Genomic DNA, 141408 nt, shown 5'->3' on the forward strand with positions numbered 1-141408 from the left:
CATTTTTCTTAATAGAAATTAATCTTCATATGTGAAAAGATCTAATTTTCAACTAGCCTTAATATATAAATAATCAGTCTCTCACAGAATGCTGTAATTTGCACATTGAGTAAAAAATATGCTTTCAAAATGAAACTCTGACAATTATAGCATTTTCAGGTAACTAAGTATAACCAGCCTTTCTCAGGATTTGAAGCCTGCTACCTTCTATTTTTCAGCTTTCTGAAAGTTCCGTAATTAATTTATAAATGCTGTTTTTGATGACATTCTTTGCTTAAAAGTAGAGTCCCCCAGTTGGAACTTTTCCAAGGAACTACTCATGAATTGATTCCGCAAGAAATGTCTCAAGAAAAAGTACTCAAAATGTGGACCTGGAACAAAAAGGGAAATAAATATCATGCTATTTAAAGAAGAAATTAGTATTTGGTAAATATTTTCCTTTAGGATCAGGGCTTATCAAAAAATTAAAGCCTGGTAACATTAATTTTGATTCTTTAGTTATTAAGAAAGTTTGAGATATGTTACAAACATACTAAATTAGATGGAGGAATTGCTGGTATCTTTAAGATTAAAGTGTTTGACCTTGAGTATGATACTCAGTAAAAATAAACAATAATTTCACAACCCATTTTTCAGCCATAAAGCTACCAGAGTGCATGAGATTCAGGTAGCTTCCTCAGTTTCGGATATGAATTCAGCCTTTATCTAGGGAGTTGTTTAGCCCTGCATTTACCTTTGAGTAAGGTTGATTCCTTGAGTAAGTGATCTATTTGAGAAATGGTATTCACAAGAAATGTTGGTTGGGAAGACACAAACTGGATTTCCCATCCATGAAAATGAATCAAAATGCAGCTGTTCTTCAGTACTTCCTGTGAGCACTGGACCTTATTTGGAGGGCTCAATTGGGACATCAGTCGTATTGCCTGAAAATGCCCTCTGAATGGACCTACAGAAGAATTAACAGGCTCATTTTCATCTCAATGATGAAGATGTCTAATATATTATAATTGAAATATTATTGCAGAATGTGTTTCAATGCTGCCCAAATCAATGATGATAGCAGCAGCAAGTGGGCACAATTAGTAGATAAGGCTTAGCACAAATTCAATCTAAACATACTTTCCTTAGTCTCTGCTAATTCAGGCCAATGCTGCAGCTATCAATGGTTGGGGCCATGGCTCAAGATTGCACCTCTATTTCCCTCCCTCCCACCCCTTTCCTCCCTGCTCATTTTAATTACCAGACAGCTGCAAGAATGGCCTGAATGCTTCTAATGAGAGCAGAGAGAGGCCTCCTGTCCCAACTATTTGCCCCAATAGTTGATAATGTCTGTGATCCCCAGTGATCTCCTTAAGCTTTGCTCATTCCTCCTTGAACTTGATCCCATTCAGCATTGACTGCTTCGAGCCAGGAGCTATGGGTTTGGCAAGAAATGACCCATGAAACAATGGATTTGATCTCCATGCTGTCAGAGATTTATAGCATAATTCCAATACTTAAAAGTCTCCAAAATGGATGAATAGTTCATGAAATGTCATTACATGGTATAGTTGAGTTTACATTTATTTGTTGCGAGATTACTTGAACGATATCCTCATTTGAATATGTAAAACAAAAATTCATACAACCATTTTGTAAGAACTGAACCATAAGCAAAGCCAAAGAATGTTTGCCACTGGTTGAGCTTTTCAATTTCTTGTGAAATTGTTGGAGAAATTAGAATATACTTCAGATCAGCCAGGGTGCAGTGAATGCAGTAAAAACAGGCTTGGAAGAGTGGCTCTTCCCAATTGTCTGCCCTATTTTTCATCTATTGATTTGGTAAAATATTCCTTCGTGGAATTTCCACATGATTTTTCTATATTCACTGTGACCAGAGATCCAATATGCAGAGGAACAGGAAAATCTGCTGCCAATTAAAGTCAATTGTTGAAACTGATGAGAATCTGAACAAAACTTTTTGTGTTGTGTGAGAAGGACTAGTTGGTGTTCGTAGAAGGCTAAAAATAGAACTGAGAAACTGTCAATGATATAATATTGTCATTAAAAAAAATCTTACGATTTCAGCTTCTATGGTATTAGAGAGGTACCATTCGAGAGGCTTTGGGCATCTTGAGTTTTTACTGTGGATTGCATTTCATCTATTTCTTGACAATAGTATTTCCTCCTGTAGTAAATTCGCGATAACAAAGTGATGATAAACATCTCCATTATTAGAAGCTGCTGGTTCATATCTGGAAAAAATTGAACTGTAATTAGTTGAATGACAAATTAGGCAAAATATCTCTGTGAACAAGCTATTTGTGAAAAAATATATACAATTCTTAGGGCAATGTTTTATGGCCCTTGCTGGCAGTGTGGAGGATTGCTAGCAATGAGCACAAATTGGAGAATAGGCTACAATGTTAGAGACCTATTTCTGACCTGATGTTTAGGTTGGCAAGACCCTAGAGAGAGGAACAGGCAGAGACAGCATCTGAGAGAGAGAGGGGAACAGGCACAGAGAGAATCTGAAGGAAAGAAAGTGTGTGTGTGTGTGTGAGAGAGAGAGAGACAGGACTGGGCAGAAAGTGTGAGAGAGAGGGGATTAATGGGCAGTGAGAGAGAGCGAGAGAGAGAAGAATGGGCAGAGAAAGCAGATGAGAGAGAAAGGATTATTGGGCAGTGTGTGTGAGAGAGGATGGGTAGAGAAAAAATGAGAGAGAAAGGCGATTAATGGGAAGTGGGTATGTGCATGTGTGAGAGAAAGAGAGGCAGCAAAAAGCTCTCCAATGCCAAACCAGTCCAGATGGAAAATAATTGTGAATATGGTGGTGTGGAATCAGCAATGGCAGCAAAGCATTAAGGTTGGAGGAGTCTGATTCTCTCTGTTGGGGTGGCCTAGACCAGCAGCATTACTCAGGCCAAGCTGGGTGGCAAGACTTCAATGGTGTCTGCATAAGCCTGAGACTGGTGTGTTAGTGGGGATGAGAGTGAAGGGTGGACATAAGGAGGTTGGTTCGGACTGAGGAGTCAGGGTCAGGTACACAGGCCCGTGGAAGTACATTTCCAGCATGCATGAAGGGGAGGCAATGGATCCAGGCCTGCATGAGGATCGGATGGTCCTGATTCCCAGTAGAAGAAGGTTGTGGGGTGGGGGGAACGGGACAAGGGGTTCAGGGCAGAATTAGAGATGGATTGAAGATGAAGGAATTGAGTGAGGATGAGTTCTCAAAAGAGTTAGCTAGGCAAGCTAGACAATTACATCACGGAGAAGATCATGGATCATAACAGGAAATCAAAATCAGACCAAAATCAATCAGCAGTGTTGTGTAGTGATAATGTGCAGTTATTTGTATTTGCTCCCCTTTTTCTAGCAATAAAATTGGTGCAGCTTTTACTGAAACTTTTATCCTGAGCTTTGTTTCACTGAGGTCATTTCTGTAATTTAGTTATGTATGTTTGCCATTTTGTCCTGATAAAATTTGCAGAATTTTTACACAAACTTTTATTCTGAGTATTTGTTGGGGCAAAACTTCCAAATCTGTAGAATTGGACTTAATAATCTTGAGCAGCTTCATCTACACAAATACATGTTGGAAGGGAACTTTCAACTTTTTACTTCCAAATTTTTACACATGTTGATGCCTATTTGAAGTGCACCAGCAATAAAGACCACCAGAGTTTGAACCAGCACTAGTAATAGCACCAGTATTACTGGCAGTTCCTGCTTGCCCTATCACCAGTATTACTGGCTCTTTTATTGGAACACCAGTTCTGAACAGTTCTTATTTCCCCATTCAGAGCTGGATCTAGCTGGTGCGAGTGTCAATGGAACTTCCTTCTGGGCTGCACGAGTGAAAAAAAAAACAATTTGTTTGAATAGTGAATGCATAAAAAAATGTTATACATACCCATGTTCAAGCAGGACTGTACCATAAGCAAAGTTAATTTACCATGTCTATTTTTAAGCTATGTACCTTTATTCCAACCACACTGAACCTCTTAGGCTGTTGGAATGCACAGGACCAGTAAAGTTCATTGCTGTACAATATCTGTCTGATGTCAGTTAAATAATCTTGACAAGTAATAAGAAATCTACATGCTCTTTCCTCAACCAGGTAGTAAGTAAAGCGATGGAATTCTGTGTAACTGTCAGAGATAACCCCAATGTGAAGTGTCGGAAACCTTTCTCTTATGGTTTTGTGGCATATTTCCCAAATTTAAATTCAAATGACTTAACTTTGGCAATTTATGGTGTATAATAGATTTATAATAAAAGTTTATTGAAACAACATACATCCTCCTCTGGCTGTGGGTGAAAATGGAGGTGCACAGGCTATGCCACCTGACAATGCTGTTATGTTGATAATGGCAGCTTGCAGTTGAGTAAGAATGAATGAAATCTGTATGAAAAAAAAGCAGAAAATTAAAATCACTCAGAACAATTGCAGTATCTAGCACCTTTAAGAGGGATGGGGGGGGGAGGGGGTGTGTTTGAGGGTCGTGCGACCCAGTCACCCACTGGGACGGGAGCGCATGAATCGCGGGGCTGAAAGCAAGCTTTTACCATCAGAATCGATCCAAGAGCTGAATAGAGATGATGTATATTGAAGCACTCTGCACATGGTTTGAGTTAGTTAATAAACAGTTGCTGGTGTTAACCTGGTGGTCGCCAATCTTTATGATTATCGCAACAACCTAAACCATGAGAATGGGTAGGCATGGTAGGCTCTAACAACTAGTAGTTTCTTGAAGTTAATGATTTGACTTCTCATGCCAATCAGTCAGTGAATTAACTGATTAATAAAACTGACTCAGATGAACACCGGTTGATTGTTACAGGTTTCATGTCTGCCTTAAATAATCTCTTGGGTATAGCAATGTTGGTCAATCATGTAAACAGGCCGAGTGACTTAAGTTGAAGCGAGTGCCAATATATACTTCAGCAATAGGATTGCCATGTGATTTGCATTGCACATTGTCTCCTTCAAGTGAAAAGTATTTTTTCTTGCGTGCTATACAGACAAAACATACCATAGAGAAGGACACGAGAGAATGCAGAATGTAGTGTTACAGTCATAGCTAGGGTGTAGAGAAATATCAACTTATTGCGAGGTTGGTCCATCCAAAATTCTGATGGCAGCAGGGAAGAAGCTATTCTTGAGTCGGCTGTCCTCATGCATACTTCCAGTCTTGTAAAAGATAGACTGAACCATTTGATGGGACAAGACCAGATATGAATTGTTAGGCCGCTTTACTTCAAAGATGCAAAATGAATATAAAAAAAGACAGTCAAAGAAAATTTCTGTTAATTTGGAATCATTACTCAGGAGGCCATTCAGTCCACTGACTCTGTGTTGGCTCTCTATAGAGAAATCTAGTCAATCACTCTCCCCGGTTCTATTCCCGTAGCAAGTTTATTTCCCTCAAGTGTCCATCCAATTTCTGTTTGAAATTGTTGCTCATCCCCACTTCCACAACCCTCATAGACAGCAAGTTCCATATCATTACCGCCCCCTTGCAAAAAAGGTTCTTTCTCTCATTCTCCCCTGTGTCTTTTGTCCAAACCCTTAAATCTGTGTTCCTTTGTCCTTGTATCATGAGATAATGGGAGGGCTTTTCCTTTTCTTTGTCTGCCTTATCTAAACCTGTCATAACTTTGTGCACCATGACTCTGCCTAAAGGCCAAATAAAGGCTTCTCGGCCTTTTGGCTAAGATCAAATGTAGTATCGACATGCTGTACTTGGTTGAAGTCATTAGGTTACATTGTAGCTTCATTTGAAGCAATTTTTAAAAGCAGCATCTCGGCCTTTTGGCTAAGATGCAAATGAGATCAAGCCTTGGAGGAGGTGCAGTGCCTACTCCAATCAACTTGGATCATGTAGATCAAGCCCAAGACAGGAGGTGAGAGCCCTGTCTTGTCAGCTTGGATTGGGAATGTCTCACTTGGTGAGACTCTGAATTGGACTTGATTGGGTTGAATTGGATATATAAACAAAAAAAAACTTTGTGCACCTCTATCAAATCTCCCCTTAATCTCTTGTGTTTCAAGGAGAACAGCAGTTTCTTCAACCTAATCTTTTAACCAAAGTTCCTCATCTACGGAAACATTCTGGGAAATTCGCCCCTGCACCCTTTCAAGGGTTCTTACATCCTTCCTGAAGTGTTGAGACCAGAACTGGATACAATACTCTAGTTGTAGCCTAACCAGAGCTTTATAACGATTCAGCACAAGTTCTTTTGTTCTCAATACCTCATTTTCTGAAGCCCTAGATCCATATGCTTTGCTAACTAATCTCTCAGTATATTCTGCCACTTACAGATCCATGCACGTAAATACCCTGGCCCCCCTGTTCCTGCACACTCTTTAGAACAGTGCCATTAAGTATATATGGGCTCTCCCTTTCCTTCAGGCAAAACGAATCAGTTCACATTTCTCATTGTTAAATTCTCTCTGCCATTTCTTCTTTGTTTCTGTGGTGCCAGCCAGGGAAAGGCGAGGCTTGCTAACTCTGGTTGAAGTTATCCCTGACAGTTTGATAAATGACATTTAACCATGTTGACATCTATTTATAAAGGAAAGGCATCCTTGGCCTTATATATTGAGTCTGCCTTTGAAAACCCAGGAGAGTTTAAGAGGTTTTGTTTTTCTTTGTGATTCCAGTTCCCTGGACAAGACTGAGCATTTCCACATCAAGGAAGTAACCGAGGCTCGATGGACTTTTACAATATAAAATTTCATACAAATCTCAGGTAAAGGAAGTTTAAGATTTTTGACTGTTATTTTTGAACAATTTAAATAAACGCTTAATCAAGAAATGTACTTATCATAGAATCCTACAGTGCAGAAGGAGGCCATTCAGCCATTGAGTTTGCACCGACTACAATCCCACCCAGGCCCTATCCCAATAACCCCATGCATTTACCCTAGCTAGTCCCCTGACACTAAAGGGCAATTTTAGCATGGCCAATCCACCTAACCTGCACATCTTTGGACTGTGGGAGGAAACCACAGCACCTGGAGGAAACACACGCAGACACGGGGAAAATATGCAAACTTCACACAACCAGTGACCCAAGCCGGGAATCGAACCTGGTTCGCTGGCGCTGTAAGGCAGCAGTGCTAACTATTCATTATGTTATGATTGTTATGTAAATTATTCAACTTTTTAACAGTTATTGCGCCAGGGTGCTATTTTCCTTTAGAAGTACACAGTAAAACACAGTGGACAGCCTGTATAATCCCTAGAAAAAATAGTGGGGTTAGCAGTAATTGTTATCCTATTTGGTTAGCAATCCCATTCATGTCCAACACAAGATCATTCATTTCTGCTCATAAGAAACATGCGCCCACATATGATAATGTATTTTAAAAATGAACAAGAGGGGCAAAAAGAAAGCAATAATAGTGGCACTTCTTTTCAAGTTTTTTTAAAGTTAATATTGTGTCATCTAAGTTATTTTCTTTGTCAACAGGTCATACATTCTGTCCAATGGGGCTCAAACCAGTCTGGTACCAAACTGTTCTTTTTTTACAGAGAATATACAGTGGCTACAAGGCGCAAAATCCAATTTACCTGATAAAGAGTAAATTTGGGGATTATCTTCTGATCTTTAAGTTCACCTTTGACTTTGTTAAAAACAATCCCAATTGGCCATAGTGCGACTATTGTGCACACACCAAGGGAACTGTTAATCCATATTGCAGGCCCACTTGGAGAAAGCTGTAAAATTAAAAATCATAAACTGTTAGGTTCATTAAAAATACAACTAACTTTTATCAATTCTATACCATAAATTATTTGTTTTTCTGTAATTAATCAAGTGTAATGCAGATAGGTAAATCCAGTCTCCTTATAGAGTAACTGCTGGGCTCCAGTTTGTACCTAACCATTGATGTTAGTGGAGATCAGTAATCCATCATGTAGTTTTTTTGAAAACAATCACAATCACCATGTTCTCCCCAGTAGCTGCTATGCTCCTCACACTCCAGCTCCTACCCAAGCCCCACGCCTGCCACACCTCATCACCATTTTTAACGTCAACACTCCCAACCATACTCTTTCTCTCTGTGTCATTGCAGGACAAACTCAACCACAACAAGGATGAGTGGGTGCAGCCAGCTAGAGCCATGCCCGAGGTGAGAACCCTCACAGGTTTAGAGGAGCATGCCCTCGAACTGGCTGGGGAGGAGGAAGGCTGTGCCTGCGCTGCTGGTGAAGTGGGGGCAGCAGAGAAACATGAGAATCCTCAAGAGATATACTGTTATTCCTTAAGTCTCAAGTGAGTAATCAATGTTCCTATCCCCTGTAATGCACTGATGATATGACCCCTCTCTTGCAGGCCAACCAGCATTCCATCTGCTTTCTTGACCAACTTCACCACCTTGTCCACATGTCATGCCACTTTCAAGGACCTGTAGATATGCACGCCAAGGTCTTTCACTTCCTCAATCCCTCTCAATATCTTCCCATTTATTGAATATTCCCTTGCTTTGTTTGCCCTCCCCAAATGCATTGCATCACACTTTTCTGGATTGAATTCCATTTGCCACTTCTTTGTCCACTCAGCCAAACCATAGATAACATTCTGGGGGGAATTTTCCTATCCCGCCCACCACGGGAATTGTAGCGGGCGGTGGGGGGGGGGTGGGGGGGGGGGGGGTGCAAACCATGCAAAGGTCCATTGACCTCAGGCAGGATTTTCTGATTTTGGGGCAAGTGCAGCTGGAAATTCCTGCCCCTCGGGTCAACAGCTATCCTCTTCACTATCAATGACACGATCAATTTTTGTGTCATCTGCAAATTTTCCAACCATGCCTCCCACATTTAAGTCTAAATCATTAAATATGTGTATTTTTGGAGAGAATTACAGCATTAACCCAGAATTGTGAACTTTGCAAAAAGGGCAAGATTGCCAATTTCCATCCTGTAATTAAAATTTGTCAACTTATCACCAACATTTTTGTTATTTTATTCAACTATTAGCATCTAGCTCAACAGGGAAAAAGAACATACATCATCCAGACTGAATGTCCCATTCACCCAAAGGACTAAAGTGAAGATCATTAGGACTGGCCGCAAGAAAGCTAGCTGAAATGTTCCCAATTTTAGCACGAACATCAGGCGCCTAAAAAGGAAGAATCAGACATGAATATATTTAGGTGACAGTTTAAAATGTCAAATATAGGTCTTCCATTCACTTTTATATTTAACTAACAAGTTAACGATCTGGCACGCTGTGAAGCCACAGGATGTTTTTGTTGTGGCATTATTGTATTTTTGCAAACCAATGCCAGAAGACAGGTTTAGGAGTTGGCCATTGGGTCCCTCGAACCTGCTCAACCATTCAATATGATCATGACTGATCCTCTCTTTTAACGCCATTCTTCCATTCTCTCCCCATTGACACCTTTAAAGTCTAGAAACCGATTTCCTTCTTAAATATATTCAGTGACTTGGCCTCCACAGCCTTTTGTGGTAGAGAATTCCACAGACTCACCACCTTCTGAGAGAAGAAATCTCTCCTCATCACAGTCCTAAATAGCCTACCTCTTAATCCTGAGACTGTGACCTCTTGTTCTGGACCCCCCACCAGCAGACTGAATATTCCTGCATCCAGTTTGTCCAGCCCTATCAGGAATGTGTATGTTTCAATGAGATCCCCTCTCATTATAGAGGTTTACAACATGGAAACAGGTCCTTCAGCCCAACTTGTCCATGCAGCCCAGTTTTTACCATTAAGCTAGTCCCAATTGCTCACATTTGGCACACATCCTTCTATACCATCTTACCCATGTAACTGTCTAAATGCTTTTTAAAAGACAAAATTGTACCCATCTCTACTACTACCTCTGGCAGCTCGTTCCAGACACTCACCACCCTCTGTGTGAAAAAATTGCCCCTCTGGACCCTTTTGTATCTCTCCCCTCTCACTTTAAAACTATGCCCTCTAGTTTTAGACTCCCCTACCTTTGGGAAAAGATGTTCACTATCTACCTTATTCATGCCCCTCATTATTTTATAGACCTCTATAAGATTACCCCAAGCCTCCTATGCTCCAGGAAAAAAAGTTCCAGTCTATCCAGCCTCTCCTTATAACTCAAACCATCAAGTCCCGGTAGCCTCCTAGTAAATCTTTTCTACACTCTTTCTAGTAATTCTTCAAATCTCCAGTTAATACAGGCCTCATCAACGCAATCTCTCCTCATAGGACAATCCTGTCATCCCAGGAATCACTCTGGTGAACCTTCACTGTTCAACCTCTGTGGCAAGCATATCTTTTCTTTGGTAAGGAGACCAAAATTGCACACAATACTCCAACTGTGGTCTCACAAAGGCCCTGCACAGCTTCAGTAAGACATTCTTGTTCTTGTACTCAAATCAACTTGCAATGAATGCCTTCCTAACTGTTTGCTGCACCTGCATGCTTGCTTTCAGTGACTGGTGTACAAGGACAACCAAGTCCCTTTGCACATCAACACTTCCCTGTCTGTCACCATTTGCACTGAGTGCCATAAACTGACTGAACACCAGTGTATTTCTCTCCAGATATTAGGACAACACTAAGGGAAAAAACAGGTGGACATGTTTCACATTGTCAAGTAGAGGGGCAGGTCCTGGCTGCACTGAGATCGGGGCGCTCCCTCCTCCTCCCCGACCCCCCCCAACGATCAGAGCTGACCTCCCCGCCCTCCCCCTGCAGTCAGAGCCTGCCTCTTCACCCACCCCCCCGCCCCCCCAATACTCACAATTGGAGTTGGCATTCTCCCCTGCCGCACAATCAGAGCTGCCCAAAGAATCAATGCGAGCACTCACCAACCCATCCCCCCCCCCAAACAGTCAATGCCAGACATGTTTCACATTGTCAAGTAGAGGGGCAGGTCCTGGCTGCACTGAGATCGGGGCGCTCCCTCCTCCTCCCCGACCCCCCCCAACGATCAGAGCTGACCTCCCCGCCCTCCCCCTGCAGTCAGAGCCTGCCTCTTCACCCACCCCCCCAATACTCACAATTGGAGTTGGCATTCTCCCCTGCCGCACAATCAGAGCTGCCCAAAGAATCAATGCGAGCACTCACCAACCCATCCCCCCCCCCAAACAGTCAATGCCAGCACTCCCCTCCCCCCCCCCCCCCTCTGATACATCGTCAGTATCAGACCCCTTCCCCCAAAAACGCCACCCAAACAGACATCACCAGCATCCCAAGTTCCCACAGCCGCTCCTCCACCACCACAAATAAATGATTCACCCACCCTCCTTAGGGCTCCCACTAGGATCCGCCCCTAGCACTATCCCTGGCACAGGTTGGCACCGCTCAGTTGGCATACTGCCAAACTATGCCAAGAGGGCATTGCCAGGGCGCTGTCTGGCTATGTTCCTCTCCCCCGGGGACTATACTCACTTTTACGTCTCTGGGGGGATCCCCACAACGGGTTCACATCTAGGTGAACCTGTTGTAAATTTTGCGTCAGCATGGTTTTGAAACAGCGAGGGATCGATATATGGCGAGGGGGGTGATTAATTATATTTAAATATATTAAAATCAGGTCACGCCCATGGTGGGCGTGAACCTGATTACATCACCAGCGAGGGTGGTGAAAATCAGATATTGCGATTTTGCCTGTGAAATTTGTGACTTCCAGCTTTCGCTGGATCTTGGACACCCAGTACCATTTCCATGTATATAGAGCGATGGCTCAAGACCTCCCCATTATATCCATTGATTCTCCCTTATCTATAATCGTTACATCTTCAAAAAAACTGCATTAAGTTTGTCACGCATGATTTCTCTTTCATTAATCCATCTTGACTTTGTCTAATTCCATTAATATTTTCTAAATGTCCTATTATCACATCCCTCATAATAGATTCCAGCATTTTACCTACTACTGCAGTTAGGCTAAGCAGCCTGTAATTTTTTTCTTCCTCCTTTTTTAAATAGCGGGGTTACATATGCCACCCTCCAGTCAGCTGGGATTGTTCCAGAATCCCTAGAATTTTGGAACATGACAACTAACACTTCCATTATTTCTAAGGCCACCTCCTTCAGTGCCTTGCGATGTAGATTACCAGGCCCTGGGGATTTATCGGATAATTTCCTTCAATTCCTCCTTCTCACTCGACCGTTGGTCCCGCGCATTTCTGGGAAGTTATTTGTTTCTTCTTCAGTAAAGGCAGAACTAAAGTAATTTCATTAATTGTTCTGTTATTTCCTTGTTCTCTATTATAAATTCTTCCTTTTTGGAGTGCAAGCAACCTTCATCTGTATTCACTAATCTTTTTTGTTTTACAGACTAATGGAAGCTTTTACAGGCTGTTTTTATGTTCCTTGCAAGTTTACTCTCAAGCTCTATTTTTCTCCTCTTAATCAATCTCTTGGTCCTCCTTTGCTGAATTGTAAACTGCTTCCAATCCTTAAGCTTGTTACATTTTCCAGCATCTTTATATGACTCCTCTTTGGATTTAATGTTTAATGACTTACCACTACTGTTAGACAACTCCCACTAATGTTTTCCTTCCTTTGTTGCTCCTCACCTCCACCCAGACTGATTCCACATCTAGATTTTCTGAGCTCATATCTTCTCTCACTATTGCACTGATTTCATCCTTAACTAATAATGCCACCTCTCCTCCTTTTCCTTTCTGCCTCTCCTTTCCAAACATTGAATACTCTTGTATTCAATTCCTATTCGTTCCTATTGTATTCATTCCTAGCCTTGGTCACCCACAGCCATTTCTCTGTAATCACATCTACCTTATTGTGAATGCTCTATGCATTCAGATACAGTGCCTTTATAACATTCTTACACATTCTTTGTACTATTTGCTGCTAGTTCTTGTTTCTTCTGCCTTTCACTTTTGCTTTTTACTTTTCTATCTTTCATTTCCATTTATGTTTCACGTGTAACAATATGTAGTGAAAAAATATTCACCAGTACCGTGGGGAGGGTTTAAACTAGAGTGGCAGGGGGATGGGAACCTGAGCAAGGAGACACAAGAGAGGGAAACATAGATGGAAATGTGTGCTCATTTACTGATCGAGTATTAACACCAACAAATGTTCACATGTTTACACCTTTCTGTTACTATTGGTTATTTTTAATTCCTTGGTCCCCTACATCATATCTCCCCTGGGGGAAAAAAAACAATCTAAAGCAGCTACTGCGATTCCTACAAGATTGTGATCAGTTGATTTTCTCTTGGGAGCCAATGATACACTTGTCTATTATCAGGAGCCCACGAGGTGGAGTAATATGTCAGAAGCACCTACATTTACAATTTTATAGCATTGTATATCAGAGCATCAAGGAGCTCCATTACATGGCTTACAGATATAATAAATAGTATGTCCGGGAACTAAACTGTTCCCACTAGCAAGCTGGTGGTATGTTTATACAGTAGTTTTAATGTCTGAACTAGAAAAAGCAAAATGAAGTGAAGATTTTGACTCTGGATTGGATATTCAGTGATTCCTTCTGGAAAGCCCGTGGTATGTGAATGTTAGGTGAGGACAAAATCACGTGCTGCTGTGATTTCCTCCTTGCGTGCATATAGCACTAATACTCAAAATCTATACTCATGTGAGAAAATACCACTTTGGTCAGGTGTCAAAGGCTTTCAGCACTCTCAGAGCTGCATTTCAATATACGTAGCTACTTTCAAAAAAAGAACTAGGAATAGAAGTAAAACTGAGGATTTCTTAAAAAAGAGAAATATTACAGTGTTTCAAACTATTTATAGAATTACCAAAGAACTTTACATTGGTCTCTATGTTTATTATCAATTTTATTGAATACATATATTTCCAATGAGGGGCTGGTTAGTCCCGTTAACCAGCATATGGTTTTGAACAGTGCTAACAGCACAGGTTAAATCTGCATTCCAGCTGAAGTAGACTTGAGACCTGTCTCCTCATCCTGCCCCCGAGGCTAAAAGGCAATGGCAAAGTACCACTGACAAAAACGTCCATGAAAACAGTTTGGGATGAAGCATCAGCATTCAGACAGTGCAGCTGTGGCATGACAAACACTTGTCCGCTTTTTGCACTGTCAGCATAAGGTATTCCATGATCAAATAAACTATAGACGAAAAGTAAAAATTCCAATTCTAAAGCCCTAAATGTCTTCACCGTCAAACACAGCTGGCAGCCATCCTTGTCCCTCTCCCATGACTCCCACTTTATGATCCCCCGTCTGCCATCACTCACCTGTGGCCTGTGATTCAGTAACTTTAGTAGGTCTTGGATGGATGTTGTACTGAAGACAGTCACTTTTTGCTGGTGGCCCTGCCATTCAAGAGAGTTATGATGTGGAGATGCCGGCGTTGGACTGGGGTAAACACAGTAAGAAGTTTAACAACACCAGGTTAAAGTCCAACAGGTTTATTTGGTAGCAAAAGCCACACAAGCTTTCGGAGCTCTTAGCCCCTTCTTCAGGTGAGTGGGAATTCTGTTCACAAACAGAGCTTATAAAGACACAGACTCAAATTACATGAATAATGGTTGGAATGCGAATAATTATTCGCATTCCAACCATTATTCATGTAATTTGAGTCTGTGTCTTTATAAGCTCTGTTTGTGAACAGAATTCCCACTCACCTGAAGAAGGGGCTAAGAGCTCCGAAAGCTTGTGTGGCTTTTGCTACCAAATAAACCTGTTGGACTTTAACCTGGTGTTGTTGAACTTCTTACTGTATTCAAGAGAGTTGCCAGCCTCTAACTAGCCATTAGCTTCTGTCAGACAATACTTCAGTTCCCAGGGTCTGTGATCCTGGGGAAGGCCCCACTGGTACCCAGTTAAGTGTCCAAATGGCACTTACTGTGGCGCACATTCCATAAAAGAGGCGACTAAGGGCTGTTACTGTTTCTCCAGCAAGTGGACAATATAACCCATTGTCTCTATTTCTGGTGCATTAGTTTCAGGAATAACAGATGCTAGTCCCACAAACATTTTTTTCTCAATTAAGCCTATGCTCACCTTGAAATCTTTGCAAAAGGCAAACACAGGCAGCAGCAACAACAGGGCCCTGTACTAATTTTGACAGGAGTGTCGTTAAAGCGTTTCAGGAAAGCCTCGTCACCTCCAAATTCTTCTATCATCATTCGCTGGAATTTATGGATAACAACTGCAAAATACCTAGAGAAATAATAACAAAATAATTCAAGATATTTATCCTACAATGTATAATCCACCTAAATAACTTGTATTCTTTCGAGATGCATAATCCTGAATGTTTTAAAATGTCTTTCAGTTACCATCACCATGAATTTCTTTGGACATTTACACCATTTTTCTGGGGGTTGCTGATGCTCTCCTACTGAAATTAACACTGAAGGTAAGGCCTATGTGTCACAGTAAAAAAAGTCGAGTTGAAGAAAACTTAGTAACTAATAGTGAATGATAAAGAATTCTCAGAAGCTTTGTTCCACTTGGATTGGTGCAGTGGATTGTGAGCTCTTTGGGAGGTTTCTGCACTATCGTTGCCGTCAGTGTTGCTAATATTAATTAAGATCTAATATTAATTAAGACAAGTTAATTACACTCCATCAAAAGTGCAATGTTCCCTTGTCAAGACAAGTCAGAGCTACCTTGTTGAAAACAAAATAAGTAAAGTAGGCATAATGGTGAGTGTATACTGCGTGATGGAATGTAGGTTTGCTCCTGAACACCATTGAATTGTCACTCATTTTACTGTCTGGACATGCAAGCAGAAACCAAATGGCATCCACAGGTTTGAGAGGAAATTTGAATGACATTCATCACGGACTTAGTATTATGCACTTATCAGCAGCTGAATCCAGAGCAGCTGTTACATAAATCTGGGAACAAGTCGTCTGCTTGATTGGCAGAGATCCAGGAAAAGAAAATGAATTGAAATACGTATTTTGCTACGAATGCTGGAGTATTATGCCTATGTTGTCACTTGAAGGATAGTTCTATGATCTACCTTTTTTTATCAGGTAGATAACTTCCTCAATGTACACAAGATTTGTAAATGGGGATCTATGATTGTAAGGACATGGGTTGGAGAATCAGGCCTATTAGGCTGTGACTGCCACCACCCCCCCTTCCCCCCACCCAATCTCCAAGTGGATGGGACTTTCCTACCCACTCTGGGATCAGAACTTTCAACAGCCCCTCCACCCCATCTCGAGGTCAATGGACCTTTTAATGGCCCTCTAGATTGTTTGTCCCAGTCGTGATGACTCCCGCCATGGACGGGGGATCAGAAAATTTATCCCTCACTCATAGAACAAGATTGTGAAATTAACTATTTCAGATTAAAAATAACTTCAAAGATATATGTTACCTATCTATTCCTGAATCTACCAACCATTATAATGTGGATTATAATGAAGAAATTATGTAAATGACAATTGTACTCAGCATTCTCATTTTATTTTAGATGTTGTAAAGGGAGACATTTGCACATTTATTGGTAATTTTTTTTTGTTTTGTACTTTAAAACTGTTATCAGAGACAGGGTGGAAATGGATTTTATATGATTCCATCTCCAGCAACCATAAAAATAATTTATTTTTGTACAAAAATGAGATGATTGACGGGAGGGCTCTTGATTTTTTTCCATTGAATCCCTACAGTGCAGAAGGAGGCCATTCGGCCCATTGAGTCTGCACTGACACAATCCCACCCAGGCCCTATTCCCATAACACCATTTATTTACTCTGCTAATGCCCTGACACTAGGGTCAATTTACCATGGCCAATCCATCTAACCAGCACAACTTTGGACTGTGGGAGGAAACCGGAGCACCTGGAGGAAACCCACGCAGACACAGGGAGAATGTACAAACTCCACACAGACAGTCACCCGAGGCTGGAATTGAACCCAGGTCCCTGGCGCTGTGAGGCAGCAGTACTAACCACTGTGCCACCGTGCTGCCCCTTTCTGTAGACTGCATATAATTTCAAGGCATTCCCACTTTAATGTAGCAAACTAAAATTTAATACCAATAGAAATAAAAACCCCAAAAGAAATACATACACCGCTGTTGTCAAATCTGTGATCATTGAAGCGAGAGGAATCCACATCCCAACACAAGATGTAGATGCTATCACCTGAAACAAAAATAAAAATACATTGTTAGTTTTAAACATTTTAAAACATAACATTCTTAAATGTTGTAAAAGTTTCCAAATGGTTTGTATAAAAATACAGCAATTTCCTGAAAAATGTCTAAGGTTGTCTAAGGCACATTGCTTTTGGCTGTTTTGTCAGGTTTTAAATCGATAGCTCATATTTGCTTTAAACTATAGGGATTGTGTCCTGATTCAGACTATCACTTGCTTATTATTTGACAATTAAAATAGGACATTGAGCATTTTTGTGAAGGATGTGGCAAGAAATTACACTAAAGAATTGTAACATATTTACAAATAACATATTTGTTTCAAATTTCTCTATCCTTTGATTTAGTGCAGGTCTTACCTGTTTAAGTAAATGTATTAGTACTTCATTAACACCGGTGAGGGAGAGAGGAATTTTAGACAAATCACACAGAATACTGGTATTCCTCAGAAATTTTGGCGTCACAGTTCTGAATCAGATTTCCAATTTATGTAAATAAAATTTATGTTGACAGATGATTTTTCAACATTAAAACCCTTGGGTGAAATTGCGGAGTCTAGCAAGCGAGAAAAGGGGAGATTTTTGAAATGGAAAATTGAAGATAATATCTGAGGTTCAGGAAGAATATGAATTTTTCTGTTGGCTAGATGTTGTAGAGTGTACTTACAGGTGCAGCTCCACTGACCCACATAATAGTTGCTCTCCTGTTTGTGGCTGGGACTTTTTTTATCAGGTAGATAACTTCCTCAATGTACACAAGATTTGCAATAACAGCCATGAGAGTGAGAACACTGTACAAGATGATAGCAGGCACACTTAAATCTGTGGAAAGAAGCAATGCTAGTTACTTAAATGAGCTATCTCATTGTCATTTTGACAATTAGTTTCCTAATTGTATTGATAACATTAATTGTATTTGCGCTTGAGAAGACAGTAGTGTCAAAGGGAAGGCTTGGGGTGAGGTATTAGAAGGAAGCAAATGGAGTGGACTGGATAAGTGGGAAATCAAGAGTTTTCCTGAATGGTTTTGTAATGCTGTATTATTGGCAACTCGTTTTCAAAAAAGAATCCAGTACTGTTTCAGGGGGTTAGTTTTTTTCCATTCGGCTGTGTAATTCATTGAAGAAGAACACACTATGCATTGCCTCCTTTGCTGTGAGTATAATTAGTTCCTGTTGTGAGTATAATTAGTTACTTTTGACATTCTTTCTCAGCTTATCTGATGCTCACACTCTCATTCATGTCTTTGTTACCTCTAGTCTTGACTATTCTAACAACTCCTGGCTACTCTCCCACATTCTACCCTCCATAAATTTGAGGTAATCCAAAACTCTGCTGCCCATGTCTCAACTTACACCAATTCCTATTCTATTACATATGCTCACTGACTTACGTTAGCTTCCAGTCAAATAACATGTTGATTTTAACATTCGCACCCTTGTTTTCAAATCCCTACATGGTCCGCTTACCCCTATCTCTGTAATATCCTTCAACTCCACAACCCTCTGATATATCTGCGCTCATCCAATTCTGCCTTCCTGACCACACCTGATTTTCATTGTTCCACTATCGGTGGCTTTATCTTCAGCTATCTAAGTTATGCAATTCCCTCCTTCCGTCCATTTGCCTCTCTTTTCTCCTTTAAGACGCTCCTTAAAGACACTCCTTATAGCCTACCTCTTTGACCGAGCATCTTTTTAAGTGACTCGGTGCCATGTTTTGTTTTATAATGCTCCTGTAAAGTTCCATGGGATGTTTTATCAATTGAAGACACTGTACTAATATAAAGTTTTTTTTGTTGCTGTCTATTTAATATTTTTGTGACTCTCATTTATTCTCAAATATTTAACAAAACAATATATCAAGGAAATCCTAACAGTATCAAAATAAATACTCCACATCACAGCCACATACTAATCGTCACTGCACTCCAAGAAGGTAATTCATTGTATGAAGTACTTTCAGATCAATTAATGTTACATAAGTGCAGGTCTGCTTTTCATCCCTTCTTATGAAAAAGACAGACTCCTTCTATGAATGATAAAGTTAATAGATACCACATTTCCTGGTGATGTTGTGTAATCATTGGCAATAATTTTGTTGACACTGTTATGCTATATTTGGGATGCGGTTGAAATATTTTTAATGACAGTGTAGTTTGCCAAGTAGCCACTCTTGGCATTATTTTTCAGAGCAACTAAAGCAGTGAGCCCATCAGTGACGGTATGTAGAACTCAGAAGGGTGGAATTGTGTAAAAAGGCAGATTGAAAATGTGCTGAAATACTTATTGCCTTTTTAAACTCTTGGTGTAATTTGCTTTATTTTGAAGCAATATTTTCTTCCTGCAGTTCTTAACTTTTTCCGAGTCATTTGTTATAGTTAAGAATGCAAGCACATCAGCTGTTCCAAAGACTTTAGTTATTTTGTTTTTCAGTCAAATCATACAAATTTTGGGAATCTTAGCTGGAAGCAATATTTCTTTCACAAACTGTTACAAAGTTTGCTTAATTATCACAAAACCCTTTGACCTTCCCCTCTCTGATATGCAATGATCTGTGCTTAGCAAAGGACTCCGTTTTATCCCCCTATGTCCCCAACTCAATGAATTTTGGGCTTGGCACACTGTTGAGCTCTTCCTCCATCACCTTTGCCTCTATGCTCACTTCTTTGGACAGGAGTCCTCCCCCTAACCAACTCCTCCAGTATTTTCCCTCCACCTGGTCCCCTCCCTCTGGCCTCTTACGCACTCTCGATCTTTTCAGTGAGAACTGTCAGTGTGATATTGGCCGTCTTAATTTTGCTGCTCCCCTCACCCACTCTAGCCTGCCTCCCTCTGAGCTTGCTGCACTCTCTGTCATGAATGTGCCCAGTAACAAGCAAAACCAAGAATGTAACAAAACCAACAATTTAGAAGCTAACAGCATTTCAAAAGGCATTTCACAGGATGTGAGTCTCCCAGTAACAAGATTAGCAGTTTTTAGGCAGACCAGAAGAATACATTGCCCTGTAAATAGGAAATCCCTTAGTTAAACGATTGAATCATCAAGGGGAGGCATACAAATGTTAATCTTTTAAAACCACAGAAGCTGGGGGAACAGACAGCAAATACACAAAGAGAACCATCAAAGGGAAAAATAGAATAATTGTCAATCGCTTCTCGGCCCTTTGGCTAAGATCAAGTGTAGTTTTGCTGTCCTGCACTTGATAGCAGTCAGTGAGGTTACACTGAGGCTTTATTTGAATCAATTTTTTAAAATGGCATCGAGCCTTTTTGGCAAAGATGCAAATGAGATCAAGCATTGGAGGGGGCATATTGCCTGCTCCTCCTATCAGCTTGGATCATATAGATCAAGTCCAAGACAGGAAGAGGCTTGCCTGTCTTGTCAGCTTGGATCTGGAATGTCTCACTTGTTGAGACTTTGAATTGGACTTTGATTGGATTGAATTGGAATTAAAAAAATAAAAAATAATTGCCAATCTTTCATGGAAACAGAGAGGCAGATTCCACCTAGCTGCCTGTAAGTAAGTTCCAGCTAACAGACCGGAAGCAAGGGTGCAGCAAACTTTGTGGAGGCAGTTAAAAACCATACCTTCACTGAACCAAGAAGCAAAATTTCCCAGAATAGATCCTCAGTCGTGTACTGTGTGGTAACTATAAGCTGGCCTTTACTTATAGATCTATTGAAGTGGATGTTGTTTGTGAAGAGGGAAGTCCTGAAAGATTTCAGATCTCGTGAAATATAATTTGGATCAAAAAGGGTAATTTCTACACAAACTGTGTGGAAGTGTTTAGCATTTCCGATACGTAACTGCCTTAGACTTGTATATATGTGTCTATTTAATAAATAGACTTTAGTACGTGTTACAATACGACTGGGTCTTGCAAGTGACTCCTCACACCATTCCTGTAAACAATTTATAAACCACCATAAGTTGGGACTCCCTCTCAGATAACATCAGTCGGGTTCGTGACATCTTCACTCAGTCTAACCTCAACATTGCTATCAAATCTGCTGGCAGCAGTGATACTGCTGTCTGGCATAATGTTGAGGCTGAGCACCAACTTTCAGACACACTTAATTCCTTCCTCCTGCTGGACCATGGCCCCACCATCAAACATAGTTCCCAGGATTGTCACTGACCTCATCTTCTCTGGAGATCTTCCCTCCACAACTTCTGACCTAATTTTTTTTTAGCTGATTTATTAGTGTCACAAGTAGGCTTACATTAACACTGCAATGAAGTTACTGTGAAAATCCCCTAGCCGCCACACTCCGGCGCCTGTTCGGGTACAGTGAGGGAGAATTTAGCATGGCCAATGCACCTAACCAGCAAACCTTTCGGACTGTGGGAGGAAGCTGGAGTACTCAAAGGAAACCCATGCAGACACAGGGAGAACGTGCAGACTCCACATATACCGTGACCCAAGCCAGGAATTGACCCCGGGTCCCTGGCGCTGTGAGGCAGCAGTGCCAACCACTGTGCCACCACCCTGAACAGCCTGCTTCTATCTCCTTCCCAAAATCCACAAACAGCTCTGCCCTGGTAGACCCATTGAACTAATTTCTTCCTATCCTGACTCCCTACTTGTTTTCTCCCCTTGTCAGCTGCATTCGTAATTCTTCTGATGCCTTATGCCATTTCAAGAATTTTCAGTATCCTGGCCCTAAGCACCTGGCCCTTCACCGATCCCTCTACACTGCCATCCCCCACCAGGATGATCTGAGCCCCAGTTATGCCTGGCTTTTTGTGGGGTATGTGGAACAGTACTGAGTCCAATCCTCCAACTCTCTTTCCAGTACATCAGTAACTTTATTGGTGCCGAATCCTACCGTCACCCAGAACTTCCAATTTTTACCCTTTTCTCAACTTCACATAGTCCATCTCTGACACTTCTCTTCCCTGACTTCTGTGTCTCCATTTCTGGTGATTGTCTAATAACATTCACTGCATGCCCACCAACCCCGTAGCTACCTCGATCCTGCTTACAGAAGATCCTGCTTCCTGTAAGGGCGCCTTTCAAACCTACCAGTTTCTCTGTTGCTGTGCATCTGTTCTGATGATGCGACCTTCCAAAATGGTGTTTCTGACATGTCTTCATTTTCCTGAACTGAGTGATCCCCTTCCCCACTGAGGTTGACAGATCCCTCAATCATGTCCAACCCATTTCCTGCACTTCTGCCTTCATCCCATCCCCTCTATCCCAGAACCATGATAGAGTTCCCCTTGTTCTCACTTTCCATCCAACCCCCAGTCTCCAAATTCAAAGGATCATCCACCACCATTTCCGCTAACTCCAGCTTGATGTCATCACCAAACACGCATCCTCCCCACCCCACCACTCAACATCCCCCCACCCCCACCACCTCCTCCCCCACCCCCCCGCACCCCCAACACCTCCTCCCCCACACCCCCTTGCCCACACCCCCAACACCTCCTCCCCACCCCCCCATCTCCTCCCCCATCCCCCCACATCTCCTCCCCCACCCACCCCCACACCTCCTCCCCCACCCACCCCCACACCTCCTCCCCCACCCCCCCACAGCTCCTCCCCCCACCCCCCCACACCTCCTCCCCCACCCCCCCCACACCTCCTCCCCCACCACCCCACACCTCCTCCCCCACCCCCCCCACACCTCCTCCACCCACACCCCCTCCCCCACACCTCCTCCCCCACACACCTCCTCCAGCCCCCCCACACCCCTCCTCCTCCCCCACCCCTCCTCCCCCACCCCCCGACACCACCTCCCCCACACCTGCTCCCCCACCCCGCCGACACCTCCTCCCCCACCCCCCCACACCTCCTCCCCCACCCCCCCGCCGCACCTCCTCGCCCACCCCCCCGCCGCACCTCCTCCCCCACCCCCCCGCCACACCTCCTCCCCCACCCCCCCGCCACACCTCCTCCCCCACCCCCCCCACACCTCCTCCCCCACACCCCCCACACCTCCTCCCCCACCGCCCTCACCTCCTCCCCCACCCCCCCCTCACCTCCTCCCCCACCCCCCCTCACCTCCTCCCCCACCCCCCCACACCTCCTCCCCCACACCTCCTCACCCCCACAGCTCCTCCACCAACACCTCCTCCCCCCCACAGCACCTCCCCCCCACCCCGCTACCCCCTACCCCCCACACCCCCCCCCCCGGCACCCCCTACCCCCCGCACCCCCCTACCCCGCACTCCCCTAAACCCCCACCCCCTCACCAAGGACCCCCATACCCCCCCCACCCCGCACCCCCCCCGACCTCCCCCCGCACCCCTCTACCCACCCCCGCAACCCTCTACCCACCCGCAGCCCACAACCCCTCCCACCCCCCTACCCACGTCCCCGTACCCCCTACCCCCCGCACTCCCCCCGATCCCCTACACCCCCTAGCCCCTCCCGGCATTCCCTACCCCCCCCCCCGCACACCCCACCCCCACACCCCCCTAGCCCCCCCAACCTCCTACCCCACCCCATTCCACCCTACCCCCCCCACCCCAGACCCCCCTACCCCCCCAACCCGCATGCCCCTACCCCTCCACCCCCCTACCCCACACCCCCCTAGCCCCCCCCACCCCTCTAGCCCCCCCCACCCCGCACCCCCCTACCCGCACATCCCTACCCCCCCACCACCCCCGACCCCCCACCCTCCCCGACACCTCCCCGCACACCCAACCCCCCCCGCAACCCCTACCAGCCCCGCACCCCCTACCCCCCCACTACCACCCCCACACCCACCCCCACCTACCACCCCCCGCCCGACCCGACCCCCCCACACGCCAAACCCCCCCTGCACCCCCGCCCCCCCACACGCCAAACCCCCCCTGCACCCCCCGCACCCCCTACCCGCTCCGCACCCCCTACCACCCCCCAACCCCACCCTCCCCGACCACCCCCAACTCCACCCTCCCCGACCCCCACCCTCCCGACCCCCCAACCCACCCCCTACTCCCCCCCCACCCCCTACCCCCCGCAACCCCTGCCCCCCCGCGCCCCCTACCACCCCCACGCCCACCCGCACCCCCTACGCCCCCCCCGCACCCCCTACACGCCCCTCGCACCCCCTACCCCCCCTCCGCACCCACTACCCCCCCAACCCCTCCCCCCCCGCATCCCCAACCCCCCCCCGCACCCCCTACCTGCCCCGCACCCCCTACCCCCCCGACCACCCCCAACCCCACCCTCCCCAACCCCCCCTAATCACCCCCCACCACCCCCAACCCGCCCCCCCTACCCCATCCTCCCCGACCCCCCAACCTCTCTACACACCCCCCACACCCCCTCCGCACCCACTACCCCGACCTCCGCACCCACTACCCCCCCCACCCCCCCTAACCCACCCCACATCCCCCTACCCCCCTCCCACATCCCCCTACCCCACCCCACATCATCCTATCCCCCTCCCACATCCCCCTACCCCCTCCCACATCCCCTACCCCCTCCCACATCCCCCTACCACCCCCTCGCACCCACTACTCCCCCCAACCCCTCCCCCCACCCCCTCCCCCCCAACCCCCCAAGCACCCCCTCGACCACCCCCAACCCCACCCTCGCCGACCCCCCACCACACCCCGCACTCCCAAACCCCCCGCACCCCCTGCCCCCCCGCACTCCCTACGCCCCCCACCCCTACTCCCCCCGCACTCCCTACGCCCCCCCACCCCTACTCCCCCCGCACCCCCTACTCCCCCCACACCCCCTACCCCCCTGCACCCCCACACCCCCTCGCACCCACTTCCCCGCACCCCCTACCCCACCCCGCACCACCCCACCCCGCACCACCCTACCCCCCCACCACACATCCCCCTACCCCCCCCACATCCCCCTACCCCCCTCCCACATCCCCCTACCCCCCACACCCCCCTACCCCACATCCCCCTACCCCCCTCCCACATCCCCCTACCCGCCTCCCCCTACCCCCCTCCCACATCCCCCTACTACCCACCCTCGCACCCCCTCCTCCCCCACTCGCACCCCCTCAACCCCTACCCCACCACCCCCTGCACCTCCTACCCCTCCCCCCACACCCCAAACCCCATCCCCTCCCCCCAACCCCCACCGCACCCCCTACCCCCCCCGCACCCACTACCCCGCCCACCCCCCTGCACCTCCTACCCCGCCCACCCCCCTGCACCTCCTACCCCGCACCACCCTACCCCCCCACACCCCCCGCCCACATCCCCTTACCCCCCCACCCACATCCCCTTACCCCCCCACCCACATCCCCTTACCCCCCCACCCACATCCCCTTACCCCCCGCCCACATCCCCTTACCCCCCGCCCACATCCCCTTACCCCCCACCCCCTGCACCTCCCACCCCTCCCCCCCGCAACCCCCTCACCGCACCCCAAACCACCCCACCAACCCCCCCACCAACCCCCCCGCACCCCCAACCCCCCCCGCACCCCCCAACCCACACCCCCAACCCCCTCCCCCCGCACCCCCCAACCCACACCCCCAACCCCCTCCCCCCGCACCCCCCAAATATGTGTAAGTTAGGTGGATAAATACATGGGTTTATGGGTTAGGGTGGGGGGTGCGCTTGGGTAAGATGCTCTTTCAGAGGGTTCATGCTGACACGATGGGGCGAATTTGTGTCTTGCTGCACTGATTCTATGATTCTCACACTCACAATGCTGCCCTCAGTCTGCTACTTCCATCACTTCCAATGATGTCCAACTCAAGCATGAGGAACAGCATTTCATCTTCCAATTGGATACCTCTATACCCCAATAGAGGTTGTGTACCTCTGGACACAACACTGAATTCAAAAACTTCAGATCTGAATTAACTCTGTCCTCCATTTTGATTAGTTTTTGCCAATCTATCTTGTTTCATGTTTCTGCTTTCACACAAAGCTGTTCCTTATTCTGCCATTAACAGTTCGTTATTTTCTACAAGCGTTACCCTTTTGTTCCGTGGGGCTGGGGTGTATTATCGACCCCGATAATCACCTTTTGGTTTGACGTTTTAAGTTTTCTTTCGACTTTGATTTTGGTTCGGGCTGGTCTCCCCTTCCTTTTGGGGAGCCGCCCCTTTTACTTTGTCCCTAAGTTAATTTGAGTTCGTTTATTACGTTGGTACCCGAAAAAGCTACCCTTTTGTTCCGTGACATCTTTGTTATTTTAGTGTTTCCTGTCAAAGCAATAGGACCCCACACGGCGGCCACTGATACCCATCTGACTATGTACACTCGTCAGCACATGTACATAAATCCAATTATGTCACTCTGCTGCACCCAGGCTGCCAGAAAGTTGTTCAAAATGCGACTGCCCGATTTAAAAATTGGTGAAATTAAAGGCCAAGCCCAAAGTGAAAGGAGCAAAGGCTAAGAAAGCAGCACCACAAAAGAAGTGAAACAACGCAAGCAAATTGCAAGCCTCTGAACCCAAAGGATTTTGTAGAGCCACCCACCTCCCTCAGGAAAGAGACCAATGATCCCCGTCCAGGCACAAGAAACGGATATCAGATAGAAACATGCCCGCCCCGCCCCGCCCCCATCCAAAGACCTTTCATGGCGGGAACCCCGTTACATAATTGGTGGGAACAATCTCAACAGGAAATCCCGCTGGCCTAAAAGCCATTTTGGGACTTCCGTTGGATTCTCCACGCCCTCCGGCCTTCTTGTCCATCAAAAATAGGGGAAGAAAATGCATCCCCCGCCCACCATCCCTGTATTCAGGCAGGAATATTGCTGACAGGTCTGGATTTAAAAAGGTCTGTTTCTAACAATTATGAAGTATAATGCTCTGAATGGCAGAGTGATGCACTACAATACACATTATCTACTTTTACATCAAACACAGCTTTAACCTCTCCTGCCCTCTAACCCATCCCCGACGTTCCTTTTTATTCTACTCAACCCACCCCCCTTTTTCAACAGTATAAGACCCATCACATTTCTACCTCTTCAGTTCTGAAGGAGTTGAATTGGACTCAAAATGTTAACTCTGTTTTCTCTCACCACCTGTGTTTTTATTACTTTTTTAAACAATTTTTGTCCATTTCTAAATCTACCTTACATTCACAATCCACAAGTTGGCTGTCAATGTTAAATGAAAACATTCACACCAATTGTAAACTTGGAGCAATAATTAGATGTAAATGTTCAAATCAGCCCCAAAGTTTATTTCCTTCACACTCCCCCCCCCCCCCCCCTTGGGAAATGAATCCGTTTGAACCTCGTCATTAACACTCCTTCCACAGCTAACAAATGCTGGAATGGGATTTAAAGCCAGAAGTCCTGGCTCAGAGACAGATCAGAGACAGGGCACTATCCATTGAGCCACAAGACTTCCGACCCAATGTGAAGCAAAGCAAGGCTGCTTCCTCCATGTTGCAGTGTTTTGATCAAGTCCAGATTCAGACTGCATCTCGGTGCCAAACAATGAATCCTAACCACTTGCCGATAGCATCATTAAAAGAACTGAGTTACAATATTAACATAGAGAAGTTTAGTTAACTCTTCACCTGCTGTATAAACTGGAATAATAGTTAGGAAATGCTGCGATTGACAGATTAAAGATTTATTCATATTTTTAACATTCTGAAAAAGACGGGAAAGAGTTGATTCTGAACCGTTCGAAGCTAGAATAGTAAACGGCGTTGTTGCTACAAGACTGGATGGATTTACTTGTGCCCGACAGTGGAGCAAAGTTCAGCAGCAGCCCCATTCTTGCCGCTTCATTTACAAGGAGAGTTGAACTGAGTTAGAGAATGGAGGAGGGGGGGGGGGCGGTTACTTGTGGGCAGAGAGCGGAAAGTTAGCAGTATCCAGTTAGCTCAGAAAGCCCCTGAGCTTTCCTCTAAATGCAGCCACGCAAGTGTCCTTTGGCAGCCCCTCCTCACAGCAGCCCGGCTCCTGCAGCATTCAGTGAGACTCACTCAGGCACCGGCTTCTCGCCCCTTCCCACCCAGCACATCCCCCAGATTTCAGCTCAGGACCCGGCTCTCTGCTGCTCGCTTCACTTTGGCATCTGCGCCCATTGCAGATCCGCTTCACATCGCCAGCTGCCCAGACTGAGAACGGGAGCAGTTTGCGGCATCTTCATTGTCTTTCCCAGCGGCTGATTCACAGGCATCAGTGGAGCAGTCAATAAAATTGGTGATGCTCAATAAATTAGAATTGTAGAAACACAGATATCTCAGAGGTTGGGAGGAGAATACAAAGAGGCAGGATGGAGCTCTAGCAGCATTCAAAACTGAGGTTTCAAATTTTAAAACCGAGGCGGTGCTTAATCAGGAGTCAATGTAGGCTAATGAGAACAGGGGGATGGGTGAATGGTACTTGGTGCAAGTTAGAACTCAGGTTTGGATGACCTGAAGTTTATAGAGGGTAGATCATAGGAGGCAGCTCGGGTTTGCATTAAAATAATGAAGTTCAAAGGTAATACGGACATGAATAAGACTTGCAGTAGCAGATGGGCTGAGGGATGGGCAGAGTTGTCTGTTGTTATGGAGGTGAAAATAAGCCATCTTAAGGCTGAGTGGTCAGAAACTCATCCTATGGTCAGACATGACACTTTTTGAGAATGGTCTGGGTCAGCCTCAGACTGTTGCAAAAAGGGATAGTTGGTGGTTAGAGAATGGAGTTTGTGGCCGGGACTAAAGACAATGAACGTAAGAACATAAAAAAGAGGAGCAAGAGTAGACCATATGTTCCCTCGAGCCTGCTCCACCATTCAATATATCATGGTTGATCTTTACCTCAATTCCACTTTCCTGTCCATTCTCTATTCCCTCTGAGTCCAAAAATCTGTTTATCCCAGCCTTAAATATACTCAACAAATTAGCATTCAGAATGCTTTGGAGGAAAGAATTCCAAAGATTTACAACCCTCTGAGTGAAGAAGTTCCTTCTCATCTCAGTCCCAAATGATGGATCATTTCTGAGAATTCTAGACTCTCCAGTCAAAGAAAGTAACCGAGAACATCTACCCTGTCAGAATGTTATATGTTTCAATAATATCACCTTTCATTCTTCTAAACTCCACAGACTAGAGGCCCACTCTATTCAACCCTTTCATCATAGGACAAACCTTCAAAGCCAGGAATCAACCAGGAACCAGGAAGCCAGGAACTTCATCACGCTACCTCAAAGACAAATATACCCTCTCTTAGACAAGGGGACAAAAACCCTGTACATTGTCCCAGGTATGGTCTCACCAAAGCACAGTACAATTGAAAAGATGAATTTTTATGTAGGCCATTTGGCCCTTCAAGCCTGTTCCACCATTCAATAAGATCACAATTGATCTCAACTCCACATTCCCAGCTACACCTGAAACCTTCCATGCCCGTGCCTAACAAGAATCTATCTAGCTCTGCCTTCAAAATATTCAAAGATTCTGCTTCCACCATCTTTTGGGGAAGAGATTCCAAGGACTCACCACCACCCTGTGAGAGGAAAACATTCTCCTCATCTCTGTCTGTAGATTCTCCCATAAGAGGAAACATTCTCTCCACATCGATCCTGTCAAGACCCCTGATCAAAGTTATTTCAAAATATAAGCAGCTGGATTGAAGATGAGAGACACAGGAACTGAACTGTACGGTGTAGTCCAATGCAGAATCATATAGTCTTGATGTCAAAAAAGTCAGGAATTTGGAAACCAGATTTGAGAAAGCATTCAGGTGCGCACAAGAAAATAAGCAAAGTGCAGGGGTTTGGTGTTTAAAGTGACAATTTAACCCGGCAGTTAACTTGTAGTGAGGGCTAAAATGCTCCCATTATGAGAGCTAGAGAAACTTAAACAGCGGAAGACAGGGGTGCACAGGGGACAGGGCTAAGGATGATGGCGGATTGCCAGGGAATAGAGGTATAGAGTTCCTGTGGGTGTTCCCGATGGAGCTGGCCACTCAGGAGCCACCTATACTCGCTTCAACATTCCCTGCCGTGCCCATTGTGTTTTATGGGACTTTCACAATCAATAACTTCAGCATCAGTGTGAAATAAAACCATTCTCAGATAGACGTAAAGGGTCGAAATAGAACAGCAAGGCTGCCTCCCCCAGGTTGCAGTGTTTTGATCAAGTCCAGATTCAGACTGTATTTACAGACTGCAGCGAGGTGCCAAACAAAATCACATTAGAATTGTAAATGAATCCTAACCACTTGCCTATAGCATCATTAAAATAACTGAGTTACAATATTAACAACATAGAGAAGTTTAGTTAACTCTTCATCTGCTGTATAAACTGGAATAATAGTTAGGAAATGCTGCGATTGACAGATTAAAGATTTGTTCATATTTTTAACATTCTGAAAAAGACGGAACAGAGTTGATTCTGAACCGTTCGAAGCTAGAATAGTAAACGGCGTTGTTGCTACAAGACTGGATGGATTTACTTGTGCCCGACAGTGGAGCAAAGTTCAGCAGCAGCCCCATTCTTGTCGCTTCATTTACAAGGAGAGTTGAAGTGAGTTAGAGAATGGAGGGGGGGTTACTTGTGGGCAGAGCGGAAAGTTAGCAGTATCCAGTTAGCTCAGAAAGCCCCTGAGCTTTCCTCTAAATGCAGCCACGCAAGTGTCCTTTGGCAGCCCCTCCTCACAGCAGCCCGGCTCCTGCAGCATTCAGTGAGACTCACTCAGGCACCGGCTTCTCGCCCCTTCCCACCCAGCACATCCCCCAGATTTCAGCTCAGGACCCGGCTCTCTGCTGCTCGCTTCACTTTGGCATCTGCGCCCATTGCAGATCCGCTTCACATCGCCAGCTGCCCAGACTGAGAACGGGAGCAGTTTGCGGCATCTTCATTGCCTTTCCCAGCGGCTGATTCACAAATCCCAATTTTCATGCATCATGTCGGCAAGGATTGAATTAAATTCCATTTTCTTACTCACCCTTTAAAATATCCGCGGCTTTGGGTGGACTGGAGCCGCAGTAAAGGGTCAGGCTCTGGTTTGCTCCGTCAGTCATCTCTCCAACAGCCACACTAACTTTCTGTTCAGGTTCAGGAGGCGGACTGAGACCAAAGCAGCCTGACTGTAACTGCACACTGGCAATCTGCTGCAACTCCCCACACCTTGATTCACTCTCGCCTCTCAGAGGTTCTTCGGGTGATAAATCTCAAGGAACAAAGCTATAAAGCAATATAGCGATTACAAACTGAAATGTCAACCCTGCCTCTCCTGACAACTATGAGCCAGTCACCAACCCTGTTACCGGGAAAGCACAGAAGTTCCAGCTGCAATGGCCAGTATCTCTCAACACCAAGTAACTAACCACATTAGTGCCAACAGTTGCCCATTGATTCATAAAGCTCTGCTCAGAGTTAAATGTCACAGCTAACTTAGAAACAACTTCGACTAGCACCCATCAACTGTTAAATTTGGATACAAATTTAAAAAACACAGCAAAACAATGTTATTCTTCTCACTGGAGGCCTCCAGTGGACAAGGACTGGGAAATGAAGAACATGAATTTAGTAATTGTTTCTCAGCCTTTTGGCTAAGATCAGGCATCAGATCAAGCCCAAGATGGGGTGCAATGCCTCATCTTGACAGTTTGGATCTTGTTTGTCCTTTTATGTGGACCATGAATTGGATTCAATTGGAATTTGAATTTTGGTTATTTTCCTATTTAGCTTTTCTTGCTAAAGGACAAGGGGAGAAGATTTTGCTGAAGCTGTACAAAGCCCTAACTAAATTACATCTGAAGCACTTTATGCAAGCACCACACCTTAGAAATGATTTATTAGCCCTGAAAGGAAGATGGTTTGGTTTCACCAGAATGTTTACTATTAGGAGTCACTTGACAGATGTGTGCAAAATTATGAGGGGAAGAAATAGAATGGACAGGATGAAATTGTTTCCCTTGGTAGAGAATTCTAGGACCAGGGGTCATAGATTTAAGACAAGTGGCAGCAGGTGTCAAGGGAACATGAGGAAGAACCTGGTGGGTGTCCGAAATTTGCCACCCGACTTGATGGTGGAGGCAGAGAACCTAAATTATTTTTTAAAAAATACCTGGGTCTGCATTTTAAGTGTTGTAAGCTACAGGCTATGGGCCAGGTGTAGGAAGGTAGGATTAGAAAGGGCACCTGGGTATTCTCAGGCTGGCATGGATAAGATGGACCGAATGGCCTCTTTCTGTGCTATAACTTTCTATTGTTCAATGGTTCTATAATACTTGAAGAGTGAAGAAGACCTTCCATTCAGACTTGTAACATACCTTCTCTAAAACAAGACAACAATGTGAATTACAAACTATTTCTTTTTTAAAAACTTGTAAAAGTGCACTATTCTTTTCCACTGTACTTTTCTTGAATATGTTTATGCATACAATTGTGTGACTGAGTATCGTGGCATTAGACTTCAGGATGAATGCTTAAATAAGCAATTATCTTTCTTTGGTTAAACCTACAAAAAGTTTGCTACTGGTTATTCAAATCATTCATACTCTTCAGATTAAAAAACACACATCTTCCTCTTTAAAGTTCACAGATTACAGACCATAGAATCCCTACAGTGCAGAAAGAGGCCATTTGGCCCATCGAGTTTGCACCGACAACAATCCACTTAGGCCCTATCCCAGTAACCCCACGAATTTACACTGCTAATCCCCCTGACACTAAGGGTCAATTTAACATGGCCAATCCACCTAAGCTGCACGTTTTTGCTCTGTGGGAGGAAACCGGAGCACCCGGAGGAAACCCACGCAGACATGAGGAACATGCAAACTCCACACAGACAGTGACCCAAGCCGAGAATCAAACCCAGGTCCCTGGAGCTGTGGGGCAGCAGTGCTATCCACTGCGCCACCGTGCCGCTCATACGTCACCAAGCCGCCCGCTGAGAAGTTGGGAAGGAAACAGGTCTTTCATCAATTCTCTCTCACCCTATCTGTACACCTGGCTCTAGTTGTAAGGTTATGTCCTATAATCCTAGATACCCCCATCATTGTTAAAAAAGTTTCCATCAATTCCTTTCAAAATCCTAAAAAACTCAATCAAATCAAATCAGCGGTTAACTTTCAATACTACAGGGTAAGAGCTAGATTTTATAATCTCGCCTCATAATATAACCTTTGAAGTCCTAGAAACATTCTGGTGAAACTAAACCATCTTCCTTTCAGGGCTAATAAATCATTCCTAAGGTGTGGTGCTTGCACAAAGTGCTTCAGATGTAATTTAGTTAGGGCTTCGTACAGCTTCAGCAAAATCTTCTCCCCTTGTTCTTCAGCAAGAAAAGCTAACATTTTATTTGTCTTTTTGAATTTTTTTGAACATGACAGCTATCATTTTAGAGACCTCCATATGGACCCTTAAATTTCTTTGGATCTCCAATGTTCTTAGGTTTTCACCAGCTAAGAATTGCTCAGATCTATCTTTCCTGGCCCAAAATGCATGACCTCTTATTTATCTGCAGTAAAATCCACCTGCCACAGTTTGTCCACTCACTTAATCTATGTCTTTGTAATTTTATACTCCTGTCCACTGTACCAATATTTGAGGCATCAGCAAACCTGAATACATGGCTCCTCTTTGCATTACCTATGCCATTCTTCAAAAAATTAACTAAATTAGTTAGTAATGACCATTTGCTAACCAGGTTGGCTATTTAATCAACTTAAATTCCTCTAATTACTCAGTCAATTGCTTGAACATTGCTGAACAGAGAGACACGTTGCTGAAGCTTTTTAGCATGCACTCATCTGGACTAAACAAGAGTGCCAAATTTCAAAGAATTTATACTACAGGAGGAAAGTGTGTTGATTGGTTGGTAAGTCAACTCTGATTAGCTGAGGCGTTACTGCGGAGAACTATAGGCTCCTGGGTAATTCAAAAAATGTGCAAGGTTTGAACATATTTATTTTGTTTGCAGAGAATGGGTCCTTTTTTATGAATGAATATTGCTCCTAGCAAGTGTAGGTGGGCCACATCACAAACTCGACTTGAGTAGGCCGAGATTAATGTTCCCTCTGATGAATGACCAAACATATTCAGCATCCAGTAGTAGTGGTCAGCCAGGTATGCACGCCCATGATAATACTTTGTCTCAGGTTAACAGAAGATTTATGCTCTCCTGCTAGTGTTCTCATGTGCCAGAACTTTGCAGGAGCTCAAGAGATAGAGCCTGAGGTTATTCCCAATCAGGAAAAAGATATGCTCATCCCACCAAAGCTCCCCAGTAAATACTGCAGCTAGCCACCCCACACCCTCCTGCCAGTTAGAAAAGTAGGAGTTTAGGTTTAAGGGAACCAACTCCCAGAAAGAATGGGTGTTAATTAAAATGATCCATTGCACTGAAGTTATTTGTTCGGATGATTGGGCCTGAACTTCTGCGGGGTGGCCATCAGAGAGGGATTTCTACACCACTCCTAATTTCTTACTGGAAATCCAGCTACACCTTTCTTGTCCAACCTTCTGGCTTTGGCTGGGCGAGAACTACTTGGTGTCGCACATTCCTGAGATCTTGTTTCGAGGATTAGAGAGTCGGAGGTAAGGAAGTCACTTTGTTGCAGCATAAGCTATTGTAAAGCAGGTCATGTTAAAGATCCAGCCACTTTCAGAAGCCAGAGAGAAGGTTAGTTTGTAAGGTATGTGGGTAGGATTGGGGTTGGGAGGTGTTCCATCAGTCGGCTGTTTGTGGTTGGCTGGGGTGGGGGGGGGATTTGGGGAGGTTGGTCAGTGGCGGGGTGGTCAGGTGGGGTCTCGTGGGTGGGGTCGGGAAAATGGAGGGGTATCCTGTAAAGGGGGGGGGGGGGGGGGTGGGTTGGGGATTGGCAGTACCATACTTATCCAGGAGTTAAAAGTGATTTTAAATGGGTAGCTCTTCTGGTAAGACAGTCAGAACCATCTGAAATTTGTGATTTATATCATGCTTTTAGATGGTTCTGTTTGCAGAACAATTGCCCGATGGAAGTTTGAACCTCTTGGGCAATTGGCATGCAATCTTCACCTGCAGACTTCCAGGGTGGTGGGGTGGGGCTCCCCCGCGCATCTTTGGGGTAACCCCAGTTGCAACACTCCAGAACTCAGAAGTTAGGGCCACTGTTTTGATAAGAAATGGAAATGTTGAAATGCTTTTGAGGCAATTCAAAATGGTATAGGAGTGATGGGTCATCTCAACCAGGTGGGAGTACGTATACTGGCTAACATGAGTGAATTACCAAGCCAAGGTCCGTGGGGGCACAATAGAACAAGAGTACAGATCAGAAAGGAAAATGCCTGAAAGTGAATGTTGGGGAGAAAGGAGGAAGAGAAAGTGGATACATATGAATGCTAGTTGCATATGAAACATGTTTTTAGATTTGGAAATAATACATGTTGAATAAAAATACAATATACTATATTCAAGATAATGGACTCAAAAACAGTGCAAACTGAGAGTTACCTTGGGTTTTACAATAGTAAGGTATCATTCTGGAAACTGCTATTATGTGCATTTTAGGGATTAAAGTAAAGTTTATTTATTAATCACAAATAAGGCTTACATTAACACTACAATGAAGTTACTGTGAAATTCCCCTAGTCACCACAGTCTGGCATCTGTTTGGGTCAATGCACCTAACCAGCATATCTTTCAGAATGTGGGAGGAAATTGGAGCATCCGGAGGAAACCCATGCAGTCATGTGGGAGAACGTGCAAACACAGACAATGACCCAAGCAGGGTCCCTGGCGCTGTGAGGCAGCAGTGCAAACCACTGTGCCATCGTGCCACTAAAATTTTATGGGAAAGGAAACTTTCCACTTTGACTATCCTTGGTTTTGCAATAGGGTAATTCTGTTTGGAATCATTCAGAATAGCCAAGAACAGCCAATGTTGCTGAATGTTTCTGGATTACTTTATTTGGTGTATTTTGGCAGAATGCTTCCTTAAAGGCATTAACTAAATATATCTTTTATAGTACTTAGAACATCTGTCTTCCTGGATGCCCTGATGTTGCAGGAGCTACATCCTTGCTAATGCTGCCTGTTTATCCTCCTTCATAGTTAATTGTTGTTATATGGCAAACTTGTAGATACTTCAGCAGATAATGTTGATCCTGTAGAATCTGTGTGAATTGATTAATGGTGCACTCTTTGAGTTGATTTTTATGGGGCCTGCAGAAGCAAGTTACGAGTGGGTGGGTTCGGGGTTGTTGGGGCAGTGGCAAAAATTCAAGAGGAAGGCTGACAGTGGCATGCCAATCATCATCCTACTGTTTTGGGAGAGAAAATCGATGATGGTTCTCTTGCCCAGAGGCCAATCATGCTATTGAAGTTGGGTATTGAGAGCTTCTTCCCACCAGTGTTAGAGTAGAACCAGTGACAAGTGGGCCTTCTGCCACATGGAGAGATCGCCTGGGAAACTTTGACCTTTTCCTATGGCCCCGGCTGGGATCACAACAGAGCCTCCACAGGCAATGGCTGACCCTGCAACAACATTCCCTTGCTTTCACAAAACTAGGATGGCACAGTAGCTAGCACTGCTGCCTCACAGTGCCAGGGACCCGGGTTTGATTCCCAGCTTGGATCACTGTCTGTGTGGAATCTGCACGTTGTTCCCCTGTCTGCAAAGAACTGGTGATTGCAAACAGAGAGCGGGAGAAAAGGCCCATTATACTGCATGGTGACACTCTTAAGGTGACGCAGGAAATCTAGCCCCAGGAGTACGGCAGCGCCGAGTTGTGGCAGCACGAGGAGCCTGAGGTTTTTGTACACTGTGCCCCGTACAGTCAGGGTCGTCACGCAGTACCCGAGGACATCCACCGAGTGGGACTTTAAAGCCATGGAGATCGTTTGCTTCACTGGCAGTACTGAAAGAGCGTAGCGTAGTGTTAGGGTGAATAAAGCTCTCTGTACTCCCACAGTCAAATAAACAGTTTGTAGTGCGACCATTTACCTCGATGTCCATCATGGAACTGGCGAGTTGGTGAGGCCTGGATTGGTCCAGCGTAACCGAAGCCACCGTTGGATTTTGCGGCGCGGCTGAAGGCGTCCAAGATGGCAGCCCGCACGGCTCACACGCGGCTGAAGACGTCCAAGATGGCGCCCGCATGGCTCACACGCAGCTGAAGGCATCCAAGATGGCGGCCCGCACAGCTCACACGCAGCTGAAGGCGTCCAAGATGGCGGGTCGCACGCGGCGCTACTGGGCTTGGAGGCCGACTTCGCCTGCATACCTTCGCATAATGGCCCTTCTTTCTTCACCTGGAGCAGATCGCATCCTTCGCCAGGCAGCGTTGTCGGGGGTGCTTCCCCAGGCTGCAGAAGTAGCACTTCGGGTCTCCAGAGACTACCGCAGCGGTCGGGTCATTGGTGGTACGTGGCGTGGCGTAGGCCTGCGGCCCTCCCGAGTACAGAGGTGGCGGCGACTGCGGCGTCCACGATGCGCCCCCGTGGTCAGGGTTGTAGGCCTCAAGATTACGGAAGGCCACCTCTAACGACTCGGCAAACGCTACAGTCTTTTGTGGATCCAACCCACCCTGTTCCAGCAGTCGTTGTCGGATATAGTTTGACCTGATACCCGTGACATAGGCATCTCTGATTAAGTCCTCCGTGTTTTGGGCGGCTGTTACGGCCTTGCAGTTGCAGGCCCTGCCAAGTGCTCGCAACGCACGCAGGAATTGGTTGCCTGATTCTCCTGGCTGTTGTCTGTGAGTAGCCAGAAGATGTCTGGCTTAGATTACATTAGGTCTGTTTGTGGTACTGGCCTTTTAAAAGTTCGATCGCATCATAGAACATAGAACATAGAACAGTACAGCACAGAACAGGCCCTTCGGCCCACGATGTTGTGCCGACCTTCATCTGAAACCAAGATCAAGCTATCCCACTCCCTACCATCCTGGTGTGCTCCATGTGCCTATCCAATAACCGCTTAAATGTTCCTAAAGTGTCTGACTCCACTATCACTGCAGGCAGTCCATTCCACACCCCAACCACTCTCTGCGTGAAGAACCTACCTCTGATATCCTTCCTATATCTCCCACCATGAACCCTATAGTTATGCCCCCTCGTAATAGCTCCATCCACCCGAGGAAATAGTCTTTGAACGTTCACTCGATCTATCCCCTTCATCATTTTATAAACCTCTATTAAGTCTCCCCTCAATCTCCTCCGCTCCAGAGAGAACAGCCCCAGCTCCCTCAACCTTTCCTCATAAGACCGACACTCCAAACCAGGCAGCATCCTGGTAAATCTCCTCTGCACTCTTTCCAGCGCTTCCACATCCTTCTTATAGTGAGGTGACCAGAACTGCACGCAATATTCCAAATGCGGTCTCACCAAGGTCCTGTACAGTTGCAGCATAACCCCACGGCTCTTAAACTCCAACCCCCTGTTAATAAAAGCTAACACACTATATGCCTTCTTCACAGCTCTATCCACTTGAGTGGCAACCTTTAGAGATCTGTGGATATGGACCCCAAGATCTCTCTGTTCCTCCACAGTCTTCAGAACCCTACCTTTGACCCTGTAATCCACATTTAAATTAGTCCTACCAAAATGAATCACCTCACATTTATCAGGGTTAAACTCCATTTGCCATTTTTCAGCCCAGCTTTGCATCCTATCTATGTCTCTTTGCAGCCTACAACACCCCTCCACCTCATCCACTACTCCACCAATCTTGGTGTCATCAGCAAATTTACTGATCCACCCTTCAGCCCCCTCCTCTAAGTCATTAATAAAAATCACAAAGAGCAGAGGACCAAGCACCGATCCCTGCGGCACTCCGCTAGCAACCTGCCTCCAGTCCGAAAATTTTCCATCCACCACCACCCTCTGTCTTCGATCAGACAGCCAGTTACCTATCCAATCGGCCAACTTTCCCTCTATCCCACACCTCCTTACTTTCATCATAAGCCGACCATGGGGGACCTTATCAAACGCCTTACTAAAATTTCCTCGTAAGTTTCAGCGTCTCTGATCATCGAGAATACCTGATCGCTTACCCAGGCGTGGAGCACGTGGAGCTTGTCGGTTTCAGTCCGGACGACGGAGGCGGAGGCGGTGAGGAAAGTTTTGAAACATCGCAGCTAGTGATCAAAGCTGTTAGAAGCTCCTACGGCTTGAGGATCCAATTCTAATCTATCGGGTTTTAGTATCTGCTCCATCCCAAAACTTTTTGGGAATAAAATCAATGCACTATCAATCAAGCTAAGCCTAGTTTGTACGCAAGAACAAATAGGCTTTTATTTGCAAAAGACTTGGAACACACCCATGCTGATGACCTGGTCCAGCGACTGAGGCAGGGAGGTTGGAAGCAGCCACCTTTATACCTGGACCAGGGGGGGAGGAGTCTCAGGCAGGGCCGGCAGGGGCATGCCCAGGCATGTCACACATACACACAGGCAATAAGCTTAACAGTTGGTTACCACATTGTGCACCTGAGGAAGGAGCAGCACTCCGAAAGCTCATGATTCCAAATAAACCTGTTGGACTTTAACCTGGTGTTGTGAGACTTCTTACTGGGACAGTGCAGACAAGGACAGCAAAGTAAAGAGAATAATTAGTGAATGTTGTAGCAGACTGTCTTATCCAGACAAAACTACAACCAAGGAAATGTCTTCTAGGTCACGAAGGCCTGTAAAAACAGATAGAACATCATAGTGAGTTGCCCAAGATATTACATGCAAAAACAAGCAAGAAAAATGGAGAAGCCATGAAAGTTTCCAGTGGTGATATGGATTGCTTCCTTACTCACTTGCTCAATGGCTGACAGGGCCAGTTGCTTTCTTTGATCTAGTTTTCAGTAATGATCCAAGTATGGTAAATCAGTTTGGGAGCTTCTCGGATCTAATGATTGTGGATACTACAACAATCATTTTAATTGTCATATCATGTAAAAAAACAGTGTCAACAATGATAAGCTTGAAACTGAGTAGTCTTTGACTGAATTCATTTTTTTAAAAGAAAGATTAATTAAAATATAGTAATGGTTCAGACAAGCACAGTAGAAAAGTTATAAAGCGATGAGCTAATGACCAGAGAGCAGACATCTCTTGGTTTAACATCTTATGTGAAAGAGGCTTAAGTAAATTATTAAAAAAAACAAATAAAACCTATGAAATGAAGGCAAGGTAAAATTTAGATGTAGGATTTCTGAGAATATATCAATTAATTATTTTCATATATATGTGTATATACACACAAAGGGTAAACAAAGGATGAAGGAGAGTGTTATAGCTTTTTGTGGATTGTGATTTGAGCCAAGATGAGCTGTAAATCTTTGAGTTTTATAAGCCCAATGTGCACACACACTGTTTTAATGGTGTGCTTCAGTAACTTCAAGAAAACACTGAAAAACTTGGCTGCCAGTGAGTGTTTTTGTGCTCGTCTGGCCACTTGTAAATGTCACTTTGTGTATTCTTACCATTTCTTTTATTTAGAAATGAAATTAGGCTACCGGACTGGAAAGAGCCCTTATTTAATGAGGCACAGTGATATACATATATTCAGGAGGCCAACCTGATTTCCAAATTGAATAGCTTTCCCAAAGTTGTTTATTTCTGTTTCTTTTCTTCTTTTAGCTTTCTATTCTATCATCAATCTTCTTTCTCAAAAGTCTTCTCTACTTTTGTTTGGTTCATTTCTACGTTTCAAGAAAACAGCAAATGAATAGAAGGAAGGTTATAAACAAGCAGTCCAAGTATTGACTAAGTGACCAGGGGTAGTCAGACCTTTCATATGGGAAAAGAGCATGCAGAGGAGTGCAGCTCATTTGAAAGGCTATGATTAACAGCAATTGAAGAAATGAGGCTACAGATACTGGTGGAATAAAATTGTACCTAAGAGTTAGATTCTGGAATGGCTCTTTGCAGGGGGAGGTGATGGCAGGAAATAACCAAAGCAGAAAAAAAATAGATAAAAGAAGTGCTGATTTTTTAATACAATTGTATTTCCCAAAAAAGAAGGAAATTTCTGTGATTCTATGAATAAATAGTGGTTAAGTGGTAATAGTTAAGAAAGCCCACCAATACCTCTACTTTCTCAAGAGACTAAAGAAATTTGGCATGTCCAGTACAACTCTCACCAACCTTTCCAGATGCATCATAGAAGGCATTCTTTCTGGTTGTGTCACAGCTTGGTATGGCCCCTGTTCTGTCCAAGACCGCAATAAACTACAAAGGGCCATGAACAAAGCCCAGTCCATCACTCAAACCAACCTCCCATCCATTTGCTCTGTCTACACTTCCCGCTGCCTCGGAAAAACAGCCAGCATAATCAAGGACCCCACGCACCCCGGACATACTCTCTTCCACCTTCTTCCCATTGGGAAAAAGATACAGAAGTTGGAGGACATGTACCAACCGACTCAAGAACAGCTTATGCCCTACTGCCATCAGATTTTGAACGGACCTACCTCGCATTAAATTGATCTTTCTCTGTCCCCCTAGCTATGATTGGAACACTATTTTCTGCACTCTATCCTTTCCTTCTCTATGTACGGTATGCTTTGACAGTATAGTGTGCAAGAAACAATTTTCACTGTATACCAATACATGTGACAATAATAAATCAAATCAAATCAAATGATTTTCTTCAGTGGTTTAAATGTTCCAGAATAACGAATGAATATGTTTAATTTGAGTACCACTGATACACGGAATGTCAGATTTTTATTTCTACTTCCACAGAAAGATTTTGTAAAACTTAAAACAATGTAAGTTGAGACTCATCACAAACCATCAAAGTCAAGGTTGCAATTTTATCCTTACATATTTTCCATCAGCATTGTGCATGAGTTGAATAATAGCTCATATTTCAACAAAGATAAGAAGAGCAATAAAATGATCTCACAGATGGTAATCTGGATGTTCCCCAGAGCAATGAACTGTAAGTTCAATGGTAAGTTGATGGGCTAGGAATTTAATCACAACATGCCAATTTTTTCCGCGCATGATGTCCTACTCAGTCCCCAACCTGCCAGACAGGAAACACATGCATTTTGCTAGCCAAATGTATTTTTGCCAATCAATTTGGATTGGACTTTCCCATTGGCAAAAGGATAGAATGCATGCATCGCAAGTATTTAAAATAATGATTTAAATTAGGGCCCTGAACTTCTTGGGTCCTTTCCAATTTTTGCTCAGCAATATGTGGTGCTAGCTAGCAGGAAGGACCTCTTACCAGTGTTATTTAAAGCGATAATGAAGGACTTGCATGTTAGTAGTTGGCTTGTCATTTCAGGCTGCTAGCTAATATCTGGATGTTCCTTGCTACATCCTTACCTGCAATAAATAAGATTGTGCTGGCATTGCACCATTGTTTGCTGCCTCAAATATTTTGCCTGCTGTTATGGGTGAATTTAAAATACTTCCTTTAGAATTGAAGGATGATGCAGTACACCAAATGGGTATCCAGATTAATGGTCATCTGCTTTACATTTCACAACGTTGCTGTCATGGAGGACCAACCATTACCTGAGCAGCAAGAGCTGCCACAAGAGCAGCAGCAGTATGGCGAGAAGGAGAGGAAGTACTGACCACCAGTGCCCCTAACAGCCAGAACTCACAGAAACCAGCCAAAAAAAGCAGCCAATGAATAGAATCCCCATCAGAGAATTTTGACATAATTTGTTTTCAATTGTGTTCATTTGTGCTCATTTGACATCAATAGCACTCAAAATAAATAATTTAGCTATTATTTTAAATTGCTAATAGCCACCAACAATATTATTGCCATAAATTGCTATAAAACCGCAGTGCTCAAACATTTACAAAATTAGCAAAATTACTTACCTTAAGCATTCTGACACCAAAAACAATCATAAAGTTCATTCTGAATTTCTGCAGCTTCAAACATCCTAAACTGAGCTAACTTTAAAAAAAGCAGACTCTGTCTTCACATGTATGTTTTGACAAGTTAGTTTTATGTTTTTCTTTATGATGTATAACGACTGCAACACAACACTATCCCATGCCCCCATCCCCTGTAGCACTGTTCTTCTGCCATCTCATCCTCCCTCTCCCCCACTCCTTCCCCCATCCCCCTTTCCTCTCCCCTCTCTTTCTCCTCCACCCCCTATTCTCCCCCTCTCCTTTCCCCCTTTCTTCTCTCCTTCCATTTCTCCCCTCCCCTCCCCTCTCTCTCCTCTATGCCACACTTCCCCTTCTCCCCCTTTCTCTGACCCCTCCTCCCCCTTCTTTGTGAACGTTCAGGAGGATTGTGATAAATTTCAAATAGGCATAGGCAGGACGGTGGAATTGGTGGAGAAATTGCAAATAAAATTTGATGCAGAGAAGTGTGAAGTGATTCATTTTAGTAGAAAGAATGTGGAGAGACAGATTAAAATAAAGGATATAATTCTGGTGCAGGAGCTGAGGGACTGGGGGGGAATATGTGCACAAATGATTGAAGATGGCAAAGCAGATTGAGAAAGTGGTTAATAAAGTATACAAGAATCTTAGCTTTATAAATAGAGGTACAGAATACAAAAATTAGCAGCCATGTCTGAACAAATATAGGATAATGAATATCTAGCAAAACAATGGCAACATGTGAAAGAATCATTCGTTCATAGAATCATAGAAACCCTACAGTGCAGAAAGAGGCCATCTGGCCCATCGAGTCTGCACCGACCACAATCCCACTCAGGCCCTACCCCCACATCCCCACACATGTACCCGCTAATCCCTCTAACCTACGCATCTCAGGACACTAAGGGACAATTTTAGCATGGCCAATCAACCTAACCCGCACATCTTTAGACTGTGGGAGGAAACCAGAGCACCCGGAGGAAGCCCACGCAGACACGAGGAGAATGTGCAAACTCCACACAGACAGTGACCCAAGCCGGGAATCGAATCCAGGTCCCTGGAGCTGTGAAGCAGCAGTGTTAATCACTGTGCTACCGTGCCGCCTGTGGTTGAGATAAAAAACAAAACAATTTAGTGATGATTATACTTGAAAAGCCCGTGGTCAGTAAGGCAGTTATCATTCAAGTAAATAGGTTACTTATCTCAAGTGTATTGGCCTAGGGCTGAAAAAAATGTTCCACTGACATTGAAAAAAATAGTGGTGAAGCCAGTTTGTTGAATGCATAGATTTACCCTGCCTTAATTTTATATATATATATGTATAATATATACATAGATATTAGAAATAATTCAGACATTTGTATTATTGGGATTAATCCAGGCCAAGGAAACTAAATTATGAATGAAGACTCAAACAATCAAGCTTATTTTCACTAAAGAAAGAACCAGAGCATTGTTGCCTCACAGCGCCAGGGGCCTGGTTTCGATTTCTGGCTTGGGTCTCTATCTGTGCAGAATCTGCACATTCTCCTCATTTCTGTGTGGGTTTCCTCCAGGTGCTCTGGTCTCCTCCCACAGTGCAAAAGACGTGCTGTTTAGGTGCATTGGCCATGCTAAATTCTCCCTCAGTGTACCCGAACAGGCGCCGGAGTGTGGAGACTCGGGGATTTTCACAGTAACTTCATTGCAGTGTTAATGTTAGACTACATGTGACGCTAATAAACAAAAACTTTAAAAAACTTAAAAATCAGAGGTCTTCAAGGTAGTAAGAGGTAATTAAGTGGATATGTAACTTGTGACAACAGGCAAAGTACACTGCTACACAATTCACAAGCCTCTCACAAGATTAGACATGAGAAAAAGACACTCCCCCGACCACGCTCAGAAGAAATTCCTGGAGGATGTAATTGATTCAGAATTGATTGCTAGATTTAAAAAGTAACTGTTGTACCTGTTAATTCTCAGATACTTTCAACCAGTTTACTTACTCCAAGGTTTTACCCCGGTGCCCTTATTTGCAAGGTGGACAAAGGACAACCACAAGTAAAAGTTCAACAAGTTTATTAAATAACACTATTAACCCTTAAATTACCCACATAAAACAAGAGGATACCCCAGATTCAAGTATACTACCCGTAAAGGTGGTTTGGTTAAACTGTAGGCCCGATTCTCTGAGTCCCTCTGGTCTGTCGTCACGAAGGTGAGTCTCGATGGCCGCTTCTTCCTTCCTTCCTTCTCTGGTCAGTCTTCCGAATGGTCACGGCCGTCTCCCCTGTCGAGTCTTCGCTGCAGTGTGCCTCTGAGTGTGTCCCTTTATCCCCAGCCTGCTTGCCTTTCCAGAAACTTCTCTGGCTTCTGGCCAATGAGGTCCCAGGAGGGGGTTCCAATACCCAGTGGGTTTCTTGATGTCTGCCTGACAGGACACCAGGGTCCGCCTCCCAGGTGTCCATCTCCATGTTGTTGAACTTGTTATCAGGATCTCTTGGTGACAGAAAGTCTGGCCCGATCTGGGCTTCTAACAATAGACCGATGCATTTCAATGAGGTGCCATGATCTCCTGCTAAGTCTCAAGTAGAGTGTAACGACCTTTGATGGGTGGTTGATGGGTCAGGCCCAGACACATTTGGGTATTGTACAACTGGCTGCCTGAGGTGTGACTGTGTTTGATTTCAAAATGCCCAATTCTTTAATTTAAGATATCCAATTTTATCAGCCTTAAAACTAGGCCCTGTTTATATCACCACATAACTATATCAATGTTGAGAAGTAGGCTTGAAAATCATAGAGATATTTAATAACACTTGTTGATTTATTTTTGATCAGCCATGATCTGATTGAATGGCGGAACAGCTCGAAGGGCTGAATTTGACTACTTCTGCTCCTAGTTCCTATGTTCCTATGATTTATTTTGAAGGAAAAATAAATTGGTATCCCTAATGTCAGGAATTAATAGGTGGCGAGGGAAAACCATGACAGTAATCATCACAAAACACTAGAAAGAGCAGGTTTGACGAACTGGAGGGTCTTCATGACTGTTTTATGCTTGTGTTTTTGATAGATTAATATTCTTTCACCATGTGAAGGATTTTGGACTTTGCTTGATTTAATTACCTGCTAAAGAAGTGGAGTTTGGTTAAAAGACCGTAAAACCAGCTGTTCAAAAGGGCATGCTGGAAAGACTGACAACACTCAAGGAATGTTATGCGGACTGTCTGAAAGGCTAAAAGATGCAACATAGAGAGTCTGTGGAAAACAATTGTAACTGCCTGGTACATCACACAGTACCAATAGGAAAGAGAGAATGGAAAATTACATAAAGATTGGGCGGGATTTTCCAGCCTCAAGGGACGGCCAGCGGAAATCCCGATGTCCTCATAATGGGGTGTCAGCCAAGAATCAGGATTCCCGATGGGCATCAAGGCAATCAGGATTCACCAGACCTGTGCCGCCGGCTCCGATTGGGTTCCTGCCTACAGCGGGTGGCAACTGGATAATTACCATTCACCAGACCCCTCCAAGTACCCAACCCCCCAGTGGGAACGGCAGTAGGTGGACTTTGGTGTTGCCAGTCATAAAAGGGACATGGTGTGCTGGACCCCAAGGGTCTGAACGCCACCAATCCCTCAGAGAAGAACGCCTCATCCCCCCCACCACTCAAATTACAGGTCGCCTCCCACCACCACCCCCCCTCCCCCCACCACTAAGGCACCCGACCTGATCCCCTTCAGCACCTTTTCTCCTTCATGCCTGCCACTCAGTCTCCCTCCTCCTTCAGGCCCCACTCAGCACCCCCCCACCCTCCCCAGAACCCCTCACTCAGCCCCTCTCCCCCTTAGACCCTGAACTTATTCCCCTCCTTCCTCAGATCTCCTCTCAGACCACCTAGTCCTTCAGGCCCCAACTCAGGCCCCCATTCAGGCCATTGTTTCTCTCAGTCAGAAGCTACAGGTGTGAGCAAGCCCCTTTGAAATCCTCTGACAGAGAGGAAATGTCAATTTCACCTTGGTTCCATTCTGCACAGCTGTGCACTCCGCCCCAATGTTTGCACACAACTTTGATTTGAAGTTTCTGAGGCATCCTAGCAAGCTGAAACCTTTGAAATCCTCTGTCACTGGAAAACCTTGATCTCTGTCAATTTCAAAATTCAATGTTTTGAGAGAGACCTCCACTGACAATTGTGTTTATTTTCATTTCCCTTCATGCTTGAATGCATCTCAAGTATGTCCATTATTTCTAACCCCAATGTTGACATTTGCTCTCAACCAGATTGACAGCTTGGTGTTACTTCAAAGGCAATAACTAGTTTAGGTTCCTATTTTGCAAACCATGTATTCCTTTTCAAGCATGGCAGGGAATGTAAATAAACAAAGCTGACTGGAGCATTAGTTGAAATCCATTAAGCTATCAATGGAGGATGGCACGGTGGCATAGTGGTTAGCAGTGCTGCCTCACGATTCCAGCCTTGGGTGACTGACTGTGTGGAGTCTGCACGTTCTCCCCATTTCTGCGTGGGTTTCCTCCCACATTCCAAAGATGTGCAGGTTAAGTGGATTGGCCATGCTGAATTGCCCCTTAGTGTCCCAAGATGTGCAGTTTAGGGGTATTAGCAAGGTAAATTTGTGGGGTTATGAATGGGGTCGGCCTGAGTAAGATTTCCTGTCAAAGTCAGTGCAGACCTGATGGGCTGAATGGCCTCCCTCTGTACTGTGTCATAGTCTATATGCAGAGAACAGTAGTAATGGTAATTTGGGGATTCATGTCCTGGATTTTGATGGATATTTTTTAAGTGGCCGGGAACATCAGTGCAGAATATTAGGCTCAGGAGATTGAATGAGTGCCGTTGAATTCTTGAAAGGATGATCTATAGAAGAAGTGCATTTGATGTATTGCATGGCCATTGCTTGCTTCAAGCTTGGTTAATTCACTGAGTGAGATGAGTCAAGAAAAAAAAGGTTTCTAAAACTTATTAATAAGGGGCAATACTAAGGCTTGGTAACAATTTCCACATAACAAAATAATATCAGAAATGTACATAGATTAGTCATTTGAGTGACTTTAATCACAAAAACTAGATGTTCTTTGCTCTTTTTTGAACTTTTTTTAAAGTGTGGGCAACTTTGATTGGCAAACACTAATCACATCTCTTCAAGAAATATCATTCTTTCCAATAATTTTAAATTAAAATTGAATGAATTTTAACAAAAGATTATTGGAATCACGGGTGAAAAAGACCCTGTAATCTCTCCTACTGTCTAATTGTCCATCGTTAAATCACCAGCAAGAATCATTAAGCATTTCTTGATCACAACAAGAAGTCTGGTATGTTAGGGGATTGGACCAGAACACTAAGATATATCATGAAGCCAGACTAGACCCCAACAATATTTCTATTTTGGCATAAATGTGAGGATAGGAAGCTTTGCTCCAGGAGTAATTTCAATGACAAATTAAGGATTTTTACAGTAAAACAAACTTTATTTAATTACACAGTTTAACTATAACTCCAACAAATGAAGTAGCTTAACTATTAACAGTTGAACAATATTTAAAAATGAAAGGAAACAACTTAAATTTTTGACTTATGTCTGTTTCAGTTCCAAGTAAGCCACATTTCCCTTACAGACATAAAAGCCACTTTAAATACAGTTAGCAACCATAAATATACTTGCAATAATAAGTGTAGACAGTCACAAAGCTTTCAGAGAGAGAGAATAAGTTTCAGCAACCTACAGGTAACCTCTGTCTTCAAGCAATTCCCTGGCAGAACTGAAAAGCTGTTTCTCTATGACAGACCTAGCTCCTCCCATTAACCACATCATCACTGGACCCTGCATACTTAAACCCACCTCCCATTCCTTTAATCAAAAACCCAGGGGAAATCTCCATCTACAAACAAAAATCCATGAATCTATCCGAAGTAAACATGACATGGCTAAAACGAACAATAATCCTGTTGTCCCAGCATCTGAACTAAATGTTTTCCAGACACAGTGGGCCCGATTTTACCATTTTGATTCTAAGTGCTGGGCAGACTTGAATCTGGGAGTGTTTCAGATCCGACTTTTAGACCCGTTCTCCAGCTGTCCCCATAAGCACTCTGCCTGAAAAAAAATCAGTAATTCTGAATCGTGCTGCACAAGCCTGTGGGTGGGGCTTATCAGACCCGAAACCCTGCAGCTCCAATCAGTGCCTCCAACTGCGTATGCTGACAAAACAAATGATAGAATGCTGCTCTCCTAACACATCACGCCCGGGCCGGATAATGCATCCCCCTGGCCTCACAGACATTGCCCCACCCCCACAACATTACTGACCCCCTTATCCCACCCCCCCCCCCCCCCCCGCCACCCAGACCGATCACGACCCCCTCCCTCTCTTCCCCCCTCCACTGATCTCAGGCAGAGTGGCAGCAGAACCCCCCTCTCCCCTCACTCATCTCAGGCAGAGAGATCCACCCTCCCCCCTCCAACCTACAGATATCAGGCAGGGTGAACCCCTTCACCCCCACCCCGGACCCTCCTGCACAAGGCCCCCAGCTCCTCCAGACTCCAATGACTGTGTGACACCTCCCTCTCTCTCCCCTGTCCCCAATCATTGAGGAACTGATCCACCACTCACCCCCTCCCCATCAGCACACCTACAAGAGCTCACTTGCCTTCTCCTCAATGCTAACAAGCAAACTGCATGGAACTTGCTGGAACGTTCTGCCAAACTGCCTTCAGCTGATCTACCCCTAACGAGGGGCAGCTCCATAAAAAACTCAAGAATGGACAGGCAGGTAGGCATTCCTGCACAAAATATGCGCACGACCAGCCCCCCGCCCCCCCCCGCCCCGATTTACTGAGGGTGACCTGGGGATGCTACTGGATGCAGCAGAGGTGAGGCAGGACACCCTCTTCCCCCCAGGAGTACGCAAGGGGGTCTGATGGAAATGCGGCCTGGGAGGAAGTCACCACCCGGTCAGTGCCAAGGCACTGGCACTCCCGAACTGGGAAACAGTGCTGGAAAAAAGTCAATGACCTCATCCATGCAGCAAGGGTGAGTGCTGAACCCCATTTTGCATCTTCCCCCATGTCTCCCCCAGATCCCCCCATCCCCAGCACCCTGCCTGCTTCTAATTCCTGAGCCCCACTGCGCTTACCCTCTAAGGGCCACCACCTGATACTCTGCAGGAGTCACACCACCATTTCTTTCATGGCTCCATCTGTCTCCACCGGAGAAGACCAACCATAACATCCGTGAGAGGGCAAAAACAGGGGTTGGTGAGCCAGACCTCCGGATCCTCACCCACTTTGAGGAGCGGGCGCTGGAGCTCTCCAGAGAAGAAGAGATGCAGGCTGTCAGCGACGGCATGGTCTGGCTGCTGTCAAGACGTGAGCACCTGTCTTTCCTTCAATCATTTTGAGGCAACTTCTCGGGGGCACAAGTTTCGGATGCGAGGGGCAAGGTTTAGAGGAGATGTACAAGGCATGTTAATTTGCACAGAGAGGGTAGTAGGTGCCTGGAACTCGGGGAGGTCGTGGATACAGATACGATAGTGACCTTTAATGAGCATCTCTACAGCTATGTAAATGGGATGCAAATAGAGGCATATGATCCCCGGAAGGGTGGGGGTTCCAAATCAGATGGGCAGCCTGGTCGCTACAGGCTTGGAGGCCGAAGGGCCTGTTCCTGTGATGTAATTATCTTTGTTCTTTGTTCTATGTTCAATGGAGAAATGTGAATCACGTTTTTGGCATCCCGGATTCCTTTCCCTCCCTTGCACTTAACCTTGTGTCCTGTGTTGCAGGGACAGATCCGGCGCCCCGGGGCCTTCTGGACTACAGGCCCCTGCTGCAGCTCCCACCCATCCTGTTCTGAACAGCTCGGACGAGTCCTTGGAGGATATAGCTGAAGGGACCTCCGAGGGTGGCACTGTTTTGGCATCAGCTGCCACCTCACAACTCACCATCCCAGATACTGACACGTCGGTGGGTCCAGTTAGTCCTGGACCTGAGGCTTCTGGGTCACTCTCTGGTGAGCACGACACATCTGCTAATGTACATCGGGTTGAGGAGGGAATGTCCGAGGCCTCTGCCACGTGAGAGCCTGCTGGAGGCGAGGACTCAACTGGCCCCAGGCTACATGCTGGGTCTCTGAGATCACTTCTCCCTCAGCTGCTGGAGATGCAGCAACAGAGCCAGGGAATGTAGGAGGGGCTGACGGCCACACTGGACCGACTGCGAGGCTGTTGGGAGGAGATCCAAAGCCTTCAGGCAGACCAGCTATTGCCTGTCTTGCATGCTTCCCAGGCCAACACTGCAAGGGTGGCATCTACAGTGGAAAGCCTGGGGCAGGGGATCCTCACCATGCGTGGCAGGGTCCAAGCGACGGCCGAGTCACAGCGGGCCACAGCTGAGGGACTGAACCGGCTTCTCGAGATTCTGCAGCCCATGGCTGAGAGGCTCGAGAGCTTGCAGGATACCCAGTGGGTCAGCTGAGACACAGCGAGCTATGACAGCAGCCGTTGAGAACGTGGCCCAGTCTCAGAGATCATGGCTGAGAGGTTGCAGATTGTGGCCCAGTCTCAGAGGGCTCTTGCTGTGGCCATTGAGAAGTGGGCCCCGACTCAAGTGGCCAACGCAGAGGGCTCGACCACTATAGGTAGGACCCAGGTGGTCCTCCAGGGCTGACAGGGCCAGGTGACGCCGGAGCTTCTGGAGCTCACTGCAGAAGCACCACCGTCCCATGGAGTGACTGAGGGGCCCACAGGAACCCCAAGGGAGGAGGAAGGGCTTGAGCCCATGCCAGGGCCTTCCAGCCAGGAGAGTGTGGCTGTGGTTACACTTTCTGACTCCCCCCTTCCTGACACCGGGGCATCGTAGGGGCAGCGGGATAAAGAGGGTGTCATGGAAACATCCCAGAGACCTCGAAGCCGGCCAGGGCCCTCAAGGTCAAGGGCCTCCAGAGGACGCCCACCATGCACATCACAGGCCACGGGGCATGGTAGGCAGCTGGCCCCCTCCACCTCCTTTGTACATTCTGGGGAGTCACTGAGACATGGTGGTAGGCCACGTAAGGTTAGGAAGTTGTAGTTGCACTGAGATGGCACGGGTGAAGGGCTGCACTAGTTAGAAAGATATTTAAGCACCTTAATGTTTTCTGTTCACAAGCTTTTATGTTAGAACATCTTATTAAACACCTTTATTGTAGATAAGTGTTTTTCACCACCCACCTGTGACTAATTTGCCTTGATTATGAATCCTCTTCCATTGATGATCGCCGGGGGATGCTTCATGTTGATGTCAGTTGGGGAGGCCCCTCAATGCCATGTCACTGAGAAAAGGAAGGCATTGATTCCCCAGATCTCACGAGCGATTCGCTCCCGTCCCCCACCCTACCCACCCCAGGGCCCTGTATGGGTGTTTCAGATCCCTTACCCACTACACAGACGTGGACCCAGGTGCCAGCGTGCATGCAGAGCTCAGGTAGGAGTCAGACTAGTTTGCAGCAGGAAATCATCATAATCGTGCTTAGCGAGTCATCATCACCCTCCTGCCTGCCAAAAAACTCACTAACACAGAGTACCCAGGCGCACCACTCTGGTGTGACAATACTGCAGGAGATAGAAGGAATTTGGGGGTCGGGGGTGGAGGGAACCCACAGACACAAACCCCTAGTGAGTGAGCCGCCTGGTAATCAGGGCCTCCCATGCTGCCCTCGCATGCTTCATTTGGGCTGGCAGCCCTCGGGCGCCTGGTTGGTGTTCTTCAGCGTGTTCTTCCTCCTCATCCTCCTCCTCCTGCTCCTGCTGGTCATCCTCCACAGCGACGCCCAGCTGGTCAGCCTCCACCTCCTTCTCCTCCTCCTCCAATATGTCACCTCTCTATAGAGCCAGATTGTGCAAGGCACAGCTCATGACCACTATGCAGGAACAGATCACTGGGCTGTACTGAAGGGCCCCGCCAGATCAGCCCAGGCACCGGAATCGCATCTTGAGGAGCCCAATGCACCTCTCCACTATTGCAACATGGGCCTCATTATAGTGGGTCTCCACCTCAGTCACAGGCCTCTGCGCAGGCGTCCGAAGCGGGTAACCCATATCACCAAATGACCAAACGGAACCCCTTCCTACTTACAAATCTCCGCGGATTCTGTAGGGGGGTCTTGAGCACGATGTGTGTGCAGTCGATCGCTCCCTGCACATTAGGCATCCCCGCAATGGCTGTGAACCCTGCAGCCCGGGCTTCCTGCTGCACCTGGTCCAGGTTGAAGTTGATGAACTGGCCAGCCCGGGCATACAGGGCTTCAGTGACCTGCCTCTCACAGGCGTGCATGGCAGATTGGGAGATGTCACAGACATCTCCACTTGGGCTCTGGAAAGAGCCAGTAGCATAGAAGTTTAGAGCGGCCGATAATTTGACAGCCACCAAGAGTGGGTGCCCCCCCCTACAGCCACCAGCCCCCACCCACCCCACCCCCTCCCCGCCCGCCCCTAGGTGCCAGGTCCTGCAACAGGTTGCACAGGTGTTGCACTGTCTCCTTTCGGAGTCAGAGATGTCACACGGTCCGACATTTGCTCAAAGGACACTCGTGCATGGAACTGCTGGGGTCTCGCTCCCTCCTTCTCCTGCACCCCCTCTCTGGGTGAATGGCGGCCACCTCCTGCCTCTGGTGGACGTCTCCCTTTTGTCCTACAAGTGGTAAGGCCCGGGCCTCCTGTGCCCACAATTCTTCCTCCTGCTCCTCCTCCTCAGCTCCAGCAGCAACCAGAAGAATAGCCACATCTATTGGTTGCATAGAAGAAGGCATGTTGTCACTCTGAAGTGGGGGGGGGGGGGGGGGGGGGGGGGGGGGCGCAAGGGGAGGTGGCGGTAGGGGAGATGGAGAGCAACACATGTAGAGATTATGGAACGCTGCTTGCCCCGAGGCCATCAACAGTCACTGTCCATATCCCCTTATTCCCCCAGCCACATGCTCCCCACAATCACAGCCCCCCAAATCCCCCCAGCCACATGCTCCCCACAATCACAGCCCCCCTAATTCCCCCAGCCACATGCTCCCTACAATCACAGCTCCTTGCAAGGTTGAAAAGCAGTGCAAGTTGCAAGGGATTTGTACACATCCTTCAGCTGGAAGTGAGCGGAGTGCACTAGGACCCAGCAGCATCGCAAGACCCGAGGTCAGTGCTGAGACCCAGGCCCATGCTGCAAGTCGGACATCGGAGACCTTGCAGAACAACAGCCCCCGACCCTCCCACATACAAAGAACAAAGAACAAAGAACAGTACAGCACAGGAAACAGGCCCTTCGGCCCTCCAAGCCTGTGCCGCTCCTTGGTCCAACTAGACCAATCGTTTGTATCCCTCCATTCCCAGGCTGCTCATGTGACTATCCAGGTAAATCTTGCCGCCACCGACCCGAGAAAGAAAATGGCCGCAACAACAGGACACCCCTGAGTAACAGAAAGCCGTCGGACACTATGCATTTATCTCCTCACTAACCCTCACTGATGGAAAATATCCTGAATTGGACTTATTGAGCATGTCTGACTCGCACTGATTCTGGATTGGCGAATGCGATGGTAAAGGGGGAAGTGCTGGCAAAGTTGGGCATCCAGCCCATTAACTCAATTTAAATGCATTCAAATGCACTTAAAATGCCGTTGTGCCCTTTTTGGGCATGGTCCTGATCGTGGCCATTTTCAGCCGTTGGTAAAGGGGAACCAGCACCGAGGCGCTCACGGACCGCGCTACTTGCCTCACCCCCGACTTTACCAAGTTTTCGCACCTGAAAACGGGTACAACTTGATGGTAAAATCAGGCCCAGTGACTCCTGCAGAATAGAGATGAATCTGTAAATAGTCCCTTTCAGCAAAAATAACACGGTATAAATATTTATATCGATTGCACGCGTATCTTCACAAGTATTTGAAAAACTTTGCCAAAAAGGGACCAGAATATAATGAGAGATCTGATGGAACTTCAGAGGTTTTATGCCAAGGCTGTTTCATGGTTTTCCATTTCCATGGATGAATATATATCTCAGATGATGGCCCCGAAAGCAAGGTTAAAAATCCTACATTCCATGAAATCAAAGCAGAAATTGGCTTACTCAGTCCCTTTAAAGTGGTATAAAGGATTAGCTAAAGTGAGTGCCTATTTAACTATTTATCACTAGTAACCTTATAATCCTGACTGCTCTCTGAAGATTACATTAGGAAATATGTTTCTACTCGACGAAGCCACAACTAGCATCTATTATGAAAGGAAATCCAAAAGTATTTTATAGGTGTATAAATAATAAAAGAAGGGTAAAAGGTGGAGTGGGCCCAATTAGTCACACAAGGAGATTTACGCATGGAGGAAAGGGGCATTTGGCTGAAGTCTCTCTCTTCCTTAGGTACCATGTCCGAAGAGGGTGCCTGTGGCCATGGACCTCCATGTTAATCCTGCTTCAGAAAGATATTCTTTGTTTACCTCACTCTCTTTTACCACCGATCTTTCCCATCAGTATCACACTGTCTAAATCATGATTTCTTATTACATAACCAAGAAATTCCAACTGTCTCTTCCTGACCTTGGTCGACAGAGTTCTTTTGGTTTCAGATTTGACTTAATTTCCTCATTAGCAGTGTGACTTGTCCAAGGTATCTTCAGCGTTCACCTCAAAAGCCACAACTTTGCAGCAGCGACTCTTCTCTGGGTGAGAGCAAATTACTGCGGATGCTGGAATCTGAAACCAAAAGAAAAAATGCTGGAAAATCTCAGCAGGTCTGGCAGTATCTGTAAGGAGAGAAAAGAGCTGACGTTTCAAATCCAGGTGACCCTTTGTCAAACTTTGTCAAACAAAGTTATCAAACTTTGTCGACTCTTCTCTGCTTTGCTTCACTGACCGTCCAACAGCATGTCAAAACTGGTATGATGTTGCATTCCAAGAATCTCCATGGCTAATTTTGAGTTGATTGTTTTCATTTTTTAAATGCATCTTCGACTATTTCTATCCTTTGTCTTATTTCTTGGACACACTTTCTGTCTGGTGTTAATATACTTCCTAGGTAACAAAATTTGCCTATCTGTGTGACCTTTTCATTCTTCACTGTGAGCTTACTTTCTGGTATGATTTTGATTTTGGACACTAGACATGACCGAAGTATAAAATGAATGCTTTGCATCTGTCCTAATCAAGGGACAAGATATTGAAAGAGGAGGTAATTCAGGCACTGAATAGCTAAGGAAGAGGCATTGAATACTACTGAGTTGATAAGCCAACAGGACTGAATGCATCCAAGGATATTGAAGGAAGTGAGACTGGGAGTTGCGGAGGCACTGGCCATGATTTTCCAGTCTTCCTTAGACTCAGGGGTGGTGCCCAAGGATTAGAGAATTGCAAATGTTACATTCTTTGGTCATAAAAAAGCTGTAAACATAAGCCCAGCAAGTACAGGCCAATCAGTTTAACCTTAATGGTAGGAAAGCTTCTACAAACAATAATTTGGGACAAAATGAATTGTCATTTGGACAAATGTAAGTTAACAAGGAAAGACAACATGGATTGAGGGAATTTAACAAAATTGCTGGAGCATTTTGATGAGATAACAGAATGTTAATGAGAGTAATGTTGCTGGTGTGATGTACATGGACATGATAAGTGCGGCAAATGGACTTGTGAGTTTTAGCTCATGGAATAAAAGGGGCAATAGCAACATAGGTACAAAATAGGTTGAGTGACGAGAAACAGGGAATGATTGTGAAATGTTGTTTTTCACAAAATACAATTCTGTGATTCTAAACTACACCTTGTTGGCTTTAGTCTCCATAAGCCTGTAATCCTTGAGCTATATAACATGTTAATCATTTATGTGGAATAGCTTTTTGACTCCTACAGCCATAAATTCTTTCTGAGCAAACTTTTATCTGATTTCAAATAAAAGATTAATTGCACATAACTAATGAAAGTGATAGAAGTATTACAGCAGAACCACGTTCAGAGTAATACAATGCAGCTGTTATTAATGTTTTTATCTTTATAGTAAGTTTATATTAACATTTTTAGACATAAAATTTAGCTGTGACATTTAAGCTTCATATTCCCTTGCGCTAAATTCCTGCTTGTCTCATCTTGTGCCTCAATTATGAGATTCTTACATCATAGAACAAAACTATTCTTGCTTGGATAAAGTTGAAATTGTTAAAAAAGAGCATGTTTAGTCCATAGATAATTAATACTCTTGTCGGCAGCCAAATCTCTCCTCCCCAGGTTCTCTGATGCAGTGCTGGAGGCTTTAATTCAGGTTGGAAGGAGGAGAGAGGTCATGTTCCCACAAGTGGCCAGGAAGCCCACAAAACATACACTTCAAAGAAAGAGAAAGCAGTGGGCAGTGAGTTGAATTCCCAGAGTCTGGCCATAAGCACCTAGTTAGTGCTGTAAAAAGTTCAAAAACCTCACACAAATGGTAAAGGTCAGTGAATGCATCTTCTATTGACATCTTCTACACCAACAATCTCTCATGCTGTTCAATGCACCACAGTCCCATCACTCAACAATTAGCAACAAGATTCGTGCCTAACATTCACATGCTCCAACTCACCCTTACCAATGATGCAAACCTCATGTCCACATCTTGTAGCTTCCAACTATTCAGCTATAATGGACACACCACCCAGATATAAAGTAACATGGTCAATGCTGCTTGTCAAATCTGCTTCACCATCATCCTACCATCTGGCTTCAGGTGCAAGCTGCAGATGGTTTTCCACCCTATACTTCTTCCCTCACTTCAATTCTCCCTGCCTATAGTTATGCCTGTGCAACGTCACCATGAAGCGCAGAAGCAGATATCTGATAAAGAAATATTGTGAGTTGAGCTCAGGAATTAGCACTGCACTTAATTTAGAGGGAAGTGCAGGGGTGGGATCAGCATTTGGTGAATCACTCATCACGTTTGGGCTGCAGCGAGAAGGAATGAATAATTCTGATGAAGGTCATCTAGACTCAAAACGTTGGCTTTGTTCTCTCTCCAGAAATGCTGTCAGACCTGCAGAGATTTTCCAGCATTTTCTGTGTTTGTTTTGGATTCCAGCATCCACAGTATTTTGCCTTTATCTTAGGAAAGAATAGTTATTGTGCTAACACTCCCAAGAGTGAGGTCGCAGACAGGTTCTGTTGCAGGGACACGTATGAGGACGTTGATGGAGCAGTGCACAGGAGAAAGCTAATGGCAAGCATATTGAAATGCCCAGTGAATTAGGAGGTCTGCCACAGAGCTTGCTGCCTTGGTCAAGAGCATGGATGAGTTTAACTCTAACTGGGCCCAAGGCTTTGTGCAGAGCTTGGGTCCATCCTTTGCAATGTGGAGAAGAACACTTGCAGACTCAGCTGTGATGCAATGTCTGTTGGCCGGTATGTCAGTTTCCATTGCAGCACAGACAGAAACTACCCAATGTCTGAGTGCAGCAGGAGAAGATCAGGCTGAGGTCATGAGATCCATGTCAGCCAGCCAGCTCAGACATGAGCTATTCAAGTGATCCTGAAAGACCATCCGTAGTTTCCCCCAGTACAAGTCAGCAGCCTTTCAATTAGCCATGCTACAACCTATAGGGTAGCACTGTGTGGGAGCACTAGGGAGGCAAATACACCCATAAAACAGGCAGTAAGAGATCATGCAAGCATTAATAGTTCAATCATGTATTTATTATTGGAAGTGCTGTTGGATAAAGTTGTTGTGGTTTTTTTCATGGTATCTTTTATTCCAGAATTTTGGCCAGCTGGAAGCTGAGATGATCCATGGAAGAGGGTTCAAAAGGTGGGAATTGGGGAGTTGTGCTGATGAGGGGATGAGATTTTAGTGGAACTGGAGTTCAATCATGAACAGCCAGTCCTGAGAGAAGGGGTCTCGGATACCTTCTCCATTTTCTCCGCATCTTCTTCCTCCCTCTGTATAGACTAGGGACACTCCCCCAAGGTGGCACCCCCCCCCACCCCCACCAGCATCCCCCCCCCCCTCCTGTGCCTCTGCTGCCCGGCCTCCAAAACCCAAACTCCCATCCCTGCCCCACCTTCCACTGAGGGGTAAAGTCAGGGGTAACTCTCAGCTTGTTAGCATTAGGGTTAACACATTATCACTACAGGGCAGCCTTTTTTAAACTGACTGCCTTATCTAATGGGGAGTGAGCAATATACCAATAAAATTAACCCCCATATACCAACCTTTGCCTTATATTCCTTAATACACATAAGTAATCCACACATAAGTAATATGGGTTGTAGAGTTTTTGCAGAGTGGTAGGGTCACAGGGAGAGACACGTAGGGAGCTTGGCAGTAAGGGCAGGGCTAGCCCTTAATCCCACTTCCAATTTGAGGTCCTTTGATCAGGCACTGAGATCCTGCACTCTGGAGGTGACAAGCTGGCCACATGGTTTTACTTAGCATGCATGCCATATGGCAATAGCGCCACCTGAAGCTGGGTTAATATCAGCGGCAATGGGATAAAGCCCTTAAGAGGTAATTTATAGGTCATGTAAGGGTCTCAATAGGCAATGGTGGGGTTGGGGGGTGGGGTGGGGGGGGGGGGGGGTGCGGTGGAGAGTGTTGACCATTGGGCTCCCTGCCCAGAATTTAATTCTGGCAGAGGTGGCAGGGTTCCAGTATGCCGCCATTCCATCTAATTACATGCCCTTTCTCTTTCTAAGCTCACCACCACGAGAGCACAATATTTCACCCTACGTTTCTTCTAAATTTCCCCTTTACTCACTGTCACCTTTCTCAAATATAGCTGTAACATATTGTGGGAGCTGGTTGGAAGAGGACCTCAATTTTCTTGATGTTAAGTGAAAGGCCCATTTTCTCATATGCTTTGGAAAAAGAGTCACCAATGCCCTGGAGTACAGCGTCTGGGTAAACAATCACACAAGCATCATCTGTCCATTAAGATCAAATCCATTAAGGTCGAGATGCTGGAAAATGTGGACTATTTTCATATCTTGGGAGTCTCCTTCTGATGAAAACAGAGATAGACAACAAAATTCATCAACACCTCCAATGTGACAGCTCAGCCTTTCGCCAACTGAGGTAAAAAAAAAGTATTTGAGGCATGATCTCAGATCCAAGAACGAAGGTCATGGAAAAAAACCATCTCTTGCTGAACACTGAATGCTACAGTTTTAGTTTTGACAGATTCCCTACCCCTTGGTATCAGCACCATGAAGGAAGCATGTTCATTAATATCCTGTGTGAGTAGAAAAGCACTTTCCATGGTCAGCAGATTTGTGTAACTTTACTTGTTGTACTAATTATCATTTTCCTAAATCAGCCCTGAATGTTGGCAGATTTCTGCCAGTTCAGAGATCTGTTTATGCAGGGTTTTGCTCCATGTCACTGTTGAAAGTTTAGATTTTATCTTTCCGTTAATATCATGAAAAGGAGTTCTCCTATTGTAGTCAGTTTATAGTTCCTCTTATTGTGATGTGATTGCACCTTCAAGTTTCAGTTCAAATTTGGTAGAGAGAATAAGAGAATCCATGTAATGCACATGTTCGTTTAAGATAGCTTTTAATCTATCTTAATAGGACATGTGTATTCAATATTACTTTGCTTTGTACATTGGATTTTTTGTAAAGAATTTTAATCTGCAGTAATCCATTGATTATTTATTTGGCTGCAACATGTTGTAACATGTTTCAAAGGTTGCAGAAACACTGGGCAAAACTGTTCAGGAATGTAATGTAGCAAAGTGCCTAATTTGACAATGACAGGGGTGGCATGGTGGCACAGTGGTTAGCACTGCTGCCTCACAGCGCCAGGGACCCAGGTTCAATTCTGGCTTGGGTCACTGTCTGTGCAGTATCTGCGTGGGTTTCCTCCGGGTGCTCCCGGTTTCCTCTCACAGTCCAAAGATGTGTGGGTTAGGTTGATTGGCTATGCTAAATTGACCCTAGTGTCAGGGGATTAGCAGTGTAAATACGTGGTGTTACGGGAATAGGGCCTGGGCGGGATTGTGGGCAGTGCAGACTCGATGGGCCGAATGGCCTCCCTCTGAACTGTAGGAATTCTGTGACTTGTATTTATTTATACATTGTTTTAACATAGGCAATTCCTCCAAGTGTCTCGCAGAGGCATAATCAAAAACCTACATAAAAACAACATATGAGATATTGGTAGGTGTGATCAGAAGCTTGTGATCGAAGTGATGAATTTTAATGACGACTTTAAGAGAAGAAGGGTTTGAGAGATGGAGGATTACCATATGGATGGGAGGGAGCGCAGCATGTGGGACTTTTGCAGCTGATGGCACAGCCACCAAGAATGGGCCTGAGAGGAATCACATGGTGGTGCACAAGAAGCCTGCATCAAAAGAATAGGCAGGCCGAAGGGGTGAATGTGTGAATTGTAGGGTTGGAAAAGGTAAGTGAAGAGAAAAGGCAAGTGGTGTGTGCAGTTATGGTTTCCAGTGCATTAAATGATTAAAACACAATAATGAGAATTGTAAATTCAAGGTGTCCGATATTGAGAATAAATTTGTGTCGGCAAGAGCAATTTAGTGTGCTGATAACTACACTAACAACTAAATTAAGATAAACAGTTGATTTTGTAATGTGGCTCATTTATGCTTGCTAGAAGAAACATACATTCATACACAGAGTCCTATTCGCTGCAAACAAAAGGAATAGGTTCAAGCTTTTCATCTTTTTGAATTAACTTACAGCTTGGGGTGCTTTTGGTTCCTTGTTTCTTCATCCAAGGCAATCAAAGTTGACTTTCCAACCAAGCAGCACCCTTTCCTCCTGCTGCATAAATTGTTGTGATTGTTTGAAATTTGGCACTCTTGCATTTGTACTGAAGAGTGCAAAACAGAAACATTTGGCAATGTGTCTCACTTAGAGCAGTGCAGGAGGCTAAGTACAGAGAGATCGGACTGCGAGAATGGTGAAGAATTAAAACAATAAGTGACTGGAAGGTCAGGTTCGCACTTGCAGACTGTATGGAATCATAAAGTGCAGAAGAGGCCATTCAGTCCATCAAGTCTGCACCGACCACAATCCCACCCAGGCCCTATCCCCATAACCCTATGCATTTACCTTAGCTAATCCCCCTGACACTAAGGGGCAATTTAGCATGGCCAATCCACCTACCCGCACATCTTTGGACTGTGGGAGGAAACCGGAGCACCCGAAGGAAGCCCACGCAGGCATGGGCAGAATGTCCAGACTCCGCACCGACAGTCACCCAAGCCAGGAATCGAACCCGGGTCCCTGGCGCTGTGAGGCAGCAGTGCTAACCACTGCCTCACAGTGCCACCGTGCTGCCCCACCTGGAGGAAGCAATCATCCAATCTGTGTTTGAGCTCCCCAGTGTAGAGAATACTGCATCGTGAGCAGCAATTACGTTACGCTAAATTGAAAGGAATACAAGTAAATCATTACTTCATCTGGAAGGAAAGTTTGCAGCAAGGGAAGGGTTAAAGGGGTAAACATTGCTTTCCTGCACATGTACAGGAAGATGCTGTGGGATGGAGAGAAGTATTGTTAATGATTGAAAAGTGGAATTGGTTGGCATAGATGGAATGCTGAAAGTGGACAGGAGTGGAAGACGTGTTGGTAGTGGCATCATGTTGGAGGGGGTGGAAATAGTTGGGGGTGATCTTTTCAATGTGGAGACTGGTGGAGTGAAAGATGAGGACATGGAAAACCCTACTGTGGTTCTGGGCTGGAGGGGAATGACTGAGAGTAGGAATGCAGGAATTGGAATGGACATGGTCAAGGATTATATCCAGGTTGGAGGGGCTTCCCCAGTTGAGCAGAAGCAAAGCACTGGTATTGTTATGATTCTTGACCAGACGCTGGAACATGGGGGCGAAGATCTAATTTGGGACAAATAATGTTTTGTTTAAAATAGATAAAGTTTGAGTGTCAAGATGCTTACTTGGTGAATAAAGCCACAAGATTCCATGGGATTTGGACAAAGTAAAATAAACTTTATGATACAAATTCAGAAACAGAAAGGAATTTATGGTATCTATTTTATGCTCTAACATCTAGGGTTCATTCCAGCAAAGAGTTTTCCCCAAGAAAGACAAGAAAAGCATAGCCTGGCAAGACATCGGTTACAAATTTCTCTGCTGCAGCACAGGCCTCAGTACAGGATATGGACATGAGGAGAGAGCTCCTCTATTCACAGGGAACCAGAGATCTTCCAGGCAGACACTGTCAAAGCAGTAGGAGCAGATCGTCATCGTGGTCAATGCTGGCAGCCTAGGCCGAAGGACCTGGATGCCGTGCTGTAAAGAATTTCAAAGACCTCACACAAGTGGTCAAGGTCAGCAAATGCATGTTCAAATGTCGTATTACGCTAACTGCTCCACTGATTTCACACATACAGCTCAATGCACCACCCTTATTTCCTTATTATCAATCATGATTAAGACCATACATTCATAGGGCCCTATTTTACCATTTTGATTCTAAGTGCTGGGCAGACTTGAAACTGGGAGTGTTTCAGATCCGACTTTTAGACCCATTCTGAGACACCCCAATACGCACTCTGCCTGAAAAAAATCAACGAGTCTGAATTGTGCTGCACAAGCCTGTGGGTGGGGCTTAACGCGCCTGAAACCCTGCAGCTCCGATCAGTGCCTCCAACTGCGCATGCGCAAAAGAAAAACTGATAGAATGCTGTTCACCTGCCACATCCCTCCCAGGCCGGATAATGCCTCCCACTGGCCCCCCCAGACATTGCCCCACCCCCACAACATTACTGACCCCCTTATCCCCCCCCCCCCCCCCCCCCCCGCCACCCAGACTGATCGTGGGCCCCTCCCCCTTCCCCTCCACTGATCTCAGGCAGAGTGGCAGCGACCTCCCCTTCCCCTCCACTGATCTCAGGCAGAGTGGCAGTGGACTCCCCCTTTCCCTTCACTGATCTCAGGCAGAGTGGTGGCAGCCCCACCTTCCCCCCCTCGCCCCCCCCACGGATCTCGAGCAGAGAGCCACCAGACGCTAGGCACCTACCTCCTCACTAACTGGAGCGCCCGAATCGGACTTTTATGGAGCATGTCTGTTTTGCGCCGATTCTGGATGGGTAAACACGGTGGTAAAGGGGGAAATGCCAGTAAAGTTGGCCGTGCAGCTCATTAAGTCAATTTAAATGCATGCAACTGCATTTAAATGGCCGTCACACCCGTTTCAAGCGCAGTCCCGATCGCGGCCATTTTTCGGCCTTGGTAAAGGAGGAAATGGTGTGGAGGTGGGCACGGATCGCACTACTCGCCTCACGCCCAACTTTACCAAGTTTTTGCGCCCGAAAAAGGGTGCAACGTGATGGTAAAATCAGGCCCGTAGTGTCACCTCACCTTCATACAATTCGCACTGCTGCAAACCTACGGTCATATATTAGAACTTTGACACATTGCCAGCTACTCAACCATGACAGGCACATTACCTGAATAGCTTGTGTTGCACTCCTGACACACTGCCCTCCCTTTTGCAGGTCAAGGTGACACACAATTGCAAGCAATAGCACATAACTGACAGGGGACACATATGGCTGCATGCCCTCACCCTAATGTCGGAGACTGATATTAAAGAAACGCCATCACTTGCTCTCACACTCACATCCAGCAGCTCAGATACTGACACTGGTTGTAATTTAATGGATAGCTTAGTGGGAGCATCTGCACATCGTGAGACACAAGAGGCCCAGAACCAGGGCAATAGGAAATGGTAGTGCATTTGCCTGTTTGCTGGTGGGTGAGGTCACATATGAATTACAGAGATGAGGAAGCCAAAATGCCAAAGGGATAGTATACAAATAAAAGCTGATGTGTACGCCCATCAAAATGTTTGGTGCATTCGCACTTCTGACAGAAAACCTGTAGTCACAGTCAATGAGCATGAAGGAGTCTGGTACCAATCTTGAAAGTGGCTTTGCACAGAATTTGCAGCTCACCATTTTCAGCATGGATGTGGCGGCCACATTAAACCAAATTGCAGCGTCAGATGGCTGATATCTTAACTTCGATTGCAATACAAGCAGGAATTGCCCGATGCCTGGGTCCTGTGTTGGAAGGTCCACAGAAGCCATGTAAGCTCAGATGCAGTCGTCTTGACTGCTAGTCCTGGTGTTCAAAGGGGCTTGCAGTGAATCACGGTCTAGTCATCTGTTCTGCAGCACATTATTAGAATTGCTGAGGCACCAGCTGAGGAACGATCAGTGGTGCCATGGAGCACAACTCTTCTTTTTTCTCTCAGGATGGCAACATTCATCCTCCTACCAGTGCCAACCTGCAGTGCCCTTGTTGTTGCCAGTCAGCCAGCCAGCCCAAACTGCTGCTGCCCATTCCCAGATGGTGTAGTCCAAAGCTGGATCTTCGAGTAGCTCTAGCATTGTGCAAGGTTGTCCTGCAAAGTCGTCTGCAGTCTCCACCATTGAATGTCAGCAGCCTTTCACCAGCCAAGCTGCAGCCACTAGGGTAGTACTGAGTAGATGAACTAGTGTGGCTTTTGTGGCTTGTAGCTTGTGTGGCTTTTGCTACCAAATAAACCTGTTGGACTTTAACCTGGTGTTGTTAAACTTCTTACTAGATGAACTAGGACAGGCAAAGGCAGACAGAGGAATACACAAGAATGATTAAGTTGTTTTTTGTATAGAATATTTGAACGTTCAATTGATAAATTTGATTTTGAATGATAGTTTAGTGTTGGGGGTCACTTCACTCAAAGACATCTGATAATGTATGTTGCATCCAAGCGAGTGCCTGGAGGGATGCTGGCCAAGAGCAGTGAGGAATGGTGCGCAGTATGCCCAATCAGCAATACAAGGTGGGAAGTCTGAGGGCAGAAGGGGCAGGCCATAAACTGGAAATTGTTCATCGTCACCCATTCACAGGCACCCGGCACAGGACTGTAGCACAAATCATACGTTGGAGGTTGAAGACCTTTGCAGGAAGACATTTAAATCCTTTGAAGAATTACAGCAGATAAGAGCTTGTTTAACTTTCTTGCTAGTAGGAAGTCATTCAAGAAGGAAAGGACATTTGGGACGGCACGGTGGCACAGTCGTTAGCACTGCTGCCTCACAGAACCAGGGACCCAGGTTCAATTCCGGCCTCGGGTCACTGTTGGTGTGGAGTTTGCACTTTCTCCCTGTGTCTACGTAGATTTCCTTCGGGGGCTCTGGTTTCCTTCCACAGTCCAAAGATGTGCAGGTTAGGTGGATTGGCTATGCTAAATTGACCATAGTGTCAGGGGGATTAGCAGGGTAAATGTGTGGGGCTACGGGAGTAGGGTCTGGGTGGGATTGTGATTGGTACAGACTCGATGGGCCGAATGGCCTCCTTCTGTACTTTAGGGATTCTATAATTTGAATGTAGCTGACTAATTCCCGTAATGAATAGCAAGTGTCTCGGAAAAGACTCAAATTTTGCACTAATCTCACTTTGTCCCTTCACAGTTGGAGGAGAGAATGGAGTAATTAACTGCTGAGGGGTCCGGACCCACACCCCCACAATTTGATGATGACTCCCTGCGGGTCGTCTTCCAGGCTGTCTATGATAGGTGGGAGGTCCTCATGCAAGATGATGGGAAGAGGAGACCTCACAGCCAGACTAAACCAACCTGGATGAAGGTCACAGCAGAAGTCAGCAGCTGTGGGGGCACAGAGAACCTGGTGGCAGTGCTGGAAAAGGCTCACTGACCTTTTGAAATATGCAAGGGTGAGTGACTAACCATTTTGGATATGGATGAAGGGTGTGAGGGTGTGAAAGGCTTGAATGGGGGGTTGGCTACTGTATAGGTGTAAAAGGTGTCATGATGCGGACATGCCACTCTGCATGATGGGAAAATGGATGGTACTCTAGCATCTGTTAGCTGACAAGGAGCATTGAGAAACGTTGGCCCTCGACAAAGTACATATTAGTCACATATTTGAAGGTATGATTGCAGCATAGCAATGTCAATACAACGTCCTATATCATTTCCAGGAGAAGAAGGGCGCAATGACATGAAAATGACCTGGATGAGGAAGTGGAGGGATGGGTTGGTAAGTTTGCTGACGACACCAAGGTAGGTGGTGTTGTGGATAGTTTGGAGGGATGTCAGAAGTTGCAGCGAGACATAGATAGAATGCAAGACTGGGCGGAGAAGTGGCAGATGGACTTCAACCCGGATAAGTGTGTAGTGATCCATTTTGGCAGATCCAATGGGATGAAGCAGCAGTATAATATGAAGGGTACCATTCTTAGCAGTGTAGAGGATCAGAAGGACCTTGGGGTCCGGGTCCATAGGACTCTTAAATCGGCCTCGCAGGTGGAGGATGCGGTCAAGAAGGCGTACGGCATACTAGCCTTCATTAATCGAGGGATTGAGTTTAGGAGTCGGGAGATAATGCTGCAGCTTTATAGGACCCTGGTTAGACCCCACTTGGAGTACTGCGCGCAGTTCTGGTCACCTCATTACAGGAAAGATGTTGAAGCCATTGAAAGGGTGCAGAGGAGATTTACAAGGATGTTGCCTGGATTGGGGGGCATGCCTTATGAGGATAGGTTGAGGGAGCTTGGTCTCTTCTCCCTGGAGAGACGAAGGATGAGAGGTGACCTGATAGAGGTTTACAAGATGTTGAGAGGTCTGGATAGGGTAGACTCTCAGAGGCTATTTCCAAGGGCTGAAATGGTTGCTACGAGAGGACACAGGTTTAAGGTGCTGGGGGGTAGGTACAGAGGAGATGTCAGGGGTAAGTTTTTCACTCAGAGGGTGGTGGGTGAGTGGAATCGGCTGACGTCGGTGGTGGTGGAGGCAAACTCGTTGGGATCTTTTAAAAGACTTCTGGATGAGTACATGGGATTTAATGGGATTGAGGGCTATAGATAGGCCTAGAGGTAGGGATATGATCAGCGCAACTTTTGTGGGCCGAAGGGCCTGTTTGTGCTGTGGCTTTCTATGTTCTATGTTCTAAAAGAGCCATAATCAGAGGTGGACATCCTAACCTGGCCATCCTCCCCCACTAGAGGAAGATGTTCAGGAGTTGGACCTGGAGCCAATCCATTTGCTGAGACAAGGTTGGAGGAAGTCACTGGGGTAGTGAATTATGATGCCAGGTTGGAAAGATTTCAAACACCAGATAATGATTCAACCTCACTCTAGTCCTTTTATCCTAGCAATACCCTTATAGACACAAAATACCCAGTGAAGATTTACCATCATCTCAACACCAAGGCTTGGGCTGTTCAATTTCTGGAAGTTCAGTAGATACTCTTCTTCAATTGGTATTCCTCCCTGAGACACCCAAAAACCGCCCTCCACATTCACTATTAGTTTAACTTCAAAGCAAACACATGAGAAACACAGTTCCTCGGCAGTCTGCAGGATTTCTTCCTAGAGAGTTTAAACTTTCCGATTGAGACTCTTTGGTACACTCACATTAATTGCTGAAAGGGCCTTCTCTTTTTCTGTGTCTTTGAACCCCTGTTCCCCAACAGCTTCATTGAACCACTAACTTCTTGGTAATCCATCTCTTCACTTCAAGAGCTGTAAAAGGTCCCATGGCACTATTTGAAGATGAGCTGGGGAATTTTGCACGGTCAATATTATTCCTCAATATTATTCCTCAATCAACATCACAAAAACAAACTATCACTGGAGCAAGCTGCAAAACTCCACTGGAGCAAGCTGAGAGGGAGTGATTGGAGGCAGCAGTGCTGGTGAGAGATTAATTGAATTGTTTATTTATTTAATTAGTCAGCTAGTGTGTGTTTTTTTTTGGCCTTTACTTTTGCAGTTGTATTTTAAGTTTAAAGTGAAAACTGGAAGTGGGCTGCTAAGGAGTCTGGGAAGGGTTTTTTAAGCGCGTGAAGTATAAAAGGTAGGCTGCAGTATACAGCGGGCAGCGTCGGGAGCGGGCAGTGGAGTGAGTGGGAAGCAGAGTGTGAGCTATAAGGCTTTGGCTCACAGGGCTTCGGCAGAAAGGGCGAGCAGGGGTGAGTTTAATTAATTCTTGCTGTTTCTACCTGGTACTGGCAAGGTATCTAGAGGGGATGGGTGTGCAGGCAGTGCTATGTTCCTCTTGCACTATGTTTGAGGTGAGGGACGATGACAGTGTCCCTGCTGATTACATCTGTGGGAAGTGCACCCATCTGCAGCTCCTCCAAAACCGTGTTAGGGAACTGGAGCTGGAGTTGGATGAACTTAGGATCATTAGGGACGCAGAGGTGGCCATAGACAGAAGCTTTAAGGATACAGTTACTCCGAGGAATGAAAACAGATGGGTGACGGTGAGAGGGGCTGGGAGGAAGCAGTCCGTGCAGGGATCCCCGGTGGTTGTTCCCCTTAGCAACAAGTATTCCGCTTTGGATACGGTTGAGGGGGATGACATACCAGTGGTGAGCCGCAGTGAGAGGATCTCCAGCACTGTGTCCATCTCTGTGGCTCGGGAGGGTAAGGGGCAGAGCGGGAGGGCAATAGTAATTGGGGTCTCATTAGTTAGAGGGATAGATAGGAGGTTCTGTGGCAGCAAAAGAGACTCACGGATGGTATGTTGCCTACCGGATGCCAAGGTCCGTGACGTCTCAGACCGTGTTTTCCGGATTCTGAAGGGGGAGGGGAAACAGTCACAAGTCGTGGTACACATTGGTACCAATGACATAGGTAAGAGAAGGGACGGGGATTTAAAGCAGGAATTTCTGGAGCTGGGCTGGAAGCTGAGAGCCAAGACGAAACATGTGGTCATCTCTGGTACGTTGCCGGTGCCACGTGATTGCGAGTTGAGGAACAGGGAGAGAGTGCAGTTAAACATGTGGTTGCAGGGATGGTGTAGGAGGGAGAGTTTCAGATACGTGGATAATTGGAACACATTCTGGGGAAGGTGGGACCTGTGCAAACAGGACGGGGTGCACCTGAACCAGAGGGGCACCAATATCCAAGGAGGGAAATTTGTTACGGCTCTTCAGGGGGGTTTAAACTAATTTGTCAGGGGAGTGGGAAAAGGAGTTGTAGTCCAGAAGTCAGTGAGGGTGGTGAGGTATTGGGGAAGGTATCAGGGTCAAGGGTGGGTACCGGTAGACAGGAAGGTGGGTTGAAGTGTGTCTACTTCAATGCAAGGAGCATCCGGAACAAGGTAGATGAACTTGGGGCGTGGATTGGTACTTGGGACTACGATGTTGTGGCCAAGGACAGGAATGGTTGTTGGACGTTCCGGGGTATAGATATTTTACTAAGTGTAGGGAAGCTGGTAAAAGAGGTGGAGGAGTGGCATTGTTAATCAAGGATAGTTTAACGGCTGCGGAAAGGCACTTCGAGGGGGATCTGCACACTGAGGTAATATGGGCTGAGGTTAGAAATAGGAAAGGAGCGGTCACGTTGTTAGGAGTTTACTATAGGCCCCCAAATAGTAATAGAGATGTGGAGGAAGAAATTGCTAAGCAGATTATGGATATGTGTAGGGGTCACAGGGAAGTTGTCATGGGGGACTTTAACTTTCCAAATATTGATTGGAACCTTTGTAGGTCAAATAGTTCGGATGGGGCAGTTTTTGTGCAGTGTGTACAGGAGGGTTTCCTGACACAATATGTGGATAGGCTGACAAGAGGTGAGGCCACATTGGATTTGGTACTGGGAAATGAACCGGGCCAAGTGTTAGATTTGGTTGTGGGGGAGCACTTTGGAGATAGTGACCACAATTCGGTGTCTTTTGTTATTGCAATGGAGAGGGATAGGGCCATACGGCAGGGCAAGGTTTACAATTGGGGGAGAGGTAATTATGATGCGATTAGGCAAGAATTAGGGGGCATAAGTTGGGAACAGAAACTGTCAGGGAAAGACACTAATGAAAAGTGGAACTTTTTCAAGGAACAAATACTGGATATCCTTGATAGGTATGTCCCTGTCAGGCAGGGAGGAAATGGCCGAGTGAGGGAACCATGGTTCACAAAAGAGGTGGAATGTCTTGTGAAAAGGAAGAGGGAAGCTTATGTAGGGATGAGGAAACAAGGTTCAGATGGCTCGATTGAGGGTTACAAGTTAGCAAGGAATGAGCTGAAAAAGGGGCTTAGGAGAGCTAGGAGGGGACACGAGAAGTCCTTGGCGGGTCGGATCAAAGAAAACCCCAAGGCTTTTTACTCTTATGTGAGGAATAAAAGAATGACCAGGGTGAGGTTAGGGCCGGTCAAGGACAGTAGTGGGAACTTGTGTATGGAGTCAGTAGAGATAGGCGAGGTGATGAATGAATACTTTTCTTCAGTGTTCACCAAGGAGAGGGGCCATGTTTTTGAGGAAGAGAAGGTGTTACAGGCTAATAGGCTGGAGGAAATAGATGTTCGGAGGGAGGATGTCCTGGCAGTTTTGAATAAACTGAAGGTCGATAAGTCCCCTGGGCCTGATGAAATGTATCCTAGGATTCTTTGGGAGGCAAGGGATGAGATTGCAGAGCCTTTGGCTTTGATCTTGGGGTCCTCGCTGTCCACGGGGATGGTGCCAGAGGACTGGAGAATGGCGAATGTTGTTCCTCTGTTTAAGAAAGGGAATAGAAATGACCCTGGTAATTATAGACCGGTTAGTCTTACTTCGGTGGTTGGTAAATTGATGGAAAGGGTCCTTAGAGATGGGATTTACGACCATTTAGAAAGATGCGGATTAATCCGGGATAGTCAGCACAGATTCATGAAGGGCAAGTCGTGCCTCACAAATTTGATAGAATTTTTTGAGGAGGTAACTAAGTGTGTTGATGAAGGTAGGGCAGTTGATGTCATATACATGGATTTTAGTAAGGCGTATGATAAGGTCCCCCATGGTCGGCTTATGATGAAAGTGAGGAGGTGTGGGATAGAGGGAAAGTTGGCCGATTGGATAGGTAACTGGCTGTCTGATCGAAGACAGAGGGTGGTGGTGGATGGAAAATTTTTGGATTGGAGGCAGGTTGCTAGCGGAGTGCCGCAGGGATCAGTGCTTGGTCCTCTGCTCTTTGTGATTTTTATTAATGACTTAGAGGAGGGGGCTGAAGGGTGGATCAGTAAATTTGCTGATGACACCAAGATTGGTGGAGTAGTGGATGAGGTGGAGGGGTGTTGTAGGCTGCAAAGAGACATAGATAGGATGCAAAGCTGGGCTGAAAAATGGCAAATGGAGTTTAACCCTGATAAATGTGAGGTGATTCATTTTGGTAGGACTAATTTAAATGTGGATTACAGGGTCAAAGGTAGGGTTCTGAAGACTGTGGAGGAACAGAGAGATCTTGGGGTTCATATCCACAGATCTCTAAAGGTTGCCACTCAAGTGGATAGAGCTGTGAAGAAGGCCTATAGTGTGTTAGCTTTTATTAACAGGGGGTTGGAGTTTAAGAGCCGTGGGGTTATGCTGCAACTGTACAGGACCTTGGTGAGACCACATTTGGAATATTGTGTGCAGTTCTGGTCACCTCACTATAAGAAGGATGTGGAAGCGCTGGAAAGAGTGCAGAGGAGATTTACCAGGATGCTGCCTGGTTTGGAGGGTAGGTCTTATGAGGAAAGGTTGCGGGAGCTAGGGCTGTTCTCTCTGGAGCGGAGGAGGCTGAGGGGAGACTTAATAGAGGTTTATAAAATGATGAAGGGGATAGATCGAGTGAACGTTCAAAGACTATTTCCTCGGGTGGATGGAGCTATTACAAGGGGGCATAACTATAGGGTTCGTGGTGGGAGATACAGGAAGGATATCAGAGGTAGGTTCTTTACGCAGAGAGTGGTTGGGGTGTGGAATGGACTGCCTGCAGTGATAGTGGAGTCAGACACTTTAGGAACATTTAAGCAGTTATTGGATAGGCACATGGAGCACACCAGGATGATAGGGAGTGGGATAGCTTGATCTTGGTTTCAGATAAAGCTCGGCACAACATCGTGGGCCGAAGGGCCTGTTCTGTGCTGTACTGTTCTATGTTCTATGTTCTATCGAATCACTATCACATTGCTGTTTGAGGGATTTTGCTGTGTACAATTTGGTTGGCAACTTTCCTACATTACAAAAATGATTATAATTCATTGGGTACAAAGTGCTTTGGGATGCACTGAGTTTGTAAAACATGCTATATATCCTTTAATTAACCACTGGACCACAACAATTTAAAATTAATTATTTAGTTTTATTAGCAGGCACAAAACTAACGTAGTACAAAGCATAAGTTAAAAAGTATATGGGTAAGGAATGTATGCAAATAATAATCTAAATATCATACAGTGAATCAGTTGATACTTCGTTCACACACTTTTTGCTTTTCTCTTTCATTTACAGCCACCAAGTGTTACTTACTTTAATTTGACATCTCTTTTTTTGCACAATACTGTTCTGTTCTATAGTACATATTTATTTTACATTATCAGATCTCAAGAATTTGTTCTGTAAAACTACTGATTTTGATGAAAGCAGATAGACTTAATAATTTCTGATTATACCACTTCCCATGATTAGATACTGTACTATACAATGGATCAAATTAACACTCAACATTTGAATGAAAAGATCTAATTTTTAATTAGTCTAAATATACAAATGATCAGTCAATGCCGCCTCACAGTGCCAGGTTCGATTCCCAGCTTGGGTCACTGTCTGTGTGGAGTCTACACGATCTCCCCGTGTTTCCTCCAGGTGCTCTGGTTTCCTCTCACAGTCCGAAAGTTGTGCTGGTTAGGTGCATTGACCGTGCTAAATTCTCCTGAACAGGCACCGGAGTGTGGTGACTAGGGAATTTTCACAGTAACTTCATTGAAATGTTAATGTAAGCCTACTTGTGACACTAATAAATACACTTGAAACTTTAATCAATTTCTCACAGTATGTTGGAATTTGCACATTGAATGAAGAATATGTTTTCTAAATCCAACTCAATGACAGTTATAGCATTTTCAGGTAGCTAAGTATGGCATTTCTAGGTGAATTTCTAGGGGAATTTCACAGTAACTTCATTGCAGTGTTAATGTAAGCCTTACTTGTGATTAATAAATAAACTTTTAATTTTACTTTCGCATTAATTTTTTCTTACATGCTATTTTGCAGGTTTGAAATTTGTGTAATTAATTTATAAATGTTGCTTCTGCCATCCCTTAAAAGTAAAATTCCTCGGTTAGAACTATTCCAAGGCTTGGATTTAACAGCGCTACTTAATCCCCACCTGCTCTGGCTAAAAGGTTGGGTGGCTGTGGGTGGGGAATCTACACCATGATCTCCTGCAGCAGATTAACACTGTGAGCAGCATTAAGTGGTTGAATGCTGCCGGCTCTATATACCAAGCAGCACCACCAGGAGCGATGGCCACATCTGGGACTGCAGGCAGTTCACCACGCCATGCCAAGCTGGCTAGCCCTGGTGAAGGGACCCATTGGTAGAGTGGGGAGGGTGTTGGAAGTGGGTGAGGGTGTGAGTTTGTGGGTGGTGGGGTTTGAGAATCCAGGGGAGGATTAAGATTGCAGAGTTGGGGGGGGGGGGGTGGAATGGGTGGGGCTGGGGAATGGAAATGACCTTGTGTGCTTCTGTTGAGTCCAGGAGGCTGGCAATGGAGTCCTTCTCCCCCTTGCCTGAAACCAGGCAGTGCAGCTAAAGCTGTGGGATGAGGTCCTTAAGTGGCCATTAATTCTCAAGGTTAATTAGGGATGGGCAATAAATACTAGCCTAGCCAGCAACACCTACATGCCACAAATTAATTTTTTAAAAGGCCTTAATAAGGTCCTCAATAAACCCAAAGGTGAGCATGCTGCCCAAAGGCACCCCTGTCCCCCATTTAATTGCAGTGGGATTGGGGGGGTGGTGGTGGGGGGGGCGGGGGGGGGGGGGGGGGGGGTGGTGAGTGCTAGGACTGACGTGTAGATGGCAGGAGCAAAGCCTGTTGGATTTTACTTGCCCTCCTCCCTGCATCCCATCTTCGAACCTATCGGTGAGGGGACATCTTACCCAGCCCCAAGGGACTAATGATTCATAAATTCCTCAAAATTAGAAAAAATACTCAAAAGTGGTCGTAGAACAGAAGAAAAAAGAATATCACATGATTTTGGGAAGAAGTTACATTTTGACAAATGTTTCTTAACTTTGAGACGTTTGTGATAAATCAAGTTGGACTCTCTTCAGTCAATTACCAACATTTGAGGAACATTCCAAACAATGAATTGGGTGAATGAACATGAGTGGTAACTTTAAGGTTTTACTTTGAACATGATACCCAGTAAAGATAAACAATAATTTCACAATCCATTTTTTTAGCTGTAAAGCTACCAGAGTGTATGAGATTCAGATAGCTTCCTCAGTTCTGGGTGTAGAATCAGCCCTTATTCTGTGATTCTATCTGGGGAGTTGTTTAGCCCTGCATTTACCTCTGAGTAGGGTTAACTCCCTGGTCTAATTAAGAAATGCCATTCACAGGAAATGCTGATCAGGAAAACACAGACCTGCATCCCAGATTTTCCATCCAGTTAAATTAACAAACAGAAAAGCCGGGCAAGCGGCCCCTAGTTTTCTGTCCAATACACCTCATGAGCATTGAATCTTGCAAGGCGGACTGAGCCAGGGTATCAACCTTATTGCATCTGCAAATGCTGTCTGAGTGGATTTGTGAAGGAACTACCAGGCTCGTTTTCATTGCATTTTCATCTGGCAGTAAGTATTGCAGACAGCTAAAACCATTATGACAGCAGCAGTAAAGGAGCACAATTACTCGAGGAGACCTACCGTCACCTCACTACCCCACACTAAGTATCCCTTCCCATATCTCCACTAATCAAAAACACTCCTGCAAATATCGATGGTCTAGCCACAGTTCAGAATCCTGGGCCATTTCGCTCCCCTCCACACTATTCTCACTGCTCGCTTGTATCATCGGGTAACAGCAATTAATGGCCCAAAGAGGTTGCAAATGGAAACAAAGAGCTCAGCACAGGCCTCCTGTTTAAGTGTTAATATAGCTGAGAATCAAAACAAATACATTTGTGCTATTGGGCTGACAGACTGGCAATTGGAAAAGGCCCAACCAATCACTAAGAAACCATCAATGACATAAGCTGAATTCTTGTGATGAAAAATGTGTTTATTATTGCCTTACACACTTGACTTTCCACCTTCTGTTATGGTACCACTCAGGTGGTTTTGACCATCTTGAGTTTTTACTGTGGGTTGCTTTTCATCTATTTCTTTCAAATGGTATTTCCTCCTGTAGTAAATTTGTGATATCAAAGTGATGATAAACATCTCCATTATGACAAGCTGCTGATTCATATCTGCAAAAGATAGAGCTATAATTAGCTAATTGAGTGGCTTGGCATTTAAGCAAAAGATTTCTATTAATTAGAATGGAGGTTGCCTTGGCAATTTGTGCATAAGTCTCAATAAATCTTTAAGTGATATTGTGAGGCTTTGTTGTTAGTGAGCTAGTGGTGAGGACTGGCTACAATGTTACAGCCTAATTTCTGACTTGACATGAAAGCGAAAGAGGCCTTGCATTAATAAAACAAAGTCCTGCTTACACAGTGAATCTGTCAAAAAAATTAATATATCAATTTTGACGCAGGGCTGCCCCACATCAAATTAACTATTTGGCAGGTACATGCTTTTATTCTAACTACACTGGACCACTTAGAAATGCACAGGAATAGTAAGGATCATTGCTGTACATCCGTCGGATATTCCTTAAATGAATACTCACAAATAATAAGAAATTTACATGCTCTCTCCTTGAGCAGAAATTTATGGAGAATTATAGATTTGAAATATAATAACATACACATTCCTCTGGCTGCGGGCGAAAATGGAGGTGTACAGGCTATGCCACCTGCTGATGCTGTTATATTGATAATTAGAGCTTGGAGTTGATTAAGAATGAATGAAATCTGCAGAAAAAATAGTAGAAAATTGAAACCATTGAGTATACTATAAACCATGATAATTAAACCTGTGCAAAATGCTTTAACAAATTGCATTTTCTCAAGCTAACCAATTTTTTTTAATGGATTACTTCAACTGGTTCACACAAAGGCAGGGTGGTTGTTATAAGTTTCGGGTCTACCTTAAATATTCTCTGGGGTCCATTAGTGATTGTCAATCATTGTGCCTCTAATTGTACAACCAGGTTGCCTTGTGGTCCGAATTGGATACTGTGTAATTAACAGTTCTCATTTCTGCTTCTCCAATCATTCAAATGGGGGATTGAAACCTTTGGCAAGTCAAAATCAGATATGAATTGTAAGCTGTTTTATTCACAGATGACATGTGAGCAAACAGAATTGCAGTCTAAGAATATTCCACTTAATTCAATCCTACTTTTTTCCTTGAAAAAAATAATCCTGTCATTTCACATTATTTTTCTTTTCAGATAACTTCAAATTGCAACAGCTGCCCCCCTGCATTTCCGCATTCAGTTCTGGGCCTTGGGTTTACATCAGATGTTGTTTTTAAATCTGTTATTTTGTGTGATCTCGTAAAGCCCCATTTGTTCCTTTTTCTTGTTGTCACAGCTGGGGAGAGGATGGACTTGCCAGCTCTGGTTGGAGGTAGTCCTGGAGGTTTTGTGATTTGACATTTGACCACATGAACATCTGCTTATGAAGATCTTTGACCTTGTGTATCAAGTTTATATATGACAACCCAGGAGTTTTTGTTTTTCTTGCATCTTCAATTCCTGGGTCGGAGTAGGTATTTCCACCTCAAACAGCAAATTGGCTCCATAGACTTTTACCAGATAACATTTCACAATAAAGTCAGTTAAAGGAAAATTAAGGTTTTGAAGTCATTATTTTTAACAGCTTAAATAAATCAATAAAATAAATAAATAATCATATTGATGGTCATGTAAATAAATTTAATTATTTACTTTAACAGTGTGCTATTTTCCACTTTTAGAAGTGCATTGTGGAACATGGTGGCAGCCTGGATAATCTCTGGTACAAAATCATGAGGTTTCCATTACGGTTCTCCTTTAGATATGCTAACACTTTCCTGTTGCACAGAATATTATTCATTTCAGTTCATAGGAAACAGTCTCCACATACGGAAATGTATTTTTAGAATGAACAAAGAGTAATAGGAAACAATAATTTTACCATTCTTATTGTTTTACACGTGTGTTTTAAAAGGTTGATATTGTATAACTTTGTTTCTCCAATTATACCACTGAAGTGCAAAACAGCCTGGTAGCTAATACTTGTTCCTTTTAAATAAGAAATAATCAATGTTTCTCAAATAGCTGTAAGGTGCAGAATTCAATCTACCTTGAAAAGGATGAATTTGGGCGTTATCTTCTGATTTTTAAGTTCATCTTTGACTTTGTAAAAAACAATTGAAACTGGCCACAGTGCAACTATTGTGGACACAGTAAGGGAAATGTTAATCCATATTTCAGGTCCACTCACAGAAAGCTGTAAAATAAGAAATCATAAGCTGTTATCTTCATTGAAAAAGCATCTGATTATTGACAGTTGGAAACATAGAAACTAGAAGCAAGAGTAGGCTATTCAGCCCTTCAAGCCTGCTCCACCATTCATTATGATTATCAAATTCAATAACCTGATCCCCCGTTTCCCCACCATATCGCTTTAGCCCCAAGAATAGCTCCATACCATAAGTTTTTTGTTTTTATTTATTGAATTGGGTAGAACAGATCAACCTACAATGGAGTAATGGTGTGCTCCACTTGGTATATGCACATTAGTGCACAGTGAAGATTGGTAACCCATCATACAGATATATGGACAACAGCTTTGTACACATACTGCTAAGCATTGGGCAACATTCCATGATGTGGCATGATGAAGATGAGAGTTCTTAGTCTGTAATCCGGCATCATAATCCTCTCTTCAGAATGCTCCCTACAATCATTCAGTTTTATCATTTTCATTGAACATTACACTACAGAATCGCTGAGAAATAATTACATGTATTCTTACAGAAAATTTCAGCATTAACCCAAAGATGTGAACTTTGAAAAATGAACTGCTTAGTCAGCAGGTCAGAAAAAGAGCAAGCTTGTCAATTTCTAACCTGTAATTAAAATTTGTCAACTTATCACCAACATTTTTATTTATTCCATTCACATTCTAGCATCTAGCTTAACAGAGAAAAGAGAACGTACATCATCTGGGTTGAATGTCCCATTCGCCCAAAGGACTAATGTGAAGATCATTAGGACCGGCCGCAAGAAAGCTAGCTGAAATGTTCCCAATTTTAGCAAGAACATCAGACGCCTAAAAAGAAACAGACAACATATTTAGTCAGCAGTTTAAAATGACAAATATAAGTCATTAGTTTAGGTCTTCCATTTACTTTAAACTCATTAACCTAGCAAGTGACTTAATTCAGGCCACACTGTGAAGCACCTTGTGATGCTTTTTGGAAAGAAAAGGAAACATTTGCATTTATTGATTTCATTCCATGGCCTCAAGACATCTCAAAACACTTTATATATAATGAATTAAGTACATTCAATGTGTCGACACCATTGTATTGTAGGAAGCACTGCATCCAATTTGTGTACATCATCCTGTGTGGAGCATTCTATTAACATACCATTAAAAATATTCTTTGGAGTGACAGAACACTAACCAATATATTTCTACATATCACGAGGCCATAGTAAAGTAGCCACCGTGAACTGTACAAGATTGGAATCTGTTGATTTTCCCAGATTAACCAACTGTACACATCATTTGAGTATAACCAGGAGCCTGCCATAAATAATGCTATGTCAGAAGAACCCGTCTTTACAACTCTGTAACATATCAGTGCATGAGGGGGCTCCACGTCATGGCTTACAGATGTAATGAAATTTTGGCACGGATTTTACAAGGCCTCATGGGAGCATGATGGAAGGCCAATAAAGGGCTACTTAAAGGGCTCTTTCTGACACCATTGATATATTATCTGGTAGCCTTCTTGCAGACTTGTACGGGGAAGTGGGGGGGGGGGGGGGGGTGACCCTTCTGATTGGAAATCCTGTGGACCATAAAGGGCCCTCACCCTCTCCTGCCACCCCCACTGAAAAACACCTCTCCCACCCTCATGAGTGAATCTACCCCCTTACCAGGGCCTGCCTAAATGGCAGGCTCAGACAACCCCCACCTAAGTTATCTTATTTCTTGTGGCCTTCTTCTTGGTGGTTGGTTCTGGCCTGCTGCTAGTGGCACTGCTGGGACTGAAGAATTGCCAGCCATCTGAATAAATGGCTGTTCTTAGGGGCCAAAGCCCTACCTATAGGCAATTAACTGCCCGATGAATGTAAAATATAGTTGGGGTTTCCATGGCCAGCCAAGGTGAGATTGGCCCTTACTAATCAGCAGTGTAATGACCACCACTGCCCTGTGAAATTCTGACCATTATTTCTGGTGTGGTAGGAACCTGTCCAAATCAGGAATCAAATATACTCATTATCAAGTGAATGATACTTGGGTTAAAATCACTTCTATGTATATGGACTGGAGAAAGCAAAATGCAGGTAATATTTTAACTTGATTGTTTCTAATGAGGGAGATGGTGGGGTAGTGGTGATGTCACTGGACTAGTAATCCAGAAGCCCAGGTGAATTCTCTCAAGGCATGAGTTTGAATCCCACCATGGCAGCTGATGAAATTTGAATCCAGTTAATAAATCAGGAACATAAAGCTAGTGTCCATAAAATCATCATCGATTGTTATAAACACCAATCAGTTTCACTAATGTCCTTTAGGGCAGGAAATGTGTCATCTTTACCTGATCTGGCATGCTTGTGACTCCAGAGCCACAGCAATATGGTCAACATTGAGAAAAAAAAGTGAGAAAGCCTCTCAGTTCAAGGACAATTCAGGATGGACAACAAATGCTGGCCCTGACAGCAAAGATCATATCCCAGAAAGAATAAAAGTAATCTCTTCTGGAAAGTCCATTGTATGTGAATATTAGGTGAATATAGGATCAAGGTTTATGTGATACTCTCCTTGAGTGAATATTCTATTAATATTCAGCATCTATACTTACAGATGAAAAATGATCAGAGGGTGGTGGTTGATGGGAAATGTTCATCCTGGAGTTCAGTTACTAGTGGTGTACCACAAGGATCTGTTTTGGGGCCACTGCTGTTTGTCATTGTTATAAATGACCTGGATGAGGGCGTAGAAGGATGGGTTAGTAAATTTGCAGATGACACTAAAGTCGGTGGAGTTGTGGACAGTGCGGAAGGATGTTGCAGGTTACAGAGGGACATAGATAAGCTGCAGCGCTGGGCTGAGAGGTGGCAAATGGAGTTTAATGTGGAAAAGTGTGAGGTGATTCACTTTGGAAGGGGTGACAGGCATACAGAGTACTGGGCTAATGGTAAGATACTTGGTAGTGTGGATGAGCAGAGAGATCTCGGTGTCCATGTGCATAGATCCCTGAAAGTTGGCACCCAGGTTGATAGGGTTGTTAAGAAGGTGGACGGTGTGTTAGCTTTTATTGGTAGAGGGATTGAGTTTCGGAGCCATGAAGTCATGTTGCAGCTGTACAAAACTCTGGTGCGGCCGCACTTGGAGTATTGCGTACAGTTCTGGTCGCCGCATTATAGGAAGGATGTGGAAGCATTGGAAAGGGTGCAGAGGAGATTTACCAGGATGCTGCCTGGTATGGAATGCCCTGCCTGCAACAGACTCGCCAACATTAAGGGCATTTAAATGGTCATTGGATAAACATATGGATGATATTGGAATAGTGTAGGTTAGATGGGCTTTAGATTGGTTTCACAGGTCGGTGCAACATCGAGGGCCGAAGGGCCTGTACTGGGCTGTAATGTTCTATGTTCTATGATCATTCTGGTAAGATGTCAAAGATTGTCAAGCTTTCAATGTAAACATGCCCTCAAAAAAGAAACTGAGAATAGAGGACTGGATGACTTTCGGATTTTTGTCCCATCAATATAAAGTATTTCATGGTCAAGTATATAATAGATGAGAAGAAGAGTTAAGTTTCCAATTACAAAGCCCTAATATGTCTTCATCCAAACGTAAAGAACATCAGTGCGATCTTCCCATTTACAAAGAGTTGTGAATGGAACTCCCTCCCAAAATGGTGGTGAGGTTAGGCTAATTGAAAATTTCAAAACTGAGATTATTGGATTTCTTTTGGGTATGGGAAAAAGGAGGTTAAAACAGAGTTGTGCTATACATATCAACCATATCTAACTGATTAATGTTACCAGAGAGGCAGTGCTGGGTAGACTAATGGGACTGAAGGTGGACAAGTCCCCGGGTCCGGATGGAATGCATCCCAGGGTATTGAAAGAAATGTCAGTGGTAATAGTGGATGCGTTAGTGATTATTTATCAAAACTCGTTGCATTCTGGGGTAGTGCCGGTTGATTGGAAAACGGCTCATGTTACGCCGCTGTTTAAAAAAGGAAGGAGACAAAAGGCGGGTAACTATAGGCCGGTCAGCTTAACGTCTGTAGTAGGGAAAATGCTGGAATCCATTATTAAAGAGGAGATAGCAGGGCATCTGGATAGAAATGGTTCGATCAATCAGACGCAGCATGGATTCATGAGGGGAAAGTCGTGGTTGACGAACATGTTGGATTTTTATGAAGATGTGACTAGGGCGGTTGATGGAGGAGAACCGGTGGATGCGGTGTTTTTGGATTTCCAAAAGGCGTTTGATAAGGTGCCCCATAAAAGGCTGCTGAAGAAGATTAGGGCACACGGAGTTGGGGGTAGTGTGTTAAAGTGGATTGGGGACTGGCTATCCGACAGGAAGCAAAGAGTCGGAATAAATGGGTGTTTTTCCGGTTGGAGGAAGGTAACTAGTGGCGTGCCGCAGGGATCGGTACTCGGGCCGCAACTGTTTACCATTTATATAGATGATCTGGAGGAGGGGACGGAGTGTAGGGTAACGAAGTTTGCAGACGACACAAAGATAAGTGGAAAAGTGAATCGTGTGGAGGACGGAGAAGATCTGCAGAGAGATTTGGACAGGCTGAGTGAGTGGGCGAGGATATGGCAAATGGAGTATAACGTTGAGAAATGCGAGGTTATACACTTTGGAGGAAATAATAACAAATGGGATTACTATCTCAATGGAAACAAATTAAAACATGCTACCGTGCAAAGGGACCTGGGGGTCCTTGTGCATGAGACGCAAAAGCCCAGTCTGCAGGTACAACAGGTGATCAAGAAGGCAAATGGGATGTTGGCCTATATTGCGAGGGGGATAGAATATAAAAGCAGGGATGTCTTGATGCACCTGTACAGGGCATTGGTGAGGCCGCAGCTGGAATACTGTGTGCAGTATTGGTCCCCTTATATGAGGAAGGATATATTGGCATTGGAGGGAGTGCAGAGAAGGTTCACCAGGTTGATACCGGAGATGAGGGGTTTGGATTATGAGGAGAGGCTGAGGAGATTGGGTTTGTACTCGTTGGAGTTTAGAAGGATGAGGGGGGATCTTATGGAGACTTATAAGATAATGCGGGGGCTGGATAGGGTGGAGGCGGAGAGATTCTTTCCACTTAGTAAGGAAGTTAAAACTAGAGGACACAGCCTCAAAATAAAGGGGGGTCGGTTTAAGACAGAGTTGAGGAGGAACTTCTTCTCCCAGAGGGTGGTGAATCTCTGGAATTCTCTGCCCACTGAGGTGGTGGAGGCTACCTCGCTGAATATGTTTAAAGCGCGGATGGATGGATTCCTGATCGGTAAGGGAATTAAGGGTTATGGGGATCAGGCGGGTAAGTGGTACTGATCCACGTCAGATCAGCCATGATCTTATTGAATGGCGGGGCAGGCTCGAGGGGCTAGATGGCCTACTCCTGCTCCTATTTCTTATGTTCTTATGTTCTTATGAACAGCATGAGACGGCTTACTCCTGTTCTTGTATCCCATTCCAGTCGTGAAAATTTATCAGAATTTTATTTTTCTGGATCATCAAAGGAGCTAGGTTATTATCAAATAACTTCACTTCAAACATAAGTAGAACAGTTAACAAAGATCTTGATTTGATTTATTATTGTCACGTATTAGTATACAGTGAAAAGTATTGTTTCTTGCATGCTGTACAGACAAAGCACACCGTTCATTGAGATAGAAAGGAGAGGGTGCAGAATGTAGTGTTACAGTCATAGAAATCATAGAAATCATAGAAATCATAGAAACCCTACAGTGCAGAAGGAGGCCATTCGGCCCATCGAGTCTGCACCGACCACAATCCCACCCAGGCCCTACCCCCACATATTTTACCCGCTAATCCCTCTAACCAACACATCCCAGGACTCAAAGGGGCAATTTTTTTTTTTAACCTGGCCAATCAACCTAACCCGCACATCTTTGGACTGTGGGAGGAAACCGGAGCACCCGGAGGAAACCCACGCAGACACGAGGAGAATGTGCAAACTCCACACAGACAGTGACCCGAGCATCGAACCCAGGACCCTGGAGCTGTGAAGCAGCAGTGCTAACCACTGTGCTACCGTGCTAAGGTGTAGAGAAAGATCAACTTAATATAAGGTGTGTCCATTCAAAGAGAGCACAGTCTCATTCCATCATCATGGGTTGGATTATGACCCAGATCCTGAACAAAACTGATGAGACCTTTGTCACTCAGTCACCCAAACCCTTTATCAATTCTAAGTTCAATAACTCAGAATGTACAATACGTGTCAGTTACAGAAAGAACAGGCCAGAGTTCCAAGAATGTTTTTCTTGATCAAATCTACAGCTCACCTTGAAATCTTTGCAGCAGGTAAACATGGGCAGCAGCAACAACATGGCCCTGTGCTAAGTCTGACAAAAGTATTTTCAAAGTGTTTCAGGAAAACCTCATCACCTCCAAATTCTTCTATCATCATCTCCAGGAACTTGTGGATAACAATTGCACAGTACCTACAGAAATAACAAAAAAAGTCCAAGAAATGTATCCTGCAAAATAGTTTACGAACATAGGAATTAAGAGCAGGAGTAGGCCACTCAGCCCTTTGAGCCTGGTCCACCATTCAATAAGATCATGACTGATCTGATTGTAACCTCAATCCCACATTCCTGGCTGCCCCGATAACCTTTCACCCCCTTGTTAATCACGATTCTAGCTACCTTTGCCTTAAAAATATTCAAAATATTCAAATACTCTGCTTCCACTGCCTTTTGAGGAAGAGAGTTCCAAAGACTCACGACCCTCTGAGAGAAAAAAATTCTCCTCATTTCTGTCTTAAATGAGTAACCTCCTATTTTAAACTGTAACTCCTAGTTCTAGATTCTCCCACAAGAGAAAACATTATCTCCACATCCACCCTGTCAAGGTCGCTTAGGATCTTAAAGGTTTCAATTAAATCACCTCTTACTCTTCTCAATCCCGGTGAATACAAGCCTAACCTGTCCAATTTTTCCTCATAAGACAACCCACCCATTCCAGGTATGAGAAATATATTACACTTAAATGACTTTGTATTCCTCTTAGTTGTTGCTTTATCCTGAATATTTTAAAATGTCTCTCAGTTACTAAGCCCATGAATTTCCTGCAGCATTTAATCAATTTCTCTGGGGGTCCCAACTAGTTACCTACGTTTCATGCTGAAATATTTCTAGTCAAAAGAAACTTGTTAAAACTATTAGTCAGTAAAAGCGTTTCCCCTGTGAAGTTCTATTCCACTGATATTATTAAACTGTGAGCTCTTTGGGAGATTTCTCCCCTATCGTTTCTGTGCATGTTACTAGCTTGAAGATTAATTAAGAGTAGAAATTATTCACATTCCACTAAGAGCATAAAACTTCCTTGACATGAGATGGGGAAGTTAATGTGTTGAAAACAAAACAGTTAAAATTGCCATGTGGTCAATGTCCACATAACAGTGGGATGTAAACCTGCACCCCTGATTTCTGAAAACCGTCTTATTGTTGGTCGTACCCATTTTATTGTCAAGATATGACAAGCAGAAACATAATACAGTCTTTATTTTAAAGAGGAAATTAGAAAGACTAAATCACTAACTTACTCTTATGCACTTACTAGCAGCAGCATATGTTTGCATGCTTGACTGGCAAAGACCCAGGAAGAGAGGATAAGGTAATGGAAATAAGTACTTTGTTATGAATATGAGGAACTTATGCCAATTTTATCACTTGGTGGGGTAATTCTGTGATCCTGCACTTCAAGTGAGGATCCACACATGTTGGGAGTATGGCTCAGAGAACCAGGTCTGTAGAGTGGTTTCCCATCTCCAATTCACCTTCACTGTGAGCACAGGCCCCACTTCGAAAAGGAAGTTCTGGCAATTACACCAAGGAATGGTGTAACATTGTCCTAAATCTCCCAGTGCCGCACACCGCAGGAATTGTCACAGATGAGATGGAGAATTCGACAGACAAGCAAAAGGTCTGCTTAGCTTGGGGGAGCATCACTGGAAAATCCCGCCCACTGAAATGTTTGGCCCATCTGTTTTTGAAATTTTCTTTCTTTCATCACAAATTTTAACCAGTTTAAAATAGTTCAGGTTTTTATCCAGTTTAAAATAGTTCAGGTTTTTAACCAGTTTAAAATAGTTCAGGTTTTTAACCAGTTTAAAATAGTTCACCCAGTTCAGGTAAATAAACTTTACAGCTTGACATCCCCAATCTTGTTTCAAAATGAATCAATTGTTATTGTATAGCTAAAATAAAGACATTAAACAATTGTATTCGCCTGCATTCTCAATTCATTTTGAACATTGTAAAGGGAGACAGTTTCACATTTACTGGTAGCTCTGTCTTCTGTTGTTTTTTTTTCATTTTAACTTGAAAACATCACATCAGATGCTCTATAGAAAGTGAGATCAGCCAATTCCACCTGCAGTAACCAAGAATGTGTTTTTTGGTACCAATCTGAGAGGTTTGATTGGAATGTTTGTGATTCCTTGCTGTAGATAGTATATAATTTCAAGGCATTTCTACTGCCCAGAATTTAATGCCGACAATCAAAATTTAATGTACACGAGGAGTGACAGGACACAGAAGAAATACATACACCGCTGTTGTCAAATCTGTGATCATTGAAGCTCGAGGAATCCACATCCCAACACAAGATGTAGATGCTATCACCTGAAACATAAACATAAACCACTGTTACTTTTTAATAGTTTAAATATTGTAAAACAGAGGCCGGGGTTTTCCGCTCATGTTCATGTTGGACAGTTTCAGTGACAAGAGCAGAAAATATCGCAAGCAGTCCAAAGTTGCCTTTTATATTGGCGTGAAAGCTTGCTGTGATCATCCCCTCCCCCCATCAGTGGTCATCGACATCGGGAACATCATTATAATACATTTGCGCCTCATTATAGAATCATAGAATCCTATAGTGCGGAAAGAGGCCATTCGGCCCATCAAGTCTGCACTGACCACAATCCCACCCAGGCCCTATCCCCATAACCCCATGCATTTACCCTAGCTAGTCTCCTGACACTAAGGGGCAATTTAGCATGGCCAATCCACCTAACCCGCACATCTTTGGACTGTGGGAGGAAACCGTATTATTGGACCCATATACCATAATCATAACCCCCACCCCATCAAAAAATCCATCCAAGGCAGCGTGAGGTCAGAATGATGCAAATCTCTGGCTTCAAAAGGTGCGCCTCTGAGGGGAGCTCAGAGGTGAGTGCAGTGCTCGCTGAGTGGCTCCCCGTATTCAGGCGGTTGAGAGTACCAGCTCTGACCCGGGGACACCAGGCTTGACTCAGGAGTACAGGAGTCTGACTTTGGGAACATCAGGCTCACTCAGTGGACACCAAGCTTGACTCGGGGCTGCTGGGGATTCAAAGTGAGACCAATGAAACACTCAAGGGAGATTGGGATAACACTCAAGGGAGACCAGTGTATCACTGGAAGGGTACTGGAGAATTGATTGCAGGGCACCCGGGGGATGACTCCAGGGTACTGGGGGGAGCGGCGGGGGGGGGGGGGGGGGGGGGGGGAGGATTGATACGGTGGCAGGGTACCCAGAGGTTGACTGTCAAGTGTGAAATGTGTCATTCCTGAGGATGTCCTCTGCTGCTGGGCTGGAGCTTCTTAGAAGAGCCTCAAAGAGAGAAGGGAAACCGGGGCAGTGCACTGAGAGGAGGGTGGAGAATCATTATGGACTGTTGGTTCTACTCAAATTTGGGGAGGGGGTGGTTTCTGGAGGTGGGATGTTAACACGGGCAAGGCTAGTGGAGAAACACGCCGATGATCATTACCTATAGAATCCCTACAGTGCAGAAGGAGGCATTCGACCCATTGCGTCTGCACTGACTCTCCGAAAGAGCAACTAGTCCAGACCCAAACATCCCATAACTTCACCCATTTATCATGGACAATCCACCTAACCTACACATCTTTGGACTGTGGGAGGAAACCAGAGCACCCGGAGGAAATCCATGCAGACACGGGGAGAATGTGCAAACTCCACATAGACAGTGACCCAAGGCTGGGATTGAACCCAGGTCCCTGGCGCTGTGAGGCAGCAGTGCTAACCACTGTGCCACCCATTGCAGCTGAGGCTATTCAGCCGTAACTCAATTGATATGCCTGGAGTGAAACTAGTCAAGCGATCATGCCCACTCAAGCACCTTTATGTCTGTCAGTGCCACTGTGTGCTGCTCTGCATTTAATCCTTGGCACAATGACTTCCAAAATCAATGACTGTCATGATGTGTCTGCACCATTGGCTGACTGGGCAAGCAAATACATTCCCTCAGAGAGTTGGCAATGGCTTTGTGTTGTCATGTGTATTGACAAGCGCTCCTCATGAACCTGGTTGAGCGCAAGTGTTTGGAGTGAAGCTTTGGGCAATGCCTGCTCCTGAGATGAGAGGTGCTTGATGTTGCCAAAGAGAATGCAAAGTAAGCACTGGGCATCAATGTGGCAGCCAAACATGAGTTAGTGGGATTTGAGAGACAGCTTCAGATGATGAATGGGCAAATGGTCTTTAGGAGGCAAATGATAATTGTAAAGTCTCTCTCTTTGATACTGCAGTGAGGAAAACTTATGGAACATGGAGCCCGGTGATCTTTCTGTCATTCTTCTCACTCATAGGCAGGAGAGATTGATTGCGGGGTACCCGGGGGTTGACTCCAGGGTACTGGGGAGGAAGGAGAAGGGAGGGGAAGATTGATACGGTGGCAGGGTACCCAGATTTTGGAGTTTCCCAATCCATCACGCGAACCAGCCTCCCATCCATTGACTCTAACTACACTTCCTGCTGCCTTGGCAAAGCAGCCAGCATAATTAAGTAGAGGTGAGTTGTCGTTTGATGGCACCTGGCTAGACCCAGGATTTACAGACAGCACGTACCTGCAGACGTCCAAGAACCATTGTGGCCAAAGACTACGCATGTCAAATGAACTGATTGGTCACCTCTGCCACCTGCTGCAGGAGGTCTTCCACTGTGTCAGTGTTGCTGAAAGTGAGCGCAGCGTTCAATTGTTATGCAAGTGGCTCCTTCCAAGACTCCACAAGTGACCTCTGTGGTGTTGCGCAAGCCACCGCTCACAAGTTTTTGGGGTCCTGCTGTGTGGCACTGTCACCCTCCTCGGCCTGTGGAACTGCAGCAGAAGCGGTCACAGGAAGAGGGGATTTGGATTGGTGGGACACTCATGGAGTCACCTAGGTGGATGACTTGGGGTATGCACCAGCTGCTCCTTATGAGTGCCTAAGGACCCCTGGCTGCCTCCTTAGGATAGAGGGGCAGCTGGAGTGAGTTCGTCTGGCACTGGCTACCAGCAAGTGTACGGCACATTGAGTGCAGCTGATTAATCACTTATTAGATGGGTAGCACATATTTACTTTAAAATTTAACAATTTTGTTATTCAGAATCTGCTCTTTTTATGTTCTTTGCCAGTGGCTTCCAATGAATTGTTATTTAAAATACTACGCTAAGCAATCATAAGGAATTTACAACAGGATACCAAGTGACAACATATAAACACTGAACAGATTTGTTTGAAATTCCTCTGCCCTTTACTTTAGTTCAGGTGTTTCAAATAAATGTGTTCATATCTTGATAAAATGGATGAGGGGATTTTCAGACAAACACACAAAATGCTCATATTTGCCAATTATTTTAGGGTCACAGTTCTCAAATTCCAAGTTCTGCCCATACAACTTTTGGGAACAGGTGACTTCAATTTGAAAACCCTTGGGAGAAATCAAAAAATATAGCAACATAGAAAAGGGGAGACTGCTGAAACTTAATGGGAAATTGAAAGTAATTCCTGAAAGCAGGAAGAATATGAATTTCTCAGCTAGATGTTGTAGAGTGTACTTACAGGTGATAAACCACTGACCCACATAATAGTCGCTCTCCTGTTTGTGGCTGGGACTTTTCTTATCAGGTAGATAACTTCCTCAAAATACACAAGATTTGCAATAACAGTCATTAGAGTGAGAAGACTGTACAAGATGATAGCGGACACACTTAAGTCTGTGGAAAGAAATAAAACTCGTTATTTAAATGAGACATCTCCATTTTTACATAATTTCTTAAGTGTATTGATATTTGTTTCTAGCTGAATAAACACCAGGGGAGCGATTTTCCCAAAGAAATTCCAAATGTTGAATTTGCGTGACAACTGAAGTAATTCACACTGTTCTGTTTCAGTGGGAGTTCAGAGAAGAATCTCCCACACTCTGTGCACTGCTGAGTGCACCAGCGTAAGTCACGTAATAATCAGTGGCAGGGCCTATTCTCGCTGGAGAAGCCAGCAGCATAGCGCTGAGCAGGCCACTGTGTATCCGCCAATCTGTCAGCGCCGAGATCAGCACATGCGCAGTGGCCCTTGTCTGCCGGCCTCCTGATTGCTGGCCAGCTCAATCACTAGCCAGCCCTGGTGATCCCTGCAACGTTGGCCCTCTGCCTCCCCACAGCTCGATCACTGGCCAGCCCCGCAATCCCTGGCTCTCTCACCACAACCACGGCCTGATCACTGCTCCCCCCTCCAAGCAAGCCCGGGCTCAGCCTTGACCCTCCTCACCTCTGTAGCCCCGATCTCCCAATCCCCCCCCAGCCTCTTGCAGTACCGACCCCTCCCCTGCGCAATTCCCACCCATCCCCCTCTGCAAACCGAATACCTTACCATCCCGATGGCCAGCCCTGATCGCTGGCCTCCCTCCCTCTCCCACTGATCCTGGTGGCAGGGTGGCAGCGGGGCCCCACACCCCACCAATCACCTCAGCCCCGCCCCCATTAGACCCAACCTCCTCGGCACTGCCCCATGCCCAATGGGCAGTGCCAAGGTGCCCCCTGGGCACTGGCACTTTGCCACTTGGGCAGTGCCGGGGGCACAAGCTGGCACTGCCAAGGTGCCAATACTCAGGGGGCACCCCCCACCAGCCAACCCTCAGGGGGGCCCCAATTGCCCTCCTCTTCACTCCAGCGGGGTCAGGCCACCAGTTCCCCATTAGTGGGGAGCTTCTGTAAACCTGCTGGAGTAAAATACTCCTGGCGACAGGGGAGATGCTAGTGGGTCTGGAGACTTCAGTCCCGGGCCCGCTAATTTTATTTAAATTTGATTTAAATGCGTCTTGAATACATTAGGCAGCTCTGCGCCTATTTCCGGCACAGAGCTGACAGTGCCGGAAACCTGGTGCTGGGAGCCACTCTCGGGGCTGGACGCTCAGCGTGGATCACACTAATGTGGTCCTGCTTAAATCGCCCAGTCCGATGTGCTAAAAAATCAGGAGAATCGCCCGCCCCTAGGTATTGGTTGGGAAATTACCAATTAGAATCATAGAATCCCTACAGTGCAGAAAGAGACCATTCGGTCCATCAAGCCTACACCAACAAAATTCTCATCCGGGCCCTATCCCCTTATCCCCACATATTTACCCTGATAATCTCCCTGACACTAAGGGTCAATTTAGCATGGCCGAACAACCTAATCCACACATCTTTGGAGTGTGGGAGGAAACCGAAGCACCTGGAGGAAACCCACGCAGACACTGGGAGAATGTGCAGACTCTGCACAGAGAGTCAACCAAGGCTGTAATTGAACCTGGGAGAGCTGTGAGCCAGCAGTGGTAACCACTGTGCCACCGTGTCGCTCTGTCGCAACTAATATGTTTTTCAAACAGGCTGTGGTGTTTATAACCTTTTTAAGAAGCTGCACAATAGTGTATTTAGAATTTTCAACAGAAATTAAACTTATCACAGATGTATGTTGAGCAGATGCCAGATAATTCAAGTATGGTTGGCCTAATCATATCTAGTCAGGTTATTATTTTTATAGTTGATGCTTGTTGATTGGGACCCAGGTATAAAAGGTATCTCCCTATTGAAAATGATTATCTGTACTGAGTAAAACTGCTATAAATGCCTCAACAATGGCAGGCAAGACATCTGCTATGAAAGAACCCGAGGAAGTACATTTCTCACACTAACAGTTTTCCGACAATCAACAGGAGAGGTTTTGTCCCCACTGTTTCCTTTGTACAGATCTCTTGAATGGAAACGTGATTATTTTGTAACTGTAAACACAGGCTGTCTATGCAAACTAGAGATTCTTGAACTCCCAGTGAATCTGAGACTTTTCAAGAAGTGAGATGCAATGGTAAACCACCATATTTCCTACTTCTTGTTGAAGTTCCATGCATCTTCAATTTGCACTAATTTTATAGCCAATTGGGAACCACCAGGTGACCAGATATGTTCAATAGTGTACACAAATGTGCCAAAAGCTACAAGTGCCCTCGGGCATGGGTTCGCGACACTTTTGCTTCTGGGTGTTATAACAATTTCATGGATCTTTTATAAATACAATTGCACATATATGTTTTTTTATTTTATTTTTGTTTGACTTAATGTGAAACTTTTTGCTGACACCGAGCAATAATTTTGTCCAGGTATTGCGGTGTTTTCAACATGCACATGTGCATGCCCTGGTCAATGTTCATCCTCGCTCAGAACTTAGTTTTCACTAATATTGTTGCTGAAAATCCAGCTTTATGTAAGTAGATTGTAGTCGATGTAGGGAACAAAGTGTTAATACAATTAATATGGGTTATAATGTGGGGTACATTCATGAAAGCTGCCTTTCGCTTCATATATTTCCACCACAACTCTTAGCCTGCACGTCTGCTGTGGCTAGAGATTAAGGTATTGTAGCTGATAAACCCAAGCTGTTTTCTGTTTCCCTTTACATTTTGTACTTTGCTTCTAGATTCCTTGTCTTTGAGAATATGATACTTCATGTTTACATGGGGACACGTAAGGTCATGAGCAGACAAAACAGGCTTGGGCATGGGGCTAACAAACAGTACTGTAAATATATGTTATTATAACTATTATTGAGAGAGATTCTGCAGCTTGAATCTTTCCCCTGCCTCTTGTAATAAAGAATACCGCTCCCTGATCAATTCTGGACTCAGAGTGGCATTTGTCCCACAACACTTTAAGCTTGCAGAATATAGGAATATAGGAACAGGAGGAGACCATTCAGCCCATAGAGACTGCTCTGCCATTCAGTTAGATCATAGCTAATCATCTACCTCAATGCCATCTTCCCACACTAACTCATATCCATCAATATCCCCCAAGGATGTGCGGGTTAGGTTGATTGGCCATGCTAAATTTCCCCTAGTTTCAGGGGGATTAGTAGGGTAAATATGCAGGGTTATGGGGATAGGGCGGGATTGTTGTCAGTGCAGGCTCGATGGGCCAAATTGTCTCCTTCTGTACTGTAGGGATTCTATGAATATCATCAGTCTCCAGAGATCTATTGATTTCTGTCCTGAACACGCTCAATGATTGAGCTTCCATAGCCCTCTGGGAATTTTCACTATCCTCTGAGTGAAGAAATTCCTCCTCACCTGTCTTAAATGACCCACCCCTTACTCTGAGATTATGTTCCCTGGTGTTAAACTCACCAGCCAGGTGAAACATCAAATCTACATCCACCCTGTCATGCCCTGTAAGAATTTTGTAAATTTCAATGAGATCATCTCTCATTCTTCAAAACTCTAGAGAATACAGGTCCAGTTTCTTCAATCTCTCCTCATAAGACAATTCCTCCCTTCCAGGGATAAATCTGGTGAACCTGTGTTGCACTCTCTCTATGGCAAGGATATCCTTCTTTAGATAAGGAGACCAAAATTGGACCTAATACAAGAATAATTAATGCAGTATTCAGTTGCACCATAGCCAATGTGATCTTACTTCAAGTGATTTCTGCACACCTGCATTGTCTAACAAGAGTCACTAGAGGGCATCAGGAGTGGAAATCTTGCCTATCCTTTTTACACTTCCAGCCAGTAACAGACACGCACAATTGCTGTTCAATTTCGGATCTCCCAAGCCAGGAGCTTATGGCATCTGGCTCTGTTTGTTGTTAATTCCTGTCTTTATCCCCCTGCATCTGTTTTACATTTAAAGGGGGAGTGTAGTGAGCAAGTGGCATTGTGGTCATTTGACTAGTAATCCAGAGGTGCAGGAAATCTGCCATCCTTACCTGGTCTGATCTATATTTGACTTCAGATGCACAGCAATGTGGTTCACTCTTAACTGCCCTCTGAAATGGGCTAGCAAGCCATTCAGTTTGAGGGCAATGAAAGATGGGCAACAAATACTGGCCCAGCCAGTGACACCCACATCCCAGGAAAGAATAGGAAAATGTCAACTGTATTTAATGGACATACCTTAATGCAAATACAAATTCAACAAAACCTGCTCATATTAATTACTCACATGGCAGTGAAAATGTAAACCCAGTGAGGGAAAGAAAATGAAAAGGGTGATTGTTTACTCTGGACAAAGTGATTGGATTGAAAAAAAATGGAACCAGGCTATGGGAAAATAAGAACTAAAACCAACAGTCAGATAGAGATGTGACTTTCTTTCGTTTGGTCCCTGGGCTGCATTTTATCACATTAGTAAATTGAAGCAACACTCAGATTCTTGATACAAAAAAAGGGTCAGCGGCAATAAAACAATGAAACGTGTGGTGAAGGATTACTGAACAGAAATGGTCATCAGTGAACTGAGTGAATGAATGAAGGAGAGGAATGTGCACATTTACCTCCTGAGAAACTGGCACTTGTTAAAAGCAAGATCTAGAGAGGATACAACTGATCCAACCTCATGTGTTCTGAAAGGCAGACAGGATGGCTGTGATATAAAAAGCGAGTAGTGGAAAAACTCAGCAGGTCTGACATCAGGTCTGTGGAGACAGAAATGGAGCCCAACATGATTATTCATCAGAAATGATAAGTTTTGGTAAACTTTTAGGAAACAGCATCAGCATAGTATTGCTGAGAATATTTCTGGTGATTGAAGAAAAATCAAAGGTAAAATAGCAGTTGGGATTTTGAAAAGTACACTTTCTGAAGTCAGAGAGAAATCTGGTAAAATGACTAATTGCACATTTTGCTACAGAGCGTTGGCCAGTCTTAAAATGAAATCCAGCTAAAGGCATATTTTAGCTTCATTCCTCTGAAGCTCTCTCCTAGCTGTTCTATTGTCAAATATTTTTGCACTTTTAACTCAAGACCTCTCTGCTACATTCTAGTTCTTGCAAAGGCACGTGGCCCAATACTTCATATTAACTGTTCCGATGCTAAATGTGATGATGGGCTGATTTAATCTCCAATGTGATCCTTCCAGATCCCGTTGGTGCTACAGAGGCCCAGTACTGTTTTCTTGGGGCATGCTGCACCACCAGCAGCTCCTGGCATGGTGCACCATGTTGAGAGGGGCACAGACATTGGCATTCCCTGTGTGTATTGAAAGGATGTGATGGGAGCTTTCTGACATCACACAGCTCAACCAGTTGTACAGAGTGTGGCAAAAGAGAAAAAGAGAGATAACCCGAACAATAAAGAGTGAGAAGGCAGCAGAGAGAAAGGATCCCTGCTCAGAAAATCAGGAAGACAAATTAGTTTGGATGGAGCTAAGAAAAAGCAATGGGCAGAAAACATTGGCAGGAGTTGTTTATAGGTCCCTTAACAATAGCTGTAGTGCAGGACAGAGTATAAATCAGAAAATTAAGGATGCATGTGACAATGATAATTATGAAAATCAAGGGGGTACTTTGATCGACGTATAGACTGGTGAAACCAAATTTGCAGTAATAGTGTGAAGGGCAAATACATAGAATGCATGCAAGATAGTTCTTTTAGATCAGTGTGTAAAGCAAGCAACCAATGAACAGATTATTTTAAACCTGTATTGTACAATTCATTAACAACTTTGTAGTAAAGGGAAGAGAGACGCTAATATTATGAAATTTTATATTGTGCGGGATTTTCCGCTCCCACTGCAATGTGTTTTGTGGCAGCTGCTGCTTGCCGTTGGCAGTGGGATCTTACAGTCCCGCCACTGTTAATGGGGTTTCCTATTGTTCGCACTCTCCGCCACCAGAGAATCCACAATGGGAGGGTCACCATTGGCGGGACTAAAAGATCCCACTGGTGGGAACGGGTGGAAAATCCTGCCCATTTAGTTTGAAAATGATTTAGTTAAGTCCAAACCTTGGATCTTAAATGAAACAAAACAAACTATTTATGTACAAAGGGCAATTTGGCTACGTTCGATTAGTAGGTTAAAATATGAGCGTAGACAATCAATGGTTAGTATTTAAAGAATTAATACATAATTTACAACAAATATATGTTCCCTGAAGGTGCAAATGCCCCATAGAAAAAGTGCTCCAACCATTGTTAATAAAATGATTGTACTAGGGACCAGAACAGAAACCCCAAAGTATGTTGTGAAGCCTGATTAGGCGCCAATTGTTTTTTTAATTTTGGCATTGATGTGAGGATAAGGTGTTTCACTCCAAGTGTGATTCTATGGACACACTAGGAAGCTATTATCAAAACAAACTTTATTTTAACAATATGGTTTAACTATAACTAATGAATTAGCTTAACTTTTACCAATTGAAATACTTAACATGACATGATACAATTCTTATCTATCTCTATTATTTCCAATTTAAGCAATGTTCCTCATAGACTTAAATTTCCCTTCAAAAGTCAGTCAGCAAGCAATACAGCCTTATGAGGCTCCCAGAATACCTTCCAGAAGCCTCCAGAACATCTCTGAAGAGAAAGGCCCAGCAAGTTCCAAATAGCAGACTCCAGAGAGAGAGAGAAAGAGACCTCCTGTTCCTTGGAGACCCAAGCAGAAGCTAAATTTGTTTTTCCCTGTAGCTTAACTTCTCCCATTAGCACATGACTCTTTCCCTTGTCAATCAACCTAATTAAACCCCACTCTGAAATCCTTGGGGAAAAACCAAAAATATACAGAAATAGATTAGCTCAGATTAAAACAAACACCCCTGTATCTAGAATCAATTATTTTTCTACATTCTCAGCATGTAGATTGCTTGCAGCAGACAGACTGGCACCATATAAAGAAAGCTGGCTCTTAAACATACCATTCACAAGAGCCATGATATAAACACATTTCTTAAAGACTCAGTATCATCGCAATTGATAGTATTAGAAAAAAAAGGAGTCTTATAATGTTGCCAAAAAGAATCATGTCCCTGAAGGAAAGGGGGGATTTTAGAATCCAGCAAAGGAGGACCAATAAATTGATAAGGCAAGATAAAAAAGAAAGTGAGAGTAGACTAGCAAGAGACATAAAAGAATGGTAAATATTTTTGATAGAAATGTAAATAGAAAGAGATGAAAGAAACATGACCAGTGAAATTTTAATGAGGAGTAAGGAAATGGAAGTTGCAGGGAAATTAAACAAATAAGTTGTACCTGTCTTCACAATAGAAGACTCAAAAGAAATTATGGAAATAATGGGGAACAAAGGGTCTGGTGAGAAGAGGAACTTAAAAAAATCGACATAGAAGATAATATTAGAGAAACTGATGGGATTATGTGATGACAAGTCCACTAGACCTGATGACCTGCATCTTAGAGTATAAAATAGGTAGCTACTGAGCTAATGGATTCATTGGTTTTGATCCTTCAGATTTCCTTAGATTCCAGACTAGCCCAAACTTTGAAAATGTGACAAACACAACCTTGATATTTAAGGAAGGAGAATAGAGAGAAAGTAATGCAAAGAGAGCCTGAAGTATTTTCATTATTAATTTTTATTTAAATTCATTTAAATTCATCAAATTGAGCAAATTCATCTAAAACAAAAGCCATACATACAAATTTAAATAATTTCACTTGTTTTATTCAAAACAGAAAAGGATACCACTGCGTAGAGACCATATAGTATATATGAATTATAATCCCTAACAATCTACCTCCTCCTTGTCTTCAGAACCAAATAATGGCCACAATCTGCTTATTGAATGGCATCATCATGTGGATCATCAACATCATCTTCATCAGCATTGTCACGGGCCATATCATTCCACAAATAATCATCGTCTGCACCATCAAGTGCATTGGATAGCACATGTTTCTTGAATGATTTAATGACAATCTCCATTTTGGTTTCACCCTAGCCTCGACAACCCATTTGCACAGGATTGCTAACATTGGAGACTTTGCTGAATGTCTTCTCTCCTCTGATCATTCAGCCATTTCACTTTTTTCTCATGCTATCCTTGGATGGATTGCACCAAATAAACCTGTTGGACTTTAACCTGGTGTTGTGAGACTACTTACTATGGATTGTTTAGAGAGACATCCAGTGGTTGAATAAGGCAGGTTAGACCACTGGGAATCACTGAAATATCACTGTTTTTCTATCTAACTTGAGCAACAACATCATTGACATGGTGTGATCTGTATATGTTCCAGATTAAGTGACATTTTCTTCACATAATCCTCCTGGTTGGAAATTTTAAACTTTTCTCAGCATACTTTCAAGTCACCTTTGCCCATCCATCCTTCATCGTGAATATGGACGACTGCTCCTTCTGGGAATTGCTGTTTTGGGAGGGTTTTTCTCTTGAATAAAATCATTGCTTTAATCTTTGCCCTATCAGGCATACTTGAAAACAGAACTGTGAATTTACTCTTCATGGCCAGTTGTCTTCACTAATGCTATTTTCTCTCTAACTAGGCTCACCATTTGACTGGCTGGCATGTCATCTGGAGTATTGTGTGCAGTTTTGGTGTCCTTATCTGAGGAAGGATGTTCTTGCTATAGAGGGAGTACAGCAAAGGTTTACCAGGCTAAGTCCTGGGATGGCAGGTCTGTCATATGAGGAAAGATTAAGTCAGTTAGGATTATATTCACTGGAGTTTAGAAGAATGAAAGGGGATCTCATTGAAGCGTTTAAAATTCTAACAGGGTTAGACAGGGTAGATTCAGAAAGAATGTTCCCAATGGTGGGAGAATTCAGAACTCGGGGTCATAGTTTGGGGATAAGGGGTATCTGAGAACTGAGGTGAGGAGAAATTTCTTCACCCAGAGGGTGGTGAATGTGTGGAATACACTGCCATAGAATGTAGTTGAGGCCAAAACGTTGTCTGATTTCGAGAAGAAATTAGATATAGCTCTTGGGGCTAAAGAGATCAAGGGATATGGAAGGAAGGGGGGGATCAGGATATTGAATTTGATGATCAGCCGTGATCAAAATGAATGGCAGGGTAGTCTCGAAGGGTGCGATGGCCTACTCCTGCTTCTATGATGTTTCTATGTTTCCATTTCAAAATTCATGAGAGTATCATCCATGTTCCTCATACTGGCCATTCTGTATCCATTCTTTTGTGGATGTTTGATTATAAATTACTGAAATGTGATAAGCCGCCATCAAGTTCTGCTGGCATATGCTGTGAAATCTTGATATTTTGTCACAGTACAAACTTGTTTCTCTTCATATAACTGGTACAGCAGGGCTGGCTTTGAAAACTGCAGTGCCTACTTTGCTTGCTTATTTCTTCGAATGAAGACTCGGATTGACCAGTGTGAAACTGATGCATTTTTGGAAGAAGTTCATCTTCCAGCTGCAGCTACAGGCTCGGCTTTCCTCTGTTTGCGCATTTATTCTTCGGCACCCACCAATTTACAATGTTCTTTTCCAAAACTTTGAATTTTCTAGCTGCTGCACAATTATTTGGCTGCTCTACAATCTCAACAGCTTGAAGTTTGAACGGGGCTGCAGTACTGTGTATCTGCCATTCTTTCTTTGCCATATTAGAGGGTGGTATTGGTGAGAAAATAGCACACACTGGTCAGGTAATAGCCTTGGTGTTACATGTTGATGTACACAGACTGGAGGAGCTGAACAGCTGCCTTCAATAGTGTGATATTCTATGATTCTATCATAGAATCTTTGCACCAGGGTGAGTTTGACTTCAGTGTTGAGCAGGTGGTAAGTATAAAAACTTTGGATTTTGTTTTTTGCAAAAAGTTTGGAGTCAATTTAGCCACAAGGCACATGAGAAATGAACAAATTTTGGGCCAAAAGTAGGGGGCTGACTTTTACACGAGATTGACCATTACTCGAGTATATATGGTAATATATTAGCATGGATTGAGATTGGTTATTAGACATAAAACAGTGAGTAGGGGTGGGATTTTTCGGCCTGGCTTAACCTGAGACCAGAAAATCCCGCCCGAGGTCAACGGACCTTCCCATTGTCCGCCCCTCGCCTGCTCTGATTCCCGTGGTGGGCGGGACAGTAGAATTCTAGCATCGGAATTATTAGAATATGTTCAAGTTGACAGGCTGTAACGAGTGGAGTAGCTGAGTTGGAGTCAAATCTGTAGCCAATGCAGTGCATCAGGGAGTGGGGGATTACCTTTGTTCTGGGAGGCAGTCTCATTCCTTAGGCTAAATCGAACTTTAGAATTAGTCATTGGTCACACACAGGAGGATGTGTCAGCAAGTCAGACAGGTTAAGGGATCCAGCTTGAAGCAGAGTGTTGTTTCCGGCGAGCAAAATGGCATGTTTCCCTCGAGGGAAATGGGTCAGTTTTTGTCTCCAGCTCTTACCACATTCTGTCAAAAAAAACAGCTGCATGTGTTTCATGATGTCAGTAAGAAGTTTAACAACACCAGGTTAAAGTCCAACAGGTTTATTTGGTAGCAAAAGCCACACAAGCTTTCGGAGTTCTAAGCCCCTTCTTCAGGTGAGTGGGAATTCTGTTAACAAACAGAGCTTATAAAGACACAGACTCAATTTACATGAATAATGGTTGGAATGCGAATACTTACAACTAATCAAGTCTTTAAGAAACAAAACAATGTGAGTGGAGAGAGCATCAAGACAGGCTAAAAAGATGTGTATTGTCTCCAGACAAGACAGCCAGTGAAACTCTGCAGGTCCACGCAACTGTGGGGGTTACAAATAGTGTGACATGAACCCAATATCCCGGTTGAGGCCGTCCTCGTGTGTGCGGAACTTGGCTATCAGTTTCTGCTCAGCGACTCTGCGCTGTCGTGTGTCGCGAAGGCCGCCTTGGAGAACGCTTACCCGAATATCAGAGGCCGAATGCCCGTGACCGCTGAAGTGCTCCCCAACAGGAAGAGAACAGTCTTGCCTGGTGATTGTCGAGCGGTGTTCATTCATCCGTTGTCGCAGCGTCTGCATAGTTTCCCCAATGTACCATGCCTCGGGACATCCTTTCTTGCAGCGTATCAGGTAGACAACGTTGGCCGAATTGCAAGAGTACCTGGTGGATGGTGTTCTCACGTGAGATGATGGCATCTGTGTCGATGATCCGGCACGTCTTGCAGAGGTTGCTGTGGCAGGGTTGTGTGGTGTCATGGTCACTGTTCTCCTGAAGGCTGGGTAGTTTGCTGCGGACAATGGTCTGTTTGAGAGTTGTGCGGTTGTTTGAAGGCAAGAAGTGGGGGTGTGGGGATGGCCTTGGCGAGATGTTCGTCTTCATCAATGACATGTTGAAGGCTCCGGAGGAGATGCCGTAGCTTCTCCGCTCCGGGGAAGTACTGGACAACGAAGGGTACTCTGTCCACTGTGTCCCGTGTTTGTCTTCTGAGGAGGTCGGTGCAGACGCTACGACAACGGATGAATGAACACCGCTCGACAATCACCAGGCAAGACTGTTCTCTTCCTGTTGGGGAGCACTTCAGCGGTCACGGGCATTCGGCCTCTGATATTCGGGTAAGCGTTCTCCAAGGCGGCCTTCACGACACACGACAGCGCAGAGTCGCTGAGCAGAAACTGATAACCAAGTTCCGCACACACGAGGACGGCCTCAACTGGGATATTGGGTTCATGTCACACTATTTGTAACTCCCACAGTTGCGTGGACCTGCAGAGTTTCACTGGCTGTCTTGTCTGGAGACAATACACATCTTTTTAGCCTGTCTTGATGCTCTCTCCACTCACATTGTTTTGTTTCTTAAAGACTTGATTAGTTGTAAGTATTCGCATTCCAACCATTATTCATGAAAATTGAGTCTGTGTCTTTATAAGCTCTGTTTGTTAACAGAATTCCCACTCACCTGAAGAAGGGGCTTAGAGCTCCGAAAGCTTGTGTGGCTTTTGCTACCAAATAAACCTGTTGGACTTTAACCAGGTGTTGTTAAACTTCTTACTGTGTTTACCCCAGTCCAACGCCGGCATCTCCACATCATTTCATGATGTCATGCAGGGGAGCGGGGCCTAAACACACCCGCAAAGCCCGGCTGCGCTGAGAGTGGGGCACCATGTTTAAAGGGCGCCCTGATCAGAACATGAATGATCATCTCCCCCTGCCCAGCAGGGGCACCTCCCCACACCCAATGCTGGCACCCATGCCCTTACCCCCCCCTCCAAACAACTATCACTGGCATCCCCAGCTCCCATGTCTGCTCCCGGGCACCACTACATAAAAATGAATCCCCCCATGAGGCTCCCACTGGGGTCCAACCTGGTATTGCTCCCTGACACAGGTTGGCATTGCCAGACCACTGCCTGATCATATCCCACTCTCCTGGGGTCTATACTCACATTTTTGCCCCCAAGGGGGGAATCCCCACAATAGGTTCACACCTGTGTTAAGCTGTTGTAAACCGTGCCAATGTGACGTCACATCAGCACAGTGTGAATATACTGTAGGGGGAGTCAATATATAGTGAGGGGGGTTAATGATATGGAAATCTATTCAAGTGTATGTAACTCAGGTTCACGCCATTGTGGGCATGAGCCTGATCAGCTCATCGGTGAGGGGCGGCGAAATCGGAAGTTGCGATCTTGTCAGATCCGTGACTTCCAGGTTTCGCTGCATCTTGAGCCAAGGGCATTGCCATGGGGGCATTGCCTGGACATGACCCTCTCTCCTACTAAGAGCTGTAGTGTCACCACCACCAGGGTAGGGAGGACATTCCTACAAAGGAGAATGTTACAGCAGGGAGGCCACTAACTATATTAAAATATATTCGCAAGGGGTTTCCATCATTGCATGGCAGGAACCCCATTATGTCACTGGTGGGGGGGCTGGATCAATCGAATGGGGCAATCCCATCAGCTTGAAAGCTGTTTCGGGTCTCCCTCCTTGATTCTCCATTCCCTCCACTATTCCTGCCTGCCGAAAGAAGCATTTATAGTCCGTTATTATGGGGGGAATGTTACCACAAAATGGCAGAGGGTGGGATTTTCCGGCCGTGCTTGCCTCAAGGTCAGAGATTCACACCCAAGGTCAATGGACCTTTGTATGTTCTGTGTCTCGCCCGCTGCGATTCCTGTGGTGAGAGGGATGGGAAAATTTCTCCCAGAATGTTGTTTCCAGTGAAAAAACCAGAATGTTTCTCTTCAATGAAGAGGGTGTTTCTCTCCAGATCTTACGACACTCTGCCTAAACAAATCAAGGGAGCGTGTTTCACAACATCATGCATGGAGGCAGGGTCTAAACATGCCAGCAAAACTTGGCTGCACTGAGACTGGGGCGCCATGCTTAAAGGGCACCCTGATCATGACAGGAATAAACTTCCCTCCCAGGCCAACATGGAGGTTGCAGGGTCTCCCCTCCTGACCCCCCCATCGGAGTTGGCACTTCTCCCCTCCCAACTTCCCCCCGATCATTGATCCTTTCCTGCCCCACCCCTCCCCACAATCATCAGCTCCTTTCCCCCTCCCCCCGAGCATTGGCCCCTTCCTCCCCTTCCCCATGATCATCTACCCTTTCTCCCAATCATCGGCCCCATTACCCTTCCTTCCGATCATTGGCCCCTTCCCCACCCACCCCACAGTCAGAGCCGGCATGGACTTGGTGCCAAGCTGGCAGTGCCAACCTGTGCCAAAGGACAGTGCCAAGGGAGAGGCCATGTCCCTCTCCCCTCGGGGCTATACTCGCCTTTACAACCCTGGGGGGACCCCACGACAAGTTGATATCTAGGTGAATCTGATGTAAATGACACCAGTGTGATGGCACGCCGGTGCCCACTGAATATCCGGTGAGGGGGAGAAGACCTGGAGAGAGTGCTCACTAATGACATGCTAATGTATTAAAATGAGTTTTCTGCGGTCCTGTGGCATGTTTCACACCATTCTGCCGGCAAGGGACCGGGAAGATCAGAACTGGGAAACCCGCTGGCACGAGTTACGCTTTCTGGATTTTGAGCGTGAACCACAATTCCCACAGACTGAGAGTGTGGGCTCAAAATCACCTCCTCTGTTTCTCACCAGTTTACTTTCATATACTACTTTCGCTTTCTTTATTAGTTTCTTGGTCCTGCTTTGCTGAATTCTAAAATATTCCCAATTCTCAGGCTTCCGTCTCTATTGATAACTTCATATGTCTCTTTTTCTGATCTAATACAATCTTTAGCTTTTCTGGTCAGCCAGAATTAGAGCACCTTTCCTGCTAAGTCTTTGTATCTTAATTGAAGAAGGATTCCAAGGATTCAATTATAAGGAGAAATCACATCAAATAATTTTGTATTGATGGAATATCGATGGTCATGGGGTGATTTGATTGAAATATTTAGGGCTTTGAAAGGAATTGATGGGAGAGGTAGAGAGAATCTTTTTCAATTGATGGGGAGTGTTGGTCAAGCAAAAATAATCTTCAAGACTGGGCCAGGCTGTTCAGGGGAGAAGGTAGGAAACACCACTTCACGCTACATATAGATTCTAAGTCACTTAAGACGTTTAAATCTGAGATCAGCAGATGTTTGCTCGCTAAATATATTATGGGATCTGGAGCCAGGCAGCTGGATGGGGTTAGGATACAGATCAATTGTGATCTTATGAAATTGTGAAGAGGCTCAAAGGGTTGAATGACTTACTCCGGTTCCTTTGAAACTGAAACTCAGTAACAAGATTAGAATGCGACTGAAATATTTTTAATAACACCAGTGCACATGAACTGCTCCAGGGGCTTTGGCAGTTTTACTTTTCAACCAGCTGCTTGAAAATTGAGGCAATCATTGTTGTTAAGAATATCTCTTTTGCAAAGAAGCATCCCCACAACAACAACAACTTGCATTGATGTATCACCCTTAAAGTCGTAAAACATCCTAAGGTATTTCACAGGGGCATCATCGGGCAAAATCTGTCAGGAGCTAAGAAGATAATAGGGCAGACGGCCAAAGGTTTGGTCAAAGAGATAAGTTTTAAGGAGTGTCTTAAAGGGAGGAGAGGAAGGGAGGCAGAGAGATAAAAGGAGGGAATTCCAAAGCATGGGGCCATGGCAGCTGAAGACACAGGCATCAGTGGAGCAGTCAATAAAATTGGTGATGCTCAATAAATTAGAATTGTAGAAACACAGATATCTCAGAGGTTGGGAGGAGAATACAAAGAGGCAGGATGGAGCTCTAGCAGCATTCAAAACTGAGGTTTCAAATTTTAAAACCGAGGCGCTGCTTAATCAGGAGTCAATGTAGGCTAATGAGAACAGGGGGATGGGTGAATGGTACTTGGTGCAAGTTAGAACTCAGGTTTGGATGACCTGAAGTTTATAGAGGGTAGATCATAGGAGGCAGCTCGGGTTTGCATTAAAATAATGAAGTTCAAAGGTAATACGGACATGAATAAGACTTGCAGTAGCAGATGGGCTGAGGGATGGGCAGAGTTGTCTGTTGTTATGGAGGTGAAAATAAGCCATCTTAAGGCTGAGTCGTCAGAAACTCATCCTATGGTCAGACATGACACTTTTTGAGAATGGTCTGGGTCAGCCTCAGACTGTTGCAAAAAGGGATAGTTGGTGGTTAGAGAATGGAGTTTGTGGCCGGGACTAAAGACAATGAACGTAAGAACATAAAAAAGAGGAGCAAGAGTAGACCATATGTTCCCTCGAGCCTGCTCCACCATTCAATATATCATGGTTGATCTTTACCTCAATTCCACTTTCCTGTCCATTCTCTATTCCCTCTGAGTCCAAAAATCTGTTTATCCCAGCCTTAAATATACTCAACAAATTAGCATTCAGAATGCTTTGGAGGAAAGAATTCCAAAGATTTACAACCCTCTGAGTGAAGAAGTTCCTTCTCATCTCAGTCCCAAATGATGGATCATTTCTGAGAATTCTAGACTCTCCAGTCAAAGAAAGTAACCGAGAACATCTACCCTGTCAGAATGTTATATGTTTCAATAATATCACCTTTCATTCTTCTAAACTCCACAGACTAGAGGCCCACTCTATTCAACCCTTTCATCATAGGACAAACCTTCAAAGCCAGGAATCAACCAGGAACCAGGAAGCCAGGAACTTCATCACGCTACCTCAAAGACAAATATACCCTCTCTTAGACAAGGGGACAAAAACCCTGTACATTGTCCCAGGTATGGTCTCACCAAAGCACAGTACAATTGAAAAGATGAATTTTTATGTAGGCCATTTGGCCCTTCAAGCCTGTTCCACCATTCAATAAGATCACAATTGATCTCAACTCCACATTCCCGGCTACTCCTGAAACCTTCCATGCCCGTGCCTAACAAGAATCTATCTAGCTCTGCCTTCAAAATATTCAAAGATTCTGCTTCCACCATCTTTTGGGGAAGAGATTCCAAGGACTCACCACCACCCTGTGAGAGGAAAACATTCTCCTCATCTCTGTCTGTAGATTCTCCCATAAGAGGAAACATTCTCTCCACATCGGTCCTGTCAAGACCCCTGATCAAAGTTATTTCAAAATATAAGCAGCTGGATTGAAGATGAGAGACACAGGAACTGAACTGTACGGTGTAGTCCAATGCAGAATCATATAGTCTTGATGTCAAAAAAGTCAGGAATTTGGAAACCAGATTTGAGAAAGCATTCAGGTGCGCACAAGAAAATAAGCAAAGTGCAGGGGTTTGGTGTTTAAAGTGACAATTTAACCCGGCAGTTAACTTGTAGTGAGGGCTAAAATGCTCCCATTATGAGAGCTAGAGAAACTTAAACAGCGGAAGACAGGGGTGCACAGGGGACAGGGCTAAGGATGATGGCGGATTGCCAGGGAATAGAGGTACAGAGTTCCTGTGGGTGTTCCCGATGGAGCTGGCCACTCAGGAGCCACCTATACTCGCTTCAACATTCCCTGCCGTGCCCATTGTGTTTTATGGGACTTTCACAATCAATAACTTCAGCATCAGTGTGAAATAAAACCATTCTCAGATAGACGTAAAGGGTCGAAATAGAACAGCAAGGCTGCCTCCCCCAGGTTGCAGTGTTTTGATCAAGTCCAGATTCAGACTGTATTTACAGACTGCAGCGAGGTGCCAAACAAAATCACATTAGAATTGTAAATGAATCCTAACCACTTGCCTATAGCATCATTAAAATAACTGAGTTACAATATTAACAACATAGAGAAGTTTAGTTAACTCTTCATCTGCTGTATAAACTGGAATAATAGTTAGGAAATGCTGCGATTGACAGATTAAAGATTTGTTCATATTTTTAACATTCTGAAAAAGACGGAACAGAGTTGATTCTGAACCGTTCGAAGCTAGAATAGTAAACGGCGTTGTTGCTACAAGACTGGATGGATTTACTTGTGCCCGACAGTGGAGCAAAGTTCAGCAGCAGCCCCATTCTTGTCGCTTCATTTACAAGGAGAGTTGAAGTGAGTTAGAGAATGGAGGGGGGGTTACTTGTGGGCAGAGCGGAAAGTTAGCAGTATCCAGTTAGCTCAGAAAGCCCCTGAGCTTTCCTCCAAATGCAGCCACGCAAGTGTCCTTTGGCAGCCCCTCCTCACAGCAGCCCGGCTCCTGCAGCATTCAGTGAGACTCACTCAGGCACCGGCTTCTCGCCCCTTCCCACCCAGCACATCCCCCAGATTTCAGCTCAGGACCCGGCTCTCTGCTGCTCGCTTCACTTTGGCATCTGCGCCCATTGCAGATCCGCTTCACATCGCCAGCTGCCCAGACTGAGAACGGGAGCAGTTTGCGGCATCTTCATTGTCTTTCCCAGCGGCTAATTCACAAATCCCAATTTTCATGCATCATGTCGGCAAGGATTGAATTAAACTCCATTTTCTTACTCACCCTTTAAAATATCCGCGGCTTTGGGTGGACTGGAGCCGCAGTAAAGAGCCAGGCTCTGGTTTGCTCCGTCAGTCATCTCTCCAACAGCCACACTAACTTTCTGTTCGGGTTCAGGAGGCGGACTGAGACCAAAGCAGCCTGGCTGTAACTGCACACTGGCAATCTGCTGCAACTCCCCACACCTTGATTCACTCTCGCCTCGCAGAGGTTCAGCATTTGCCGAAGTACAAAAGCTCGGAAGCAATCTCGAGATTACAAACATATTTTAAACTGAAATGTTAGCTCGACTGGAAAAGCACTGCAATGGCCAGTATCTCTCAATACCAATAACTAACCACATCAGTGCCAACAGGCTGCCCATTCATTCATAAAGTTTTGGCAGAGCTAAATATCTCAGCTAACTTAGAAACAACTTTGATTACCACCCATCAGCCGAGAAACATAGAAAATAGAAGCAGGAGTAGGCCATTCGGCCCTTCGAGCCTGCTCCACCATTCAATTAATCATGGCTGATCATCAAATTCAATATCCTGATCCCCCCTTAACCCCATATCCCTTGATCCTCAAACTATGACCCCTAGTTCTGGACTTCCCCATCGGGAACATTGTTTCTGAATTCACCCTATCTAACCCTGTTAGAATTTTATAAGTTTCTATGAGATCCCCTTTCACTCTTCTAAACTCCAGTGAATATAATCCTAACCTACTTAATCTCTCCTCATATGACAGACCTGCCATTCCAGGTATCAGCCTGGTAAACCATCACTGTACTCCCTCTATGGAAGGACAATCCTTCCTCAGATAAGATTACCAAAACTGCACACAATACTCCAGGTTTGGCCTCACCAACACCCTAAACAATTGCAGCACAACATCCCTATCCCTAAACTCAAATCCTTTCATTATGAAGGCCAACATACTATTGTCTTCTTTACTACCTGCTATACCTGCACACTTACTTTCAGCGACTGATGCATGAGGACACCAAAGTCTCGCTGAGTATCCACCTCTCTCAACTTACACCCATTCAAGTAATAATCTGTCTTCCTATTATTGCTACCAAAGTGGATAACCTAACATTTATCCACATTATACTGCGTCTGCCATGCATATGCACACACACTCAGCCTGTCCAAATCACACTGAAGCATCACTGCATCCTTCTCACAACTTACCCTCCCACCCAACTTTGTATCATTTGCAAATTTGGAGATAATACATTCAGTTCACTCTTCCAAATCATTAATATATAATGTGAACAGTTGGGGTCCTAGCATGGATCCCTGTGGGACCCCACCAGTTACTGACTGCCAATCAGAAAAAGACCCAATTATGCCAACTCTTTGCTTCCTTGCTGTTAGCCAGCTACCTATCCATCTCAAGACATTACCTGCAATCCCATATGCTTTAACTTTACATCATAGTCTATTGTTTGTAATATATATAAATGATTTGGAGAAAAATGTAGGTGGGTTGATTAGTAAATTTGCAGATGATACAAAAGTTGGGGGAGTAGCGGATAGTGAGGAGGATTGTCGGAGGATACAGCAGGATATAAATTGGCTGGAAACCTGGGCTGAAAGATGGCAGATGGAATTCAATCCAGACAAATGTGAGGTGATGCAATTTGGAAGATCTCCAGAAAGAAAGTATACAGTAAATGGTAGAGCCCTTAGAAATATTAGCATACAGAGGGATCTAGGCATGCAGATCCACAGTTCCCTGAAGGTGACAACTCAGGTGGACAAGGTGGTCAAGAAGGCATATGGCATGCTGGCCTTCACCAGCCGGGGCATTGAGTATAGGAATCGGAAAATCATGTTGTAGCTGTATAAGACTTTAGTTAGGTCACATTTGGATTATTGTATGCAATTCTGGTCACCACACTACCGGAAGGATGTTGCTGCATTGGAAAGGGTGCAGAAGAGATTTACCAGGATGTTGCCTGGTTTGGAGGATATGGACTATGAAGAAAGGTTGAACAAATTTGGATTGTTTTTACTGGAGCATCAGAGGATGAGGGGAGACCTGATAGAGGTTTACAAGATTATGACAGGCTTGGGTAGAGTGGATAGTCAGAGTCTTTTTCCCAGGGTCAAAGGGTAAATTACTCGGGGGCATTGGTTGAAAGTGAGAGGGGAAATTTAAAAGAGATGTAAGGATCAAGTTTTTCACACAGAAGGTGATGAATGCCTGGAACGTACTGCTGGAGGAGATGGTGGAAGCAACGAGTTCCAGGCACCACCTCTACAACAAAGTTCAAGAGGTATCTGGATAGATACATAATAAGCAGGGAATAGAGCGATATGGGCCACTTAGAGGCAAGAAAATTTTAGATTAGAAAGGCATCTGTATTGTCACAGAACTGATGGGCAGAAGGGCCTGTTCCTGTACTGTTCTTTGTTACGTGAGACCTTGTCAAAAACCTTCTGGAAATTGAAATAAACCGCATCCGCTGATTCTCCTTGGTCAACTCTATTAGTTACATCCTCAAAGAATTCCAATAGATTCATCAAGCATGATTTCCCTTGTGTAAATCCATGTCGACTCTGTCTGATTATATCACTGTCTTCCAAATGCTGAGTTATGAAATCCTTGATAATGGACTCGAGCAACTTCCCCAGTACCGATGTTAGGCTCACTGTTCTATAGTTCCCTGTTTTCTCTCTACCTCCCTTTTTGAATAGTGGGCTTACATTCGCTACCCTCCAATCTGTAGGAATCAGTCCAGAGTCCAAAAAACTACCAATGTATCTTCCTTAAGTATTCTGGGATGAAGATTATCAGGATCTGGAGATTTACCCACCTTCAATCCCATCAATTTCCCCAAAACCGTTTCTCTACCAATGCTGATTTCCTTCAACTCCCCACTGAAACTTGTTTACATAAGAACATAAGAACATAAGATCTAGGAGCAGGAATAAGCCATCTGGCCCCTCGAGCCTGCTCCGCCATTCAATAAGATCATGGCTGATCTTTTTGTGGACTCAGCTCCACTTACCCGCCTGCTCACCATAACCCTCAACACCATAACACTGTTTCTCTCAGAACTTCTGGTACATTATTCATGTCATCCTATGTAAAGACTGAAGCAAAGTACGAACTTAATTCCTCAGCCATTTCTTTATTCCCCATTATGAAATCTCCTGTTTCTGACTGCAAGGAGCCTGCATTCATTTTTGTTAATCTTTTTCTCTTTACATACCTATAGAAATTTTTACAGTCAGTTTTTATGTTCCCCGCGAGCTTACTTTTATACTCTATTTTTCCCTTCTTAATCAATCCCTTGGTTCTCCTTTGCTGAATTTTAAACTGCTCCCAATCCTCAGGCCTGTTATTAATAGTCTTTTGAATTCAAAGAACAAAGAACAAAGAAAATTACAGCACAGGAACAGGCCCTTCGGCCCTCCAAGCCTGAACTGACCATGCTGCCCGACTTAACTAAAACCCGCTACCCTTCCGGGGACCATACCCCTCTACTTCCATCCTATTCATGTACTTGTCAAGACACCCCTTAAAAGTCACTACCGTATCCGCTTCCACTACCTCCCCCAGCAATGAGTTCCAGGCACCAACTACTCTCTGTGTAAAAAATCTGCCTCGTACATCTCCTTGCAACCTTGCCCCTCGCACCTTAAACCTAGTAATTGGCTCTTCCACCTTGGGAAAAAGCTTCTGACTATCCTTCGTTCCAAAGGTCTTGTTTTACTCCTTAGGTGTTTATTGTGTACTCAAAGGAACGTATCGATAAGATATCCAGAGAACAAGCTTCAGTTTTCAGATGTTGACATTCTTTCAAACATCAAACACAAAGGCAACCCCACCTCTCCAGCAGATAAAGAAGAAAGTGAATAACCAGCCTGTGGCAGGAAAATTCCACGTGAGCCAAGTACAATGGCCAATGGTGCACTATTGTCCAACACCTGTAACTATTCCAGCAACATAGCTCTGCCTAAAGGCTTTCTGTTCAATTAATTTTCATACAACTGTAGGCGGGCATAAATTTTGTGGGTATTAGGATTAGAATATTTCTTAAACTATAACTCGATAAATGAAGCAAAACAGGACAGCATTCAGCCAGAAAGGTGTGAGTAAGGCAAGCAGACATCTTTTAAACACAGAAACCAGGTTGACAAAGACTCAGGAACTCGCATCAATATGCTATTCAGAAAATATCTTGAGACCTGGAAAACTTCCTGACATCCCATCAAACACCCATTGTCCAAAGGAATTCAGAGACATAAAGCAATTATCACACTCTTAAACCAAACTTTACATATTAAAACTCTAGACCAGAAAACCCATTAACGGGATAACTATAAAAGAAAACCATTTACACATCAAACTCCACACCCACAAACCTATTGAAACAGGATGATTATATCAGGAAACCACTCACAAACCATTTACATATCAAAACAGATCGTTACTATAACTGTACTCCGTTTTGGCAGGCAAGCAGAGTACTTTACGGGACTGTCTTGTCTGTGTCCTGATTGTACCTCCGTCGACGTAAAACACTATAATAAACTGTGCTGTTAACGATCTTGGCTCTGGGTGCGAGTGGTGTGGTATCTGTTCACTCGCGCTAACAATTGGGGGCTCGTCCGGGATCGTGACCGCCGCTGGAACATCGCCTCTCAAACACTGGGTGAGTATCTTTACTCATTTAAAGTCCGCGGGAATTCCCAGTGCCAGCGGTGTTCCACGGCTGCCGCGATCTGAACTTGTGAACAGAGCCCGATCGAGAGCTGCACAGCGGGGTAGGTTCTTCTTTGGGCGGGTGAGCGGGGTCGCGAATTGTAATTGATTGTGTACTGTTGCATTCCGTGTATCCCTGACAGCGGACCCGACCAGACATTAGCTGACCCAAAAGGTACCTAAGGAAGACAAGGGTTAAGTGGCCGGGAGGCCGGGAGGACGTCCAGGGTTAGGGCCAATGAACGCGGACTCACGAAGTTCGGTTTAAGTCCGGGCGCTGCAAGTCGGGTAGGACCTCTGCAGGCGCGAAAGTCTGGGCCACTGGAAACAGATCCGCGAGGAGTCTGCTACATGTCCGGGCGCTACTAAGTCTGGAGCCTCTGTGAGTGCTTCGGGCACTACAAGCAGGAGACCTCTGGTAGCGCGAAAGAACGGCTACACGCCGGGGGAACTCCTACCTGCGGTCAATCCCACGCTTGTCCGCACCCAGGTCAGGGTGATTCCCGGGGAGATAGGGAAACGGCGAGCCTCTGTGGATTGATTTAGCGGTAGGATTTGGTCAGGAAAGAGTGGCCCCCGGCCCCTGTAGTCGTGGTCAGAGCCCCCCCCCTGTTTCTGTGAGCGGTGATCTCCCCGTTACATGCAGGACGGGCTCTGCGTGTTACTGCTGAAGGTTTAAAGGTACTGACAGTGGAAACACCAAACCAGGAACCCCAGGGATACCTACACAAGTATCTGTGGGAAGCACCAAACCAGGATTAGTACACCACTGATCTTAGCTAAGAGATTCGACATGGATAGCATTGAGACCATTTTTGAATGGGGGCCGGAAGGGTCCCTCACCCGCTATCTAGCAGATAAAAACAAGAACCTAATTAAAAGCATGATTAAAACAGGGTGGAAACCCCAAGACCCCCTTGAGAGCCAACGGGAATGGTGGGCAACGGAAAAGAGGAACAAGGATGATAAGGCTTGGATCCTCATACTAAAGGCACACCTCACCCTAGCAGGGCGAGTCCATAAATACGTTCAGGATAAACAAGAAAAGGCTGAACAGAAAAAGCATGCTGCTGTGATGGCTATTAACCCCGTGTTGCCGGCACTGACCGACTTCTCCCGTGAAGCCCCATACGAGGAATGTCCCGATTGGGAGTGCTTAATAGACGAGACAAGTCCTCGGTGCCCAACAGGGGGGAGTCCCCCGGTAACCACCGATCCCCCAAACGCCAAAGCAGCACCTCTTAAGATCGAATGTATCCCAGGGGGACAAGGGAGAGACGGGCGAGGAAGGCAGGCCCAAATTAAAATGACTTATGTGTCACTCTCGCCAGGGGACACTATGAAATTACTAGAAAAGCTCCCAACCCTGCAGCCCAGGCACAGTAACGCAATTTTTTGGCAAAAGATGAAAGAGATGCAACTGTGCCACAACTTACACAACCGAGATATAGCAGGGTTAGTAAGAGCCAAGATGCCCGAGAATCACTGGGCTCGGCTCCGGGCAGAACACCAGAATGGGACTTGGTGTGCAGACCTAGACGGGAGCCGCCGGGAGCAGGAACAGGCTCTGACAGGCTTTAAAAACGATATCATCCTGACCATGGGGGAGGTCCCCGTGAGTTGGAGTGTAATAGTAGGAGTAACGCAGAAAAAGGAGGAAGGGGCTCAGGAATACGGGCGACGAAAATTTGATGCCTTTGTAGCCCACGGAGGAATGCCAGATGCAGATAGACAGAACCCGGCATTCCTCCAGTTATATAGGGATGGGCTGAGCCCAGCACACCAAGCTATCCTAAAGACAGGATTGGTAAACTTTAACACCTTCGATGAATTAGAAAACTGGGCTGTCACTGTAGACAACCAGCAAAGGAAAACACAGGGCGCCAGAGCAGGGATATCAGCGGTAGGAACTGAAGGAGGAAATTGCTACAGGTGCGGGGAATTAGGCCATTTCAAAAGGGAATGCCGAGCTATAATCCCGCACCCTCCTAATACATGTAATAAGTGCGGCAGAATCGGACACACCGAATCTACCTGCAAAGACAGAAGGATCCCAAGGAGAAAGGGAGCGCCCCCGAAGAGACTGGAGAAAACCCCGGCAAGCGCCCCAGATATAAGGGAGAATGAGGTGGTTTCGGACCCAGCGCACCTCAGCCACCAGCAGCTGCTGGACATTATACAAACCTTGGCGGCACAAAAATCTGCATGAGTGGCATCGGCCCCCGCCCCGGGAACGGACCCCCGTATCTGGGTGAATGCATCGTTAGGGGGCCGGCGATGCAAAATATTAATAGATACGGGGGCTTCGATATCCCTCACCAACATGGCACTACCCACCACCCACCGTTCCATAGTAGTAGTAGGAATAGGGGGGGATAGGACTATAGCATATCAGAGCGAAGCAGTGTTACTTGAGGTAGAGGGGATCATACTCCCCGTACACTTCTGGGTGGGCCCAAATGAAGAAGGGACAATCTTGGGAATAGACCTCCTGGGAGAGTTAGGAGCAGTGGTGGACGCTTTCAATAAGCGCCTGCTGTGGACGGCAAGGAAAGAACACAAGAGCGGGATCCAAGGATACTGGGTCCCTAATAAGAACGTAGCAGCCATAGGCATGGGGGCTCCGGCTCCGACGGCCCGAGACTGGAAGAAGGAGGGACTAGTGGGACTCTTATGTCAAGCACTACCCCGGGTCTGGGCTACAGGCAAGCAAGACTGCGGTCTCGTCACAATCCTTCCTTTACAAATACAAGGACCAGCCCATGCCCCTCATAAACAATATCCCATAAAACCCGAGGCGTTACAGGCAACCGAAACAATCGTCCAGGCTTTGGTTAAACGGGGCATCCTGAGACCCACCGTGTCCCACACAAATTCCCTGATGTGGCCCGTCCCTAAGCCAGACGGGAACTACCGACTAACCATCGACTATACCGCCCTGAATAAGGTCACCCCAAAGGAACACCCTATCGTTGCGAGCCCGGCCACTATATTTAACGGACTGCGACCTGAATATTGTATCTTCTCCGTGCTAGACATAGCAAACGGATTCTGGTCAATTCCACTCCACCCAGACTCCCAGGAGAAGTTTGCCTTCACCTGTGGAGGTAGACAGTACACCTGGACCCGTCTCCCCCAGGGATTCCACAATAGCCCCAACATATTCCACCGGGTTATGAGCAAAGCCCTCGAAAATTGTAACTTATCCCCCTATGAGAGCGCTTTTCTCCAATATGTGGATGACATCTTGATCGCCTCCACTAACCCGACGGGGCATTTGGGAGCCCTGTCAGTAATCCTGCGGGGCTTACAAACAGCAGGAGTTAAGGTTAACCCAACCAAAGCACAACTCGCAAAACCAGAGGTCCGATATCTGGGGCATTACATAAGTCAGGGAAAGAAAACCCTTCCCACGGACCGAAAAACAGCAATTGCCAACATGACCCGTCCGAACACAGTTAGGGGGGTGCGTAGGGTAATGGGACTCTTTAATTACTGTCGGAATTTCATCGATCAGTTTGCATCCATAGCAGAACCTATCCAGCGATTGGTAAAAGGGGGGAGGCCGGGGGCAGAAATCATTGAATGGGGACCCGAACAAGAAACAGCATACTCCCACCTGAAATCAGAATTATTAGCGGCCCCAGCCTTATGCCTGCCCAACATAGCGAAACCGTTCCATCTTTTTTATAATGCGGAGGACGGATTCTATAGCTCCGTTGTGACTCAAGAAAGTGGGGGCACCATGAGACCTGTAGCATATTATTCGGTGCGGCAGTCCCCGATAGCCAAAGGACTACACAAATGTGTGGCAGCCCTGGACTGTGCCGCATGGGCAGTCAGGGTGTGCGAACCCATTACTATGTTAGGACAGATCATCCTGCACACAAAACATACAATAGTAGAATTATTAAACACAGGTCGACTCCGAACTGTTTCAGATGCTCGAAGGGCAACTTGGGAGGCAGTGCTCCTTCCTCAGGACCAATCTATTAAAATCGTACGAGATACCGGAAGAAACCCAGCAGAGGGGTTCCTTCCAGACGGCAGTCCACATCACTGTCCGATTAACCCAGACATGGATACAGAGGATGGGATTAGTGATCAGCCACTGGAGAACCCCGATATAATACTATACGTAGACGGGTCCCGAAGGCAGGTGGAGGGACAGTACCGCACAGGATGGGCAGTGGTAGATCAGGAAGGAACACTAATAGCAAAGGGCACCATGGGGGGGGAGACCTCTGCTCAAGTGGCCGAGCTTATAGCATTAACAAAGGCCCTTAGCGCAGGAAGGGACAAAAGGGTAAACATATACACGGACAGTCAATATGCGTTCGGGGTGGTTCACGACTATATGATAGCATGGAATAGGCGCGGATTCATTACCGCAGCGGGGGGACACATAAAACATGAAAATATAATTCGAGACCTGGCCACAGCATCCAGACTACCCTCAGAAGCAGCCGTAATTAAAATAAAAGCCCATCAAAAGACAAGGACTGTAGAGCAGAAGGGGAACCAACTAGCAGATGCCGCTGCTAAAGCTGCAGCAGGGGAAGCCCTCCCACAGATAGCTGCCATCACCTCTTCCCCCATGGAAGAGATGGATGTTCATAAACTACAGGGTAGCGCTGACCCAGACGAGGTGGCGCGGTGGAAACAGACCGGGGCGTCCTTAGACGAAGATGGTATATGGAGGAAAGGACATCAAGTAGTCGCCCCCTCATTCATACAGGCGGAACTACTTCGACTCCACCACGAACCAAACCACTCCGGACGGGATGGGACCCTAGCTCGTTTATCAGGAGATTGGTGGTGGCCAGGGATGGGGCGGGATGTAGCTAAGCACTGCCAAAGATGCATCATATGCGCACAGCATAACCCTGGCCGGCCCCTGAAGGTTAAACTAGCAAACCAACCCAGACCAAAGGGACCTTGGGAAAACCTCCAAATTGACTTCATCGGCCCTCTACCCACCAGTCGTGGGAAGAAGTACTGCCTGGTCCTCATTGACCAGTTCACCCGATGGGTAGAAGCCTTCCCAACCCGGGATTGCGGGGCAACCACTGTAGCCCACATCTTAGCATATGAGATAATACCCAGATGGGGAGTCCCGTTACAACTGGACTCCGACCAGGGGACACACTTCACAGGCAAGGTAATGAAACACGCATGTAAAACCTTAGGGATCCGACAGCGGTTCCATATACCATACCACCCCCAGAGTGCTGGAATGGTAGAGAGAATGAATCGCACCCTCAAGAACACGATAGCAAAAACTATCGCAGAAACAGGTCAGGGGTGGGTAGATGTCCTTCCCTGTATCCTGATGCGCCTACGGGCCACCCCAGGTCGAACCATAGGGCTCACCCCGTTCGAACTAATGACCGGGAGAGCAATGCGACTCCCCGAAAACATCGCCGTGGGAGGGGAAGAAATGACACCCCTCCGGGACAAGCTCAAACGATATGTGCAACACTTAGATTCACAACTCCGAGACCTGCACCACACAGCCAGGGACCAGCAAGCCATTAGAGACCAGGCTAAAAAGGAAAATGTCAGTCATACCCCCACCCTCCCTCGAGTAGGGGATAGGGTTTTGATTCGGATTGCCCCAGACCGACCCGGGTTTGCACCGAAATGGATGGGACCCCACGAGGTTATCCTTACCAGCGATACATGTGCGTGTGTCGATGTGAAAGGAAAAGGCCGATGGAAACATTGGTCGCAATTAAAATCCTATCACCACGGGGAAAGAGGACAGAGCAGACTGACTGAAAGGACAGAGGATGCTCCGTCCACTCCACGTATTGGCCCTTAACCATCTTTGTCCTTACAGCGGAAATCGAAATAACAACCTTTATTTTCCAACACTAAAGGAACTATATGCCAACCGAGGCATGAATGTATATATGTAGATAGAAATAAGAATAAGATAAGTAAGACAAGTTCATCATCTAATATGAACCTAACGACTGGCGGCCACCAGGTTTTATATATCCTCCCCCAACCCCTCTCCAGAACCATGTGGACCACTTGGAGGATGATCCTCGCGGCGACCTTCCTGACGAGTGTGGCACCCGAAGAACACCCCATCTACCCGCGATTCCACGGGGTAGCCTTCAACACATCCGAGGCACTATGTGTGCCAGCTGGACCGGACCCTATGAACAGTAGAACTTATCTTAACGCATGGCTACAAGTTTACCCGGGTATCAACGAGATCTGCTTCACTTGCACTTTAGAAGGACTCCGAACATGCATTCAACAGCGGGACCTCCAGAACAGAGACCAGTGCGTTTTTGGGACTCTCTGCGCCCTCCCCGACAACCCACAAGAGGCCCGACCACAGGACACTTTGAATTCAAACATGGACATTTGCGGCTATTACGGACTTGTTGAGGCTCCCGCAGTCTCATTGTATGTATGTTTTGCACCGCTTCCAACGCGGGCCCCCACGACCACAAGGCCCGAAATCTTACCCTGTCCCTTGCAAAGCAGGGGACCGGAGGGAGGACTGGTGTTGTGGAACGAGGGGGAAATTGTGTACGACAACGTAAAACATGAGGTGGTACCTGTCCTGATCGACATTTCAGGAATCCAGGTACCCAGGCATTGCTCAGAACAGGTACAGAACTTGTATCAGATGTTAGAGAGAGAGACCATAAAACGGGCCATTGACGCAATGGGGGCCACACACTACAGGGGAAACATAAACACCAACACATACCGAAGCAAACGGGGTATTATCAATGATATGCTCACAGGGCTGAATACAGGAGACACAATGATTAACTCCATTGGCATCCAGGGCCTCAACAGTAAAATTGAACAGCTGAAAGGGGTAATGAAAAACATATTACAGCGGTCATTAGACCAGCAGGCGGAACAAGCATTCTTAGGGGAAGCGGGCGCCCATATCCAACTAGATGGGATTGCAGTGTTAGAAGCACATGCCCGAACTATCAATCGCCTCATAGACAGGGAAAGGGAAGACACTGCCCGGGTACAACAGGGACAGTTATGCCATGCATATGGTCAGTGGATGGTGGCACAAATACGACACAATTTGGACCAGGTACACAGGGGGGAAGTGCCCGATTGGATCGACAGCGCCCAACTAGCGCAACTCGCAGATCAGAAGGGGGTGCTGGATGACCGGACCCTGAAGGGGATGACACGAGTATATCCAGTAATCCCCGACTGCGAGGTTAGTGAGGGCACCGGGATAGGAATGGTTCTGCTAATTCCAACGGTCACACAGGACGCTGGACCATTCCCCATCTTCCGAATTGAAAATATTGGTGTTGTTAGGGGCAATGCTTCCCTCCGCTACCACATAACCGAAAACATGGCCATCTCCAAACATGGCATAATGTCCAGTGTTTCTCTCGCAGGGTGCAAGCAGAGGGGAGAGGTCACCATCTGTCCTCACCCACTGAGACAAGGAGAGGCAGCAGAATGTGGGTTTAACCGAACACAGGACTGCACCTTAGAGATTATACCCGTAGACCCACATTTCGCCCGGGCAGGATACGGGGGGCGGGGTAGATACTGTGTAGCCACCACACGTACATCATTCACATATAACGGATTAACATGCCCAATCCCCGACCCTAACTTCTGTTTTACCCCTCGCAAGCCAGTCACTATAGGTCAAGCTCACATCACCAATATTCGAAATAGGCAGACCATAGCCTTTAATGCCACAGACCCCCTAAAAGACAACCTAAGAGACTACCAAGAACCCGAGCAAGCCCCCATCCCACACCTGACCGAAGTCCTAAGGGAGCTCCGACTTAAAGTAGGACACTCCGTCCGATTATACCACCGGTTACAGTCACACATCAAAACCTTGGAACAAGATACCGAGACGGCGTTACGAAGTCAAACATGGGTACAGAAGGTGTGGGACTGGGGTCTAAATGTAAACATCCACCCCTGGGTCCGAATTACATCGCACACACTGGTGGTCATCCAACTCATCTTAGCCCTTTCCTGGGGATTGGCTACATGTTATACCTACCGCCAGCGGAAGAGAATGAAAGCACATAAGAACTTAGTTAGAACAATTGGTATGATGGGGCAGGTAGCCAAGCGGGATGATTACTCCCGCCTACACATGATTTGACAAACTCCGGGACTCCCCTAAACTGTACGACTGCAGCGTACGGAGGCAGGAAGCACCGGACACAAAATATAATAAAGGGGAGAAAGATCGGTTAGAAAAGTGAAAAGGAAATAAACAACAAAAATTCACTTTTGACCGACAGGGGGGACTGTAGGCGGGCATAAATTTTGTGGGTATTAGGATTAGAATATTTCTTAAACTATAACTCGATAAATGAAGCAAAACAGGACAGCATTCAGCCAGAAAGGTGTGAGTAAGGCAAGCAGACATCTTTTAAACACAGAAACCAGGTTGACAAAGACTCAGGAACTCGCATCAATATGCTATTCAGAAAATATCTTGAGACCTGGAAAACTTCCTGACATCCCATCAAACACCCATTGTCCAAAGGAATTCAGAGACATAAAGCAATTATCACACTCTTAAACCAAACTTTACATATTAAAACTCTAGACCAGAAAACCCATTAACGGGATAACTATAAAAGAAAACCATTTACACATCAAACTCCACACCCACAAACCTATTGAAACAGGATGATTATATCAGGAAACCACTCACAAACCATTTACATATCAAAACAGATCGTTACTATAACTGTACTCCGTTTTGGCAGGCAAGCAGAGTACTTTACGGGACTGTCTTGTCTGTGTCCTGATTGTACCTCCGTCGACGTAAAACACTATAATAAACTGTGCTGTTAACGATCTTGGCTCTGGGTGCGAGTGGTGTGGTATCTGTTCACTCGCGCTAACACAACTTTTCAACAAGGAGGACATAATATCAGAAATAGGAGCAGAAGTAGGCCACTCAGCCCCTCTAGCGTATTCTGCCATTCCATAAGATCATAGATGAGCTGATTGTGGTCTTAACTCCACTTTCCTATCTGCCCCATATCCTTTTACTCCCTCCCTGAGATAGAAAATTTCAAAGATTAATGATTCTCTGAAAGAAGTAATTCCTCCTCACCTTTATCTTACATGGGAGACTCCTTATTTTGAACATATGCCCCCAGTTCTAGATTCGCTGGTGAGAGGAATCTTCATGTGGAGATGCCGGCGTTGGACTGGGGTAAACACAGTAAGAAGTTTAACAACACCAGGTTAAAGTCCAACAGGTTTATTTGGTAGCAAAAGCCACACAAGCTTTCGAGGCTCTAAGCCCCTTCTTCAGGTGAGTGGGAATTCTGTTCACAAACAGAATTTATAAAGACACAGACTCAATTTACATGAATAATGGTTGGAATGCGAATACTTACAACTAATCCAGTCTTTAAGAAACAAAACAATGGGAGGAATCTTCCCCATAGGGTCTACCTTGTCAAGCCCCCTCTGAATCTTACATTTCGATAAGATCACTCTCATTCAAAACTCCAGTGAGTACAAGCCCAATCTGCCAATCCCTTCATCTCAATCAAGCAAGTGAACCTTTTCTGAGCTTCCAATGCAAGTATAACCCTCCTTAAATAAAGAGACCAAATCTGTATGTAACACTTTTGGTGTGATCTCACCAATACCATGTACGGTTATAGCATGGCTGGCACGGTGGCGCAGTGGTTAGCACTGCTGCCTCACAGCACCAGGGATCCGGGTTTGATTCCCACTTGGGTCACTGTCTGTGTGGAGTTTGCACGTTCTCCCTGTGTCTGCGTGGGTTTCCTCCAGTTTCCTCCCACAGTCCGAAAGACGTGCTGGTTAGATGCACTGGCCATGCTAAATTCTCCCTCAGTGTACTCAAACAGGCGCCGGAGTGTGCTGACTAGGGGATTTTCACAGTAACTACATTATAATATTAATGTAAGCCTATTTGTGACAAACAAAAAAACTTTAACTTTATGACTTCCCTACTTTTATCTCCATCCCCCTTGCAATAAAGACTAATATTCCATTTGCCTTCCTCATAACTTGTTATGCCTGTCTGCTAACTTTTTGTGATTCATGATTCAAGGAATATCCCGACAGTAATCTGCAGTCTCTCTCCATTTAAATAATATCCTGATTTTCTATTCTTCCGACCAAAGTGGACAACCTCACATCTTCCCAAAGGATAACTCCATCTGCTAACTTTTTGCCCACTCACTTACTATTTATAATATCCATTTGCAGACACTTTGTGTCCTCCTCACAGATTGCTTTCCCATCTTTGTATTGTCAGCAAATTTATCTCTAGTACATTTGGTCCGTTAATCAAAGTTATTGATATACACTGTAAATAGTTGAGGCCGCAGAACTGGTCTCTGTGGCACAACGCTAGTTACAGTTTGCCAACCTGAAAATGACCCATTTATTCCAACTCTGTTTTCTGTCACTTTGCAAACCCTCTGTTCATACTAATGCATTATCCCCAGCACTATAAGCTCTTATCTTGTGCAGTAACCTTTTACATGGCATCTTATTGAATGCCTTGTGGAAATCCAAATATATTACATCTGCTGGCTCCTCTTTATCCATCCTACTTGTAACACCCTCGAAGAACTGTAATATGTTTATCAAATGCAATTTCCTTTTCTTAAAACCATGTTGACTCTGCCTGATTGTATTATGATTTTCTAAATGTTCTGCTGTTCTCCAGTAATCATGATTGCTCCTGCTATTTTTACTATTCTTGGGATTTCTTTGCGTCTTTTACCATGAAGACAGATACGAAATTCTTGCCATTTTCTTGTTTCCCCTTTATTAATTGCCCAAATTCATTCGCTAAGGGACCAATGTACACCTTAGCTACTCTCTTTGCAAATGCATTCAAGAAAGGAGGGAGACAGAAAGCAAGAAACTATATGCCATTTAGCCAAGCAGATGCAATTGGGAAAATATTGGAATCATTATTAAAGAAGTAGTAGCAGATTTAGAAAATCATAATACAGTCAAGCAGAATCAACATCACATAATCACTGAATGACTACAGTACGAGAGGAGACCATGAAACCCATCATGTCTGTGCTATCTCTCTGAAAGAACAATTTACCCTGGCCTTCTTCCTGTAGCCCTGCACATTCTTCCTTTTCATGTTTTACACGGTCTTATGAAAGGGAAATTGTGTCTGTAAAAATTCTTACTGTCTTGCTAATTTACTCTCATATTCTAATTTCTCCCTTTATTATTATTTATTTATCCTTTGCTGGTTTCTAAATTTTCCCAATTCTCTAGCCTGCCACCAATCTTCGCATCATTGTATGCCTTTTCTTTCAATTTGATATCATCCTTAACTTTCTTAGTTAGCCACGCATAGTGAATCCTTCTTGAGAACTAGATTCTCTGTTGTTAATGTATCCAGATATTTTCAGTAAGTAAGTGCAAATAGGGCAAAGCTTTACAATGATCCCATCCATTATTACCATATTTTCCTTCTCTCTGGTTACCCTCTTTCCCTGAAGCAAGCTGTAAAAAGGAAATTCCACAGAACATCAACTTCCTGACATTGAGCCGTCTTGTGAACAGATATGAAATTTAATTTATCAGCAATTTTTTGGTCTATGGTTTGACTCCAAGTCTGCGTGGCTATTGAAGTTTTAAGATTCAAAAAACATACAAAGGCATGTGCCTGATAACCAGATGCCTATTACCCTAACATTGGTCGCGTGAAGAATACTTGAGGGTTACAATTCTACAGGTGAGGCTGGTGTGTTAGCTCAAGTCTTTTGGAAGCATGGAGAGTCTATCGTTCCCCATTGCTTTCTACATGGAAATACCTCAGTCAATCAGGGTCTACTTGCCAATAAATCAGCACCCCTTTTTCTCCTATAGTATATAAATTGTGTGATCCTCTGAAATGTGACATTTTTGTGTTTGCCCTGATGAGTGCAAGATGAAAAGCTTTGGCAACATGCCTCTCTTTTCAGCAATAGTCAAGTTCTGTGTTACCAAATGACTTGTGGAGTTGTTAACAAATTCTCCAGATACATTTGGAACTGGTTTACATGTGATAAAGTAGAAAATATAGAGCAACAATACCTATTGTTGATTTCTATGGGGTGTGCTATTTACAATCAAAATGAATAATTTGGGACAGGTTGTGTATAACTTTGATATTATATTTTCTAATAAACCAAAGATCATTTGGGCAGATAATAAGAAAATTACTAAGAATGTGCTCAGAAAGATTTGGTTGAATTATGAGATAGATTTTCATGTTGATAAATATCGGATAATGAGGCAGTAAATTATATAAATATATTAGAAATAATTCAGACAGTATTGAGTAGATTATTGGGTTTCAGATGGCAGTGCAGGTTGAGGAAGCAAATAAAAAAGTAAGTGGGATCCTGAGCTTTATTAATAGAGCCTCACAACACCAAGGAATGGGGTTCGATTCCGGTCATGGGTCACTGTCTGTGGAGTTTGCATGTTCTCCCCTTTTCTATATGGGTTTCCTCCAAGTGCTCTGGTTTCCTCTCACTGTCCAAAGATGTCAGATTAGGTGGATTGGCCATGCTAAATTGCCCCTTAATGTCCAAAGATGTGTAGGTTAGTGGATTAGCCATGGTAAATGCGCAGGGTTATGGGGATAGGGCATCTACTTTATGAAGAAAGGCTTGTAAAAATAAACTTATTTTCACTACAGAAAAGAACAGAAGGAAAATTATATAGCTCTTCAAAATAATGAAAGATTTTAGCCTACAGCTGTACCATGGTTTTCCCTTTGCATGGAGGTAAACACAGAATCTCAGAAACACAGAAGTCCTAAAGCAAGGGTAAAAATCCCACATTCCCACAAAATCAAAACAGACATGGACTTACTCAATCACTTTAAACTAGTGGCCCAGTTGATAGCTAAAGCCTTATTTGAATCAAATGCCCATTTTATTGTGTATCACAACTGGAGTTGTAACATTGGCTGCTCTCACTTCGAACGTTTCATTGGAGAATGTTGTCTAGATCCACTAAGTTACATATTTCCACCTTAACATATCCATTAGCCTGTAACTCTTGAGCTGTGGAACCGTAAAATCCCTGCAGTACAGAAAGAGACCAACCATCCCATTGAGTCTGCACCAATTCTCTGAAAAAGCATTCCACCCAGGATCCCCCCTTCACCCTATCCCCATAACCCTGCGCATTTACCATGGCTAATCCACTAACCTACACATCTTTGGACATTAAGGGGCAATTTAGCATGGCCAATCCACCTAATCTGACATCTTTGGACAGTGAGAGGAAACCAGAGCACTTGGAGGAAACCCATATAGAAAAGGGGAGAACATGCAAACTCCACAGACAGTGACCCATGACCGGAATCGAACCCCATTCCTTGGTGTTGTGAGGCTCTATTAATAAAGCTCAGGATCCCACTTACTTTTTTATTTGCTTCCTCAACCTGCACTGCCACCTGAAACAATTTGTGCCCATGTACCTTCAGGTCCCTCTGTTCCTGCACGCCCTTTGGAATTGTGCCATTCATTTTATGATCCATTCCCTATTCTTTCTACCAAAATTTATCACCTCTCAGTATTAAATTTCATCTGCTATGCATCTGCCCATTCCACCAGCCTGTCTAGGTCTATGACTATCCTCCACAGACTTCACAATACTTAAATGATTTGTGTCTTTTGTAAAGTTTGACATTGTGTCCTGCACACCTGCGTTTAGGTCATTAATATATCTCAAGAAATCCCTGCGGAACACCACTATGTACCTTCCATGAGTCTGAAAGACAACCACACACCAAAAATCCCTGTTTTCTGTCACTTGGCCAATTTTGTATCAATGCGACCGGCTTCCCTTGTATTCCAAGGGCTTCAACTTTGTTGGAAAACCTATTATGTTTCACAAAAGCCTTTTGGAAATCTAAATACAACGTATCAACCATATTGTCCAAATCAATATGTCACCTCATCAACAAACACAATCTAATTGTTTAAACATGATTTACCTTTTAATACATTCATGCTGGCTTTTTTAAATAATCCAACCTGTCCAAATGACTGTTAATTTTGTTCCAAATTATTATATCTAAAATCTTTTCCACTATTGAGGCTAAACCGACTGGCCAGTAGTTGCTGGTTTATCCTTCCATACTTTTTTGAATAAGGATAAAAGTTTGCTATTCTCTAGTTCTGTGGGACTACCCCACATCTACGGAGGATTTCCGTTCTGAATTTTCTATATTCTGCTAGGTTCTCACATGTTTAATCACCCTGACATCTGTCAAACACTCCTTTTTCTGATTCACCTCACCTTTTATCTCTCATCATCATCCAGAGAGCTCTGGTTTAATTTGACCAACTTTTTTCCTTCATGGAAATGTAAACATAGAAGATAGGAGCAGGAGGAGACCATTTGGCCCTTCGAACCTGCTCCGCCATTCATCACAATCGTGGCTGATCGTCCAACTCAATAGCCTAATGCTGCTTTATAGAAAATGTACCCTGACTGTGCCTTGTTAAAGGCAGCCCATTGTTCTGTGTTGAACCAGCCAATCTTTAATTTCAGTTTACTGGGGACAGATCCATTCTCACCCCAATGGAATGGGCTCTCCCTCAATCTTACTTTCGATTGCTCCATGTCCTTTTTCCATGGCTGATCTAAAACTTATAACACAATGATTGATTGCCGTTCTCTAAAAGTTCCTCGACCGTCACTTCGTCCACCTTATTCCTCAGAACAGATCCAGCAATGTCTCTGTCCTCTTTAGTCCAAAACATACTGAAAACTTCCCTGAACTTAGGAATTTTCCTTCCCTTAAAAAAGTTGCTCTGTCATTTACACAATTTCTATGCCAATTTATATTGAAATAATTAAAGTTCTGATTATCACTGCACGAAAGTTCTGTAACTGTCTGCAATTTCCCAATGAATTTGTTCCTCTATATTTTTCCCACTAGTTGTTGGCCTATAACATACATCCAGTAACATAATGGTATTTTGTTTCTTAATTAACTTTATTTTTTAATTAACAATCAAAGCAGTCCTTGACCCTTCTGGGACATCCTCTCCCTTCAGTTCTATAATATTCTGCTTAAGAAATAATGGTCTCCCCATCTCCTTTCTTTCCTTCCCTATCTTTCTTTGTATCCAAGAATATTTAGCACCCAGTTCTGCCCTTTTTTGAGCCAGGTCTCCATTATCATTTCAGCAACATATTCCCATGTGACTCTTTGCCCCTGCAGCTCACCAACCTTATTTACCACGCTTTGTGAGTTTTTCTTTATTCATTCGTGGGATATGGACATCGCTGACTGGCAAGCATTTATTGTCCATCCCTAGTTGCCCTTGAACTGAGTGGTTTGCTTGGCCATTTAAGAATCAACTACATTGCTGTGGCTCTGAAGTCACATGTAGGCCAGACCGAGTAAGGACGGCAGATTTCCTCCCCTAAAGGACATTAGTGAACCCCAGATGGGTTTTTCCGACAACTGACAATGGTTTCATGGTCATCAGTAGATTCTTAATTCCAGATTTTTTTAATTGAAATCAAATTCCACCATCTGCTGTGGCGGGATTTGAACCTGGATCCCCAGAACATTAGCTGAATTTCTGGATTACTAGTCTAGCGATAATACCACTAGGCCCTCGCCTCCCCATAATTGAAATGTAATCTCTCCACAGATGGTGCCTGAGCTGCTGAATATTTCCAGCACTTTTTGTTTATATTCCAAAATACGCTTTCTCATTTTACTACTTGTTGTTTAGAAGTCAGACTGTATGGGCAGGAAAGGCAGTGCTCCAGTCTCATGTTCTAAGTGGTGTTTCAAGAGTGATTTGATTTCATTTATTATTGTCACATGTATTGGGATAAAGTGACAAGTATTGTTTCTTGCGCGATATACAGACAAAACATACTGTTCAAAGAGTACATAAGGGAGAAGGAAAGGTGAGGGTGCAGAATGTAGTGTTACAGTCATAGCTAGGGTGTAGAGAAAGATCAGTTTAATATATGGTAGGTCGAGTCAAAAGTTTGACGGCAGCAGGGAAGAAGCTGTTCTTGAGCTAGTTGATACGTGACCTCAGACTTTTGTATCTTTTTCCCTATGGAAAATGATGGAAGAGAGTATGTCCGGGGTGCGTGGGGTCCTTGATTATGCTGGCTGCTTTGCCGAGGCAGCGGGAAGTGAAGACAAAGTCAATGGATGGGAGGCAGGTTTCCGTGATGGACTGGGCTACATTCATGACCCTTTGTAGTTTCTTGCGGTCTAGACTTTCCAATGAATTTTAATTAGAATTGCTTTGTTAGATTGCTGTTAAGATCTTTATACTAATGACAATCATAAAGGCTGTTAGGTTCAGACATGCAAGCCAGAATTTTACGCAGAGGCAGTGGCCTCAGCATCCCCATTTCACTGCAGATTGAGGGTAATCCTGCCTTGAACTGACCAAATCACGCCACAAACATTTTATGACCCTCAAGCTGTTAATTGTTTGAGATAGGACTTCTGTCACCATCTGGGAAGAAATGCTGTCTCCAAGAGCTGCTGGCCAATCAGATGGCCAGCTGCTGCCTTGTCCTAGCAGTGCCACTGGGAGCTATGGCTACTATAGGAGTTACAAGCAGTCCCTGAAAAAGATAAACCATGGATGTAGACTGAAAGGTAAGTCCATAGTTTCACCAGGCCAGGCTGCAAAGGAATGGGGGGCAGGGGGGTGGGTGGGGGGGGGGGGGGGGTGAATCGCCAGTGGAGGGAAACTAGCTACATTGGATGCAAGGTGTCTAAACAGGGAGACCCCATGTCAAAAATGGAGCTGGACACCTCTTGCAGTGGGTAATATCTCAGTAGTGGTGGAAGGGGGGCATTAATTGGTCACTTAAGGTCTTCAGTTAGTTCATGGGTGAGCAGGCCACCAGAACCCTCCCAACCACAGATCCCAGCAGAGGTAGGTAAACCCTTATGTAGGAATTTCCAAGATGGATTCCCCAGGACATCATTGGGGTACCCCCCAAATGTGACTCTGGGATATCTGGAAGTTATGGGCCATTTCATATTTAGAGGCCCCTTTTAATGTGAAGCTTTAAACTACAGCTTGTTCAGCTTATGTGTAAATCCAGCACCGCATGGACTATTACAATTATGAGGTTTATGAGGTTATTATTGACACAAAGACTGGTGATGTGGAAAATAGTGAGGAGGAAAGCCTTAGATTACAGGATGAAACAGATGGGCTGGTCAGATGGGCTGAACAATGGTAAATGGAATTTAACCTGAAAAGTGTGAGGTGATGCATTTTGGGAGGGCGAACAAGGCAAGGGAATATATCATGAATGGTAGGATGCTAGAAAGTACAGAGGACCAGAGGGCCCTTGGGGTACATGTCCAAAGATCCCTGATAATAGCAGGACAGGTAGATAAGGTGGTTAAGAAGGAATATGAGATACTTGCCTTTATTAGCTGAGGCATAGAATATAAGAGCAGGGAGGTTATGATGGAGCTGTAAAATGCTCATTAGACTACAGCTAGAATACTGTGCCCAGTTCTGATCGCCACCCTACAGGAAAGATCACTGCGCCAGAGGCCTGGGTTCAATTCCAGCCTTGGGTGACTGCCTGTGTGGAGTTTGTACATTCTGTCTGTGTCTGCGGGGGCTTCCTCTGGGTGCTCTGGTTTCCTTCCACAGATTTCCTCCCAAAGATTTGCAGATTAGGTTGATTGGCCATGCTAAATTGCCTCTTAGTGTCCCAAGATGTGTAGGTTAGGGGATAGGGCCTGGGTAGGATACTATGTGGGAGAGTTGGTGCAGACTCAATGGGCGGGATTTTACGGCCTCGCTCAAGCAAGACCGGAAATTTCCGCCTAAGGTCAATGGACATATCTGTTGTCCGCCGCCCCTCGCCCGCTCCTATTCCGTGGTGGGCAAGGCAGCAGAATTCCGGCGAATGGGTCAAATGGCCTCCCCCTCACTGTAGGGATTCTATGATTGTTTGGTGTGATGGCACAAGGGAGGATGCAGAGGAGATTCACCAAGATGTTGCCTGGGCTGGAGCATTTCAGGTATGAAGAAAGATAGGCTGTGGTTGTTTTCTTTAGAGCAGAGAATGCTGAGGAGAGACATGGTCAAGGTGTGCAAAATTATGAGGGATATAGATAGGGTAGATAGGAAGAACTTTTCCCCCTTAGCAGAGAGATCAATAACCTAGGGCACAGATTTAAGGTCAGAGGCAGGAGCTTTAGAGGGGATTTGGGGAAAAGCTTTTTCACACAGTGGGTGTTGGGTATCTGGAACTCCTGCTTGCAAGGGTGGTGGAGGCAGGAACACTCACAACATTTAAGAAGCATTTAGATGAGCACTAAAAACACTATAGCATGCAAGGCTATGGACCAGTGCTGGAAAATGAGATTAGAATAAATAAATATTTGATGGCCAGCACAGATATAATGAATTGAAGGGCCTCTTTCTATGCTGTGAAACTCTATGGCTCTATGATTATATTTTGGGGCTGCAGCTTTAAGTTTAGGGTAAAATGAAGGGGATCATGTGACTTGTCCTGAAGGTGGTTTGATTGTTAGAGATTGAAAAGAACATAGAACATAGAACATTACAGCGCAGTACAGGATTGGATTGTTTTACTGAGAACGCAGCATGGTATATACCATGGTCAGAGACAATGACTTTGAGTTTCCCAAAGCCGAGAAAGGTGTTGCTGGTATTGAATTGCAAATAGTTGTGCTGTAAATGGTCCATTACTTCTATGATGAAAGGGAGTTGGGATCAAATCTAACTAATTAGCATTTCTGCCAAGATACAAAATAACGGTGTCTCATGTTGTGATGGGGATGAGGAAACCAATTTTGAGATCAGGTTACAGGCTTCCCTATGATCAATGAATATCTAAGACAGGCAGTTCCATGTGGAAATCAGAGAGAAAAGGCCGTTTGACTTTGTGAGCTACCATAGCTGGATGCGGAAGTGAGAAGGTCCCTAGTCGAAGAGACACTTCCTGCAGCCTTCGACAGATTTTGGGAGATTTGTTCTGGCCCAGTCAGGCAAAAGAATTATCGGAATAGGCTTTGCTGTTGGTGGTTGATTTAAGAACCTCTCTGAAAATTGAGGAAAGTGCCTGGAGACAGTCAGTTGAAGTTATTGTGCAGAAAAGTAGGGGTACAGAAACCCATTGGAAGCGGGAAGCAACTGTGGACTGTTTGCCATAATTCAGTGAAAAGTGTGATGTATGATAAGTATACATGGGGAATATTCCTCTCTGTAGTTTAAAATATAAATTGCCTACAAAATGAAAATAGTGTTTAGCCAAAAGAACTTTTAGCAATTTGTTAGAGTAAAAGTTTTAAAATGTGAAATTTTGAAGTGCCATTGTTCCAGCTATTAACTGGAAGTTCAATTCCTTTTGAAAGTTACTGGTCCCTTTGGGGATTGTAACAGGATTTTGATTTTGGCTCATTCTGCAGCAAATACATTTGTCAGTTATGCTAGCTATTGAAATGAGATATAGATTGAAATGCTGCCTCCCAGTCACAGCAACTACAAAAATAAATATACTTACACTTGTACAGCACCTTTCATGACCACAAATCATTTTACAGCCAGTGAAAAATATTTGCCATATAAAGATTGTTGGAATTTAGGAAATGCAGCAGCCAATTTATGTACAGCAAGGTTCAAAAACAGCAATTAGAACATTTGTTTTACTCATACTGGTTGAGGAAGAAACACTGACCACAATTCAAAGGAACTCCCCCATTGTTATTTGAATAGTGCCATGGACTCTGATGCTGGCCTGAGAGGGTCGACAAGACCTTGGCTTAACATCTCGCGTGAAATAAAATGTAGCACTCTCTCAGTACTGCAGTAAAAAGTCAGAGCTCAAGTGTGGAGTTGGGCACAAACAATGACTCAAAACTACTACTGAACCAAGACCGAGACTGTCTTCTTCTCAAAAACTATACTTAGAAAATTTTCATGACTCATTCTGAAAAAGGGAAAACAATGTAGAAAGTTAAACCACAAAAAATTGGTAAAATGACTTGATGCATTGTGTGAAAAAATTGAAAATGTAGATTCTCGAACTGTGAATAAAGTCTATTGTATGATAATACTGAGGATGCTGGGATACGGAATTAGTGGGAGATACAAATCTTAACGGAAAGAATTTGGGATGTTTGGATGGGGTTTTCTCTTTTAAGGAAATAAGTTTGTGCAGTGAAGAGTTTTGCAATTATTATCAAATGAAGACAAAATTGGTTTTCTTTATATTACCAGGTAAATAAATAGATATATTTCTTCATGTAACATGGGGCAGTAGTTTAGGAAATGGGCTTTTACAGTAAAGACTGTTTAATGTGGTGTATAAAATAGTTCTTGCCCCAAACCTTTATTTACAAAAAATAACACTCGGAATTATATGAAGATGGCAAGCCACAGAGTACAAAGTTATGTATCCAAACATCCCCATCACAAAAAAAGTGCATGCCTATCATTTGCAAATGGCTGGACATATATTGTTCACAAAGGAAATTGTCACACATTAACAAAACACCTCTTTCTAGTCTGATCCATTTTCATCTGTTCTAATGAACAGATTGCACACATTTTTGAAGCGTTCAAGCCTTCTAGTTTAAAGTTTATTTATTAGTGTCACAAGTAGGCTTACATTAACACTGCAATTAAGTTACTGTTTGGATACACTAAGGGAGAATTTAGTATGACCAATGCACCTAACCAACATGAATTTCGGACTGTGGGAGGAAACCGGAGCACCCAGAGGAAACCCACACAGAGACAGGGAGAACATGTAAACTCCACACAGATGGTGACCCAAGCCAGGAATCGAACCCGGGTCCCTGGCACTGTGAGGCAGCAGTGCTAACCACTGTGCCACTGTGACTCCCCTCTAATGGTCTGATGGTATGGTAAATGGTAAACCCTCTAACTCTAATGGTAAGTGTACAAGTTGTTAACTGTTCATCTGGTGTCTGCTGGTTCCTGGGTTGATGTTGCTTCTCTGGGGCATGTGGTTGCTGTGGCAAGTGGCGCTGCTGTGGTAATTGTCACTGCTGATCCATTCCATTTGTTGGGGAATGGTTGATGCTGGGACTGATGACCATTCAGTTCCCTGTTCCGATGGCAAAATCAAATCTGTCTCATTAGCTGTCTGCTGTGAAGGAGCAGGTTCTCCAGTTCTCAGCTCTTACAGTTTTATCAACATGGAAATTGGCTTTCTGTTATTTCACTTTGATTTTGTCACTAACTCCTGTTACAACTGGCTTCAGTAGTTTTTATCTACTGGAAGAGTAGTCTGGATGCAGTGTGGCATTTGTCGCTGAACTGCACTACTTTCCATGCCTTCAGTCAGTGTGTTTTCCATTCTAAGATTGCCTTGTATATATCTGTACTTGATATAATTGATTTTCACCACTGCCTCAGCTTTTCCATTTGACTGGAAATAGTGTGGAAATTATGTGTAGTGCTGTATTTTGCAGTCAGACACAAAGTGTCTGAATTCTTCATCAAATGAGGTTGCTCATCACCATGTTGGGAATGCAGTGATGACTGAAGTGTGTTTTCAGGCATTCTATGATCTCACTGGTAGTCAATGATGTTGGGTAATCGCACTCCCCATAATCTGTGACAAAATAATCAGTACCCATGAGAGAGAAGAGATCTAATTCAAACTTCATCCATGGTCTTTCTGGTATGTTATGAGTCATGAGCAGCTCTTTAGCTTGCTTAGCTTGATGTTCATTACAGGCACCACACTAGCTGATATGGTACTTAATCTTATTGTTCATGTTTATCCAGTAGAACACTTCTCTTGCCTTCCACTAATTGGACTTGATTCCTTGATGGCTTGCATGGTTATGCTTCAGCATCTTCTTTCTTATCTCTTTGGGGTAATGATTCTGGTTCCTTTCCAGAGTTTGTCAGTTGCAATCTTTGGCAATCAATGCATCTCTGCCTACCTGTTAGGAACCAGATCAGAAACTTCAAAGTATTTTATGAAGTTAACTTAGACACCAAGATTTTTATTTTGGCATTAGTCGGAGCATAAAGTGTTCGCTCCAGGTGTAATTCTATTGACCCACTAAGAAGCTTTTATTAAAACAAACAATTCAGCAACACAGTTAAAATGTAACAAAAAGAATATAATTATAAAAGCATAACTTTTACCATTGAAATACTTAAACATTACAAGGTATAATTCTTAACAGCTATCTATCTCTATAGGTGGCATGGTGGCTAGCACTACTGCCTCACAGTGCCAGGGACTCGGGTTCGATTCCCACCTTGGGTCACTGTCCGTGCGGAATCTGAACATTCTCCCTGTGACTGCGTGGGTTACCTCCCACAGTCCGAAAGACATGCTGATTAAATGCATTGGCCATGTTAAATTCTCCCTCAGTGCACTCAAACAGGTGCTGCGGGTGGCAATTAGGCAATTTTAACAGTAACTTCATTGCGGTGTTAATATAAATCTACTTGTGACACTCATAAATAAAAAAAACTCCAATTTAAGCAATATCCCCACAGACATAAATCCTTCTTCAGAATCAGTTAGCACAAAAACATATAGGATTTCCAGCCTTTTAACCCCGCTGGACAGAGATACCGAAAGACACCTGCCTTCTGACTCCCATACAGCAGTCTCAAGAGAAAGATCTATCTTCAAATAGCAAAACTTCAGAGAAAGAGACTTATTTTCTCAAAGATCTCATTCTCCAAATGCAGAAAGAGAAATAGAGACACTTCTCTCTAACCATTCTCAGCAGCATCTGTCCTAGTTTCTCTGTGCAAGCCTAATCCCACCCAGTCACATGATTGTTCCTGTCAATCGATCTAATCAAGCCCCACTATAAAAAACCCCAGAGGAAAACACTATAATAAACACAACTGCATTAGTCCAGATTAAAACAACACTTTAGCAATTAGGGTCAATTATGCTTCTGCATTATCAATGTGGGCTGCAGGTTACAGACAACGTAAGAAGTCTCACAACACCAGGTTAAAGTCCAACAGGTTTATTTGGTAGCAAAAGTGGTGTTTGCTACCAAATAAACCTGTTGGACTTTAACCTGGTGTTGTGAGACTTCTTACTGTGTTTACTCCAGTCCAACGCCGGCATCTCCACATCATGGTTACAGACAAAGCAGCACTGGGTAAATAGAACAGACTGTTAAAAAAATTCCTGCACAAGAAACATGACACAAATACATTTCTTAAAGGCACAGTATCATCACAGTACCCAACATTCTCTTATAGTGATATCTGTGTCCTTGATGTTTTCAGACCTTCCTTCAACTACTTCCTTTAACATTTGAAGAGTTGCATCTCGAATTAAGCAAAATGCTTGTCTGATGATCTGTTCAGCAGTCACTGGCTTGGTGACATGTGAATTTCTGCAAATCTCTTCTCGTACATGGAGGCTTATCAGTCCAAGCTTGTGACTTGTGAGGGGACTTTGCTTAGTGTCTACCATCTGGAACTGTAGATCTTCTTTCCTTCCATTGTATTGAACTCTCTGCTTAGTTTGTCCTTGTGGGGTGAGCATTCTGCCATCAAAGAACTTCAACTTTACCTTAGACATCTTCATTCTCAGGTCATCACCTGCAACTTCACACAGGTTGTGAAACTCATGATGCTGCACGTAGCACCAGGGTCTGACACTTCACATTAACTGTATACTCTCATTCTGGAGTCATCATTGCATCAGTCACAAACCTTTTTCTCTTTGAGGTTTGATGCTGCCAACCTATTCTGGGGTGATTCTTCAGAAATCTCTCCAGTAACCATTTTTAAAATTATTATTCATTCATGAGACATGGCATTGCTGGCTGGCTAGCATTTATTGCCCATCCCTAGTTGCTCTTGTTTAGAGGGCAGTTGAGATTCAACCACATTGCTGTGGCTCTGGAGTCACATGTGGGCCAGACCAGATAAGGACGGCAGATTTCCTTTTCTAAAGGACATTAGTGAACCAGATGGGTTTTTCCAACAATCAACAATGGTTTCATGGACATCAGTAGATTCTTAATTCCAGATTTTTTAATTGAATTCAAATTCCACTATCTACCATGGCAGGATTCGAACCTGGGTCCCCAGAACATCAGCTGAATTCCTGGATTAATAGTTGAGTGATAATATCACTGGGCCATCGCCTTCCCCTCTTTATAGACTTGCTTTTCTTCTTTCCAGCAAAACACTCCTTTTAAAATGGTTCAGCTTCTTGCAGTTAGAGCATGATTTTCTCCACCATTGACATGCTTCCTTTTTTATCTGGAGTCCTCCATAGTCCATAGGATCCCTACAGTGCAGAAGGAGGCCATTTAGCCCATTGAGTCGGCACTGACTCTTTGACAGAGCATCTTACCTAGGCCCAGCCTCCCCACCCTATCCCCTTAACCCCTTGCATTTACCATGGCAAATTCACCTAAACTACACATCGGGATACTAAAGGGCAATTTTAGCATAGCCAATGGGAGGAAACTTGAGCACCTGGAAGAAACCCACACTGACGCAGGGAGAACGTGCAAAATCCACACATAACATTTCTGTTGGCACTTCTTTCCTTTTCACCACTGACTTGTGCTTCAAAGACTTGGACTTGCCTCTCAGCGTAGTGCAAAATGCCTTGCCAGTTCTCCCAGCAATACTCTCCAGGTGATGATTAACCACTTCAGAGCTCATGTACATTTCAATAATTTAATGGAAAGTAGGTTTCTCATCTTTCAGCAGACTTGCTCTCACAGCAGGATCTATTGTTCCTGAGACATTCCTATCTGTGATGAGATCATTCTTCAGTTGCCCAAGCTCACAAGATTCAGGTAGATGTCTCAGTGCTGTCACATACTAATTCATAGTCTCCCATTCTTCCTGAGCTATAGTGTTCAACATAGTGTTCATGAATAACATTAGCAGAGGATTCAATGTGGGTTTTCAAGACCCCCAAAATTTCATAGGTCTGGCTTTTCTGCTCCTCAAGGAGGTCAAAACTGCAATAAAGTTTATTGATTAGTGACATGTAGTCTTACATTAACACTGCAATTAAGTTACTGTGAAAATCCCCTGGTCACCACACTCCGGCGTCTATTTGGGTACACCTAACATGCACATCTTTGGACTGTGGGAGGAAACCGGAGCACCTGGAAGAAACCCATGCAGACACGGGGAGAACATGCAGACTCCACACAGACAATGACCTATGCTGGGAATCGAACCCGGGTCCTTGGTGCTGTGCCACCATGCCGCCCCATACAGCTTGTAGCACTCTTTCCCCACACTGGTAAGAGTTACATAGAAACATAGAAGCCCTAGTGTCAGGGGGGATTAGCAGGGTAAATGTGCAGGGTTACGGGAATAGGGCCTGGGTGGGACTCGATGGGCCGAATGGCCTCTTTCTGCACTGTAGGGATTCTATGATTCAGCCCTTTGAGTCTGCTCTGCCATTCATTTTGATTATGGCTGGTCATTGAATTCAATTTCCTGATTCCCCCTTACCCCATATCCCTTGATCCCTTTAGCCCCTTGAGCTATATCTAATTTCTTCTTGAAATCAGACGTTTTGGTCTCAACTACGCTCTGTGGTAGTGAATTCCACACATTCACCACCCTCTGGGTGAAGAAATTTCTCCTTATCTCAGTTGTAAAAGGTTTACCCCTTACCTTCAAACTATGACCCCTGGTTCTGGACTCCCCCACCATTGGGAACATTCTTTCTGAATCTACCCTGTCTAACCCTGTTAGAATTTTATAAGTTTCTATGAGATCCCCTCTCACTCTTCTAAACTCCAGTGAAAATGATCCTAACCGACTTGGCTCTCCTCATATGACAGACTTGCCATCCCAGGAATCATCCTGGTAAACCTTCACTGCACTTCCTCTATAGTAAGGACATCCTTCCTCAGATAAGGTCACCAAAACTGCACACAATACTCCAGGTGTGGCCTCACCAACGCCCTATACAATTGCAGTAAAACATTCTTATCTCGCTATGTAGTACAACATACCATTTGTTACTGGGATCAGTTCAGGTTTCTTGTTCACCTCTTTGGAAATCTCAATTTCTTGCCATTGAGTCAAAGATTTCCAAGTCACTCTCAAGTCTTCCTAAATATACATAGAAGCAAGTACTGAAACTGGGGTGGCACAGTGGTTAGCACTGCTCCCTCATTGTGCCAGGGACCCAGGTTCAATTCCGGCCTTGGGTAACTGTGTGGAGTTTGCACATTCTCCCCATGTCTGCATGGATTTCCTCCCATAGTCCAAAGATGTGTTGGCTAGGTGGATTGGTCGTGCCAAATTGACCCTTAGTTTCCAGGGATGAGTGGGTTGGATGGATTAGCCATGGTAAATGTGTGGGGTTACGGGGATAAGGTGAGGGCGTGGGCCTGGGTCAGATGCATGTTGGAGTCACTGCCGGCCCGAAGGGCCGAATGACCTCCTTCTGCACTGTAGGGTTCCTATGAATATTCAAAGCCACAATGACTCATCCAATATACATGTGTATTGTACAATGCACAAAGTTCAGACTTGAGTTTTAATTATTCTCTATGGTTTTTCAGTTGCTGGCTCTTACAGCTAACAAAATCCACTCAATCCCAGCTACACACGCACACATCTGACACTATGTTCCATGTGGTGTGTAAAATGACTACTGCCCAAAACATTTATTTGCATAAAATAATATCAGTGGTTATGAGTATGAAAAGCCAGTGTAAAAAGGTACTCATCCAAACATTTTATCCAATAAACAAATGAAGTGTAGACAATTAAACTAATTTACATATTTCAATTCGACCATATTTCTGCAACAGTAATTACTGTTACTAATAGATCTGTTTAAATCGACAACATTTTATTAAGAACAGTCTTGAACAATAGTATAATTCTTTCATAATTTCACTGATTATATTTTTTGGTGGGTAAAGCTCCTTAAACAGCAATGAAGCTGATGTAAATTTTTCAAAATAAAAGGTACAAAGTTTAATGTGCAACATGCTGAATTCGTTCAGCAGCCCAGAGAACATAGTGACATTTATTAAGCAAAGCCACCATAAAAAAGTTGCAAATTTCATGCATTATCTTGTTTTGGAAAAAAAGCCAATTCATTTTACTTTCTTTTTTTGCTAAAATGCTTTTCTTAGGGACATTTGGCCCGAGTAATTTTCCATTGATGGACAAAAGCAGGAGTATCCTGCAAACAGTAAGCCCTGACATGTTTGCAGGAAGCTAATTTTGCAAGTTTTTGCACTTTGTGGATTTAATGTCTGTAGTTCGCCACTTAGTGAAGTCTGTTCTGCTCAGTGATAAGCAAGCCCTACAGGGTGGCAGAGTGATTAGCACTGCTGCCTCACAGTGCCAGGGACCCAGGTTTGATTCCTGGCTTGGGTCACTCTCTGTTCATTCTCCCCGTGACTGCGTGGGTTCCTCCAAGTGCTCCAGTTTCCTCCCACAGTCTGAAAAACTGTTAGGTGCATTGGCTATGCTAAATTCTCCCTCGGTGTACCCGAACAGGCGTGGACTGTGGCAACTCGGGGATTTTCACAGTAACTTCATTGCAATGTTAATGTAAGCCTACTTGTGACACTAATAAATAAACTTTAAAACAAACCAGTTTCAGGGATCTGGGAGGCTCAGGCCTTCTGTATTGCTGGAAACATTTCAAACACATTAAAACATTATTCTAGACACCTGTAAAAAAAAAACTTTGTAGTAATATCTTTTTTACAACTTCCATTTATAAAGCAATCATGTATAGGGGAACATCCCCAAATGCTTCACAAGAAAATTGATACCATGGTCCGAATCTTCCATTTAGCGGCAAAGATGAAAGCTGTGCTTGGGATAGGTGAAGAGAAGTGGATAGGATCGCAAGCCAAAGGCAGTTTGCTAAGGTTTTAAAAAGCAGGGAGGGAGGTTGTTAAGTGAAATAAACTGAGTTGTAAGTTTCATAGAATCCTACAGTGCAGAAAGAGGCCATTCGGCCCATCGAGTTTGCACCAACCACAATCCCACCCAGGCCCTATCCACATATCCCTACATATTTACCCACTAGCCCCTCTAACCTATGCATCCCGGGACACTAGGGGGCAATTTAGAATGGCCAATCAACCTAGCCCGCACATCTTTGGACTGTGGGAGGAAACCCACGCAGACACAGGGAGAATGTGCAAACTCCACACAGACAGCGACCCGAGCCGGGATTCGAACCCAGGTCCCTGGAGCTGTGAAGCAGCAGTGCTAACCACTGTGCTACCGTGCCGCCCGTTTCAGAGGGCAGAAATGTAGTGCGTGGATCTGCAGCCACCAATATTGGTGTAGAAGGATCAAGGGGATTACATAGTAGAGGGGATATGTGGAAACATAAAGGAGGATGAAATGCTACGGTAAGGTGTGGTAATGCCATGGAAAGAGCTGAAGATGAGAATTGTCAGACATGGGAGGGATATGAAGCTCCAAGTGGAGACAGGTACTGGGAATGTTTTGAGCTCTTAAAGGCATCCAAGGTTATAATGTAGATCAAAATAGCATATGTGCATCAAGACTTTTCTCTGACCTTCATTGAGCAATGAGACAGACAAAAATTACTGAGAAATTACCAGCCTTGCTATTGTGCTAGATACTGGATCAAACATCCACCTACTCATCTCCCCAGTTTCAGACTTCAAGCTGTTTGAGTACATACATGTGAGTCTACCACTAAAAATGAGGGATATTAAACTGGAAAATGGTTTATTTTGGGAAGGGGGTTCTACATCCTCTGATCATAAACACAATTGTAGATTG

The 141408-nt window shown here is 44.7% G+C and overlaps 2 protein-coding genes and 1 non-coding gene across 3 annotated transcripts; 1 reads left to right on the plus strand and 2 right to left on the minus strand.

Moving 5' to 3' along the window:
• Positions 1–1455: 1455 nt before the first annotated feature.
• Positions 1456–65094, minus strand: LOC144506055 (organic solute transporter subunit alpha-like). The gene is made up of 9 exons (XM_078231873.1): positions 64992–65094; positions 30893–31117; positions 17737–17891; positions 16986–17059; positions 14958–15116; positions 9001–9112; positions 7561–7707; positions 4280–4385; positions 1456–2234 (listed from the first exon to the last, which is right to left on the minus strand). The coding sequence occupies exons 1-9, from the start codon at positions 65092–65094 to the stop codon at positions 2071–2073; spliced, it is 1245 nt and encodes a 414-aa protein (XP_078087999.1). The 3' UTR covers positions 1456–2070.
• On the plus strand, positions 20220–20405 carry LOC144506704 (U2 spliceosomal RNA). Its single transcript, XR_013499945.1, has one exon. It is a non-coding gene; the product is annotated as a U2 spliceosomal RNA (small nuclear RNA).
• Positions 65095–75722: 10628 nt separating the features above from the next.
• LOC144506227 (organic solute transporter subunit alpha-like) lies at positions 75723–108173 on the minus strand. Its single transcript, XM_078232084.1, has 8 exons — positions 107912–108173; positions 89905–90059; positions 86627–86700; positions 84355–84513; positions 78775–78886; positions 77915–78061; positions 76432–76537; positions 75723–75928 (listed from the first exon to the last, which is right to left on the minus strand). The coding sequence occupies exons 1-8, from the start codon at positions 108171–108173 to the stop codon at positions 75750–75752; spliced, it is 1194 nt and encodes a 397-aa protein (XP_078088210.1). The 3' UTR covers positions 75723–75749.
• Positions 108174–141408: the final 33235 nt, after the last annotated feature.

Source organism: Mustelus asterias, chromosome 17 (genome assembly GCF_964213995.1).
Source record: "Mustelus asterias chromosome 17, sMusAst1.hap1.1, whole genome shotgun sequence".
Classification (NCBI taxonomy): Eukaryota; Metazoa; Chordata; class Chondrichthyes; order Carcharhiniformes; family Triakidae; genus Mustelus; species Mustelus asterias.

Excerpts from the sequence above, each read along its gene's own strand:
- LOC144506055 (XM_078231873.1), bottom strand. The coding sequence starts at position 65,094 with ATGCTAGAGCTACTCGAAGATCCAGCTTTGGACTACACCATCTGGGAA. Across the intron at positions 9,113-14,957 it reads CCTTTTGCAAAGATTTCAAG|GCGCCTGATGTTCGTGCTAA; the intron begins GTGAGCATAGGC and ends CTTCCTTTTTAG. Across the intron at positions 4,386-7,560 it reads CCAAATTTACTCTTTATCAG|ATTTCATTCATTCTTACTCA; the intron begins GTAAATTGGATT and ends TTTTTCATACAG.
- LOC144506227 (XM_078232084.1), bottom strand. The coding sequence starts at position 108,173 with ATGTTTGTAATCTCGAGATTGCTTCCGAGCTTTTGTACTTCGGCAAAT. Across the intron at positions 78,887-84,354 it reads CCTGCTGCAAAGATTTCAAG|GCGTCTGATGTTCTTGCTAA; the intron begins GTGAGCTGTAGA and ends GTTTCTTTTTAG. Across the intron at positions 75,929-76,431 it reads GCCCGCAGCCAGAGGAATGT|ATATGAATCAGCAGCTTGTC; the intron begins GTATGTTATTAT and ends TATCTTTTGCAG.